Source organism: Rattus rattus, chromosome 4, assembly GCF_011064425.1.
Source record: "Rattus rattus isolate New Zealand chromosome 4, Rrattus_CSIRO_v1, whole genome shotgun sequence".
Classification (NCBI taxonomy): domain Eukaryota; kingdom Metazoa; phylum Chordata; class Mammalia; order Rodentia; family Muridae; genus Rattus; species Rattus rattus.
The window spans coordinates 85575737-85719915 of record NC_046157.1 but is presented as its reverse complement, the minus strand read 5'-3'; the positions used below and the strand labels follow the sequence as shown (position 1 = coordinate 85719915).

The following is a 144179-nucleotide window of genomic DNA, read 5'->3' as shown; positions in this document are numbered from 1 at the left end:
CTCTGGGTCCTTTTTTTTTGTTAATAGTGTTGATATTTTTTAATTCTTAAAAACATATTTTGTGTGTATGGCTGTTTGGCCAGTGTGGATAGCTGTACACCAGGTGCATGCAGCGCCCCTGAAGGCCAAAAAGAGGGTGTCAGATCCCTGGAACTAGAATTACAGCTGACTGTGTCCCCATGCCAGTGCTAGATTGAACCTGTGTCCTGTGGAACAGCAATCGTTGCTTTGAAACATCGAGCTAGCTATCCAACTCTATTAACAATTACATTTTGTTTTAAATTACATGTTTGTGGGAGTATGTGCACATAAATGCAGTTGCCTACAGAGGCCAGGAGGGGGCAGCAGAGTCCCCAGAGCTGGAGTTAACAGGCAGCTATGAGCAGCCTAACCTCACACTTGAGGTCTGGGCCATCTCTCCATCCCCAACCTCCACCCATTTAGAGGGAACATGGTACGCTATAGTTTGGGTGGTGAATAGAGGGATTGAAATCAGAGACACTGGGCAAATAAAACTATACCCAGGAACTGACTAGGATTATAGAAGAGTGTTTAATAGCAAGCGTGTTTGGTCTGCAGTAGTAAGCCACTGAGGGCTTACATCAGGAAGTTATAAAGCCGCAGGTGTGCCGGGGGGAGGACAGTTTTGGCTATAGTGGGCTTAACAGCCTTGCCCTTATTACCTTGGGTAGGGAAAGGAAAGTCAAGCAGGGCTGGAATCGTCCGGCTTCTCTTTTCAGATGGCTTATGGGATATGGGAATGTCCGTGTGGTTATGGGAATGGACTCTGAGGAGGCTCCATTGAAAATCAGAGCATGGGACATCATGACCAAACTACTTCCAGACAGACAGACCTTCCATGCAAGGACCCTGGGCAATGCAGTGCTCTTCATCTGAAAAAGAAAAGGTCTGACTAGCGTCTGCCTATCCTTAGGCCCAATCCCTTCCCAGTGAGTTTCTCTCTGACTCTCTAGCTCACAGTGTGCTATCCCGATCTATCTCGTGAAATGGTATCTATTTCTTAGAGGTTGTAAACCACCCAGTATCAATTGGAGAGTTCTTCAGGGCAAGGTCACGGAACGGAATTTGCCTATCCCAGGGTAAAGTTCTCCTCAGCCTGCTGAAGTAGTTGGTCCCAGCAGCCATTGCGTACCACTTCTAAAAATAGACGCGCTATAAAACTCCAGCTTCCAGAGACGCAAGAGAAAGCATTTTGCTAAGGGCAGCAAGGCAGAGTGTGACAAAGTGTGGCCTGATGTTTGCAAAATTTCTGGAGACATCAATCTCTGGAACGGGCAACCTCTGCTCTCCATTAAAGTGGATTTACAAGGTGGGAAGGAAGGTCACTAGACATCGGAGGTTACCTTAGGGGAACCCCTTATATTTATGAAGGAACAAAGTGAAGCTGTACCACATCACAGTCCTGCCAGGATGCTCCTCCCTCGTGGTGAACCTGTCTCTGTTCGAGGGGTCTGCTCTCCAGAGCTAAGCAACACTTCCAGTGGCTGCTTCCTTCTCAGCAAGGGCAGAAGTTTTCTGTCCTCTCTCACCAGTTAATGCGCTCCCAGAGCCTCCAAAGCTCCAGAACTCTGTCTGCATCCACTTTGGATTCCCCTGTCCCTTTCTCTGTTCACTTCTGCCAGCTCCCACAAGATCTGTGGAGAGGTTTTCAACCGCTAGGCATAAAGAAAGGATTCTAAACTTTTGGAATCCGGGGACTTTGAAGTGTTTAAACAGGGCTCTTGACTTCGACTCAGCACCTTTACTCAGCAAAAGTGTCGAACAGAGGGTGTGGCATGAAAAGGTTCGCAGTTATCTGACCACAGAGAATTTCGTTTCGGGGAAATCTGAACAGAAAAATGTGCCAAGAAATTACTGGCACTGGAAACTCCACACTGGGAAGTCCGCCTTGATTTACCTGTATCATATAAGTCCCCGGGTAGCAGGGAAGAACACTGTGACTGTTTTCTAAATGTATACACAAAGGGCAAAGAGTCAGGGGGCCTATCTATAGATAGACACCGCAATATCTATGTAGCAGATCTCTTCATTGTGATGATACTCTGATGAGGTAAGCCTTGTGGGAAGTGTCCAGGCTGAGCTAAGGTTTATTGTAGGTGCCGGTGTCCATGTCCCTTTGCTTCTAAAAAGAAAAGGTAACCTTTTAAATTGAGGGTTAGCATTACCAAGGCAGTATATTATATAATTTATTTATTTATATTTTTACAAAAGCATTAGCTCTCTCACAATTGGGGTCTCAAAGTTAGACCTTCTGTACTGCAGGGTGGCACAGAAACTCACAGTTAAACTAGGCAGGATTGGAAACCTGGCACTTGGGAAGTAGAGGCAAAAGTTCAAAGTCATCCCTAGGTACATGAAAAGTTCACTATGTGAGTGTTTACTAGAAGTTACTAGTGCTGTAGACCTGCAGGCTCTCTCCATGGCATTAGTAACTTCTGAATAAGCTCCATAATCTGCCATGGCGCTGTCTCTCTTGTAACCTTATCTGGAGCCCCGCTGGCGGAGTTTGCTTTTATGAGACAGGCTCTCAGGCAGCCTAGGGGCCCTGAGGAGAGAAAATCAGGGCAAACCCAAGCTGGTATCTCTCCTCCTTATGCCTTTCTGAGTATGGGAGGTCATGAAGTTCAAGTCAGTGCTCTGATTCCCAGGCACGAGGCAGAGGGGTGGAGAGGAGAAAGAGTGCACACCAGTACCTGCTTTGATGTAACTCACTTCCCTGGCTAGGAGATCCTGGCCCTGGGAAGTGTCCGTTATGTTAGCTCATATTGTTTTAATTGAATGCTTGTCCGTATGTGAGGTAGAAGGCCTGGATTCTGATAATACATTCTCATCTACCACCCCACCCTCAAGCCCCCCACAAAACAATGATCCATGATTTGAATATACAATTAAATTGATGGATGTGTGTGATTGTTGTTTTGTTCTGAGACCGAAGTAGCAAAGAGGTCACCAAGAGTATGGTCAACACAAAACACAACACACATTTTCTGAGCCTCAAGTGTTGGCTGAGTCCAGCCTGAGGGCTGGGGCATCCCAAGTGGAGATGGACTCTCACCTGAAGGGCTTATGAGTGTTGCGGGGAGGGTGGCAGCAAACACTGGAAGCAGCCTGAGGATTCCAGACTGCCTGGCTCAGCTGGGTGTTCTGGACAGTCAGAGGCAAAAAAGGGTCTGTTGGTGGCTAGATGGTAATTAGAGGGAGAGACGGGAGAGAGAGACAGAATTACAGATAGACAGACAGGTGGAGAGACGGACAGAGAGACAGGAGAAAGAGACAGACAGAGAGACAGAAGGAGAAACAGGGAGAGACAGACAGACAGACACACACACACACACACACACACACACACAGAGAGAGAGAGAGAGAGAGAGAGAGAGAGAGAGAGAGAGAGAGTTCATACCTGATTGCAAGGTAAAGAATCTGTTAGGAATGTCAAAGGCTGATTCTTTCCAATGTGTGTGTGTGTGTGTGTGTGTGTGTGTGTGTGTGTGTGTGTGTGTACATGCGCACACATGCGCTCGTGCTATGTGTATAAATGCAGATGTGTGTACGTGGGCTCATACATGGAGGTCAAAGGTTGATGTCTGGTGTCAGTGTCTGCCCTGTAATCCTTCATCATACAGACACACACACCACACCACACACACACACACACACACACACACACACACACACACACACACACACACTTCTGATTTAGTATCTCTTACTAAACCCTAAACCCAGAGCTCCTAGGCGCTACCTATCTCGACTCTTCTGTCCTGTCTCTGGGATCAGAGCTGCCTGCTTCTGAGCCTGGCTTTTTCAGGGCCTGAATTCAGGGCCTCACACTTGAATAGCAAGCATTTTATTGACTGAGCCCTTTCCCCAGCCCTGCAGGCTATTTCCTGACCTTACAATTGCAGGGTCTCACTTTAATCTCAGCACTCTAGGGAAGCAGAGGAGTGCAGATCTCTCTTAACCTAAGGCCAACAATATCCAGGGTAGCACATCCATATAGTGATGCCCTGTCTCAAAATCCAAATAGAGCAACAACAGCAAAAGGCCAGGATATAAAGGGGTCTGTTGCATATTTGTCACCAGGCCTCAAGCCAGTGGATAGTCTTTTTGTGGCAGAAGACCAGAGGAGAAAACACCCATTTTCCTGGCAACACTTTTTACTTGGTATTGAAATAATATGTTCGTTTGGGTGGCCAGGGGACCTATTAGTGCTTTACCAGCTAACTTTTATAGAGCAGCAAATTGGCTTGGCACCCACTCGTAACTCAGGCCTGTTGCGGGATAATTTCTTTGGGTAATTAGTGGGCCTGGTCTCCCATTAGTAGCAATCATGACATGACATTGCCCAACATCTCGGGAGGCCACATTTATTCTGTTTGGACAAATGGTTTATCGTCTTGACTTCCCATTAAAGGACCTTTTCAAAACCTTCCCCTTTTATTTATGTTGGAGAATCCAACTGAGCCAAATGGACAGCACCAAAGCTCAAGGCAGTCATAAGACAGAGCTGTCTACCACCGTGCAGTGTCTGTCCTCAACTCCAGAAGCGGCAGCTGTCCTCTGAGCAGAGTGACTTTGATGGCCTTGTAGGAAGGCATAGAGCCAAAGACTCAGAGGGACACAGAGAGGATGGAGAGAGACCATTGGTACTCAGTAAGCAGCCCAAAGGCATTCAAGTGGTCCTAAATGCTCGCCACTGAGAACACAAAAGGTCAGTAGGCATGGTGCATTCTCCTATATGCTAGGGTCAATGGACATATGTATATATACATATACACAATGTGCCAAGGACAGATCCCTTGAGATACTACACCGAGACACAGAAAGACACACACACACACACACACACACACACACACACACACACACACAATTCTACACATAAAAAAAATTGAAAGCATTATCGGTTCCCATTTCTTACAGACTCATGGCATATATAGTAACCTATAAAAGGACCAGAGAACTGTCAAGAAATCTGGAACAAGCACTGAGGCTAACACATCCCATACCACAATTGGTACATCCTAAGGTTTCTGCTGGCAGCTATTGGCCTAGCCTATTGACATGGAACAAGAGTGAAAATTCTTGTCTACATAAGCCTATGTCTTTCCCTGGGATGGCTTCAGTGACTTAATGTTTGATCACTTGCTGAAATAAATTTTGCAGAATCCTGCACTGAGATTCCTACAACTCCTGCCTAGATCCAATGGCCACGTGCAAACTGGGGCTTGTCCCTGGCCATGTTGGTCTCTTACCTAGGAGTCACTTTGCTTCCTGGGAACACATTTAAACTTCTCTGAAGGACAAGTCAGTGTTGGGCAACTCTCAGCCTCTCTCGCACTTCCCTGATATTAAAAATACATGAGGAAGAGGGGATGGTGGGAGGGAGTGTTGATTTCCTGTAGAACCTCGGGGAGAGTCCCAGGAGTTCATTTGTTGGACCATTTGTGACTTTTGCCTCTTTTTCCTTCATTCCCTTGCATTCTAAAACCCAGGAAGATGTTTGGACGTAGGCTAAAAATGTTTGTTAAAGGAGAAAAGCCATTCCGCTCCTAAGGATGGGAGAAAGGGTGGCTTTGACTGGGAAGGCCTAACATTCCTTCCCAGAGGCTTTCCAGGGGAGCTGAGGTCTTGTCAAAGTTGTTTGCAAAGCAAAGCAGTCCCAGTGACACAGAGTCTTTGCCATTCTCTCCCTCTAGGAAGCCTGGGACAATTCAGATGAGAAGCCATTAGTCTCAAACAGCCGGAGCCTTTGTTCCCTTCCCTTTCCTCTGACCATTCTGGTTTTCATATTCTCAAATTTGAATTCTCAAATTAGATTCGGAATGACCTTTAGCATGATTGCCTATCAAGCAGAATCCATTTCCCTTGCTGTCCCCAGGGCCTGGACCTTGCCTTCTGATGCCAAGCCACCATGGCACATCAGAATGGCCCGACCCTCAGGCCAATTCTTTCCTCCCGGAGACAAGTAGCACCTGATCTAATCACCAGCTTCCCGTTGGTGAAGCAATTTTGGATGGCAGAAACCAATGAGGTTGGGAAGACAGGAGTCCATGTACTGCAGGCAAGGGCAGGAGAGGCCAGAAGGCCGACCGAGAGAGGGTAAAACTGGAAGGGCCAGGACTGCCCAAGTGCCCATGCCAAGGTAAGTGGAAAGCTGTTGCAGGCTAAGGTTGGAAGGACCCGAAGTTCATGCAATCAAGAAGCCCTGCTTAACAAACCCGAGTAGAATTTGGAACACAAAATTAGCCCCAGAGGTGACTATGCATTTGGAATTTAAAAAGCCAAAACAACCCGCAGATTTGTTAAGCCTCATTGGATACTAGAGCTCAAAGAAAAAGTGAGGTAACGATGCCATTCAATGCCTAGCTGTCATCTGCAGTAGTCCTGTTCTCTCTACATTTGTCCTCTCAGTTGGGTGGGGATTACAAAAATCATCGTTATGCCAGAAAGAAAGAAGAGACACTTCCTTCACTACCGAGAGTCAACAAATTCGAGTTTATTATTGATATTAGAATACAAGCTAGTTATGCTTGCAACTCCCCGCAGACTTGGTTCTTCTCTGTCTTTCAAATCTTGGTCTGTATCACTCACCCCTCCGCCCCCAAATGGTACAAACACTACGAAACCTGGATTGTACGGTTTATAGGTGTCATAGTGAAGTCCTCCTTGATGATCAGAGGATTATATCTTCTTGCTAGACTAACCACTTTTGTAGGCAGCATTGGCTTTTGTTTTTTTTTTGTTTTTTTTTTTTCATGATCAGGAAGTAATCAATTGAATAAGACCGAGCCCTTTTGGCCTCTCTACTTTATGGGGACATATGAGGATTAGCAACACCCTGCAGTCGTTGCACAAGTCTTTAGGAACAAAGAAACACCTTATGTGTGTTGGAATTAGATGCCATAGACTTCTATTTGATGAAACACCTGCTGTCAACTGAATGATGCTAATACTCTTCTGAACGGACTCTGTCTCAAAACGGGCGAGCCCAGCTGAAAGGAAGCACACAAGAGCCGGGTGAGCCCTGAGGGGTCACACTGAAGGGACCGCGTGGGATTCCACTGAGTTAAGGAGACTGTGTCAAGGCCGAACAGGAAATAGTGCCACCCCCGCCCCCGAAACCATCTCTTTATAAAGTGCCAGGCAAGGGGTCCTGGTGCTGGAAGGCAGAGAAAGAATTTCTGAATTTTGCTGGTCAGTCAGTCTAGACGGCAGCAGGCTTCAGTGAGAGACCCTACCCCAAAAAATAAGGTGGCGAGCAGTTAACCAAATATACCTCTGACATACAGACGCGTGTAGATATGCATGCGCATGCACAAGGCAGTCGGTAGCAGAGGATACATTTGATTTTTTTTTAGTATAGGAAATAACAAAGCAACACCGTGTGGGAAACACATATGAGTAATAAAGAATTCAAACTGTTAGCAGGGGTAATAATTGATCTCACAGGTGCTGGCCATTGTTTCTCTTTTCAATCTCTTCATCTATTGAGATGTGATGCAATTAATAATTATTTTCCGAATTTAATGTGTAGATGAAGGTTTGTATTGTTTTTTAAGGAAAGACAAAGCCTCCTTGAGTTTTAGTAACACATACATTGTCATTCGGCTTCAGCGCTTTCAATTTAGGGATCATACGCTCAAAGGCACTGGACAAAGGCCCACAAAAGATTCCAAAATTGAGGGCAATTTCAGAGGGACCGCCTGGCTGCCCAGGAGACCAGTGGCTTTTTGATCTCCCAAATCATGGAGGATGGGCTAGTGGCTCTGGCCTCTGTGGGTACCTCCTGAGAGCTCTCTCACTGTGGGACAGGCTCATGAGTCATGTTTCCCGATGCAGGGGGTTCCCACATCTCCCAGCAGAAGGAAAGGAAGGAAGGAAGGAAGAAAAGGAATAATAATGTGGTTGTGATCATGGCAAAAAAAACAAGGGAATTTCAGAATGTTGGGCCAGGTGGCGCAATTCCACGTGGCAACCTTCTCTAAAAATACGAGATGCAGCATTTTGAGCCACATCTGTTTGTTTTCTGAGTTTTGGAGCCACCTATGGACAGGAAGCAACTAAGCCTGGCAAACTTCCTGGAAACTTGACACGGAGTCTTGGGGCGGCATTAAAAATGTAGCAGGGCATTTGCCGCTCAGAGGAGAGCAGGGCAGTGGCCCCGCCCTCCCTTACTGCTCTGGGTCAGCAGATGTGAAGAGGTAGGGGAGGGGACAGGGTGGGAGGGATGCTCCTTGGAAGCCGGACCTTGGGAGACGAAGTACTCAAGCACAGCACACGGCTCTCAAGTAGCGTCTGCAGACTCAGGGGATCTGCACTTGGGTTTTATTGTCAGGTAATTTTTTTCAACCCCGCCAACAGGTGAGCTGAAAGCGCGCAACACTAAAGCAAAAGAATCCAGATACACAGCAGGAAACACCCCGAGCTGTAAGAGTTTCTGGACCAGCTTGTTCCTAAACTACATAAGGAGGTCTAATATTAGTTCCCCAGAAAGCATAGGTCCTCTCACCGTACTTCCTGCTTTTCTCTTCCCTTACTCTCTCTCCTTTCCGTGCATTCTTGAACCCTGCTTCTGGAAAGGCTGCTGCTATAGGACCTTGGTAGCCGTATGTACATGGTCTCAAGTGGTTATTTTCAAAGTGTTTCAAAAAGCCTTCAACTGCCCCCAAGGAACCTTTGTCTATCCTTAAGCTCCAGTAAACTCATTTTGCAAGGAAAGGATCCGTAAGCATCCCTCTGGGATGATAGCCAATGCTAACGCCCGCTTTTGTGTTTCAGAAACATCTCCAGAGGCAGGCATTTGCTTCCAGTACTGTAGCCACTGGAGTCTTTTCTCCTACACAAGCACATTGAAGAGGGCGATGTCCTTAGATTTGTCAACTACACTATCCCCTTGGTGTTTAAGACCAAACCCCTGGTATGAAGCTGCGTAAAGGGTTAAGGATTCGTTTTGTCTCCAGCTTTGAGGAGATACAGTCCACTGTGGCAAAGAAGACATGGTCGCAGATGTATGAAGCCACTAGTCACTTTGTACTCACAGGCAGTGCGGAGGTTAGTGTTAATTGTCAACTTGACAATGGAATCTAGGCTCACCTACAGGACTCAAGCTCTAGGTTCAGTGAGAATTCTTGCCTCAAAAATCAAGGTAGAGTGACCAGTTAGAAGTGGATAACCTGTCAGATCTAAGTGTATATACATGTGAGCAATACTAGAGGACTCAGTGGCTATATTTATAAATTCTCTCTCTCACACACACACACACACACACACACACACACACACACACACACACAGAGTTACATATAATTAAAGAAGAGATCATGAATGTGGGAGAGAACCAGGGAGACATGGAAAGAGTTGGAATAGGGAGAGGGAGAGGTGCATATTATGTAAATACAATGCCCACATACTAAATTCTCAAAAAAATTAAATTTAAAAAGTGAAAAAGGATAGAAATCAATAGATGGAGACCCCTCCAGGCCCCAGACAGACATGTGTGCCTCCATACTCTCACGCACACATGCATATACACCCAACTGGTAATACTGCTGGGTCGAATTGGTGAGGGATTAAAGTGGCCTCTTAGACTAACCTTAATGGTCTGTGAGGGGTGATCTGAATTAGAGTAATTGACATGCGAAGACTGGTCTTAACGGTGAGCCAGTCCGTTCTCACATCAAGGTTTGCATAAAACAGGACGAGAGCTGGCCACTCAGCTAGCATACGTTCATGTCATTCTGTCTCCTGACTGATCCTTTGCTTTCCTGACCATGACGGACTGTACGTTGAACTCGGAGCTAAAGCAAATCCTTCCTCCGTTAGGTTGCTTCTTAAAGCGAGGACTTATCACTCTAAGACTACTGGGAAGCAGGAAGAATGGGCGTTGATGCTGGCTGGCATCCGCCCTTTCCTCCTCTCTGTCCAGTTTGCAGCCCCAAGCCACGAGACCCTGCTACCCACATTCAAGGTGTGCTTTCTGTACTCCCTGATGCCTCTCTGGAAACACCTTCACATACCCATAAGTCTCCTAGGTGACTCCAAATCCAGTCAGGTGGACAATGAAGATTAGCCATCGCATCTCCCCTATGGTGTGCAGCCCCAGACACTGCCTGCACACAGCAGGCTGTTCCTGCATCTATACAATTATGAACCGCAGGATGCCTGCCACTCCCTTAAGCACAGACTAGTAACCATGGTCCTTGCAAGCTCTGTATAAACAGCGTCTTCATCATCACGTGTGTGCAATGTCACACCTCCTGTCATTTTTCATCCTGGAAAATGTAGACACAGTCTGGTGAAAGGACTGTCTACAGGAAGAAAAGGAATTACTAGAGAATGGGCCGGTTTACTCCTGTCCCTCTTCACAGCTCGGAATCTTCTCTTGGGCTACTTGACTGATACTTTGAAGTAGACTTAACCCTCGCCTCTAAATGCTACAACGATCCATTACCTTTAAAGCACTTTCCACCTTGCATTTCACATACAACTGGGATCTAGCTTAGGACGGACTTATCTCGTTTGATTGGCAGCCCCAAAGCTCCAAATTAGTTTAACGGTGGTGTCTATGCAACCTTAGACTTTAAGTTCTCCTCTGTCTTATTTGCTGTAGATCAGAGATATTTGAGAATGTGGTGAATCAAATATAAAGACATCAATCTGGTTCGATTTACAAACAAGTTCCTTACCAGATAGGTGAACCTGATGATTCTTAAAACGTTGAACCTTCACTCCTCTCATCTATAAGATGCTGCATACATTATGAGGTTATTGTTATAGATTTTAAATGAAATCATATATATATATATATGCATAGCACTGAGTTCTTGAGGTACTCAGTGGACACGGCCATCAGCATTTCTATCAAGAGTCTCACCAATACCAATGTACTGAGTAGCAGCGATCAGTTCTGATGATGCTGAGACAGAGATAAGAATTCAGGTAGAGTCATGGGATAAATCCTCTGTGTTATATAAAGTTCAAAAATGTACTTCTGCTTGCGAGGCAGATTTCTTGATCCTTGGAAACAAAATCAAGTATGGGGGCCGGTGAGACAATTGAGACAAATGCTCGATGCGCCAGAATAAAGGCCTATGTTCAGGAGCCCAGCATCACAGAAGAGCCAGGTGCAGAAGCACACACCTGAAATACCGACACTGAGGGGTGGGGTGGAGAAGTGAGAGTGGAGACAGGTGAAGCCCTGAGGCTCACTAGACAGCCTCCCTAGTGAACTGATGAGCACTTGACTCAGTCAGAAAGCCTTTCTCAAAAGAAAGAAACCAAGAAAGAAAGAAATCAAGAAACCAAGAGAGAAAGAAGCCAAGAGAGAAAGAAACCAAGAAAGAAAGAAACCAAGAAAGAAAGAAACCAAGAAAGAAAGAAAGCAAGAAACCAAGAAAGAAAGAAACCAAGAAAGAAAGAAAAAAACCAAGAAAGAAAGAAAAAACCAAGAAAGAAAGAAACCAAGAAAGAAAGAAACCAAGAAAGAAAGAAACCAAGAAAGAAATCAAGAAAGAAACCAAGAAAGAAAGAAACCAAGAAAGAAATCAAGAAAGAAACCAAGAAAGAAAGAAACCAAGAAAGAAAGAAACCAAGAAAGAAAGAAACCAAGAAAGAAAGAAACCAAGAATGAAAGAAACCAAGAAAGAAAGAAACCAAGAAAGAAAGAAACCAAGAAAGAAAGAAACCAAGAAAGAAAGAAACCAAGAAAGAAACCAAGAAAGAAAGAAATCAAGAAAGAAACCAAGAAAGAAGCCAAGAATGAAAGAAACCAAGAAAGAAAGAAACCAAGAAAGAAAGAAACCAAGAAAGAAAGAAACCAAGAAAGAAAGAAACCAAGAATGAAAGAAACCAAGAAAGAAAGAAACCAAGAAAGAAAGAAACCAAGAAAGAAAGAAACAAAGAAAGAAAGAAACCAAGAAAGAAAGAAACCAAGAAAGAAAGAAACCAAGAAAGAAAGAAACCAAGAAAGAAATCAAGAAAGAAACCAAGAAAGAAAGAAACCAAGAAAGAAACCAAGAAAGAAAGAAACCAAGAAAGAAAGAAACCAAGAAAGAAAGAAATCAAGAAAGAAACTAAGAAAGAAAGAAACCAGGAGAGAGAGAGAGAGAGAGAGAGAGAGAGAGAGAGAGAGAGAGAGAGAGAGACAGACAGACAGACAGACAGACAGACAGACAAAGGAGGAGAGCAATTGAGGAAAACACCAAAAGTCAACCTTTGGTCTCCAAATGCACATGCGCACACATGCATGCTCATTTGCATACACAAACACCCACCCATCCCACTTCCTTCCCGCATGCTATGAGCAGTAGAGAATGTACTTCCAGAAACGCGTGCCTTGGCTTTCCAGCTTGGTGGTTTCGTGTTTCACACATCCCACAAGGCAGGTGCTGGAGCAGAGAGGGCCGGGTGCTTGAGTCCTTATTAATAATGTGTACAGAGTGACTGTAGTCAAGAGACTTCCTCATTCCTGTCTGGCAATTAGAAACCTAGGCTCAACTCGTGTCTGCCTTGGGCTCAGGAACACAGTCCCTATTTTACTGAAATGCATAGTCTGTTTTGTTTATGGCGTATCTGCTTCCCCTTTACTGTTCCTTTCCACTTTTTCCACTGGGAGGGCAGAGCAGAAGCCATATCAAGAAAATCACGCCCCCTAGTGTTTTCCAGAGGCACGATGTGGTACTAAGGATGAGAAATAAACTCTGCAGAGCTTCCTGAGAGATCCTAAGGCAGGGGTTAAAAATTCACTCTAACTTAATGGGAATTTAAATTGGTTTCTCTTGAAAAGAATGAAAGCACCATGAGAAAGTAACACCAAAACAAAAGCCCTATAAAATTATAGAAGGGTAGAAATCCAGTTATGCTGCAAATTATTGGGAAAATACGAAATCCTGCTAGGTAGAGCATCCATTAATCGTTTCAAAAGTGTCTACCACGGTTTGCAGAAAAACAGCATTTAGAAAAACACGTATTTATTTTACGTTTATGTGAATGCTAGCATGTGTGTCTGTGTACTACATGTGGGTGGGTGTCTGGTGGCCATAGTCTGAAGAGGGAGGGTGTTGGAATCCCTGGAGCTGGAGTTACAACAGGGCAGATGTAAGCTACCATATGGGTGCTGGAGACTGAATGCAAGTTCTCCACAAGAAAACCAAGTTCTCTGAACCACTGCGCGTCCCTCTAGCCTCAAGAAATGCAACCTTTTGATGCTCCACTGGGATATTTAGAAAAATGTTCTGTAGCCTTAGACTTTTTTAAAAACCTACTTTTAGTAAGGGTTCTCAAATGCTTCAACCACCCTTCTGACCCAGTGTCCAAAAGTAGGTGAGAAGAGACGGTAAATGGGACATGGGGATGTACACCTGCTTAGAAGTAGTTCTTTGGGGACGATTCCAATCTCTGTTTGTCAGGATACCAGCAGTCCAGTTCAGTAGTGTCAGGATACCAAACATGAATCAGTGGAGATGGCACAATCCAGCAGCAACCGCCAGACCTCCATCAAATCGGCATGGGTCAGCAGGAGCAATCAGAACCAGCCAGGATGCCAGGGGGGACTCTCTTTGTCGTGCCTCTCACACAAAGTGAAGATCACCAAAGACCAGAGATCAACAACGCATTGCAAGGCTAGCTACGCAATCAGGCCTTCACTGTCTGCTGAGTCCTGTGTTCTCCAAACATCCTGTGTCCTCCATGAGTCTTGCCTCAGCAAAACACCATGTGAGTCTGTATCACATGACAAATCCAGAAACATACACCTCAGTGTTCAGAACTTTTAAATAAGGTAAATCGGTATTTATCTACTCAGTATTTTAATAAGGGTTAATTGTCTTTCTCAAGAGTCCATTTTAGCTTTTGGTGTTTTTTGTTGTTAACTTGTTTCTTATTTTCCTTGATATGAGAGAAAAACATCAATAACAGCTACAGTCTTTCCTCCACAGCGTCATAGAAAGTAGTACCTTTTAAAAGTTGGTACCTTTTATCAAGTAGATAATAAAACCCGAACCTGATACTTGTATTTCAATTTGAGAGCACCAGGCATTTTCTAGAAGAAAAAGTATAACAGAAGGCAACTATACTACGCAACACAAATGTTATAAATAGGAATCTCCTGTCTACCAGGCAGGCACTGATCTGACCCACCCACTCACCTCATTTGACATTCCCAACAAGGAATTGGAGTGTTACTCTTGTTGGTACCACTTTGCAACTGAAGAAATGCAGGTTTTGCTTGTTAGATTTTGTCAAATTGTTGCAAACTAGAGTCATCTCAGAGGAGGGAGCCTTACTTGAGGAATTGGCTCCATCCGAGTGCCCTGTGGGCGTATCTTTGGAGCATTTTCTGTCTTCCTTTCTTTCTTTCTTCCTTTCTTTCTTTCTTTCTTTCTTTCTTTCTTTCTTTCTTTCTTCCTTCCTTCCTTCCTTCCTTCCTTCCTCTCTTTCTTTCTTTCTTTCTTTCTCTCTTTCCTTCTTTCTTTCTTCCTTCCTTCCTGTCTTCTTCCTTCCTTTCTTTTTTTCTTTCTTTCTTTCTTCTTTCTTTCTTCCTTCCTTCCTGTCTGTCTTCCTTCCTTTCTTTCTTTCTTTCTTTCTTCCTTCCTTCCTTCCTTCCTTCCTTTCTTTCTTCCTTTCTTTCTTTCTGTCTTTCTTTCTTTATGTCTTCCTTCCTTCCTTTCTAAAAGATTTATTTATTTGTTTGTTTGTTTGTTTAATGTGAGTACACTGTAACTGTCTTCAGATACACACCAGATCCCATTACAGATGGTTGTGACCCACCATGTGGCTGCTGGGAATTGAACTCAGGACCTCTAGAAGAACAGTCAATGTTCGTAACTGCTGAGTCAGCTCTCCAGCCCCTGAAGCATTTTCTTGAGTAAAGATTGATGCCAGAGAGCCCAACAAAGTGGGAAACTTTTCCAATTCTTTCCACTCCTCTGAGCAGATGACCAAGCCATGGAAGCAATTGAGTAAGCAGTCCTTCTCCATGGTCGCTGCTTCTGTTTCTTCTTCCAGATTCCTCTCTTGATTTCCTTCCTTGGTTTCCTTCAATGATGGACGGTGCACGGATGTATAAGCCAAGTAAACCCTTTCCTTCTCAATTTGTTTTTGGTCATGGTGTTTATCACTGCAACAGAAAGTTAACTATGACTGAGGTATAGAGAAATCAGGTAACAGCACCAAGTTCAAAACCTAGCAGTACTAGTGACCTTCTCATTAGACACCCACACACTAACTCACACTTGAGTATATACTGGTATATACTGAAACTGTTACCACTGGATGTTTATGTTTGTTTCTTACCACCATCATCATCATCACCATCATCATCATCATCACCATCACCATCATCATCACCATCCTCATCCTCATCACCAGCACTAACTAATAAGCAGTTTGGTTTTTCCAAGTTCTTTCTATCCACTGTGCAGAAAAATGAGGAACAAAGAACTGGGTTGAAACACAAGGACTGAGTTGTAATGGATTCCAGGGAGAGAGTGGTTGCTGGCCCCCTTCAATGCTAGTCAGCCTGGGGACAAACCCGAGTGGAGATATAGCTTGAAGGGCAGCCATGATGTTTCCTGAGCCGATGGGTCCACTGTACACCTATGTGCCAAAGAAGAGGCCAGCTCTTGGGAGGCCTTTTGTGAGGTCCTATAGTTTGCATTTATTCTCCAGCCAAAGGACAAAAGTGCACGACCTCACCATCTGTTTTTGTGGTGTCATTCAAGCATGGATTAGTCCACCATCTTGATCAATTGTAATTTACTTAGTCATTTCCCTATTGTTACGGCTTTGGATTGTTCCCTGTTAAAAATAGGACTCATATATTATTTCCAGACCATTCTAAATTCCGAGGCAGTTTTTCTGATCTGTATCCCCCCACCCCACCGAGTTTGATTTCTGGGTCAAATGTGTGTGACATGTTATATCTGCTGCTGTGTTTTGCTAGGGTCATGTTCTAGAAAGAACAAATTGGATGGTCAGTAGTATTTATTGCAGTTAGTCATTTACTCCAATATTTATCTATCATCATCATTGTGTGTATGTTCATGGCTGTGTATATACATGCAGAGGCCAGTGGTTAGTACCAAATATCAGCCTCAATTTCATGTCTACTATGGTTTTCATGATAATTAAAATGTATTTAATTTTCAAAACTTTCATAGATATATACAATGTATCTTAATCATATCTGTCTACAGATACCTGTAATTCATCTGTAATCAGGCTGACTACCCTGACCATCTTCCCCAAAGTATCTCTTTTCAGCTTCGAATCCAATTAATGCTATCATGAGTACCTGCTCATAAGATCATCCAATAGGATGCTGGCCACCTGCCAATGGCTACAACCCAAAGGAAAGCAACTTTCTTTCTGGCATCAGCCATCCATTAACAATAGCTCCTTAGCAAGGTTTGGGACCATGTGAGTGCCTCCTCTGTCCACTTTGGTTTGGCGATACTGGGTTTCTAACAGAACTAAGAGCTTATTGATCTGGATAGATTATCCCCAGATTTGTAGGGTCACAGATGATCTCTGCAGCACCCAGCTTTTAACATGAGTGTTGGGAATCTGAACCCAGGACTTCAGATGTTCACTCTCCAACCCAACCTTAAACTTGATCTGCCTTTCTCAATAACTGCAGACAGGATCACTGCTCAGTTTACAAGGTGCTGGGTATCAAGCCCAGGGCTTTCTGCATGCTGAATGCTAGGTAAGCACTCTACAGATCAAGCTTCCTTCTCCAACCCCTTAGATTATGTTATTTTTCTGAGATTTATTTTCGTTTTTAATTCTGTGTATATGTGGGTCTGTGTGCATGAATGCGTATGCTCACGGAGATCAGAGGCATGGAATGTCTCTGGAGGCCGAGTTATAGGCAGTGGTGGGCTGCCTGATGTGTGATCTGAGGGTTGAACTGCGTCCTCTGGAAGAGCAGTACGGAGTTCTGACACTGTCTTGTGATTGGCGTGTGGCAGCGTTGGAAGCTCTCTCGTTTCGCTACTTAAAGAGTCTGAGCACTTTTCCATGTGGTGATTTATTGTCTACATTTCCGTGTGTGCACACTCGCCATTGATTTCCTATGATCTCATTTCGAATGAGTTGACTCTTAACCTTAGATAATTGGGTCAATGCTCTGCCTGTTAAAACTAAGGCTATCTTTAAAACATTCCCAGCACGAGATCTACCAGTTTCCTTATATTGTCTTTTAAAGCTCCTTTAATTGTTTATATTCTAACATGTATTCAAAACAGTTTTGTGTTTTTGTTTGTGTGTGTGTATGCCATGCATGAGTATGTGTGTTTGTGCATAATGTATGTTCGCACACGCATGTGTGTATGCATGCCATGCCATGCATATGTAGGTCAGAGGACAATGTGGTGGAGTCGGTTCTCTCTTTCTACCACTGGGGCCCAGGGATCCACCTCAGACCGTTAGGTCTGGCAGCAAGCACCTCTGTTGCTGATCGACCGCTAACATGTGCCTAACTGTCTGTTAGGCAATCAGAACTCTTTGTCTTCTCCCTTCTTGAAAACGGTCTGTTGATTGTGCCATGGTTTTCTTTCTATGATGATCAGTTCGCTTCAACTGACATTTATTACAGTATGCATTCAGTTCAGCTTCTGTAATATGAACTGCCATCCTCAAGGACCACACGGTAGTTATTATTTTTTATGTGTATGGGTATATGTCCCTGTGTGTGTGTGTGTATGTGTGTGTGTGTGTGTGTGTGTGTGTGAACATTTGTTGGGCATGTGTGTAGGCTGGAGGGTAATCTTGAGCACTGTTCCTCATAAGCCATCCACCTTGATTTTACTTTAGTTTTCTTTAAGGATTCGTTTTCTTTTTAATATGTTTCTATGTGGAATATGTGCACCTGTGAGTGGAGTTACTCATGGAGTCCAGAAGAGGGCATCAGGCTCCCGCAGCTGGAGCTACAGGTGATTATGAGCAACCTGACACCTGACATGACCAGTGGTTCCTATTGGTTGAGCCATCTCTCCAGCCCCTCCATTTTGTTTTGGAGATGGGGGTCTCTCCTTGGTTTGGAGCATACTGATTAGGTTAAGCCTCAGGGATCTGACCCTCCCAAAGCCTGTGCTGATATTATGAAGGCCCTGGACCAAAGCAGGCTTTTTACATCGTTGCTGGAGGTGGAACCCTATGCGCTGCAAGCATTTTACTGACTAAACTCTTTCCTCAGCCACATAATTGCTTCTTGCTTTTGTATAGCCTTTCCCAGGTTGGAAGATTTTGCTACGGTTTAAACCTATTTTTTAAATACCTCATCTATTCATTTTTTATGTGTTTTGAATCCATAGGTGCCTGCTATTGTCATGTGTTGACAATTTAAAACACAAATTCTAGGTAGATTCCTGATTCCTTTTCCACATTTTTTAGAAGCATCTTAAGACCCATGTTTGATATTTTATAAGCTGTACCGTATGGGGTTTAATTGTGCTCATACTAACAGAAAGTTTATCTTAAGGACGTTTGACTTCTTAGTGATGAATACAATTTATCTTTACTTCAGAATAGTTTCCTCCCTATAAAGTCTTATGTTTTCATAATATTCTCTCATTTAGTTTGAATTATAATTTAGAAATCTGGTGACATTCCATCCCCCAATGCACAGAGTATACAGCGCTGTAAAGTCGCTCCTCCCTTAGAATGTGAATGTTTTAGTGAACTTCTCTAAGGAGTTTACTTCTAACTATGGAACCTAAGAAAGGTCTACTGCGGGACACTGGAGTATGAGGAGGATATGGGGGTGGGGAGAAGCACTGCAAAACAGAAACTTGAGGTGGGCATCAAGAATGGACAGATTTCAAACAGAAACTTGGAGGGTGGGGTTGACAGACAGATTTCATAAAGCATAAGCACTGCTTCCAGTTTGGATGAGGAAATACATAGTGACGTCACTAGCTGGGAAGGAAAGGTCGAGTCAAGGAGAAGATTTCGTCAGGAAGGCTGTGAAAGCAGAACTGTGGGTATGTTGGCCTTGAGGAACCTGGAACTCCAGAGACCAACTCACCAGACAGCATTATCATTAACATCAGACTCCATTAAATTGGCAAAGTGGGAGAATAAAACTTCTAAAACAAAAAGATGAATCCAGGAGGTATTGCGTTTCAGACAGAAATTGTCTTAGCTTTCTTCAGAGTTCACCCACAGTCAGCCACAGCTCCCAGAGTAAAGCCTCTGTCCAGGAGAGGCCTCATCACATCTGCATATTACAAAGGAATCTCAGCCCGGACCTTCAGTGCCCTTAGAATTCCCAGCAGGAGCTGGGGAAGCCCAGAAGTACCATGTTTACCAGTAAATGACAATGAAGTATGTGGTGGTCCAGTGTTCAGGTCTTCTTCCTCAGACAGGGAGCAGTTCTCCACCTGGCAGAGGTTTGCTTGCAGTAGGACATGTTGGTACAGGCTACATCATCAAGGTCAAGAGCATGTGGACAGTCTCTTGAGTACCAGCCAGTTGTAAGATTCGAAAGAGGGCCTCTGTCAGCCCTGGCCTGTGCTGTGTGAGCATGAATTCATGTTTTGTTAAATATTTAACAAGCAAGTGAGTCACAGTTTGGTTTTAGGGGAGGCAATGCAGATAAGACACAGTGACTCAGTGAGCATCCTTGGCTGCATCCTTCTAGTGTCCAAAGCTTGGACAGATTACTTTGTATCTGTGAGTATGGATCTTCTGAACTTGTTAAGATGGGTAGAATGAAAACAGTATCTGTCCACATACCCTGAGGCCAGCTGTCCTGATGACAGAAGCCAGATGCAAACAGTATTATTATTTAAAGGTGTTTGGTAGATGGACCACACCTAGTTGACACAGGGATGACAGAGGCTCTAAGTTCTGTTTTCAGAACCCACACTGGGTGGATCGCAATCACCTGTAGTTCCAACTCCGGGCACTTCAATACCCTTTTCTGTCCTCCACCTGTACACACACTCATGAAAGATACAAATAATGACACATCTGTTACAGTTCTGTTGCTGTGCTAAAACCAGGACCAAAAGAGTTGGGAAGAGTTTATTTTAGCTCATGGTTCCAGATGAATAGGACTCTGTCATGGCCAGGAGACCGGGCAGCAATGGGCAGTTGGAAGAGCAGGAGCCTGAGGCTGAAACGTGACCTCCTGAACAGTGCCACCAAATGGGAACCAAGTGTTCAAAAACCTGAGGCTACAGGGGCCATTTCTCTTTCAAATCACCACCTATGCATATGAATAAAATAAAACCAGTGATAAATCCTCAGATGGACAATGCCTTGAGTGATTTGAACTATAGAGTTTCGGTGGCTGTTCCATATCCGGGTAGGTTCTCATTGCAAATACAATGCACGGTTCTTGAAGAGCCTGGGTGTGTAGGAGGGTGTGCAGAAGGTCTATGAGAACTCAGTTGCTTCTGCCCAGATTTTCTGTCAACCTAAAACTACTATACAGGGTATAAAAAAACAGGGGTGTGTACACCTTAGAGGTACTCACTCCTTAGCCAGAGGAAAGAGAAATCGGAACACTCTTTAAGCAGCAGTAAATAGGGGAGGAACAGCCATGGATACACATGCAATGGGTGGGCACTTTTCTTTCTAGCATCCCCCTGTTTATCTTCAAGCAGTGAGTCAGTACTGGGCTTGTGTGTTTGCGTGCTTACTTGCTTTAAGCTTTATTTTATTCTTAATTATGTGTGTATGACTTGTGTGAAGCTGCATTTCCACAAAGGGCGGAGGAGGGTACTGGATGCCTTGAATCTGGAATTATGGGTGAGCTGCCACACGAGTGCTGAGAAGCTAACTCAGGACCTCTGCAAGAGCAGCAAGGGCTCCTAACCACTGAGCCATCTCTCCAGCCCCAGTTCCGTTTGTTGATCAGTAAAACTGCCTTAGTTCCCATTCCCCATGGTATAAGTGACCATCAAATGGAGAGTGGTCCAGGCCACCTTCAGCCTCCCAGGAAGGAGTGAGAGGCCATCACACGTTTGGCCTTCACGTTGTACAGGCACACAGCACCCTCACCATGATCAGCTGGCAATGAGCAAGGGAGGAGCTGGTGTTGATTGGTGACTTCAACCAGACCACTTTGGTGTGGCTGTTTTGTACCCCTCTGACCTTCAGTTGGTGCCTCCTCCCAAGAAGCAGATGGCTGTGAGTGAGGCAAGACCTATGACATCATTTGACCCCGTGGTCCTTCGAGACTCGAGCTTTACTGAGGGCAACACGTCTTGTGGTCACTGCCGGAATTGCCAAACTGTTTCTGGGAAAGGAAAAGAGTTACAGTGTGTGGGTAATGGGGCGGTGGTAAGAGAGTGGACGGAAGGAGTTAAGTTCAAGGTGATTTCAATGACACTTTAAAACAACGTGACATCACTTAGATTCAACACCAATCTTCCACTGGGGATTCTCTTTCTCTGTAGGTTCAAATCAATGGTGTCCATGCAGCTGTTGATCAGAACCAAGTATGAGGGATCTTTAGATAAAAAAAAAAAACTGTACTGCAAAGGTGTCGCAGAAGAACTGTAATGAGTGTTGAATTGCAAGCTTAAAGTTTTAAGTTTGTGCCTGCACAAAATTTAAAATTTATAAATAAATCTGTCTCTCTGTGTCTCTGTCTCTGTCTCTCTCTGTGTGTGTCTGTCTGTCTGTCTGTCTCTCTGTCTCTGTCTCTCTGTCTCTCTGTCTGTCTCTGTCTCTGTCTCTGTCTCTGTCTCTCTCTCTCTCTCTCTCCCCCTCTTCTCCACCTCTCAGAAAGGGGTGAGTACAGGTACCCATGTCCAGAAGACACACATATGTTGATCAGAGCATAGCTTCTAGGAGTCCATCTTCGCCTTCTACTTTGCTTTGAGGAACTCTCTTGCCTGCTCCTCTGTCTTATCTTCCATGCCGACTGACCTGCAAGCTTCTAGGTGACTCTTCTGTCTCTGTCTCCCATGTCATTGCAGGAGCCCTGGAATACAGATACAAACTATGAGAGATAATTTTTCTGACAAGGGTTTAGGGGATCCGAGCTTGGGTCATCAGTCTTGCTTGGCAAGTGCTTTACTTCACGGAGCCGACCTCCTCATCATGTTTTTTTTGCAAGGTGTATTTGAAAGTACACTAGGAATAAGTCAAGACAATACAAGAATCTTTTCCTCTAAATGATTCAGTGAGAGTTAACATATATTCAGCATAAACATCACTTTGGGTTATGCTAGAACTGTCCCACGGAATGAAAATTTCTGGACAGGTTGTAACCAAAGATGAGTTGAAACCACTCAGGCTGTATATGATGTGGTTACACTGGAAAGGGGAGAAGTGTGACCCCAGTATGTAAAGCCCATAGGGAGACAATGAAGGAATTAAAGCAGACCCTTCAGTAGCTCTTCTGTGGGATGCTCTCTCCTACCCCAGTTCCCTCATACATGTGGTTCCCACCTCTTTTCTCTGCAGTCTTCAAAGTCTCTTCAGCTTTGCGGCTTTCCCCATAGACCCCACTGCTCAGATGATCTGCCCCTGAAGTTCCTCACTAGGTTTTACCACACTTCATATTTACACATAGCTTGCTTTGTTCCTGTGCGCGTCATGTCTCCCACAATGGAGATGGTCAAGACTTGCCAGGCACAGGCTAGCCACAACTACTTCCTTTCCCAACATGTCTCCCACATGGCCAGTTGCACCTTGTGGTTAATAGGCCAACAATAAGTGCATGGAAATATGAAAATTTCATGGCCGACACTTCGGTGCAAGTGGACCTGTTTGTGAGAAGGTTACTCAGCACCCAATCGCTCCCTCATCTCCCAAAGGTGATGGGAAAAGGTAACAAAAGAGCCTTTTCCCTCCAGACCACGGTTTCATTTTTGTATTCTCCTAAAAACACATCACATCTACACGGCTAGCCATGGAGGGCAGGGGAGCAGCATGCCAACTGCTGTGGGTGGGGGTGAACTCATTGCTGGTAGAGCTGCAGTATTCCTATAAGTTGAGCCCTAACGTTGAGCACAGGTCCCTATACAGAAAGTTAAATTTCAAACCCAACTAAGCTATTTGGGACTTTTTCTACCTTCTCCCAGGAAAAGGGAATGGAAGTAATCCAAGGTGATATGCTCTGATCTCCCAGGGGTATGACTAGGCTTCCAGGCAATTCGGTTCAGAGTTGCACAGGTGGATAAAGACCATGACAGAGTAGAATCAAGGAAATGTCCGCAGAACCTTCTATGGCTTTACCTCCTCCATGTGCTATTGCCTCTTCTTAGTGTCTGCCGCTCTGCCGCAGGGGAATAACACATACAGACGTTTTATTCCCTTTCTAAGGGAACCTAAGTGGAAAGAAATATCTATGGAAAGAGATACATGGGGAGAAAAAAAGAATTAAATATACTGGTGTTCCTAGAAGTCCTTGGGAGTACAGTGACACTGTCACTCACATCTGTAGGATGGATTGTGTTAACTAAAGATTACAGTTAGAAATAGCCTAGCTCTGGTCTCTCATCCCCATTTTATAGATAGGGAAACCGAGGCTCACTGAGTATGGATGGCCACACTCGAGGTCTCTAAAGTCTTTGGAGTTTCTGGATCCCGGTTTATTGACCTTCTCATTATACTGAAAGGTGCCGTCTGCTTAAAAAAATAATCAAGTCATAAGATATTATTTTATATCTGTATTATCCTATTCAACTACCTGTAATTACCATAGCTCCATACACAGCCCTTTTCTGGAATTCCAAATACATTTTTCACTTTCATTTTGCATTTTATGAGCCTCCAAAGACAACATGGCATTTTTGTGAGAATCTGGAACTTTGAAAAATGTTACTTTCAAACATCATAATGTAGCCCATTTTTTAAGTGTATCAGTATGCTGATGACTCATGTCTACTTAATAACAGTGCCCCCATGGAGAGGTTCTTATAATCATAGGGATCTTCTCACACCAAAGACCTCTTTGTTCTACCTAAATTCCGACTCTGAGGTAAATCTCGAGCTGTGAGCATCAGGAAGGGTGAGATGGTCTGAGCCAAAAAAGAAGCTTGCTGATCTCTAGGAGAGAAGGTTCTAGAGATTTCAGGTTTCAGTCACCCCAACAGCCCAGGAACACATGGGCTCCCCGCCTCTCTTGTGACGTCACATCTCAGCCCTTGTTTTCTGTCAACACTGCTTTCAGCCCTGTGGGGATGAGATGGAGTCACAGCTTTCTAGTCCCGTTCTACTCGTTCTTAAGACAACAGAAGGAAAAAGGATGTCAAACACATTCGTGATGAAAGTCCCAGTGCCGGCCACAGGGGCGACCTGCGCATGCCTGAAATTCCCCAGCAACCTAATGGGCAGTGGGTGGAGGAGTGGGTAACCAGGGAAAGCAGAGACCCTGATCCTTTGAACCGTTTACCTGTGTGTCCGTGGGCATTTGCTTCCTTCCTATAAAGCATGTACTACCAGGATGGATGAGCGCCGGCTTCCGTTCTCATGGAGACAGCTGGCTGGGGGATCAGCCCTGCCTCTTTAAGACTTGGCTTCCTCATTGATAAAATGGGACCAATAACAACCCCGTCACTGGGCTATTACAGAGATGGTGAAGCTAATAAGGGATTCAGAACTCCCAGTGCGTGGCGGAATCTTAGCAAATGTTAATTATCATTTTTTATTATGTAAACCTTTTTTATGTTTTGGTTTAAATTAGGACGTGTAAAAATACCACAGTGCGATGTGCATTTTGCTGGTGGGTGGAACCCAAAGAGAGGGAGAAGCTGTGAATGAAAGAGGTTTGAGCTCTCATTGATTGGTTGATGGATTCCTCTGATGTTGATGTATTTATTGATCATACACACACCATGAAGAGCTGCAATCTCAGGAACCAAAAGCCAAAACAAATGCCTGTGATTCACCCTTTGGAAGGGCAAAGCAGGAGGGCCAGGAATTCAGTCCAGCCTCAGTTGAATAGTAAGTTTGAGGTCAGCTGGGATACATGAGACTTTCTCTCTACATACATACATACATACATACATACATACATACATACATACATACGTACACACACACATACATACAAACATGCATATATGAAGACATAAAAAGCAAATGAGTAAATACATTCTTCCTCCCTTGAGTTGATTCCCTCAGGTGATTTGTTAGCGTCATACGAAAGAAAGCTAGAGAGGTGGGGTCCTTGCTGTTGACTACCCCTGAGCATTGGTTCCCAAGGCTTCGGAACTGGTCGGTAGAAAGAATGTGGAAAACTTGAGGCTTGAGAAACTGGGTGATGCTATAAGCAAAGCCCTGTGAGTGATTCTGGCCTAAGCTCTGAAAGCCAGAATGTTGATTGGAATGCCACAGTTAAGACTGAGCTCATGAGATCTGAGGGGAACGGGAACTCCAGAGGGCTGGCCGAGAGGTCATTCCTGCTCAGTTGTAGCAAAGGACTTGTCTATGCTGTGTTCCCTGAGGTTCCAGGGAAGGACTGTGTTAGTCTTGGAGGACATCAGTGCAGTTTAGCACTGAGGCTGTGGCATGGGTTTTCTGACTGTGTCCAGTGCACACCATGGTACCACATGCCCCAGAGACCAGACATGGAGTTACTACATTTAACACTTTCCTTGCGTTTGCTTTTGTCTGGGTCCCATCTCTTCTCTCTTCTACACCTACTCTTGCTTTATGGAAGGGGAATGTTTACTGTGCTGAAGTATGTTTCAAACATGTATATTCTTTTAAATGTTTCTTTTAATCTTTAATAAGGATTCAGAGCTAAGAGCTACCTTCCTTCCTGTTTATCTAGTTTTTTTTTTTCTTTTCTTTTTTTCGGAGCTGGGGATCGAACCCAGGGCCTTGCGCTTGCTAGGCAAGCGCTCTACCACTGAGCTAAATCCCCAACCCCGTTTATCTAGTTTTAATGTATGTTTTAGGAGTTTGTTTGTATTTCTGATGTTAATGGTGTGATACGATTTGAGGAAAGATATGGAAACAAAATGGCGGCTTTATGTGTGTGTGTGTGTGTGTGTGTGTGTGTGTGTGTGTGTGTGTGTGTGTGTGTGTGTGTGTGGGGGTGTGTGTGTGTGTGTGTGTGTGTGTGTGTGTGTGTGTGTGTGTGTGTGTGTGTGTGTGTGTGTGTGTGTGTGTGTGTGTGTGTGTGTGTGTGTGTGTGTGTGTGTGTGGGTGTGTGTGTGGGCGGTGTGTGTGTGTGTGTGTGTGGTGTGTGTGGGGTGTGTGTGTGTGTGTGGTGTGTGTGAGGTGGGTGTGTGTGTGTGTGTGTGTGTGTGTGTGTGTGTGTGTGTGTGTGTTTACCTGTAGGCTCACAGGTCAAGTTGAGTGCTGTTCCTCAGGGGCCTTCCACCTTGGGTAATTTTTCCTTGTTTATTGTCACTTTATCAAGGCTGGACAACCTGCAAGTCCCAGGGATCCCCGTGTTTCCACATTCCAAGTGCCGGAATTTCAAGTACATGCCACCATGCCTGACTTTTTGAAACATTGCATGTGTTATGGACACCAGGCTCAGGGCCTCCTGCTTCTCTGACAAACATGTTACTGACCAAACTGTCTTTCTAGCCCTGGCTTTATACTTTTTGAAATTATTTAAGAACCTTGATAATTTTTAACTTTACCCAAGGAACATTTCATTTTGGTGGGCATGCGGTTCTGTATATCTTAACACATATAGAGATGTTTGTAACCACCAGAACAGACAGGATATCAGTTTTAGCACCTCAGAAAACTCTTTCCTGGTATCTCTTTGCAACCAAACCCTTCCTCACCCAACTGCAGTCAGCTGCTGATTTTCCCCAACTCTACATTTCTTCTCTAGAGTGTCACACAAATGAGGTTGTACAATGCGCAGCCTTTGGAGACCAACCCTCTCTCACTTAGCACTGCACAGTCAAGATTTATGTGCGTTTCTGCATGTGCACACCTCGTCCCCCCCCCCCAAGTCATTGTTTGTGCACATGACGGTCGGTTGATTCATTTAGCCATTGTTCCAGTTTGGGATCATTCTAAATAAGTCAGTGGTGGAAACATCACATTTAAGATTCTAGGTCAACAGAGAGTCGCATTTCTCTAGAACCATGCCCAAGAAGTGGGAAGACCCAGAAATCATGGGCTGGACATCATAGAACATTTCTAAAGTGCTCTGCAGAAAGGCACCAGAAGTTGAGCACTGAATTGGAAGGTGCTGCTACCTTCTTGCTAGCATGCAAGGTTTTCCTAAGTGCCTCTGTCAGGGTTTTTAACAGGTACATTGCAACATCTCTCTTTAACCTCCATATCTCCAGGGAACAAGTGTACTTTTGAGTTTACAGGTTTGGTAGCCTGTCTGTTCACAGCTTTGGCCTCATGTTGTTTTAAAACATGAGTTGCTCACCAGTCCTTGAGTTGTGAAAATTCCTTACGGATCCAGAAGACTCTTTTGTTCCCTCCTCTTCTACTTCTGAATGAGATTGTATAGAATAGGTGTCACTCTGTCTTGGCTGTTTGGTAGAATTTATTAACGAAACACCCGGGCCTCAAGGTCCTTGGCTGCTGGCTTATTGTGGGTTCTCCAGTAAGAACAAAATACATTTAATAGATAGAGGAACAGGTGATTCTCTTTTTCTTGAGTGAGTTTGTTAGCTTTTGTCTTTCAAGATTTCATCCATTTTCTGGAAGTGATCTAACTTAGGTGCAGCCTCTCGAAGCATTTTTGTGTTCTCACACCTATGAAGATGATGGACCCATTCTCCTCCTCCTCCTCCTCCTCCTCCTCCTCCTTCTTCTTCTTTCTCCTCTTCTTCCCCCCTCCTCCCCCCTCCTCCTCCCTCCTTTTCCCCCTCCTCTTCCTCTTCCTCCTCCTCCTCCTCCTTCTTTTTTATTATTACATGCTTTTATTTTTGCCCCCTTCCAGTCCTCCCTCCCAGAGTTCTTCACCCCTGCTATCTCCCCTTCACTTCTTAAAGTGTGGTCCCCCATCCTCCTTCCCTGGAACATCAAGTCTCTATAGGATTAGGCACATGCTCTACCACGGAGGCCAGACCAGTCAGTTCTCTGTTATATATGTGCAACAGGACCTCACACCAGTCCTTGTGTGCACTTTGGGTTGGTGGCTTAGTCTCTGGGAGCTTCCAGAGCCCAGGATAGTAAAAACTGTTGGTCTTCCTATGGGGTTGCCATCCCCTTCAACTCCTTCAATCCTTCCCCTAACTTTTCCATAGGGGTCCTGTCCTCAGCCCAATGGTTGGCTGTAAGTATCTGCATCTGTCTCAGTCAGCTGCTGGTAGGGCCTCTCAGAGGACAGTCACACTAGGCTCCCATCTGCAAGCACAACATGGGATCATTAATAGTGTCAGGGTTTGGTGCTCACCCATGGGTTGGATCCCAAGTTGGGATGGTCACTGGTCTGATGGCCCCATTTTTCATGCCTGATTTTAGTAACATACCTTCTCTCTTGTTCTTGGCAAAAATTCAGATGGGTATGAGCAATCAGCGTTGTGGATCACAGGATGTTGTGAGTCACAGGATGTGGGTGGTAGGAGTTGAACATGGGTCTTCTGGAGGAACAGTATATGCGCTGAGCTGCTGAGCCATCTCTCTCGACCCAATCTGCTTTCCTACCACATACCTTTGTATAAAATATAGGTCTTTATTTGGGGCTTGCAATAGGTATACCTAACTTTTCTTATACTTAAATGAATAGCATTTCAATTGAATTATATAAGCGGTACAATTACATAAATTCCTTTACCTTTTGTTCCTTAGGTTGTATTTTCATATTAATAAACTTAAACATATAACCTTTCTATTAAATACGTTGTATTTTCCCTTCAACAGTCTTACAAGAATATAGATCTTACACAGACTTTCATATCAGCCTTCTCTGGCCCATGCTAGTCTCCTCTCTCTGGTTCCAAATTTAGCATGAGTGGCTGTCAGATTGAATACTAAAAGCATTTTTTTGGCAATTCTTTACCGATAAAGCTTAACCTAAAATCTGTACTGGGTCTATCAAGCTGTGGGTTAAATGAGAATTAAAGCGTTTCTGCGGGTCAGAGCTATACTTGATTCTAAGCGACTTGGCTTTGCAGCATTGGATATAAAAATAAAGTCTTTACACAAGCCATGCTGTGGATCTAATTCTAAAACTGTGCGCAAAAACAGCGATGGCAGAACCCAGTGTAGGGTGGGGACTAGCAAGGTGCATACGAGGCTAGAGAGATGGCTCGGTAGTTAGGGTTTCCTGGTCTTGCAGAGGACCTGGGTTTGGTTCTCAGCACCCATGCCAAATGGTTTGCAATTGCGTGTAATGCCAGCTCTGTGTGTACCTACACCCAAATCTCTCTCTCTCTCTCTCTCTCTCTCTCTCTCTCTCTCTCTCACACACACACACACACACACACACACACACACACACACACACACACACACACACACACACACACGGTTGATTGCATTTAAACTATGAGTTCTTTGTAGGGATATCCAAATGTGATGATTTCTAGAAATGCTATATAAACAGAAACTTCCTGTTTTCCAATATATTAAGAAAATAAAAAGCAGGTTAGCTGTGCTTCATGGGTTAGCACGTTTGAGGTCTGGAAAAGGTCATCTCATGCATGGCCTACAACCAAGGCAAGAAAATGATCTAAAGTGCCTAGAAAGGACTTTTCATTAAAAGGATTTTCCAAGGCTTTTTGTTCCTATAACTCTGTTTGCATTCACTATAGTGATGCTAAAAATATTCTCTACATGCCAGTGCGCGGAAGCCATGAGGCTGCAGCATCATGCAGCGAAGGCCCCAGACGCCTCTGTAACCTTGGTCCTTTCCCGGAGTGTGTGGCCATTTCTGCAGAGATTCACCTGTGAGGCTGACGGCCTGTCTAAAGGCTCAGCTGATGTGAGCCTGAAGGCAAGGAGGAGCGGTGTCATGGAACCTCACTCTGATTAAGGGCTAAGGTGCCCAAAGGGTTGCATGCTGCCATGGTGACGTTTTTTTAAGTTAGAATAATATTCTTGAGCTCAGAGTCTGTGAATGGTGGCCACAACACCTCGTCTTCTCCATCTACCTATCAGATATACGACCAAGGAGTTTTATCCAAATCAACTTGGTCCGTGTAGCCTTTTCTTCTTCTCATTCCAACTGTGCTAAGCAGTCACTTTGCATGCCGCCCCATGGAGAACCTCTGTGCTAGTCCACATTTTCTGCCATGACAAAATACCTGAGACGATCACCTTAAAAAGAAGGAAGTTTTTTTTTTTTTTTTTTTTTTTTGTTTTTTTTTTTTTTTTTTTTTGGGTTCAGTTTTCAAAGTTCTATCATCTACGATCAATTAGCCTTATTGCTTAGGGTCTGTACATATACCTATACTATATACAACTATACACAGCTATAATATCTACAATGGCAGGAACTTGTGTGGAGAGAGGCATTTACCTCTTAGATAGCAAAAAGAGAGGGACAAGCATGGCAGTCCTGTGGGAGTCCAAATGACAATGGCTTCTATAAGCTCTTATGTTTAAAATGCTTGGCCCCAAGTTGGTGGAACTGTTTGGGCAAGGACTAGGGGGTGTGGTCATGTTATAGGAGGCGTGGCCTTGTTGGAGAAGGCGTGGCCTTATTGGAGAAGGCGTGGCCTTGTTGCAGGAGGTGTGGCCTTATACTATGAGATGTGGTCTGTCCCTGGCGGTGGGATTTGAGGTTGCAGAAGCCCATACCAGACCCAGTCTCCATTTATCTCTGCCTAAAATTTGTGGATAAGATGTAAGCTGCTAACTACTTCCTCAGCATCAGGCTGCCTGCCTGCTGCCTTGCTTCCTGCCATGATGTCATGGACTCACCCTCCGAAACTGTAAGCAAGCGCCTAATTAAGTGCTTTTAAAAATAAGTTGCCTTGGCCCTGGTGTCTCCTCACATCATCAGAAAAGTTTCTAAGGCAATTCCCTTTGAGAGGGTGGCCCCAGTGACCCGACTGCTTTCTACTGTGAGGCCCCACCCCTTAGAGGTTCCAATGGTGTCATGGCTGGAGCCAAGTCCTTAGGAAATGGGCAACTTGGAGACAGTTCAGATCTAAACTCAGACCCGTATCGTCCATCTGCCTCATTCTTGGGACCCCTCGTGGTTCCTTTCTGTTACTGCTTCACTGAAATGGATTTTAATTTCCATGATTAGAACCAGGCCTGCATTTCCCTCAATGTAGTGTTCACAAAGCAGAGGGGGGGTGGAAGTCATTTAGTTGAGTAGTTGCTGAAATATCAGTTTATCTGTGTTCAAATTCTGACTTTTACCATTTCCTGGGTTGAAGACAATAGTCAAGTTTCTTAAGTATTCCATGCCTCAGTTTCTCCACTTTTACAAAATCAGGCTAACAACACCAACGACTAAGACATCTCTGATTGCTTTCTCTCTTGTATATCGACACAAGGTCTTTCATCTGAACCCAGAGTCAGCTTAGTCTCCACCTCCAGAGACCTGGGGGCAGAGCCAGGCCATGGAGCCTGCACTGTAGCTGCTGGGGATCCCACCTCAAGGCTTTTAGCTTGCCTGGCATGCACCTCACACCCTGAGCATCTCCTCAGCTCTGCAACTACTTTAAAAAGGAAACAAGAGGTAGGGGTGGGTGTGTGTGTGTGTGTGTGTGTGTGTGTGTGTGTGTGTGTGTGTGTGTGTGTGTTTTGGCGGGGGGCTTCAGAAAACCGTAAGAGATTATATATCGAGAACATTCCCATATTCTGTGATTCAGCAACCCCCCCCCTTAAGTACATATCTAAGGGAATCATTTCAGATCTGTGTCCAATGTCATTAGGGTTGAAGGAAACCAGGGTTACTAGCCTCAACCCTAACTCTCACCTTAGACTATTTCAAGTCTGGGTGATGGTTCCCCTGGGCAGGGGGAAAGCAGAAGGAAGAAGAGAGCAAGAACTTCTGGTGGTGTAGCTAGTATTTTATTCCTTCATCTAGTGCTGATAGCAACATTGAACTATAGTTGCAGGATTTGAGCATTTCCCTCTCTGTATCATAGGTCACAAAAGAAAGAAAGAAAAGGAAAGAGAAAGAAAGAAAAAGAGAAAGAGAAAGCTGGGTGTGGTAACGGATACCTGTAAGCAACACTTGGGAGGTTAGAGGAAGGACGATGAGGAATTCCAAATCAGTCTCAGTCAACTTCAAGGCTAAAGCCAGCCTGGGCACACGAGGGGTGTGTGTGTGTGTGTGTGTGTGTGTGTGTGAGAGAGAGAGAGAGAGAGAGAGAGAGAGAGAGAGAGAGAGAGTCTGTGTGTGTGTGTGTGAGAGAGAGAGACAGAGACAGAGAGAGAGAGAGAGACAGAGACAGAGAGAGAGAGACAGAGAGAGACAGAGACAGAGAGAGGAGGAGGAAGACAAAGGAGAGGAGGAGGAAGTGAGAGGAGGGAGGGAAGGAGGGAGAGAATAAGAAAGCAGAGGGAAATAAAACCAAGCAAGGGAACAGAAAACCCTATGAAGTTGAAAGCTGCAGATCTCAGGCTCTGGCACCTGACCCTGTTGGCTCACCCCGCTGCCTCTCCCAGGCTCCTGCCCAGATCCTTTATTGCCAGAGCAAAAATGGCAAGCTCTACGAGAGTCCAGAATCTTTACTTTGCTCCATGCTGTTGTAAGTGCGTGATTTGGGTAGTAGAATAACTTGGGCTAGGTGAGCCTCTTTATTAAAAAACAAAAACTAAAACATTTCAAAAACCTTGAAAATCATCTTCCGTGCCCCACTCTTCCTGTCTCTCATTATGCCCTGCAGGACATACTCTTGGCCTTCGAACACTTACTGCTTTGGCCAGCTCTAAATGAGCGCCAGCACTGAGGGGTCCAGCCCATGCTGAACTCCCACGGTGACCCCCCCCAAGTCCCCGCCCCGACTGACCCCGCCCCGCGGCTGCGGTCTATTTTGGGCGCACCCGCGGCGGGGCGCGGGATCGCTGACAGTCGCGGATCCTGTGACACCTCCCAGCAGCCAGGCACTTGTTGCTCTCGGGACCTGTTGTCAATCCCTTAGCTCGCTCTTCCTTTTAGCCCCCTGCTGGCTCTTGGAGTCTGCTCTTTCCGTTTGACACCTGGGACTCCGAGCTCTTCTCTCAGACATAGCTGTCCTTGCTTGGAGAAATTGATGAGAAACTGGTAGTCTTAAAAGAAAAAAAAAATTAAACGCCGTGCAGAAGAGAGGCCCCTCGCTGTGAGCAGGAGCCTAAAGCGCTGCAGAGGTGGCGCCTCTCCGGCCCGGGACCGTGGTCCGGGGCGCCGACGGCATGACGGACTCAGCGACAGCTAATGGGGACGACAGGGACCCCGAGATCGAGCTCTTCGTGAAGGTAGGTCGGCGTTCGTGGGCCTCCTCCCGGGCTGGAGGTGGCAAGATCTCAAGTGTCAGGACGCAGATCCCTCTGGGACTTGAGACCCTCCCTAGGGAGCGCAGTCCGTCACCCTCGTGGTCCTGTCTGTGGCCTTTCTGGAAGGGGATCCCAGGAGAATAGAGTAAGCATCATCGACCTGGCAGGTGGCTGTCTTGAAGAGCTGACCCGCAGTCTACCAAACATTGTAGGACAGGTCGCTGCCCTGCATCCTGAGCTCCGAGATCCTGCGATCCAAGAGAAGAAGGGATGTTGGCTAGGTGGAAGGTTGTCTCCAGATATAGGGACAGGGAATCTGGCTGAACTAGTAAACTTTTCTTCTGTAGCAGAGGGAGGAGAGGAAGGGAGAGGGAGAGGGAGAAGGGAGGGAGGGGGGGGAGGGAGAGAGAGAGAGAGAGAGAGAGAGAGAGAGAGAGAGAGAGAGAGAGAGAGGAGGAGATTATCTTTGGCAAAACAAAAATAGCATTTCCTAGTACCCCCCTCTTCTTTTATTCAGAAGTGCTAAAATAAAAAGCAAAGGCCACAAAGCTATTTTCTTGTTTTGTGACTTGTAGAGGAGAAAAAAAAACGAACACCCAGTTCCCTGCTGTTATTATCACTGTCATTAAGACTCTGCAGGGCAGTCTCAGGTAACCAGGGGACCTGTCAGTCAACCGGACCTGGGTTTCTTGCAGAACCAAATTAAGCCCCCCCACCCACCCTCGCCCCTGCTTCTTGGGAGCTCCGTGGGCAGTAGCAGACACCAGACAGCAACTGTAATTTTGTTTTGCAGGCTGCGGGAGGTTGGAGGTCGGGTCCTCCGCAGGTGTAGGCAGAAACATTTGATCAGCCCCCCCCTTGCCGGGACACTGCAGAAGCAGAGACCGGGAAACCTGAGGCGAAGGAAAGCAGCCTCTGGGCTGGGCTGCAGAGTCGCCAGGACTTTGGGGGGAGGGGAGGGCTGTAATGCCTGATTACCTAGAGCTTTCACAAAGGGGAATAAAATCTTCTAGCGCAGTTTTCCAAGAATAGAGTGCGGAGGGCTGAGAGCACACCGGGTCTAAAGGGCATGCCTAAAACCTGGAAGTAGAAAGGTGTTAATTTGCTTAAGCCACCTGTCTCCAAACAAGTTGAATAGACTTCAGCAGAAAGGTTTAGGTTCCTGTAAACCTGAATAACAATCTTTTCTTCTTTGACACCTTTGAAAAACACACACACACACACACACAAACACTTCAATATACATAATGAATTTGAATATATATATTCAAATATATATATATATATATATATATATATATATGCACACATATACTGTTGCAACCTATTTTATGTCTACAAAGTGATGTCGATGTTCTCCAGGCAGCAGTTTTAGGTGTGCTGACTGACCTAGGAAAAGAACAAGGCTCTACCCCCTCCTCCCAGTCTGGGCAGGATGGGGCCATGGAGGGAGGGTGAATGGATACAGCATTCACAAAACCTTGCTGCCTTCCTTAAGAGAGACAGTCTGGGACTTACTCGGATTGCCTAGGAGTAGGAACTGCAAGTGTCAGGTTCCCTGAGAGATATTTCAAACCCAAATTGGTTCTTTGGAGCCAAGGGAGAGAGCCCTTTGCCCTGCACTAAGCATAGAGACCAATTCTACCTGTATCTTTGGAATTTAATGTTGGCAGCATTCGGAGATTTTGTCTATATAAAAACACTTACTCCACAGCAAGTAGCCCCCAAAGAATTCTAGAATGTCTGTGCTGTCACTTACCTGGTTTCTTATTAAAGAAAGGCGGTTAGTAAGAGCCAAGCCTGCCTTTGTGGCACCCAGACCAGATTGATGGCAGAGGCGTTTTTGATGCCCACCCTCATTTTTGAGCTTCTGGTGACTGTTATGATCACAGGGTACACATAAAAGCTGGGTCAGCCGGGTAGTGGTGGCCTACGCCTTCAATCCCAGCACTCCGGGGGCAGAGGCCAGCAGATCTCTGAGTTCGAGGCCAGCCTCCAACAGAGCGAGTTCCAAGACAGTGAGCCCTACACGGAGAAACCCTGTCTTAAATAAGAACAAACAAACACCTGTGTGTAAAGTGAGGGTGCTTCTCAGAGCCTCCAATGGTGTCATTTTAGGGGGGCAGGATTATGTCTGGCTTGCAGAATCAAACTTTCCCCAAATCTGCAGTGTCTCCGTTCTGGATTCCCACCGAAAGTCTCTGGCATCTGGTGTTGGATAGCAGAGGTGCTCTCTGAAGGGGAGGGTTGGTTGGTCCCCATGAAGAAACTCAGGTAGAGGAGGCCCTACCTGGGGCCATGACATGGGTCATTTTCAACAACCAGTTAAAGACCACCTCTCGCCAGGTCAGCAGGACACTGGGTCTGCCCATCTTAACTACTGTCCTGTGGGTTTCAAAGACTGGTGTTTCCCTGCCATGCACAGTACTCCTCATCCGTGTCTACTTCAGTGATAATAATACTCATGGCAGCGACACAGGACAGCATTCTAGGGCATGTGAAGTGCAGCGAGGGCTCATCTCATTGGAGATTCACATCTTAATTCACGAAGATCATTTCACTCCTATGTAAACTGAAGCAAACAGTTAATTATGACCCACGGGATCTTCTGATACTTGGAGTCACAGGCCCTTGGTGAGCTGAGGTCTGCTCCCTTTCAGTAGCCCAGGGAAACAAAAGGGATTAGTGTAGTGTCGTGATGTCACTGAGCAAACCTGTGCTCCAATAGGGTGTGGGAAATGCCCTGAAGTAGGCTGAGGAGAACACTGTTCAGATTTCTGTGGCCCTTCATATGCTCAATGTCTCATCCTTCCCCAAACACTAAGATGCCAGTTCTTGTTCTCTTCTTTTACTGGCATATCATGTAGCCCAGGCTAGCCTTGAACTCCCAAAATGACCTTGATTTCCTAATCTTACCCATCCCTAATGCTAAGGAATGTGCTCCATGTCCAATTATACATGATGCTGAAGATCAAATCCAGGATGCTATGCTCGCTAGGCAAGCGCTCTACCAACTGATTTCTGTCATAAGTTCCTTGTCCATTTTTGTTTTTGTTTTTTTGACAAGTTAGGCTCTCAGATGTTACACAAAACCTGCACCCAACTCGTCTCTCTGCCTCCACGAGCTAGATGACTTCGAATGAATCACTCAACTTCCATAATCTTCTTCAGCCAAAACACCTTTGAAACCAATAACAATTCCTTATGCAAGCCAAGATACTTGGATTGTGAAGGGAACTGTTTCTGGTGCTTAGCTTGAAAGAACAGATGCGACCAGGATTGTGTGGATGTGTGGTGCTCTGGTTAGACAGACACAGTCACCAGCAACTTGCTGTGCAAGTTCTACAGGGACATACGGGTAAAAGTGCTGTGCATTGGAGATGCCCACAGACACCTTATCTTCCATCTTCCTGGTAGCAGCGTGCTTGGCAGATGGAGCCTCCGCTGGATCTGTGTGTCCCTGATTTCCCTTGGAGAGCAGAGGCTTGGCTCCCTCCTCTCTTGCAGGGATATTTTGAGAATGGGTGAGATCATCTGTAGCTTGGACTTTGATCATAAAGGGAGGGCGCCAGGTTAGAGGAGGAAGTGAGTGTGGTTTGGTGAAGGAAAGAATAGAGAGAAAGAGAGTGAAAGTAAAATAGAAAGCTATTTGAGGGGACACACACGGGACATTCTGAGCAGGCTAGATCATGCTCTTCCTCCACTCTTCGCCCCACCCTAGATCCCAGATACAGAGAGATACCAAAGAGAAGAGATCATGGTGAACAAGTCCCCTACAGTCATTTCTTGGGGCTGAAACTATGGAGTCTCAAACTTGGAGGCTGGCACGAGCAGGTCACTTAGGGAAGAGTTAACACTCTTGTGCCTGGACATGCCCCAGGCTGGTGACATCAGTCCCCCTTGGGCAGAGCCCAGAGCAATCTTTTCCTTGCTACCTTGTAGTGACTCCAGTGTGCAGGCCTTCTGAGCAGCAGGGGTGCAGAGCTGGCAGCTTCTGCTACAGCTGACGCAGTGTATGTTAAAATCCTGACTGCCTAGTAAACATGGGCTGTAGTGGTCAGGAGGGCTGTGGATAGAAAGTTCACCTCAGTTAACATGCGCTGATGGGCTGGTTAGGAAATCTCTCCACAGAACTCTAGAATAGTCCATGTATGCATGGGGCTAGTCAAATAGCTATCAACAACCAATGTGCATGTTGTGAGAGAATAAAGCAATCCTTTTGATTGTCTGATGGAAATGACTAGTTGTTCTCTTTACCAGGGACCCCAAATGCTCTGACAGTGGAGCAGGGCACCGGTCAAGTCATGAGTGTGCTCTTCTGGTTTCCAGAACAGGCAGGATGTAGCCTCCTAGTGTTCCTGAATAGACATCAGCTGCTGTGTTGATCTGCCTGGTCCCTTCGGGCAGCTCACATAAGCATAGGCTATTTCATGAGGGGTGTGTGTGTGTGTGTGTGTGTATGTGTGTGTGTGTGTGTGTGTGTGTGTGTGTACACCTAGAGGTATATGTTTGAGTGGATGTGTGCATGCATGTATGTTGGTGAGTATGTACATGTGTGCACATGCATGTGAAAGTCAGTGGTGTCTTCTTTGATTATTCTCTAACTTACTCTTTGAGAAAGGGTCTCTCAATGAACCTGGCGCTCATTCAGTGAGCTCCAGGAATCTGCTTGTCTCTGCCCTCACCAGCATGGGGTTTCAGATGTGCACGCGGAATCACCTGGATGCCTGGGGATCTCAACTTACACCCTCAAGCTTGCGTGGTATAGGCATTTCCCAACACAATCATCTCCTCAGTCTTCTTTCAGATTTTATTCTCCCCTTCACCTCACTAGTTTCTTGGTTTCTCTTTCTTGATATTCCAGGGTTATGATCTCTTTTATTTATTCCTCAGGGAATCTTCTCTGATGACTAAATAAGTCTCTGATTTATGAGTATAGCAGAATATCATTAGAAGTCATTTTATTGACTTTTTTTTTTTTAAAAAAAAATATCAGTTGTATTTGGTTTTACCCTAAGCCTCTGGGCTGTCTAGTCTCTGATTCTTGGCTATCCAAGCAGTGTTGGGTAAGGGTTCCCTCTTGTAGAGTAGGCCGTAAATCAAACCAGACACTGGTTGGCTACTCCCACAAGTCTGGGCCACCATTGCCCTAGTGTATTTTGCAGGCAGGACAGATTGTAGGTCAAAAGTTCTGTGACTCGAATTGGTGTTCATGTTTCTCTTTTGGTAGCTTATGGAGTATGTCCCTGCACAAAATGGAGTAGAACATAGGAGTGAAGGCTCCAGGTAGGCACCAGCTCAACCCCACGTTCAGTGAGTTATGTAGATGTAGTCCTCAGCAATGGCGTGCTGTTACCAGCTTTCAGAGAGCAACCTTGTGTCTTAGCACCTGCCTGGGCTGTTTGAGGATTCCTGAGGGACCCGCTTGGGCAACAACTCAATTGAATGCAACCCAGACCATCCACTGGAAGTCTCACCTGGCTACAAAAGATGGCCAGGGGAGACTCCATATCCTCCTTTATTAAGAGTCCTCATTAGGGTCCACTTCATAGATTCTAGGAAGTTTCCACTGCACTAGGTTTCCACACCAGCCTCCAAATGCCCCCCAGTACCACCTGTCTCTCCCTCTTTTTTCACACCTCTTCCCACAACCTGCTTGTTCCTGCTTCTGTCCCCACAAGCTCCAGTCCACTTGTAAAATCTATTCTATTACCCCTCCCCACGGAGATCCATGCATCCCCCTAGAGACCTCCTTGTTACCTAACCTCTCTGGGTCTATGGATTGTGGCTTGTTTGTCATTACTTAACAGCTAACATCCATTTACAAGTTAATAGATACTGTATTTGTCATTCTGGGTCTGAGTAACCTCACTCGGGTTAGTATTTGTTCTAGTTTCAACTATTTACCTGAGAATTTCATGGTGTCATTTAAAACAAAATTCTGAGTAATGCCCTGTAGTGTAAATTTACCACCACATTTTGTTACTTCATTCTTCCATCGAGGGACATCTAGGTTTTCTTAAGTTTCTGTTATTAATAAAGCCACAATGAACATGATTGAGCAAGTATCTTTGTGGTAGGATGAAATGTTTTTTGGGTATACGGCCAAGAGTGCTAAAGCTGGGCCTTGAGGTAGATTAATTCCTCATTATTTTAGAATTCACCAATTGATTTCCATAGTGGCTGTATGAGTTTGCCCTCCGACCAGCTCTAAAGGAGTGTTTCGCTTGCTCTGCATTCTCTCTAGCATGAGCTGTCTCTTGTGTTATTGATCTTAGCCATTCTGGCCGTTAAATGTTTCTCTGCCATTTCAGATTCCTCCATTGAGAATATCCTGTTTAGATTCGTAACCCATTTTTAAAATTAGATTATTCGTTTGTTTTTTTTTTGATGACTAGTTTTTTAAATTCTTTATTTCATTTGGATATTAGTTCTCTTTCACATGTGGGGATGGCGAAAGTCTCTTCCCACTCTGTAGGCTGCCACTTTGTCTGATTAGAAATTTTTAGTTTCACGAGGTCCTATTTATTAATTGTTCATCTTAGTATCTGTGCTGTTAATGTTCTGTTCAGAAAATTGTCTCTCATGCCAACGTGTTTAAAAGCTATTCTTCACTTTCTCTCCTATCAGGTCCAGAGTAATTGGTTTTGGGTTGAGGTCTTTGATCCACTTGGACATGAGTTTTGCGTAGGGCAATAAATATGGATCTATTTGCATTCTTCTACACATAGACATCCAGCTATACCAGAACTATTTGTTGAAAATGTTTTCCAGTGTGTTTTTCTTTATAAAATAAAAAGTCAGGTACCCATATGTGTTTGCATTTATGTGCTCCTCTTCAATTTGATTCCATTGTTCAACACGTCTGCTTTTGTGCCAATACCATGATATAGCTCTGTAGTGCAAATTGAAACCAGGGATGGTGATACCTGTTCCTTTGTTGTACAGTATGGTTTTGGCTACCCTGGGTTTTTGTTTTTCCATATGAAGTTAGTATTGTTCATTCTAGGTCGGTAAAGGATTGTGTCAGATTTTGATGGGATTGAGTTGAATCTGTAGATCCACTGGGTAGGATGGCCACTTTACTATGTTAATCTTACCCACCTATGAGGATGGAAGATACTTCCTTCGTCTGGTATCTTCGCCAATTTCTTTCTTCAAAGGCTTGGTATTTTCATCATACCCATGTCTCACTTGGTTGCTTAGGATTACCCCAAGATAGTTTATGTTAGCTAAGGGTATTGGAAAAGGTATTGTTTCCCTGGTTTCCTTCTCATTCGGTGTGTCATTTGTGTATAGGAGGGCTACTGATTTTTTTTAAAAGTTAACCTTGTATCCAGCCGTTTTGCTGAAGGTGTTCATCAGTAGTAGAAGTTCTCTGGTAGAATTTTGAGGGCCACGTATGTATACTATCATATCACCTGCAAATAGGGATACTTTGACTTCTTCCTTTCCAATTTCTATCCTTTCATCTGTCTTGTTGCTCTAGCTAGAACTTCTAGTACTATATTGAATGTAATAGAAACCTTGTCTTGTTCCTGATTTTAGTGGAATTGCTTTGAGTTTCTCTCCATTTAAGTTGATGTTGGTTATAAGTTTGCTGTAAATTATCTTTATTATGTTTAGGTATGTCCCTTGTTTTCCTAATTTCTCTAGGACTTTTGTCATGAAGGGGTGTGGATTTTGTTAAAGACTTCTTTGGATATCTAATAAGATGATTGTGTGAGGTTTTTTTCCTTTTAGTTTATTTATATGCTAGATTACATTATCGGTTTCCATATGTTAAATCATCCCTGCATCTCTGATATGAAGCCTACTTGATCATGGTGGATGATCTTTTTGGTATGAAGCCTACTTGATCATGGTGGATGATCTTTTTGGTATGAAGCCTACTTGATTATGGTGGATGATCTTTTTGGTATGAAGCCTACTTGATCATGGTGGATGATCTTTTTGGTATGGAGCCTACTTGATCATGGTGGATGATCTTTTTGGTATGTTCTTGGACTTGATTGCTTCAAAGTATTTCATTATTTGTGCTTCTATGTTCATGGAGGAAATTGGTCTGTAATTCTCTTTGTTGCGTCTTCATGTGGTTTGGGTATCAGAGTAATTGGGGCCTCATGGTGATGTTCCTTTTATCTCTGTTGTGAAATAACTTGAGATTGGCATTAACTCTTCTTTGAAGGTCTGGTGGATTTCTGTGCTAAACCTTCCGAACCTGGCCTTTGTGGTTGTTTTGTTGGAAGACTATTAATGACTGTTTCTACTTCACTAAGGGTTATAAGTCTATTTAAATTGTTTATTGGTCTTTATGTAACTTTGATAATAGTGCCTATTGGGAAAATCATCCCCTTCTTTTAGATTTTCCACTTCGAAACAGTACAAATTTTTAAAGTATATTTTCCTCAGTGTTTATTGTTTTATCTCCCTCTCTGCTTCTGATTTTATTACTTTAGATATACTCTCTGTCTTTTAGTTAATTTGAATAAGAGTTTGTCTTTCTTGTTGATTTACTTAAAGAACTGACTTTTTGTTCCATTGACTTTTTTTATTGTTCTCTTTCTTTCTGTTTTATTTATATCAGCCCTGAAGTTTGATTATTTCTTGCTGCATGCCTCCTCTTGGGCATGTTCACTTATTTTTATTCTAGAGCTTTCAGGCTTGCTGTTAAGTTTCTCATATGAGATTTCTTCATTCTTTTTATATAAGCACTTAGTTCTGTGAACTTTCCTCTTAGCACCACTTTTAGTGTCCTGTATTTGAGTATGTTGAGCCTCCATTTTCATTGAATTCTAGAACGTCTTCAATTTCTTTCTTTGTTTCTGTCTTTCCTTCAGTAGAAAATTGTTTAGTTCCCAGGAGATTTTAAACTTTCTGGGTTTTTTTTTCTGTTGTTGATATTCAGCTTTAATCCACAGAGGTCTGATAGGGATAGGATGCATAGGGTTATTTCAATTGTTTATATTCGTTGAGACTTGGCTTGTGTATGAGTATGTGATCACTTTTGGAGAAAGTTCTATGAGGTGCTGAGATATATATATATATTCCATAAATATGTTTTGTCCACTTTGTTTATAATGTTTGTTAGCTCCAGTATTTCTCTGTTTAGTTTTTGTCTATAAGATCTGTCCATTGGTGAGAGTTAGATATTAAGGTCTCCCACTCCCAGTGTGTGAGGGTCAATATGTAATTTAAACTTTAGCAACATTTCTTTTACAAACTTGGTGCCCTTATGTTTGGGGCACAGATATTAAGAATTGAAATGTCATTTGGGTGAATTTTTCCACTGATGAGTATGTAGTGTCCTTCCTCATCTCTTTTGACTGGTTTTGGTCTGAAGTCTGCTAAATATTAAAATAACCACACCAGCTCGCTTCTGAGACGCATCTGCTTGGTATGTCTTTTTCCAACCCATGACCCTGAGGTAATGTCTATCCCTGATGTGGAAGTATGTTTCCTGTTTGCAGGAGGATGGATCCTGTTTCTGGTTGTCTGTCTTTTTATTGGGGAATCGAGTCCATTGTTATTGAGATATGTCAATGATCAGTGGTTATTGATTCCTGTTATTTTGTTGGTGTTGATGGTGGTGGTGGTGGTGGTGGTGGTGGTGGTGGTAGTAGTAGTAATAGTAGGATCTACAAGAGATGTGAGCAAAGGTAAAGGGAGGCTACATCTAATAATCCATTGCAGCACTTGTAGTGAGACTGGAGGCTTGGGTCGATTGGAATATAGAAAGGGGGAGAAGAAGGTCTTTGGGCAGCCTAGCTGGTTTTCTGGTGGATATCAGGATTTACTCCCCATATCCCAGTACTTAACGTTTATGTGCACCATCAGTGTTTCCTTCCCAGGTAGCCTAAGGTTGAATGATTCCCATCTCAGGTGCTATGGCAGAGTACGAGGTGACCATGGGTCTACAAGGGCAGAAATCTCATATCAGTGACATCAGCTCCTGCCTCCCTGCTCACCTGCACTCTGTCTTTGGCTGTCCATTGGCTCTGTCCATCCGGGTCAGAGTCAGTGAAGTTAGATGAGTAGTTATATTGAAAGCTTTTTATTCTTGCTTCTCTTTGAGAGGTCAGGTGTTAAACCTATAGTGGTAGAAAAATGTGACAGATGTCAGGCTGTGGTTTTCTAGCTGCATGGGCTATTGTAACAAGTTGTTCGTCACCCTAGACCATAGTTTTCTTCCTTCCTTCCTTTCTTCTTTCTTTCCTTCCTCCCTTTTTATTAGTGTGGTGCTAATAATAGCAATGCATATTTCATGGGTTTATTCTGCCGTTTATAAATTTGGATGAGTAAATAGTACTTCCTCTGCAAACTCTGTAAGGGAAAACCCCAAAGACAAAGCCTTTGCAGTCCCTTCCCTTGAAAGGTACAGGAAGTCCTAGCTTACTCTCACTCACCACCTTGTCTCATTAATGGAGCTGTGACACAGACCAAGCAGCCAACCCTCAGGGCAACCAATCCTAACTCCCAGTCCTCTGACTGGACTGACATCTCACTAACCAGAGGCCATTGTCTAAAGGGTGTGAGTTGGTTTCACTACAGTAGGGGTCTCCTCATCCATTATTGATTCTCTGAGTTGATTCTTCCTGGAAGTTACTCCCTCATTCAACAGAGCTTCCACATCGCTGCTTCCAAGGAGAATGGGATTTCAGGTCTCTGATCCCTTTTCTGTTTGCTGTCTCTGTGCTCTGGGAAGAGTCTCCCAGCCTCATCTGGGGATTGTCTGTAACTTTGACCCTTTGGGGTGAAAAAGAAGACCTTCGAGTCGTGAGGCCCTTTTTTTCTGGAGGTCTCCTGTTTTACTCTTCAGATTTCTCCACCCCATCACAATGACATTCAAGCCCCTCATAGATAGGTGTAGAAGCTCTTCAAGAAAACACAGACATGAGCTTCTCAAAGGTGTGGATATATAAAAGGTCTCTCACCAGCCAGGAACTCAGAAGAAGCCTGTTCTACATACTGAAGAATTAAATGCCTCTGGACGACTCTAGGGAAGTTAGAAATATATAGTTTTCCTTGAAAAATGATTTGAGTTCCAAGATGTAAAGTTATTTAAGGATGAATAAGATTTTTCTATCAGAACTGAGATACAAGCTTTATTTAAAGAGAGAAAAAGAGAAAGAGACAGAGAGACAGAAAAAGAGAAACAGAGAGATAGATGATAGATAGATAGATAGATAATAGATAGATAGATAGATAATAGATAGGTAGATAGATGATAGATAGATAGATAGATAGATAGATAGATAGATAGATAGATAGATAGAGCAAGCAACTAGAGAGAGTGAGAGAGGAGAGGGAGAGAGAGGGGGGGAGGGAGGGAGGGAGGGAGGGAGGAGGGAGGAGAGAGAGAGAGAGAGAGAGAGAGAGAGAGAGAGAGAGAGAGATCCCAATTTCAAGAAGCACCACTAGCACTGCTGACAGAGGAAGTCTGGATTTTACTTGTTGTAGTCGTGATAAACCTTGATGAAGATGGAGGGCCTCAGTCTTGGAGGCATGGACACTCCTGCAAATTTTCTCCACATGATCTTCCTCAGTCCTTCTCCAATTAGATTTAGGAAGCTCGAGAAGAGACCCAGGCAACCGTATCCATGCGAAGTTATTTAGTCTGAGGTCATTTTGTGGTTCATCAAAGATGAAGAAAAACCACTGGCTCAAACCTGGCCAAAAGGGACTAAATGAGCTCATGAGAGATCAATGGGAGATCAAAAGGGCAAAATGAAAGCCAGCCCCTGCTGAAGCCTGCATTTCATAGGATGGAGGAGGCAAATTCACATTCATTAGTGTGAATCCCATGTTGGCCTCAGCTAAACCAGGAAAGGGAGGAACGCTATGGCTCCCCACCCCCACCCCCGCCTATTTGCTCTTCTTCTCTTGTGATTTTTCTTAGCAATATGGGAGTAACAAGCCATTTTAATTGCCAGGCAAGTGGGAGATATTAGCTAGATATAGAATTTGAGGAGTTAGGCCTGTGGGGCACTTCGGATGATGGATTAAGCGGTTGGCAAAGATGTTTATAAAGCACTACCCCGTGCCAGTCTGAAAGCAGAAGGGAAGTCAGGGAAAGGTTCAAAACAAAGGGGATCACAACAGTCCAGGAAAAACACGCAGTGAGGGAGCTGTGATGCAAACGTCACAGGACATGACAGGATGCAAGTTGAGGGGTGCAGATGGAGGGACTGGGGTGGCCTGAATGGGGAGACCCTGAAAGTAATCTGGGAGGGATCGAGACCTGCATTGATGAACCTTGAGGCATGATCACCATTCAGAATTCTCAGGTGGCTGGGAGAGGCATGCAGGGTGAAGCAGTTCAGGACCCAAGGTTGAACCTGACTATCTGCCAGGAATGGGACCTGAGGGACAATGGCTGCTGTTGGAAATAAACCATAAAGAACAGCAAGATGAGGGGATCATGTTTGACAGGGCTCCCTTATAGGCAATGGAAGTCACCGGAAGTGTGTGTCCATGGTCTAAGGTTAGAAAGGCTTATCTACTGTGTTGTGGGATGCGTTAAGATGGTAATAAAATCATGGACAGAAGATCTGGATCCCGGTTCTGCTTTACCACATTTGCTCTTCTACGCAATGGGATTGGCAGCCATAAAACCATATCTTTTTTTCTATTTGTATTAATCTCTAGAAGCCCTCTAGTGTGACCAGCTCTGAGCAGACAGTCTTAGTCAAAGATTTTGGAGTGTGTGATGTGTGGAGGAAGGGGGGGGAAAGCTACTGTTTTACCATTGCTAGTGTGAGCATGGCCACCATGGCCCTCATGGCCGCCATGCCCACAGGAGAGCAAGGAGAGCTTTAAGGCAAATAGAACACTGCAGAAGTCTTATTAGAAGTCTTTCTACACCTAAGTACGTTTTAGTGGCAGAGGGTGCTGTGGGAGAGTGTGGAAGAGTGTCTGGAAGAAGCCAGTGCAGCGTGTGAGGAGCGCCAAAGCCTCATAGTAACATGGTGAATTCCTGTCTGGAGAGATGAGTTGTCATGTGGGAATGATGGCATCATGGATGTGCTTGACACCATGGTCTATGACGATGCCTGTATAGTGCCCTGAGTGGAAATCAGTTCATTGAAGTTTAAAGTGACTCTCCTTGCTGAAACACTATGAATTTACAGTGAAACTAGGGCTGTGAGGAAGAGAGTTGCTGGTCATGATAATAGGGCAATTTCAAAAGAGTCTCATTTGAAACATGGGCAGGACAATTGTAGATAAACCTCGTGACAATGCCTGATGACTGAAATCAAGATCCAGGATCATCAGGGCCAGGGCTTTGGATTTGGATTTCTTAGAACGATGGTTGAAGAAATGCATTCCCCACAGGAGGGAACATAGAGAAAGTGGGAAGAAATAAGTATGATGTGTTGACAGAGGGAAGGAGGAGGCACAGAATGAGTTGGTAAGAGATGAGGTAAAAGAGAGAGGCAGGAAGACGATAAACAGAATGGTCTGGGTGAGTGACAAAGTTGTGTGAATCAAGGTTGGAGACAAGTAATACAAGGCTGTGTTCCTTAAGAATTAAGACCTCTGGTTGTCTAGGGCTAAGAGCATTCTCTTTCTGTAGAGGTTGTTGGGAAGGTAGATGGAGTTGTAAGTAAGGGTTCTAACACAGACTGTGGACTAGAGAGCTTGTAAACAAGAGAACTGTATTGGTTAGTACTAGGTTTTGGAAGGTCAAGGTAAAGGCACTGGCATATTAGATGCCTGGTGAGGGCCTGCTTTCTGGTTAATAATTGGTATTTTTGGGTTGTGTTCTCAACTGATGGGATGGGCCATCCCTAGTGACTCTCTCCTGGCCTAACTTTCTCCCCCAATACTATCACCGTCAGGGTAAAGTTTCAATATTTGAATTTGAGGTGAATACAGGTCATCACCTAGGAAGTCACAAGGCATCTCTGAACAGTTGAGACACTCTGAGAGAACAGTGCTCCATTATCTGGTTCATCTGAAAAGGCACCTGCATAGGGAGGTTCCTGTAATGTCACCGTCGTGGCCACCTGCGTTTGGCTAGTTGGTTTCCTTGAACTCTGTGGACCTTACAGTAATGTTTTTCCCTTCTACCCATCATTAGTCAGCAATGAGGGAGAATGAAGCAAGAATTCAACTATTGAAATAGCACAAAGGGCGGAGGAGGAAAAATGTGCATGGAGCGGTGCCTGACAGAGAGCCCATTACCTGGAATGAGAGGGAGGGAAACCCTTCTCCCAGTTACTGTCTCTTCAGAGGCCAATTTGGGAGGTTGCCATGGAGATAGATAGCTTGTTTGTGCTACATCCTCTCTCCCAGATTTACGCCAATGCTTCCTGACACTATCAGTGAATAAAGCCCCCCGCCCCCAAGAACACCACAGGCAAAAAGGGAGAGGCGGTTTCAAGACTTGCTAGTCAGAGCAGAAAAGTCAGGAGCCATGATGTCTTTGAGATTTGCCCCAGTAACTAAAGGAGACATCAGTCTGTTGCTGGATGTCTCAAAGGCATCATTCAGATGTTCCCTGTAGGGAGAAGACTCTGGAAGAGTGCAGCTGTGTGGGGAGTCGTGGGACCCTTCTTAATTGTCATACTCCATGGCTTTCATTGTTGTTTTGCAGGTGATTATTTTGAGACCAGCTATTCCAGGTTGGCGTCAAACTTTCTATAAGCTAAGGGTGACCTTGAACTCTGGATCTTCCTGCCTTTATTTGCTGAGTGGTGCAACTATAGGCATACACAGCCATGCCTGGTTTAGGGGGTTCTGGGTGTCAAGAGGTGAGGGGCTGTGCATGTTAGGCAAGTACACTATCACCTCCAAGGATCTGATTGGCCTGGCAGGATTCTTGTGAGACTGAGAAAAGCTAAATAAAGGGTTTGCCAGCCTGTGTCTCACAGGAAGCTCTTACCCCCACAAACCTGCTTTCAGGGTTGATAAGGAAATGATGTCAGCATCTGCACCCCTGTCACGGTTCTAGAAACTTCTAGCACTCCTTCCCCTCATAAGAATGCTGCTAGAAAAAAACCTGTGGGCCAGACCTTGGAGGCCCCTCCCACCGTGGGTCTCCGTAGAAGACAATATGAAGTTCATATAGGCCTATACTCCTGAGAAGCATTATCTGTGTACAAAGAAAAACTCCAACGCAGATGAGGCACCTTTCATTCCAGAGTGAGTATACAGTACAGTAGACGCGGGGAGGAGGGGCTTAGCAGAACCATCTACTTGATGATGGGCTTAGGACGTAGTGGAGGCCTGCCTCACTTGAGGTAGAAATGAGATGGGAGAAAGATCACTTATGCCACTGTCCTTTCTCTGTGCTTGCTGCAGATTCTCCTCACTTGGGTTCAAGCCAGTTGGACATTAATTCTCTAAAATGGCGATCTCAGCATCTCATTTGGGTAGATTCTCTCCTCACACTGCCTGCCTCCTACAAAGGAGTGTACACACCATCATTTCACTGTCGCATATATATTACTTGTGTCTTCATTTAATGTAGACACAAAGATATACATGCTATGTAGGATCCGCATGTAAATTTTATTTGAGTATTCTAGTTTGATTTCTGTTGCTGTGAAAAAGTGCACTGGCCAAAAGCTACTTTTTTGTTTCAGCCTCCACTTCCAGGTTACAGCCCATCACTGTGGAGGTCAAGGCAGGAACTCCAAACAGCTAGTCACGTCACACCCACACTCACGTCACCACACGTCACACCCAGGCTTACTCATTTACTTGTACTCAGCTCAGTGTCTCACACTCACACAACTCCAGACCCTCTACCTTGGAAATGGTGCTTCCTATAGTGGGCTGAGTCATCCCACATCAATTAACTTAATTGATACAGTCTTTTATAGGCTAACCCATTGTAGACAATCTTCCATTAAGACTCACTTCCCAGGTAATGCTAGGTTGTGTTCAGCTAACAAACCTAAAAATACTTTTCTCTTGAGATCTGAAGTCCTAAGACTTGAAAGCCTGCATCTACATAGCATTTGGAACACATCTTTTGCACAATAATTGGTGTTGCTACCATATCTTTGCATGAGTATCTCCGCATCTCACATATTTAACGAATGTTTGAGCAATGGAGCAGGACAATGGTAATCAGGAAACTTTCATTTTGCGAGGAGGCATTTTGCTTCCATTTTGTTGGTTGGAGCTGGTAGCTTGTGTGTTTTCATCTCTAAAGTAAAGGAATTGAATGAATTACTGCCTGAGGTCTCCTTTAGCTCTGATAACTTGATCTTTTTATTCTCCAGTGTACTGGATATCATCCAAGCCCTAGTGAGAGATTCCAAAAGGATTTACAAGATACTTGTTGAAGGGGTTGAGCTCTTATGGCACATGTCAGAATTAGCAAGTATTCCTTTATAAGAGGTCCTAGGGTACATATTTTAGGCTTTCTAGGATACCACTGTCTCTATCACAGGCATAAGGTACCCAATTCTGTCACTCCAGCACAGGAGCAGCCACAGACGACATGCAAATTAATAGGCACACCTGTATTCTAATAATCCTTTATTATCATGTCACCATGAGCTGACCTCTAACTTAGTTACCCAACTGGAATCCTGTAGAATATATACAACTGAATTTGCATTGAGCATGATGTGGTGGCTGGAGCTGTGGGCATGGTCTCTGTTGTCAGGACAGCTGATGCTTTCAGTGGAGATGTCCAGACACACCTGTCACTCCTTCATAAAAGTCTCAAAAATGGTGAGGCAAGCTCAAAGTTAATAATGGAATGGATTATTCGGAATTCCTTAGAAAATGTGTCTGTGTGAATACAGTTTGTTAATACCTCTCCCCCATTTTCCATGTGGTGTGATTTTCTTGAGGTATGAGACTTTGTTCCAGGCTCATAACAAGGATTCTGAGGTTGTGGTCTGAATGTGGTTGACTGTAAGTGATTTAGACTTGTTCTGAAATTCTACCACTATGAACACCTCCCTTCCCTGCACTTGGGCTGACACCATGTTTGTCAGGTAATTTCCTTTGATCACATGTTGCTGCTATGTGCTGTGGGTCTGGTTAGCGTATATGGGCTAGCACATAGGCACCTGGCAAAGAGAAGATGTAACATGTCCCCCCGAAAATGCTACCAGGCAAACCCTCATCCCCAAGACCAGTGTAGAACCTTGGTTGAGACAGGCAAGCCATCCAAACAGCAAAGGCCATCTGTAGGACCTCAGACAACTGTCTAAGAAGCCAAATTCCTTGAGAAAGGACACTGTTGTCCTATGAGGTCACATTTTTTAATGGTAAGCAGTTGGGGTGGTTTCTGCTCTTGACTTTCATGTACCCTTGACCAAGACACTTAACCTCTCTGGGGAATTTTTCAATTATGAAATAGATGGAACTACATTCCTCACCCTGCAATACCCTGGCCTCGATTCAAATCGTATAAATTTGAGGAATCCACTTAAAGTCGTTGGATTTTGTTGATCTACACTGATTAAAGTTTATACAAGCCACTGTGCATGGATATATAAGAATATTCACATAATTTCTTCATATTCAAGTATTTTTTCCCAGTAGTGTGATATGTTTTGACAATTGGGTCAACATATTGTAATAAAAAAGATAAAAAAGGCAGTTTTACCCATTACTTATATGTCTGTGTTTTGGAAATATTTTTAACTAATCTAAACATTGACATTCACAGCAGACATACACACACACACACACACACACACACACACACACAAACATACACACCATCACCACCACCAACAACATCACCTTAGACCTAGTGTGTCTCCATGACTTAACTGTCTAGACCCATTTCTTTTCTGTTTGAATTATCTGGGGTCCCACCTATGGTTTTCAATAAGGATCCCTGATTATTATTTCTTTAAGGTAAAAAAGTATACATAAAATATTTACACTATTATTTACAAATTTCTACTTTGAGTGCATAGAAATATCCATATCAGGAGATTTAAAACCGAAAGTACTTTTATTACTCCAGTAAATTCTATGGGAAACTCTTAATGGACCAGTTAAGCAAAGAGCTATGCATGAGGGAACGTATGGAAACAGTGGTTGGACGGGGGCTTGCTGTTAGACCCAGCACCATGGTCTTGGTGCGGGTTGCACTCTAGAAAATCAGTTCTCACATGTCCAGGACATTACTCTTCCCCTTTGTTTATGTGAGCTCCACAACATAGAACGGCCAAGCATATAGGCTTATGTGAAGATTGTGTCAAGGCTAGAAATAGGTTCAAAGAGTCCCAGCTACTCAAAGAATAAAGGCTTCAAAGGATGCCTTCTCTTCTGTATCTTATGATTGATACAATTTATGCAGGATTTGAAGTCTTCCACTATCTGACTTCTGTCATAAGCTGAAGTACATGGAACGGCAGGGCCATTTTGACTTATATGTCCACATTCCCTATAAGCTGGTACAGAGCTAAACATTTCTGAGGTGCTTGGAGAATTTCTCAAAGACTGATCTTTTGACAGAAATCTTTCCTATTCTGATGAAGAGAGTTACAAATGTTAAATATGCACGTGATTCTCTGTGATCCTGCATGAATTCTGCTTGTAGACTGGTAGGGGTGGGGAAAGAACATGATCAAAAATATACTGTATAAAATGTTTTCAATTAAAACCACATAGTTTCTGGTCACATAGCCTTGTAAAAATGCCTCCGGAGATTAGGAAAGCAGGCCGTGCCCACTGAGCTGAACAACTTGGTTGGAGTGGAACCTTCTGGCTTTCCAGTTGCTACCATGTGTTTCAGGCAAGGAGCCGTGACCAGGGCTGCTCTCCATGGCAACCGTTAGTGATAGAGGCTCCTCCAAGATGCCATTGTCTCCTTCCAACTGGCTTTTTTGTGGGTAGCATACAGATAGCCTATGTCTTCTTAGAAAGGGACATTATCCTACAGTGAATATATTCCCGCGAGATAAAAAACTCACTATTTTATATTGAAATTACAAGCACACATCCCAAACAGGAGTGTATGTATAGAACCTCTATGTCTTCAGTCAGCATGAGAGAGGTTAGAAGAAAGCCTTAAAAAGTTTTTAAAAAGGGGTTGGGGATTTAGCTCAGTGGTAGAGCGCTTGCCTAGCAAGCACAAGGCCCTGGGTTCGGTCCCCAGCTCCGAAAAACAAGAAAAGAAAAAAAAGTTTTTAAAAATGTTTGGGTGAGAACTGCTTATGGAGTATTAGAATGGCTATTCTGACGTGTTCGTGTTCATGTACTTGGGCACACACATATGCAACACAAATGTCTATCTTTCAGGCGTGAACATGTTGTAGGTCCACCCAGAAAACTAAGCTGATGTCTTGACAGGACTGGTTTTAGCATCCTCTCCAAACTTGTCTGCGGCTGGAAGCTCCCCCGAAGCCCTTGCTTTTCCTCTCGAGTGCCTTCTCCCAGTGTGATTCTGCATGTACCTGTGAACCGCTCTTCTCGTTTTGGCTCACAGACATGCACGTCTCACACAGTCTTGAGGCACAGTCTGTAGTGCCATAGTTGCTGGAAAGGCTGGCTGGTAGAAAGGAGCACAGCTAATAGTTTATCTCTGCAGACATCCACCAAGCAGCTCCTGTGTGTATGTTCTTTATACCCCACGGTGTCCAAAGATGGAGACCAGGGCACCTGGGCTAGGAATCCCAGGAAAGAAAGGACCTTAGAGATATGAATACTTCCGTGCTGTTGAGGGGTAAGAGTTGGCTTGAATTGAGGGCGAGAAGAGCTTTCAACGGTTCCTCTGAAATTTGTGATACATTGCTACTCTCTTGACTGTATTCCTGGGTTCATCTTTCTCGTTATTAACTGTTTTTGCGATGACCATACCTTATTTTGAGCTTGAATCTATCAGTTTGAACCCCATCGTGACACCCTCAGAGTATTCAAAACTTTTCAGTGCCTCATTAAGGGAAAGAAAGTATAAGGCGCCCCCTTGATGTAATTTGACTAAGAGTGAACCTGGATTTGAATTCTCCACTTTTCTCTTTAACCACGACACCCATTGTTTTTTGTCTGCCTGTATTAGTGTGGATCAGTGCCTGCCTGAGCGCTGGCTTAGGAGTCTGTCCCTGTTACCGTGTACCCCTGTGTCTGCGTGTCCCTAACAAAGGGCTTTGCGCTCTGTTCTACTAACATGCACAGAAAGTATCACATGGGTAAGGACTGGGATACTTCACAGAAATCTTTAACAGAGTTTCACAAGGGATGAAGTCACTGACTCCAACTGACACTAACTGGCCACATAACTGTTACAAATATTGTTTATTAAGAAATATCTATATGTTGCTTTCTACATGTATCGCATATTTTCATTGTATAAAATTATTCTCATGCTGTATTTGCTCCCCCGCCCCAGCATTTATTATCATAACATATACACCGGGTTTATTTGTAAGATAGGAGCATGAAAGAGTATATAACTTAACATTATAGTTATGCATTAGGTTAGATTGTAAAGGTTTATTATGTGGGAAATCCAAGAGAAGTAAACTGGTTACATTGGCCTCTTAAAGGCAGATTAAATAAGCAGGCCAGGTACCCAATAGGATAGCAGTCTTATTTATGTATCAAGCAACCTTAAGTTGTGTTATTTACTCTGACTGTGAGGTCCAGCAAATGTTCCAAACATTGGAAGAGATCTTTGCCTTGTGGTGCATTTCCATCCTTGAATATTCTCTAGTTGCTTTTATTTTATGTGCATAAGTCTTTCCTCTCTGCGCAAGTCTGTGCACTCTGTGCATGTAGTATCCTTATAGGCCAGAAGAGGGCGTTGGTTCCCGAGTCTGGAGTTAGAGAAGTTTGTGAACTACCATGTATCCATTCTCGAGGGTAGGACCCAGGTCTTCTGGAAAGAGCAACTATTGTTCTTAACCACAGAGCCAGTACTTTCTGGAAATAGATTGCACAAAGTCTATAACACCAAACTAAAATATCTTTATATTTTAATTTTTTTTAAAAAATCACAGTGTCAATTGATATCTCTATTTTTACCAGCCTGGCACGTGTCAGTAGTGAATTCTTTGCGTTCACTATTTTCTTCCATTTTATACAGACCCTTTGGTGACTTAGTCTCTGGATACCCTGATACAGTATTCTGCCTTATGGTATACCCTGAAACTCTAACTAACGACATGCTCAGAAGCAGTAAGATCAGGAAGTGTGGGGTAGGGGTGGGCTGTAAGCTTTAGTATCTCTTCCAAGCAGCACCGTGATTCTAAAGGCAGTCAAACTGGCCATTAGTGTAATAAATCACTGAGGCACCAAACAACTGAGCATGATAGCCTGTTGGGGAGCTCACCACATTCCCTGTGAGCTCTACCCAGAGCTCGAGAGCCTCAGAGTGGAAAAGAAAACCTCGCCTGCTTCTACCTTCAGCTCTGTGTGCTGAAGCCCTGGTCTCCAGACACCAGTTCCTGACTTGGAAGCATTTCCTCCTCCTCTTCTTCCTTTCCCCTTTTAGAAAACATCTCGGGAGTTTGTTCTAAACAAGCCCCTTTCTGATTGGCCCATTCTCTTCACCCCCTCCTCTCTTTCTGTTGGTGAAAAGCTGGTGTACAATGCTACCTTTCGGCATGCCTATGGCTGCAGGAATGTGACGAGCATCCCACATATTTTTTTCCCCACTCGAACGGAACATCTACCACGTAAAAGCTGAGACCTTTATACTCCATGTAGGAAAAACAGCTAAGGTCAGTTCGAGGACAGGGAAAACGATCAACAGAGACCAGATCCTGAAGAGGGGATGATAGGGATGATGGGGATGGTGGGGAGGGAGGTCCAAGGTGGTGAAATCTAATACTGTGTGCGTCCTCCATGCGTTCTGAGCGGCTACTGTGAGGGAGGCACAGGACACTAGATGAAGGGCACGGTCACTCTCTACAGGGCATGTAGACCGTCAGTGGGCTGTGTCTTGGAACAACCATGACTTAGTGTACACAAGGTGCCAAAGACACTGACTGGTGCTTGGTGACCACAGTTCATATGGAGTTTCATTATTGTTTGGCTTGAACACATCCCTGTCATGTCATCTACAAAGCCCTACAGGATTTCTTTTTTAAAACATATTTTAATTGAAATAGAGCAACATTGCTTTCTCCCGTTCCTTCCCCCCCCCCCCGCTCCTCCCAAGTACTTCCTTGCCACCCCGCCCCGGTCTACCACACACTTTCAAGTTAAAGACTCCTTTATTTTATTTTATTTTATTTTATTTATTATAACGTGTGTGTGTACAAATTTATAAATGCAACCTGCTAAGCTTCTTTTTTTTTTTTTTTTGGTTTGTTTGTTTATGTATACTTTGTTTAGAACTGACCATTCTCCGTTAGACAACCAATAAGAAGGCTCATCTCAGGGAAAGGCTAACCCTCCCAGCATTCTGTCATTAGTTGCCTGTAGTTCATTGTTGAAGGTTGGGACCCTGAGAAATTTCCTCCTTCCACTTTAACATGTCCACTGACACCGCCGTTGTTCAGCTCCTGTGTATGCAGCCGTTCTAAGGAGCGAGTGTTTCACAGCAGACTTCCTGGAATTCTGACTCTCACAATCTTCCTGCTTTATTCCTTGAAGAAACATACTTCTCAGCATTTTATCGTGTGTGTGTGTGTGTGTGTGTGTGTGTGTGTGTGTGTGTGTGTGTGTGTGTGTGTGTGTGTGTGTGTGTTCTGTGGATGGATATACATTCTCATGTGAGTTTCCATGCTTGCTTGTGTGTACATGTATATGCTGGTGTGTGTGTGTGTGTGTGTGTGTGTGTGTGTGTGTGTGTGTGTGTGTGTGCCAGAAAGTGTTTTCTTTGGCCACTTTCCACCATCTTTATGAGACAGGTTCTCTCAGGAAACCTAAAGCTCCCAGAGTCAGCTAGACTGTCTGGTCAGCAAGCCCCAGAAATTCTCTCAACTCCCACCTGCTCAGCACTGGTGTTACAGGCTCCCACAGGCCCACCTTCCCCTTCAGCATTTTATCTTAAGTCCACAAAAATTCTCTGAGCACTTTCAGTGTCCCTGGTTGAGACTGTGCTAGACTCAGACATGACAAATGAATCAGAGCGTCTGCCCTTGACCAGACCAGATTTCCACATTGGTTTCTTGCTGTTAGGCAAAACACAGCAGGGGCCTAGATGAAGGCCAAGGAGCAAACTTCAGGCAGGAAGCTGCCTCTTGAAGCTGAGGAAATGCAAACCAGTTTCACAGACATCTGGCTTAGGGATGGAGCCTTGGGACATCAGTACGGGTGACACAAATGAGTCCCAACACTGTTTCTTTGCACCAATGATTCTGTTTGGGCCTCACCTACACTTAATCTTCATCTCGTAAAGTGCATTCTCTGAAAACTCACTGGGAAGACAGAGAAAGGGATAGGTTACCAGTGCTGTTGCTTGGATGTGTCCCTCAAAGCCTCAGGGGTCGGGATGGGAGATACAGACCAGTGGTTAAGAGTGCTTGGTTCTCTTACAGAGGACTGGAGTTCTATTCCCGTCCACCCAAGTCAAGTGGATCACATCCACTTATAATTCCAAATCCATGGAACCTGCCTTTGTCTCTGGCCTCCACTGCACTTATGTGCACATTTGTGTGTACACACACACACACACACACACACACACACACACACACACACACCACGTACAATTAAAAATGAAATGCATTATAAAAGTAGATGTTGTTTGTGCGGTTGCATGAGAAGAGGGGCCCTTGAGAGGAATTAATCCTGGAGGGCACTTCTCTAACAATCAAGATTCAATTCAGCCCTTCTGGCTTCAGCTCAGTAGCTAATACACCAAGACCCATCTTGGGAACGACCAGATACCTTGGCACTTTTGATCTTCCTAGACCTCAGAATTGTGTGAAAAGAAAACTTTTTTTCTTTATAAATTACCCAGCCTCCAGGTATTCTGTTATAGCAAAATAAGGTGAACTAAGATATCAGCACCCAGTGTTCCCAAACCAACAAGAGTATCTGCAGAGTGAAGAGGAATGGCGTCCAATAGGAGGGAACAGGGGAACAACGGCATAAAACACGAGGTTGTAGGCTTCCGGAGAAGCACACGTAGGCTGTGCCCAGGGAGAGAATACAACTACACTCGGCAATTTGGTCATTAAGGAGAACAGTCAAATTATATAACGTTCGTCATTTTTGAGATCCTGGGACAGGGTCTAGAGGCCATGGCTTATGTCTGCCATTAACTTCTTAATTCGGATCATTGAGAAACTCTGAAAGTCCCTCCACTGCAGTGGCCAGGATGCTGTAAAGGAGCTGTGTCCCAAACAGCTCATCTCCATAGACGTCTGCTCACACCACAACAGCATCCTTCTTCAAAGCCAGCCACAGTCAGAGAACAACCTGAAGAAGTTGCTTCTCTCCTTCTATCACGTGGCATCCAGGGATTAAATACAGGTTATTAGGTTTGGTGGAAAACACCTTTCCCTCTGAGCCATCTTGCTGGCTTGAGAGAGTATGGGCATCCTTATATATAACAGGGTTTGCTTTTCTAGGATGTTTAATTTTAACCCACTTCCAGAAGGATGAATATTTTTAAACATTTTGGTTGTTGCAAACTCACCTGCAGGCATCAAGAGTCTAGCTGGAATCCTCTTTTACCGTGCTTGGCTCACTGGGGACTTGTCGGTCATGTTTTTCTAAAGGACAAGGGGAGAAAAATCAAGATGAAGGATTAATTTGTTTGCTTTTGGTGGATATGTCTGTTGCTGCCTCTTTAATGTGGTGACTCATGACTGGAATGAAAACTAGTGACTTCATCATGAGTGGGAACCACTTAAAAATAATCTTGGGACACTGGTGTCACCTGCAATGGAACCGTAGGCCAGGTTTTCAGATGAGTGCAGAGAATGGCCCACTTGTGTTTGATCTTAACAGACTTCTATTTGTAAAACATGCTATAGCCTGTAGAGAATGTTTGGACAACCGTATAAGTTAAATTCTTGACATTTCTGTCCACATGACCCTTCTGCCCAGATGGAGAAACATTTCAGGGAGGGGACCTTCTTTTCCAAGGTGCTACAAGTCGCAGGAGAAGTTTGAATTCCAAGATCCCAATCTAAACTCCTCTCCTACGTAAGAAGACAGGTGTGTGGGTGGAGATCTCACTGGAGAGAACCCCTGGTGTGAGCTTCTGTGTGCATCTCAGCCAAGGCACACCCAGGACATAACCCTGGAGTCAATCACCGGCCACCTACAGATGCTATTCTTCAAACCACTAGCCCAGGGCTAGTCCTTTGACTGTTGCCTTGGGAGTTCAAGGTACTCTGTTGAAGCAACCCAAAGTGGACTCACAGTCACAGCCAGTGAGATAGGATTAGCTGTAGTCTGTGGATATTGAGGAAGAGGAATAGTCCAGGCAAAGGTGGGTGTGTCCTTTCCCTGGGCTCTGTCCACTCTTAACTCATTTTCAGAACAGAAGCAGGGCAGACAATCCTTGTAAAAAAAACCATTTTTTTTAAAAAAAAATTCATTCCATAGAGATTAAACTTTACTATCTGATACACTTGTTAACATTACACTAAGTTGAATATAGCAAGCATCTGATCTGAGCTCTTGGGGTGGGTCAAACTGTCAACTATCGAGAAGGGGAATTCCAAGGTAAGAAGCCAGGACCTCATTCCAATAGAACACTTGGAATGGGCCACTTATACCTGGGGCCCACAACTCCAGGGGCCTCAGAAAGAAGATAATCAAATCCAAACATACTTAAAACTCAAAACTTAACTTTTTCCTTATCATTGAGAACTTCACACATTTATACAATGAAATATGACCTGATAGAAACCCGATCTCCGATCTCTCCAAATGCTCCCCACAACATATCAACTCCCAAGTCAGTAATGAATCTGCATCCTGCAATGCCAGACTGCCAGGTAAGGTATGCCCACTAGTGCAATGGTGGCATGGATGTTAAGGGTGATTAACTGACTTCTGATTGGCTGTGAGGCCTGATGGACAGGAGAGGTTTTATGCCTCATACTGTGGCCCCTTCTGTCTTGATTCACATCTCCTCAAGACTCATTGGGCTCTCTTCTTTCCTGCTCCCCCTTGAAGCACCCACCATATGCCATCCCACTGTTGCATTTTAAAAGCACATAGCCTGTCTGACTCATAGGCTCATAGCTAGGAAGAACCTCGAGAAGAACTGCACCTCAGACACCTGCTTACATGATTTAGGTGGCAATTTCAAGAAACTCTGGGACTCAGTGATGAGTTAAGATTTTGGGGGGCGTTGGGATAGAATGAAGGTATTTTTTCACATGAGAGGAATGTTGTTAAAGTACACCAGTTTGGGTTATTTTCTTCTAGTAATCTTGACAGACTAAAGCAGTCCCTTAATACCTTAAGTCCTGTGATTATTCAAAATGCATCTTATTGATTCCTTTCAGATTGATTCACATGATTAATAAATCAGAATACTTTTTCTTAGTTCTGTCTATATATAAAGTCACCAAGGAGAAAGCAGAGGTGGGCACAACATGTTCCTTTCTTCGGAAGACCCAGGAGCTTAGCAGAAGCAGAGTCTGAGAGCATCTATCAACAGCACAGGACAGCAGAAGACAGTGTTGCATGTGGAGTGCTAAAAGAGAAGCAATGGCTCCTGCCAGGGCAACTAGCACGAAAAGTCTTAATAGAGCCTCAAGGTTAACCAATGTCTCAGGAAGCCAACGCTTTTGCAGAGATTCCCATACGCCAGCTTACTTAATGGGATCACATGCTTTGGTAAAGACCACAGGGTGGCTCAGGTTACTATTCTCAGCGTCTCCCCCAATTGCCAGTAATAGAGTAGATCTCTAGTTTCACGAGCAACAGGAGAGCCACATTGACTTTCAAGAAAGACGCAACACTCTACTCATACTGCATATGAACAGTTCGTGGAAAATGACTCAGGCAAAAGCCACTCTGGAGTTTAGCATGACCTGTTCAGCTCCAGGGTCATCTCTCCGTTCAGAAGCTTGGCTGTGTTGAGTTAGGTCGTACTATCTAGGTGATCTCCCGGGGCTTGAGCCATGGAGGATGACAGCAGATAGTCCATCTTCCTGGTCCTGTGCCTGGTGAATGTGCAGCTGGAAGAGCCAAAAAGAGCCCCACAGCTTCATGGATCCCAGTGAGTTCTCAAGGACCAAGGACCTCACGCTATTAGTTATTTTTATTGTGACAGAATAGCAAACCAAAGTAACTTAAGGTACAAAGGCAATGTTTCTCCTTGGAGTTTGAAAGCAGTGCTCATTATAACACGACAGGTATGGTGCAGACATATGAGGCCTTGGGATCATGCTGCATCCAGAAAGCAGAGAGTGATAAACTCTTTTTGGTTTGTTTGTTTGTTTGCTTGCTTGCTTTTCTGTTCAGCTAGCTTTCTCTTCTCTGTTCAACCTGGGAACCCAGCACATAGAAGGTTGTCACCCATATTTAGGGTGTGTCTTTCCACCTCAGGTAACTCCATCTAAAACACTAAGAGGCTTGTCTCATGGTGTTTTTAGATCCTGTCAAGTTGACAATCATATGAACCATCACAATCATTATAAAACAAAAAGAATAAATAAACCAAGAGGGCATTTTGGTCATCTTTGATCCTCTTCCCCACACCCCACTATAATGTCTTAGTGTCTGAAACACTATAGAACACTAGGGCTCCAGAGAACATAGTCCAAACCTTAATTCCAGCCTATAATAATCATTTATAGATGGATATCATGGCTAATATTCATGCTAGGTAGAATTTTTATGTCTGAGACCTTAGAGCTAATAACGGGCCTATATGGACTTTCCAAGCTCTGGACCAGTGTTTCTTGCTTTTGAGGTGGCCTTGAGAATTCCAATCTCATATTCCCCTTACACCAAAGAATCAGGTTGCATGGGGGAGCCATTCACCTCTCAAACTGGACATGTGGACGAGAGCCTACTAAAGGAATTATTTACAAAGGTACAGATAAAATCCAGAGGCACCAATCACAGAGAGTAGAGAGATTTACACGGGACAGCAAAAGCAGAGTTTCTTAGACCTAAACTATTTTATTAAACTCAGAGAGAATGGACATGATCTTTGGCCAAGAAATGCAGCTAATGCCAAGTGTTGTGGAAAGCCACAACACTGAATACTTCAACTTCATGTTCCTAAGAGATCCAGTCCTGCTTTGATGCCTGGTCACATCCTCTGCAGCCAGAAAGCAGGGCTTCCTTTAATGTCGTCCCCACCATCAGCCTCCTAGAATCCAGAGTGTGGAAACCGAAAAGGGAGCTCATAGTGACAAAGATCTCCCACACCCCATGACTGCACTGGAGAAGGCTTACAGAAACATTCCCAGAGCGAACCTGTTGTTTACAGAAAGCTAATAAAGACATTAACAAGAACGCCAAGCATTTTAATCTCTAGCTCTCTTGCTCTTGGGACAGCTGTGGTAAATTCTCACCTGATCATTCTAATGTGTAAGACTCAACAGCGGAGTTTATGCTCTATATGTAATACATGGCTTCACTCGGCACTGAGCCTCATGCTTGCTGAGTCTGTCTTTCCATTTCCTTCCTCACTGTCTAAGAGGCATTCACAATGAACAAAACAGCTTCCAGACAAGCCAGGCTTGCTTCTCCCTCCCACATGCATTCTCTCTCCATGCCCGATGCCCCTCTTCACCCTCTTGTTTGAACTTTCAGGAACATTAGTCTGTCAATGGTATCTTCACAGCTCCATGTGTGTAATATCCCAGAAATATATGCTATCCTACGGTTTCCTAGTAAAAATATTAACAATACTATACCCAGACACCCTCTTATTTTCTGTGCTTCTGCATGGGTTTTAGATCTGCAGGGTCCGGATTATAAAAAGGCCCCTGTGGCAAGATCAAGGTTTCACAGATCTGTTGAGAATTATGGACTCTCATTGAATAAATGCTAGAAAGAGCCCAGAGTTCCTGTTTTTTTATTGGTATTGCATTTTCCAGGAGGTTTTGTTGATCCCCTGTGCAGCCCATAAACAAAGGTGTCCAGACTCAGTCATTTATGGTGAATTTGAGTCATTTCTCACCTTTCGCCAAAGCTTATTCCAGTTTTGGATCTGACATTTGTTTCCATGTCTACAAGTTCTAAATGACATTTAGACCAATTCTCAGAATAGAGATAGAAGTGCCAGTCAACACTGAAAGCTAATTTTGAAATTACTGATGATTCATCCATGCAGCTCTGCAATTGGAGACAAGGCTGGCCCATGTTTTTACTCCTAATGAGATGTGCTTCATGAGTTGCAGATAAACCTGGTATACCCATGGGTATTTTAAAATGAATATATTATATTATTAATTATATTATATAGTTATGTACAATTTATACATGTGGATCAATATATGTATATATATTCTATTCACATATGTGTACATATGTATATGCATATACATATGTATGTGTGTTCTATAAACTCACTCATTAATATAGCTAGAAATGCAGTAGAGATGGACTAGACAATCCCTGAGGACTCAGTTTTCTGAGTGTAGGCAAGAGCAAGAAACACTTGTCCTAGGTCACCCTAATGGATAGATTCAAGTCAGGACAATAATAATAACTCCTGTTTGGTTCTTGTCTGGTGTATGATCCTCCATCATTTTGTCTCACACCCCAACCTTCCCAAATACTGGGCTCTCCCATGTCCCATTTACTATCTTGGCATTGACATTGATCAACCATCCAGCATCACCCTTGATTCTTTATATCCTATCAAATATAACTTCTCTCTGACCCACATTGTTGCTAGCACCATGGCTAACACCCACCAGAGCTGAAGGCTGGCCATTTACAAGAGAGGAAAAGGCTATACCTTATGGCCTCTAAAAAATATTGAATCATACTTACTCAGTGCTTAAATTTTTCCTGTTAAACATGAAAGTACATTTCTTTTTCAAGTATTTAGAAGCTCAATTCATATATATATATGAATTTATATGAATATAAATATATAATTAAATATATGATCTCATTTTCATCTCTTTCTTTCATTCTTAAAATGTTTAGTGTTAGAAATCTTAGAAATTATATAGCATAGTCAGTTTTACTCATCTAGTGAATATGGAAAAAGAAATAGCAATAAAGTAGAAAATGTCAGAGACCACACTGGTGGTGAGGGTCAAGAAAGCTATTGAAAATTATCAAAAGATGATTTTGAGTTTCTTAGTCAGCAAGGGGGAAGTGAGAAAAGGAAATGGTTGCAGAATTTGCAGAGCAGAAGAAGATGTCTAATTTCTTTAAGGATATAAAATTCCTCATCAATGAGTTGTTTTAAAACATGATGTGATATTTGGGGCTGGAGGGATTTCTCAGCAGTTGAGAGCACTTGATGTTCTTGCAGAGGACTCGAACTCAGATCCTAACACTGACATGGTGATGCAAAGCTATCTGTAACTCCAGTTGCAGGGGATCCATGCTATCTTCTGACCTTTGTGTACACCTGTACCCAATGCACAAACTCACATGCACACACACACAGATTCTCTTTTCTCTCTCTCTCTCTCTCTCTCTCTCTCTCTCTCTCTCTCCTCTCTCTCTCCTCTCTCTCTCTCCCCTCTCTCTCTCTCTCCTCCTCTCTCCTCTCTCTCTCTCTCTCTCTCTCTCTCTCTCTCTCTCTCTCTCTCTCTCTCTCTCTCACACACACACACACACACACACACATAATTAGAAAGAAAAGAAACTATAAAGCACCTGATTTTCACTGGTGGAAAGCTTGCTTTGTGGAAGCATTTGACTTTTGGTAACCATGCATTGTGGGCCAAGGCAGAGGCTAGAACAGTGTGTAGTCCTGCATGGCCCAAAGCAGACCTTCCCTAAAGGGCATTTCCCAGAGACTACCTCTGGATCAAAGGCTGCCTTAAGGTCTTGAATTACTCAGGGATTCCACTCCTTTAGCTGAACTTTTAAATCTGAACAGCGATACAGGAAAGGGAAGACTGTGAACTACTTAGAGAATCTCTCTACCATTCAGGGACTCACTTTGGATGAGAAGAAAAAGAAACGTCCCCTGTCTATCTGAAGCTTGAATTCCAGTCAGTACATGTGATACTTTCCATTCATCCTGGGCCCTCCTATCTCATAGTCAGATATGAAATGACAGTTCTTATTCTAGCACTATGAATCACAAGGGAGGACAGTGCTTGGAAAGGGGGGGGGGCAAGCTCAAGGTCATGTTTCAGTGAGCAAGAGCCAGGATTAAAATCTAAATGACCTAACCTAGCACTGGGTTTACCCCCACTGTATTGTGGGTTTTCCTCAGGCCAGAGTAATGTTGAGCTCTTTTGGAAGGCTGGTTTCCAGTCCTTAGAATTTTCTCAACTTCTGGTACCTAGGACAGAGGTCCTTAAACAAAGGACTCTGACCAGATGACTTCTGCATTAACATCATACAGACCCTGTCAGTTCTGTGGCCTGTGGGATGTCTCAGTGGATAAAAGTGCTTGCAATTTAAGCCAAGGGACCTGAGTTCAGTCCCTGAGACCTATAAGATAGAAGGAGATAACAGATTCCACAAAACTGTCATCTGACCTCCACATGGGCTGAGACATGCCACCCTCTGAACATGCTCTCTCTCTCTCTCTCTCTCTCTCTCTCTCTCTCTCTCTCTCTCTCTCTCTCTCTCCCCTCTCTCCCTCTCTCTCTCCCCCTCTGTTTTGTCTCTCTTTAATAACGGCAATGATGATAAAGAATAAATTTCAATTAAAAACATGCTATAATAATTTTTAATTTAAAAAACATGCCAGTTCTTGGGTTTTACCCCAGACTTGTATTTAAAAGGTCTTGAACATGGCTTACCAACGTTTTCAGTATGTGTACATGTTCATGTGTGTGTGCAGGTATGTGCACGTTTGCACACTCACATATGGAGGTCACAGGATAACCTTGGCTACCAGTCCTCAGTTATTTTTTGAGTCAAGATCTTTCACTGGTCTTGAACTCACCAAGTAGCTAGTCTGCTTATCCAGCTAGTCTCAGGGATGTAACTATCTCTACTACCTGGTGTGGTGCTGGTTTAGCAAGCATGTGTCATTGTGCCTGGCTTTACAAAAGTCTCAATAAATATTTATAAGCAGATGCTTTCTAGAATTCTCATAAATTTCATTAAAATATGTGAGAACTCCATAATCGTAACTGTAGGCTTTCAAGACTTGCCCAAAAATCACCCATTATGAACCAACTACAAATCTGGGAGGTGGTTTATTTTATCATCCAGCAGTAGAGACCTAGCTCTGTGTTCTTACAAGTGAAAAGCATAGAATGAAAAAATGCACACACTCATGAGTATGTGCACATGTGTGCACATGCATGTTCACACACACACGCGCACACACACACACACCTGACAGATATATAAGAGCATTTTAGTCTGAAATCATTTTAGTGCTCATTTTTTGCACTACCAAGTATCACTAAAGCAGCTGTTTTACTTAATCCTAGCCCCAACTTGATGACATAGGTGTCAAATCTCCTTGTGAATTTACAGCTGAGCAATATAAAGCCAGGGAACCTGCCCCAGGTGAAGAAGTCAACAATTGGGAAAGACAGGCACTCATTCTATCTTGCCTTCTTATGCCATTGGTGAGGAAACACCAATGTGTGTTGAGACCGTGGAGCATGTGTTGAGCTGAAACTTGAGCATTCCTTGTTTCTACAGCAAGCCTCTTGCGATTGATGATCAATATTTGTCATGCAAATTAGTTAAGTGATGGCATAGTAACTATTGTAACTATTAGTAATTTCTTATAACTAATTGTCATGCAAGTATGAGGTCAGCCAAGGCTCTCCAGGGCAGGTGGAATCTGAGTGGGTGCTTGAGAACAGGCACAGAGGGAAAGAGAATCCAAAGGAGAGTGTCTGTAGTTGAATGAGCAGACAGTAGATCTGAACCTTGTCAGAGAGAGGAATAGGGAACAAATAAGAGGTCCCGGAATGGGGGTTGGGGATTTAGCTCAGTGGTAGAGAGCTTGCCTAGCAAGGCAAGGCCCTGGGTTTGGTCCCCAACTCCAAAAAAAAAAAAAAAAAAGAGGTCCTGGAATGGCTATACTCATCAAACTAGATAAAGACAGTGGGGAGTCCCAAGAGTCGGCTTAACGAGTTTGGATTTATGTTATTATCTGTGAAAGGTCATTGGAGGATTCTGAGCATGGCTCGACGGAGCTCAAGAACTGTCTCAGATTTTCTATTATGTCTCTTTGTTATTTGACATATTATAAGTGACACAAGGAAATTAGCTACACACTCTCTCTCCAGATCCTGAGCTGCTTAGATGGAAGCAAGACAGAAACCTTTGTAAAAGGGTCATGGGGACGGAGGGCCGTCTCATTGTTTAGGAACACTTGCTGCTTTCCGAGGGGCCTGGAGTTGTTTCCAGCACCCACATCAAGTGACTCACAACCTCCTATGACTCCATCTCTGGGAGTCTGACACCTTCTTCTGGTTCTGGGGGCATTTATACTTCTGGATCATGTACACTGTCATATACACACCTGTGAATAAAAATATATCATAAAACCACTTTTTCAAAAGGCCATATACCATTTTTTGTGTCCTTACCATGATGACAGATAAAGAATCATGGCTTACCACTGAATACATCTGTGACATTTGATAAAATAAGAAAGGTGGTCCATTCTAGGAGCCTGGAGATACTGTAAAAGGAAAGAAGGATGCAAAACCCAGAAGGCTAACACACAGAACAGAGACATTTATATAATGCTTGTTAATCCAGGGGTTCAAACAAATGCCCAGCCTGTTTATTTAAAGTAAATGTTTATCGGTTATAAATACTTATTATCAGTCATCAACCGGTTGCTTTGAAAATCACCATTATGAAAGAAGATATCTCAACACTAATACAATTATATGAAGCTTATAAAATTCATAGTCTGTATTGGCTTTGCATTATCATTGTAATCATTTACTGTTTCAAGAAAGTACATTGTGGAAGTCTCTGTAAACACTACAGCCAGGAGAATGTTGGTCTAGTTGAGGCAAAAAGGAAGTTCAGTTCAACATGATTCAGTAGCTGGTGCCGGTTAAAACTTTGATAGCCAGGGGCTTGGTAATATAGTTGTTGTATTTAATCACACCATAGTGTGAAAAAGTTTCCTTGTGATGATTAACTCAATAAAGCTTAAGTCATGGTTACATCAAAAAAAAAAAAAAAAGAAGCTATCTTTTTTGATATGCTGCCAGAGCATTTAAAATATATTGTTTATCCATGAAAGGTCAAATAAATGCAGGTCTATGATGTACATACCTCAAGGCATATACATTCAATCCAGCCCTAGAGAGACTCAAGAGCACTCTGAGTTACCTTTATCACTGTTTCCTAACGAGTCGTCTCTTATGTACTCTAAATAAATAGAGACAGCTCCGGTTGGGATCCAGTGTAATGCCTGTCAGCCATGCAAACCCTTGAAGAGTCTGGAGCCATTATTAATATGAGTGACAGCAGACTTGATCCAATGAGAGACGGTCATGTAGTATGGTGAGCCATAAGGTCTTTTTAAAGGGTTGTCTGAAGTTTCCAAGATGCTCTGGATGAAATGGACAGGGCCCCATCGGTGAGCATTGCATGAGGAGTTTAATAAATGTAAACATCCTTTTAAAATCCCTCCTTGAGTCCTTTGCGAATGTGGACATGGAAACGCATGGGCTATGCAGTTTATTTTCTTGTGGCAGAAATAAAACACCTGACCAAACAACTTAAAAAAGGACAGGTTTACTGTGGCTTATGCTCTGGAGGGATATGGTCCATCATGGATGGAAAGGCACAGTGATAGAGACAGGAAAGGCAGAGTGAGCTCACCCCTTCCCCCTCAGTCAGGAAGCAGAGAGATGGATGCTGGTGCTAGCTCACCCTCCCTCTCCTCGTCCTCCTCTTCCTCCTCCTCTTCCTCCTCCTCTTCCTCCTCCTCCTCTTCCTCTTCCTCCTCCTCTTCCTCCTCCTCCTCCTCCTCCTCCTCCTCCTCTTCTTCACCATCATCATTTAGCTCAGGACTGTAGCCCATGGGCACACTCTGGCTTGGACCCCTAGGTGACTCTAAATGCAGTCAAGTAGACAATGATGATTAACTATCACATAGGATGTCCAACCTATTCCAGTTTGCCAGATGTTCCCAGTTTTAACCTTGAAAGTCCCAGCTCTACCCAATTCTGAAGCACCCTAGTAAGTCACCTTATATGTGTAACAAACAAACAAGCAGAGAGATCCAGAGCAATCGTGAGAACAGAAGGACAACTTCTCTACGTCACACCCAATGGTGAAACTGTGTCATGGACATGCTGAGACTCCCAGTCCCTTCTGATTCCACTCTCCTGCAGTTACAACCATAAGCCCATTTTAAGTCAAAGTGCGTTTCATATACCTAAGCTACTGAACATCACATCATAGCTTAGCTTAGCTTACCTTCAGTGTACTCAGAATTCATATTAACCTATGGTTGAGAAAATCATTTGATACAAAGCCCATTTCACAACAAATATCAACGACATCATGCAACATATGGAGTGCTGCAGGAAAGTGGAGATGATGATGTCACTTAGAGCATCTTAGCATCATAAAGCTAAAACCTCATTTGAGTCAAACCACGCTTAGGTTGAAGAACATATCTATTAGTTATTACTATCCCTAAAATCCTCATCTTCACATAGATATTTAGAACCTTGCTGTTACTCAAAGTGATGGCCAAAGCAGATGTCACATCCAAAGATGAGCAGCTCCCATGTCTAGAAAAATCCTATGCTTTGACTCTTGGCTTGATATATTCAATCCTTTTGTGAAACTCTGGGCCTGGTCCTCCACCACCCATACAACATAGAGAAATGGGCCACTTACAGCTCACACCATGTATTGACTCAGTACATCACCCTTTCTGGTTTCACTGTCAACATTCCAAACGATGCCAGACACTGAGTACTATAACTGCATGTCATAGTGAGAGAGGTGCCGGTGCCACGTGAGGTGACACCAGTTGCACTAGCTTGTACTTAGGAGATTGATAGTTAAAATATTGACCTGATTTTTGTAATTTGAGATGATTAGATTCGGGGAAACTTGTAAGGTATTTTTAAGATAAATAGTATAATTATATACACAGATACACACAAGTACATATATGTATATAGATAGACACATACATACACATACACACACATACACACATAGGTGTATACTCAAAACTGGCAGGGACCTAGACAAAAGTGAATGTTCAGTTGTCTTAGGGGTTCTGAAACCATCACAAGGAGTGCTGCCTGGTTATATACGGGACATTGAGAACATCACTATGCTGCCATTTTGAAAGACTCTGGACGTTCCCAAGTGACCCCATCCAACCTGCATTTAACTTTGACAAAAACACTTTGCTTCTATTTCATGTAGAATAACAGAAGCCACAGGGCATCATTTCAAGAACTCATGATGCCTCAGGCTCGTCTATTTATCAAAAATATTTCTCTCAGGGTTGGGGATTTAGCTCAGTAGTAGAGCGCTTGCCTAGCAAGCACAAGGCCCTGGGTTCGGCCCTCAGGTCCGGAAAAAAACAAAAACAAAAACAAAAATATTTCTCTAATCTGCTGAGAATGAGGTCGGGCTATGTATACAGGCACAGATCCCTCATATATGTTCTACACTCTGAAGTGCTTGGGGTTTTGAAATATATTTCTTCCTAGGGGATTCAGATATTTTCTTGCATGCAATCATATAGACGACAACAAAAATCAGGTTTCCACCTTCACACCCTGCAATTGTTCTCTTAATGATACTGACCTGGGGGCTTGGACTATAGTACAGTTAGGAAGTGTTTAGCAAGCAAGGGTTTGCACAAAACCCTGGATTGGGTCCCCAGCATAATGAAGAACCAGGCATGGAGGCACATGGCTATTATTCTGCCACTTTGGGGCTGGAGGCGAGAGGATCAGAAGTTCAGTGTTATCCTTGGATACATAGTGAATTCAAGGCCAGCCTGGGCTACATGATGATCTGTCTCAGAAGAAGAAAGGAGCAGAGTGGAGAAGAAGGAAGGAAGGGAAGGGAAAGGAGGAAGGGAAAGAGGAGGAAGAGGAGGAAGAGGTGGAGGATGAAGAGGAAGAGGAGGAGGCAGAAGCAACTGATGTTATCAACATGTGGAACCGCCTTGCTTCCCCCATGCACACACTAATGAACAGATGTCAGGCCCTATACTAAAACAAAAAAGCAATCACACCACTCATGTTTCTTCGTGACTTGCCTTTTTCTCTGATCATGAGGCTTTCTCCAGAAAAATACGTAAGAAAAAGAAAACATATCTCATTCTGTATATTATTCTATCATACGTCCCTGTTGAGTCATAATCACTATTATGCTGTGAAAAGCATGATATTTATACTATATTGCATTTGAGCAACAAGTGACGATATAAAGTAAATGTATTTATGGGGTTTAATCATATATATGGATATGGATATATGGATGTTGGTTGGTAAAGAAAATATACAAGCAGACATCCTAGGACAGAGGACGCCTGAGACAAATGAGTTAGCTCTTAGGTGCAGTACTCTGGCACCCTTGTTTTTCTGAAGCATATAGGCTCTCTCTGCACTGAGTCTTGTACACATGGAGCTGACAAGCCACTGTACAGTACAGTGATGGACAGCGTGAACTTTCAGTGGAACACATTCATAGGGCTTCATTCAAAAACCAGTACAGGCCAGACTTCTACAATTTAATCCATCAATTAAGGGTTCAGCATCTGACTGGCACCAAAGGTAAAGAGGCAGGTGAGCTCAGTGGGTTTGGGATAGAGCCTGTCCGGCATAAACACTCTCTGTGACTCTCAGCATGGCTGAGTTCTAACAGATAGGCCAAGTCCTGGAATTTCAATGAATAATTTAATCAGATCTCTAGTTGCAACCTAGTGTTTGCTTTCAGCCGCTGGCACCAGAGTTTTTTCCAAGCAGGCTCCTCCCCTGCAGGAGGTATGGAAGTTTGGCTGACATTCACTGACATTTTGAGAACCTACTAAGGCCAGATTATTATATACAAGAGTGGAGATTTATTCCTCCCCAAGCGGGAGCTATATGAAAACAAGACTTATATGAAATGTGTAAAGATTTACTTTTTAAATAAAAATAACGAAGCTTGTTATCGCTGGCCCAGAACATTGCTATAACACTCTATGAAGTCTTTGTCTCCAGAATTTCTGCTTTTTGGTCTTCTTAAACATCTGTAAGCATCCATCACCTGGAGGCCTTGGTAGAGATGCTCAGTCTATTGGCACACAGTGGGTTTGACAATCTGCCTAGCTAAGAAGCTCCCAGAAACTGATATTGCTAATATGTGGAGATACTCTGAGTAGCAAGGCTGGAGGGCATACAGTCCCTCAGCATAGGACATTACCGGAAGCTCCGGGGGAGAAAGAGAAAGCTGTCACTGGGAGTCACCTGCGGACTGGGCGGGGGTGGGTGGGGTGGGTGGGGGGGGTGTCTATGTGTTCATTTTCCTAAGGGAACTGCCAAGCTGTAGGACATGGTGTTCTAGTTACAACTGCACTCCACTGACAGCGAGACTCATTATGGGGGTTGTACGTTTTCATGATTGTAGCTCATTCTTTTAGGACACAGGCAATCACACTATCAGAGAACTTGGGGTACCCTGGGACAGCTGTTCCCATTACTAATTAATTGCCCTTCAGGGAGGAAACACTGAGGCCAATTTAAAACCATCTTTAAAAGGAATCCTTTGCAGGTGAAAGGGCAGAGAGAGGATTTAACTACAAGTGTGGGGGAGTAAACCCTGACTGACGCTATATACCCTTGAACCTGATCCTGTGGCCTGGTTTCTTGTTAGCCTGTAAACCTCTCGGATGCTGTGATTTTCGAGTGCTGGCTACTCTTTGAACAACTAGAAAGGGTGGCCCTGAATCATGTCACAGACAGAAAGGAGAAGGAACCTTAGAGGATCTGTCTTACAATGTAGCAGAAAGGACTCCCAGTCAGGGCTAATTAGTAAGCTGTAAGGAGAAACGGTGCCTTTTGTTAGAGTCTCCACGTTCAGCAGTGCCATCCATCCGTAGAAGCGTCTGCGCAGACTCCATGGAAGGTCAACGCTATAAATAAAACGCGTAATCACCAAAAACCATGTTCCCTTTCTTTCCTACGGATCCCAGTGGGTGTCTCAGAACTCCCTAGATCATCCTTCCGGAAGCCTCTTCAAACAGTCGGGAGACGAGGCCCGAGTTGGAAGTTCTTTGCTGTTGTTCTTTTATCAAAATATAATTGGGAAGGGCTGACCTTAAACATGGCATCTGGATGCTATGAAATCTGGAAGGCCATCTCAGTATCGTCCGTTCTAAACATAGCCCAACAATAGCAGGCTTCCTTCCTTGGCTGTTTCTTTCAAGTAAAAGGGATTTGGGTTTGTCCTGCTTACAAAGAGCTCAGAGGGCTTTAAGGGTGGGGAACACAGATGGCCGTAATACAGCTTCTCGCACACAAACAAGTGCAATTTCTTTTTCTTTCGTACTACACTTGGTCCTTTTAAACAAGGTGAACACACACACACAGTGATCTGCTTTGATGATAATCATTTGAACTTGGTGGTTTCTGTTAGGGATGCGAATACATTTTCACATCTTCTAACAATCCAGATGGCTCCTGGGAAGGGATTCACTCTGAATGTGTCTACCAGGAGGCTGTCAACTTGACACCAACCTCCACATACCTAGGAAAAGGGAGTCTCAGCTGAGAAGTTACTTCCATCAGATGGGCCTATCTGTGGGGGCATGTCTGTGGGGCATGGGGAATTTTCTTCGTTGTTGATTAATATGGAAGGGCCCAGTCCACTATGGGTGGTGTCATTCCCTAGGCAGGCGGGCCTACATTATGTAAGAGAGATAAGGGAAGGAAGCCAGTAAGTAGCATTTTTCTCTCTTCTCTGCTTCAGTTCCTGCCTCCAGGTTCCTGCACTGGCTTTCCTTAATGATGGGCTATAATTGTAAGCCAAGTAAAACCTCTCCTCCCCCAAGTCAGGTTTAGCCCCTGTCACCGCAATAGGAAAGCAAGCTAGAACAAACACACGTGCCAGAATAATGTTTTACAGAACTTGAGTGATGGAATAGGCTGAAAGTAGCAAGAGCCAAACTTTTAGACACAGGAAGAACCCAGGAGAAGGAGGAACAAGTCCTGTACCTTCCTTATTTTGGAGTCAACCCATGGGTGCTGTTTTGTGTTTGTCTGTCTCTGTCTCTCTCACTCCCTCTCTGTCTCTTTCTGTCTTGTTCTCTTTCCCTCCTCCCCTCTCTGTGCATGCCTTAATGTGCATGAGGAAGTCAGAGGGGATCGTCTGTTATCTTTCCTCAGGTACCTGTTGTCTTCCTGTGTTTTGTTTGTTTGCTCACTTGGTTTTGTTTTTTGTCTTCTAATTTTTTTAAACAGGCTGTCTCACTAGCTTAGACATGTTGAGTAAGCTAGGCTAGCTAGCCAGCGAGCTCCAGATATTGATCTGTGTGAGACTCCACAGCATTGGAATTCCAAGAGCATGCCACCACACCCAGCCCTTTTAAATGTGAATTGTGAGACTTGAACTCCTGTCCTCTGGTTCGCTGGGCAAGCCTTTGCCAATGGAGCTATTTCCCCAGCCCCTTCTAAATTTTTATGATGACTACTTCCAGCTTTTATTCTGAGCCATCAGGTAGAGAACTTACGAGGACTGTTGGTGACACACTCCCTTCTCAATGCTTCACAGACAGCAACTCCAGCAAATGAACCTGTGCAGAGGGCATCGGAGAGTTTGACTAAGGCATTACTCATGTGTCCCTTGTTTCAGAGGCAAGGAAGTGCAAGGCCAGATTGAAGCAACAACTTGTTTAAAGGTTCATTTATCTTGCAGCACAAGCAGGGCCAGCATGTACCCATCAGCAGGCAGGAGCGTGTGTCTCATAACTTCCTGGAGCTTTAAAAAATACTGGTGGGTCTTGGAAAAGTTCCCTACTGACTCCCTTCCGCTTAGGGTGTGTCTTCCTGGGTGATTGTATGTGCTGCATGATTCTTGGTGTAAGTTTATTTATTAATTTTTTTAATGGGAATACAATGACGAGGACATTTCCTGCTTTAGTCTGCCACTTGGAAAAGGTTCTTCTTTGGCCTAGGCAGCAACAAAAAGCAGACTCCTGGTCAATTACAGTTCAGTCCGATTTTTTTCAAGGTAAAATAGCGAAATGAAACCAGTTCTCCTTGAGCTAATTCCTGGCTCTGCCTCAGTGTCTAGAAATGAAAGGTTGTTTTATAAAAGCCCCCTTCTAAAGCAGAAGATGTGATAGCTAAAAACAAGTCCTCTGGTTTCTGTGTTGTTGTTGTTGTTGTTGTTGTTGTTGTTGTTGTTGTTGTTGTTATGCTGAGGACCGAGCCAAGGGCCTTAGGTGCTGGGGAAATGCTGTGCTCTTGAGCTACAGTCCTCAACCTTCCCCCGGTGGGGCACGAGTGCATGCGTTCCTGTGTGTGTGTGTGTGTGTGTGTGTGTGTGTGTGTGCATGTGAGTAGGCTGACATCAGTGTTGGGTAGCTCTCACTTCATTTATCGAGGCAGGCTCCGTAACCGAATCTGGAGTTCATGCATTCCGGCGAGTCTAGCCAGCTAGCTTGTCCCAGGGAGCCCCTGTCTCTGCTTCTTGAGTGCTGGAGTAACTCATAGGTAGTTAGCGTATGTACGAGGCTTCTATGTGGGCTCTGGGTGACCTGAATGCTAGTCCTCATTTTAGTGTCTAAAGCAGTTTATCCACCGAGCCATCCCCTCAGACCCTACCTTATACCCCTATCCCTGTCTGGGCATTTGTTTTGAAGGTTTTCTTTGAGAGCCTCACTGTTCAGTTCAGGTTGGATTTAACCTTCTGGGAGGCTGGGATTACAGGAGTGCGTGGCCGTGCACACTTCTGCAACCCAGTTCTTTACAGTAAGGTCTGTGGGATCTTAGATGGAATCAGCTGGAGTGGCTCACAAGATGGGGACACTTGCCTGGTAGAAACATTTCTCTATTGTACGGTGTCAGAGAATGACCTTCTCCAGACATGGGGCACTTACCATGCCAGTTGGAGACTGAGAGGAGAAAAGGGGAATGTATTATCAAGGTAAGGACCTATGGACACTAATGTGTTGGAGACCTTCTCTCTGTCACCATTGTTCCCGTGATGCATCCATCTGTTATTTCCTTAAGTTTTCTCACCTGTGATGGTGAAGACGTCTGTGCAGGGCAGGGTGGAGGCAGAAAGGAGGTGACTTGGCTCTGAAACTTCTTTCCTGTCCTCCTGAGACTCAGAATCTGTAGTAGAATCCAGTTTTCTTGTCTTTCATTCACCTGAAAAAAGTCACATTCTTCCAGTATCTTTAGCATTTTATTAGTTCAGAAGAGTAAAATGACAGATAAGCAAAGATTCATGGGAAACCTTTCAGTATGACTTACGAAAGATTTTTATAAGAACTGGAGAAACTCAAGTCAGCGTGGCCACAATATTCAATGCCAAGCCCTTCGTTTGTTGGTGGTAATTTTATGGTTATCCCTCTGTGAAAATACGGCTGCTTGATGGTCATCCTGGAGACTAACAGAGAACTGTGACGGGACCCAGATTTCCAGCTGCTAGGCACAGCTCTCTTCTGGTCAGTTTATCCATAGGCCTGTATACTCAGTGGCATTTTCTTCAGCAAGGACTTAAAATTTGGCTTCCTCTAATATGAAAGGTTCCCACAAAGTCCTGTTGTTGGTGCTATTGACTATCCAGAATACTAAGAGCCTTCAATGACACGCATCAAACTAGGACTTGGACCAGGGGGGATCCGGATAGCCTGGTGTGTGTTGACACCGAGGACCAGTTTGCTAACACACCCTGGTTGTACCATGATGGACAAGACATGCCATTTTCTTGAGGAACTGGAACATAGTGCAGACAAGAGGTAAGGTTGAGCACAGTGAGCTGATGATGGAGCAGGGCTTGAGTGGGAACATGGAAGAGCACTAAGGGAGGTTTGTGGATAGTCAGGTCCTGGGTATGGACCTTGAAGAGTAAGCTACCCCTAAATAGTGGCAGGAAAGGTTGACATTGGGAAGAAGCGACAACGTGAACACAGGCCTCAAACTTCATCCTACAGTGTATGAATGTCAAGAACCATAAGCAGGTGATCATGTGAGAACCAGAGAATTCTCTAGTGCTCTCTCTTCCTCTAGTCTGAGGACCCTACTCCAGATGCAAGCCAAGCCACAGAGAATTGACTGCCACCTCTGTGCCTTATGTCTGATGGAGTTCCTCTTCATATCATCATGGGCCTCTAACTCCTTTTAATACCCTTGGCCAACCCGTCTTTATTCTTCCCCTGTGCCCACTCTCAGTACCAACTCAAGAGCATTCTCAGTTATGTATAAACTGTGGGTGGGAGATAACATTTGTTCTTCATGGGTTACTGTAACTCACTGCATGCAAGATGAGCCCAAATAAACTCCTGCTTCTCTAAGTGGCCTTGGTCATGGCGTTTCATCAGAACCACAGAAAAGTAACTAGACAGGGAACAAAGAAGAACAGCACAGAAGTGGAGTAGGAGGCAGGAGAGAGCAAAACTCAAAGGAGCAGCCACGTGAGAAAGCAGGAAGCAAGAAGAATCAGAAGCAATGTCTAAGCACTGTGGCGCCTGGTCCAACTGGTCACCCATGTTACTTGGATCCTAGCTCCAGTAGTTACTTTTATTCCTTTGCTCATTGGCTTTTTCAGTGATATCCCTGTATGGTTTTGCTGAACATCTCCCAGAGAACAGAAGTTGTCTGTCCCTGGCAAGCTCAGAAACTCTGCCAGCAAAAACTCATGGCTATAGCCAGGCAAATTAAATCAAGTGTCCAAGAGAGGACTTCAAGCAGGGCATTTTTAATTAGAGTGGAAATTTCAAAGGCTGCTAGCATACTTTGTTGACATGTTCTTAAATACTGATTTTGCCCAGATTTTCTCCAGAAAATGCCAGACATAGGGAATCTTTGGTAAATCTCATGACTCTGATTTGATCTCAATGACACGAGCTTTTAATGTGTTATGTTTGTGAACTTGGGACTGTGATGTACTTAGATAAACTCAACTAAGAGGGAGGATGACAGATTCTGTGGTTTCTCTAAAGTCTGTGAAGACTGTTAAGATTCAATATTCAAAGCCAACATTAGGAGCAAGTAGAGCCAACAGGAGGATGGCCATAACCAAAGGACCTCAGCTATCCCAGGAGCTCGAAGGCCAAACTTAGCAGAAGAAACCGTTGCATGTCAAGAGGCCTTTATTTGGTATGCAAATTCTGGGAATTAGAGATTCAGTCCATGCTTATAAAGGAAGTAGATTCATGATCAAATCCAGAATTAATTTCAGTAGCATTTTGCAACAGCAAAATAAAACATATGTCAAGAGAGGATAGTGAAACCTCTGACAATGCTCTAATTCCGAGGAAAGCAAGCTCTCTGTTAGGACCCTTATGGTCACAGGAAGCTCAAGTGAGGAGACTTCTTCAAATTAAGCCCACACAGAAAGCAGGTCTAGCTACTTGGACATGTAGATTTTTTTTTATCACTTTTTTTGGTTCCTGTGCTTTGGTGTTTTTCTGAGGTGATCCAAGCACTGAGACATATAATCAGGTTTAATGAACAGCATGGAGGACCCTCAAATATTTATGACAGAAGTTCCCGGATGTTGAGAAAACGTAAGACTTCTACTGGATTTCACTGATAAATAGCCAAGAGTCTGACTCTACTTGACTCTTCAACTCCTCCCATGTATCTTCCTGGGTTCCAGGCTCTTCCCATGTTTGGCTTCTGGACTCCTTTTAAAAGTGTTTAGTTGCAGCCTTTTTCTCTGGACAGCAACATGACGGCTCCAGAGAGAACAGACATGTACCTGCTTGTAAATTTACCTGGCATGAGCCCCTTTCCCCGGCCTCCCTCTATGGGAAACATGATGAGAGTGGGCTACTTGGGGACATTTTTCCCTGGCCAGTGAACCCTGGCTATGGTTCCTCCTGTGTTTGCCCTCTGGACTGAAAGTTTCCCTCCACCCACAAACTCATGGGCACTCATCACTTTGTTTAGCTTTGTACTGTGACACAGAGGCCTGCTGACTCTTGAGTAGGGACTTGAATTCCACAAACAAAGACATCTAAGGAGCTCTTCTAAGTGCTCATAATAATGGCGGCTCTATAAAGTGAATTCCATGTATTCCAATTGTATAATTATTTAGTCACATTACAAACCTGCAGAAATCAGATATTTCTGTTCCCAAGTTGAACATAAAGAAGAGGAAGAGGAGAAAGAGGATAAAAAGGAGTAGGAAGAGGAAAAAGAGGAGGAAGAAGAGGAGGAAGAGGATGAGGAGGAGGAAGAGGAGGAAAAGAAAAAAGAGATGAGGTGGAGGAAGGAGAAGATTTGAAGTTAAACTTGATTGAGTCTGCAGTCTATTTCCCAATAGGTCCCAGCCTTAGGCTTCAGGTAGAGATTACTGTAGGCAACAGTATTCAGCCTAGTAAACCACATATGTGCCTTTTCCCAGAAGAATCCCTTTTGGATCAAAGTCCTCACACTTAAAGGGCAGAACCCCATCTGGTTCTTCCTTGGAGATGCTTTGAGTCGTTACCATAAACTTGCCACACTGAACCCATTTCTTAAAGGGCTTGTCGGGACCACCGTGCTGGTGAGAGCAGAGAAAATGGACAAAGGATTGCCTGTGTGAGAGCGAGCCAGCAGATTCCCCGCCATTTTTTATGGGCTCTTGGCAGCTCTTAATTTTCCTATTGCCATGGTAAAACACCTTTTAAAACAGCTTTAAAAAGGAAGAACTTATTGGACTCACACTTTGAAGGGACACAGTCCATCATGGTTGAGAGGCAGGTGACCATACTGGAACTCTCCAATTTCTCACATCTTGGTAGACAGGAAACAGGAAAGACACAGGCAATGGGGCTAGTCTATAAAACCTGAAGTTTGCCCTCCAGTGACTCACTTTTCTCCCACAAAGCTTCCCCTCCTAAAGGTTCCACAGCCTTCCCAAACAGCGCCACCAGTTGCGGAACAAGTGTGCAAACACATAAGCCTATGGGGAACATTCCAGATACAAAATGCATGAGCAGCTTTTGTTTATTAGGTTTAGATCCTGATTTAAGACACAGACAGCACATGTTGAAATCACAAGGACCTATGAAAGACAGTACTCCCAGCACTCTCTGCACTCTGGTATGACTGACACCTAAGGATGGGAGGGGATGCCTGTGCCCAACTCAAGGTCACCATCTCACTGCATAGGTCCCATGACCCTGGAAGGAAAGGACCTGGCTGAGCCCAAGTGTGGACTCTGGGAAAGGCATTTAGAACACCAAAACTTGAACCAGACCACTGGCTCATCCTGGCCTTACCAAGATAGGAACCTTGGACAGTTTTATGTATGACTTCTCCGTGCTTCTGTTTTCAATCTGTTAGGGATAGTAAAATACCATTTCATAGGTTTCTAATGGGAAGTAAATAAATTGGTTGGTAATAGATGTAAATCACTTAGACTATGCCTGATAATACCAACCATCATTACTGTTATTAACATGACAGCTATTGTGTGACATTCTTGCCAGTCAAGAATGCCTTTCTTAAAAACTTGATAGAGGGGGATGGCAAGGTAGCTCACTTGGTCAAACTGCCTGCCACCAAGTCGGACAGCCTGAGTTTGGTCTTCAGGATCCAGAGAGTGGAAGGAGAGACTCAATTCCCTGTCAGTTTCCTTCTGACCTCCACACAGCCCCATCACATGCCCACCTACACAGAAACACTCACAAAATTAATGAGCTCATTAACTAATTGGAAAATAAATAAATAAAAATTACTGGGACAGGGTCTCAGCATGTGTAGGCTGGCCATGAACTTCCAAGGAAGCCCAGGCTGGCCTTGAACTCTCTATCCTCCTGTAGCCATGCTTCCTTTGAGCTGCTCCTGCCATATCAGGCCAGCCCTCATGGCCATGTGCTCATGATCCATGCTACCCCACAACTTCTTCCTTCTTCTGTCCCATTCTCTCCTCCTGGTCCCTGTCTGAGACCCCAAAGCCCAGGATCCTTTGCTCTGCCCCCTCTCTTTTGCCCAGCCCAAACTATAGGCATGCTCACTGACCAATCAGGGATAACTTGGAGACAAGATTTATGGAGCATCATTTGATGGACATGAGGATCTCCTTGTAAGGGCAACCAGATCTTGGAGGGTCAGTGTTTAGCATTTAAATACGTAGCAGCACCCGACCAAACCCCTATATCTGAGAAGATAAACTCATTTGCACCGGACTGTGATGAAGAGTGTAGCCATCTCTCTGAATGTGCTGTGGAGACCTTTAGAGCTGTGGTGATCCCTCCTGGTGGAGACCCTGGCTGTCTTGGGTCCTGAAAATGAGTCTGTTTCCAGCAAGAGAGAAAGTAGAACCTGAATAGTGATGGTGGCTGTCTGAGTAGTTCAGAAGAAGGCAAAAGAAGCGTAGTTTCATAGCATTGACTCCCAACCACAGTTCAACTGCAGTCAAGAGCTGCCATTTTCTGTGCACCTCTGCTGGGTTTTGTATCTTTGCCAAGCTAGAAATCAGCCAGATATAGTTGATCATGCTCTAATCATTAAGGGATGCACCCATGCCTACCCTTTGGGCATCACGGCTAAGCAGACCTCGGGGAAATAAAAGGAGGGCTGTTCTTTGGAAGCGCACTTTCTCCTCTCTGAAAAGAAAAATCCTGAGCTGGGGAGGCGGTTCACTGGTAAGTGCTTGTAATACAAGTGTGAGGACTGAAGTTCTGATCCTCAGAAGATAGAAACTGCTGGGCGGTGGGTGGGAATAGTGACTCACCTGCTATTCCAGCTCTGGAAGGCCAAGACAACGGGTTGCTGGAAAAAATGTGTAGCCATATTGGTGGGTTCCCAACAGACATCAACCTTGGGTCTCCACATGCATGTACATGTATGTACCCCAGACATGCAAAGCATGCAATACACACACACACACACACACACACACACACACACACACACACACACACACACACACCCCTTTAGGGCAGTTTTTCCCAGTGCTCCAACACACCACTAATCATCAATATGTGTTTCTTGATAAAACAGATGTTTTTACCAATAAGTGATATATTGATACCAACAGCTATCAATATACTAAGTGCCATACTGGTTAACGTGCTGCCTTTGACCATTACCTTGGCCACTGGAGGTGGAATCACAGCCCAAGGTTCTGTCCCGAGACATCTTTGTGGAGCATGTGTGACCAGAGTCCCAGAGTCCTTGCTGCTCATCATGTATAGATCTAGAAACAGAATCTTTAAGTCCTGCTTTATTATTTAGAGAGCCAGTAGTTTCAAAGGACCTGGAGGTTCTGTGGTTTCAGATAGTATGGCCCTAGGACATCTCATGTTGGAAACTCCAGTTCAGCCTTTATGAAGACCACACAAGGTACAAGGCATTGTTCTGCCTGAATGTCAGGGAAGGATGCAATGGGTCTCTGAAGTTAGCTGGGATGTGGCTACCAGCCCAGAGTTTGTTCTTTATGGTCCATGTTCCGTTCTGTGTGTCTGTGCCCCGAGACTCAGCCTACTGCCCTTCTTTCTGTCCCAGGCTGGCATCGATGGAGAGAGCATTGGCAACTGTCCTTTCTCTCAGCGTCTCTTCATGATCCTCTGGCTGAAAGGAGTCGTGTTCAACGTCACCACTGTTGATCTGAAAAGGTAAAGAACCCTGTGTCCATGGGGGGACATGTAGCACAAGGAAGAGTCAAATAAAATCAGAGGAATCCAGTGCTATCCTGTGGAAACCTCTGATGGATTCTATCTCATTGTCCAGAACTGTTCCCAGGGCCCAACCCAGCTCACAAAGGAGGCTGAAAAAAATAAACCAGAACCTCCCTCACCACTGTGCTTCACTACCCTGGTTGGCATGGCTTGATTAGCAAGAAGGAAAGAGAAGGCAAGGCGTGCAACAAGTGTCTGCCTCAGAGATGGGCACAGGCATATAAGAACGTGACGTTTCTCACAGTAGCACAGACAGTAGGTTTGTGGGATCCCCGCGGGGCTTCAGAATTGACAGGGAGTTAGAATCCCGACCTTTTCTGAGGATTTGTCTTGGCTTTCAGAACCCCCAGAGTGAGAGTTCTGGACCAGAGGACTGCATGTACAGGTCCTGAGAGGGAGGAAATAGCTTGATTATGTCTATTCATTTGAGCTCGTGGGTACAATTTTATTCAGATTCTTCTATTGTGCTAAGAACAATTTGGAGCCCCTTGCATGCTATTCAAGTGCTCTGTCACCAAGCTGTAGTCTGGGTCCTCTGATTGGGAGTAGAAGCGTAGCAGGTGTCCTACTCTGGGGCTAACAGTGCTCAGCAAAGTGTTACCACATCCCCCAGCCCACAGTGGTGAAGCTTCCAAAGAAGCCTGGCTCTATTCAGTTCTCCTAAGGCTTCTCCCTGCGTCCTTTCTGCCCAGCAGCTCTTGGAAAGAGGCTTCTTAGCTGCCTCCAGGCTCAGCCCAATCTCTTGGTAAGGCCTCTGTAACCCCTCACTCTCCAGAGTGGCCTCCCTTTGAACTCACCTAGCTATTGTCAGTTTCCTTAGGCATAGTCATTGATGTGTTTATAAGAAGATAAAGAGAGCATATGTCCCGGGTTTCAGCACCAATGTTGTGTTTCTAAAAAGATAAAGAGTGTTGTGTGTGTGTGTGTGTGTGTGTGTGTGTGTGTGTGTGTTCTATGGAGGTCCAAGGAAAGGAGGTACCTCAGTGGGCCCATGCTGAGGCGTCCCTTCCCCATGAGGGGCCAACCACGTGACTAAGATATAGTGTAGAATAGAGTTTATTCAGGGTGTGGGGAGGGGAATTAAGAGGGTAGTAGAGCAGAGAGAGAGAGAGAAGTAGAGAAAGAGTAGAGAAGCAGAGGAGTAGAGGCGGGCCATGAACACATGGAGAGAAGGGGGGAGGGGAATGGGGTGAGAAGGTACAAAGTGGGGAAGAGGGGAAGAAGGGAAGAGGGAGTAAGAGGGAGAAAGAGAGAAGAGCAAGAGAGAGCAAGGGAAGCAAGAGAGTGAGGAGGGGGCAAGCAGTCCCTTTTTTACTGTCAGACATACCTGGCTGTTGCTAGGTAACTGTGGGGTGGGGCATACCTGTCTGTTGCCAGGTAACTGTGGGGGTGGAGCTTAGACAGAATGCTAACAGTCATCCTTTAGCATTTTACTTAGTTAGAACATTTACAGCCCCAGTGCTTTGGAACTGCTGATGACTTTCCCCTGCAAAGTCCTGCAATATGTACTTCATAAGGGAACTCGCAGCACTGTATATTATACAAGGAAGCTGAGACAGACCCACCAAGGTCCCTTACCAGCTGGAACTGGAGGGGCTGCTGCTAAGATCCTAGTGTCTGCCATCCGTCTTAGTGCAATAAGGGAACATGCATCTGCCGTGCCCCCAGTGTCTGTAACAGGTAAAAAGAGCAGGATTTCAGAGCTGGGCAAGGAAGGAGCTTCCTTCTCCAGACACCAGAGTCTTTAGGTTTCTTGCCTATAGACTCTCACTAGAGTTCCCAGCTGGAGCTCAGGCAGGGGAAGGGAGTCCCTCGGGCATCTTCTGGATGCTTCTGTTTCTCTCTCACACATTACCAGACCCAGTCCTGCTGACACCCCTCTAAGGCTGGCTTGGTGAGTAGCATCACCCCAGTTTACAGCACTGTCAACACTCACATCAACACTAATTCCTAAGGAAATTGATCTCCTATTCGGGCGGGCACCGCCATTGATTGGCTGAGAGACTTGGAACGTTTCTGAGCCTCAGTGTCTCCATCTGCCCGACGCTGTTAGGGGTTAAAGGTGGGCCATGGATAGCATTCTACTTGGCTTGCTGCATGGACTTGAAACCCAGCACCCCTCGTGGGGTTATCAATCCAGGGAGCTAAAGAAAGGATGAGGCACACGGAATAATTCACAAATCAAATCTGGAGATAAGGAATTCTGTAATTTCAATCCCAAGTGCTGGGTTGGGGGTTGACACAGAGAGGGAGGGGTGACACTGGCCAGCGTGCCTCTGACAATGCTCAGCTAAGATTCAGGCATGTCCCCAAGGTGCCAGAACCCAGCAACCAAAGGACCCTCAGTACCCAAGAAACGGAACCACGCCACCGCCCTGTGAACAGACCAACAGGCCGCTGTATCTTTAAGCCACAGTAACTGCTCCAAAATAAGATCAGTGAGGACTTCCTTCCTGGCCAGTGTCAGTCGCAAAACAGGAGGAGCTGGCAAAGAATGTCCTCTCTTTATGTGAAGGGAGGGACACGCACAGAGTCAACAAAGGCACTAAGTTAAGTTAGATTTTAAAAATACTTGAAGTCTCGGTTGTCTGAGTGCCCAAGTGTCACAGAATGAGGCTGGAGAGTTGCCTGTTGGGAGTGACTTGGGAGCACCACCGTCATTGAAATTCTTCTCGTCCCCTCCCTAACTGATTAGACCAGGAATGTGTCTCCTCACAGAAGCCTCTGCCCTTCTTGTTGACATTTTACAGTTTCCCAATCTCATATATTTTTTTTGCTCTAATGGCCACAAAGAATGTTGCAAACTCAGAGAATGGAACCACCCATGGCTGCCCCAGACTCCTGCTATGAGCCCTTCCCTCCTCCTCTGTACAAGCCCTTGAGTCTCCACTTCCTGTGGCCAAGGCCCCTTCCCCTCCCTCGTTGATCCTTGCTCTCTAATTTGACCACTTGGCAGGAGAAATTTCACAAGCACACAACATCATTGTCACTAACAGACCTATGGCCTTCTTGGTGCTGTCCCAGAAGTAGCTCCCTGGTGGCAGTCAATACACTGCTTATCCAACACCAACAGGGACCACATCAGGCACTGCTGAGGGCTGAGAAAGTTCGAATCATTCATTCATTGAATGAGTGCTCCATACTGCTGCACTCTTCCCTGACATCGTTCCCTGCCTCTCTGCATCCTGGGGACCTCAGCATCCCCCTGTCCCCGATGTGTGTAATGTCCTCCGTGTGTGCGGCAAGATGAGGTTCCTGACACTGGGTTATCCTAGATTTAAGAATGACTGCGGATAACATACCAAGAGACCCTCTTTCTTCTGCATGTTTTGGTATGGGGTTGGGGATGAGCCCAGGGCTTCACGCATCCTAGACAAGTGCTTGCTATACCCCTAGCTCTCTCTTTGCACTTTCCCCTTTGTTCTAGATTTTAATAACTTCCCCAGACTAAACCTGAGTTCACTCTGGAGTCCAGGCTGGCCTTGAACTTGAGATCTCCCTGCCTCAGCTCACCTGTCTAGTTGGGACAAGTGGCCTGTGCTTTCTCTTCAGAAGGGCTGTGTACCCTTCATACGTATCAGGAAAACCTGTGACAAACAGAAACTGCTTTCCTAAGCCCGTGCTGCACTTACTCAAGCCCTGCTGGATACTGAAGTTGTGAGTCCTTGGAGTTGGACCATTTATAATGAGAACTATCCCTTAAATGCCCTCAAAACTTGGTTGTAAAGAATTCCATTTCTGACTTAGGAGATCTTCAATTTACATATATTGAATGTAATTTTAAATAATCCTTCACAAAACAACCAATTTCTAGTAAAATTAAAATCATAATAGTTATATTTTTTTAAAAAAAATTGTGCTCAAACTAATATTAAGATCAGTAAAAGGTGAAGTATGGTGGATTATTAACTGGTTACCAGTACGAGAGCTGCCTAGTCGTGGAAAGCTGCCATTCAGTGGAAAGCACAAACTTTCATAATTGGGTTGGAGTTTTTAATCACTATCAGACCAACTTCTGGTTTCTAATTTCACAGCTAAAGTCACTCCTTTTTTAATTAAAGTTTTTATTATACACGTATGGCTGTTTTGCCTGCATATGTGTCTGGGCACCATGTGTGTGCAGTACCCGAAGAGGCCAGGAGAGGGCATCAGTCCTCCAGGAACTGGAATTATAGGCAGTTCTGAGCTGTTGGCTGCCACGTGCGGTTTTTGGAAACTGTAGGTTTTTGGGAACTCTTTGTCTCACTGTTTAATTTTTGAGACAGTGTTTCTGTCTGTAGCCCAAGCTGGTGTCACAATGATAGCAATCCCCCTGCTCCCGACTTCCAAGTGCTGGGATAAGAGGAGTGGATGGGCTACCAAACCCAGCTCATAATTCTTGATGCAGAGTCCTTGCCAACAGTCTACCTAATGTTTCCTGATCTGTAATACTGTACTTGGGCCTCTTGGACCTAACCCCATAACTTTTCTCCAGGGCCCATGGTTAAACGGAGCAACAATACTCCTTGAACACACTGACTTCATTTAACAGTTCTGTTTTCAACTACTGTTTCCCTTTCTCATGGATCCTCTATGCTAGGGGCCGTTTAGAAACACACTGTGTGCATGTGTGTGTGCCCGTGTGTGTGTGCCCATGTGTGTGTATGTGTGCCTGTGTGCCTGTGTGTGTGTGTGTGTGTGTGTGTGTGTGTGTGTGTGTGTGTGTGTATGAACCTGAACAAGTCCCCAACACATGTATTTTTATATTCAAATATATTTCTCAGGGTAAAACTAGGATCCAATTTGCCAATTATTATTATTATTATTTTTTTTTTTTGGTCTGTGGAAGCCATAAGGGGTATGAGATCCCCTGGAGCTGGAACTACAGCAGTTGTGTTCCTCCTGATGTGAGTGTTAGGAACAGAACTCGGGTGCTCTGGAAAACTAGGATGTGTTCTTAGCTGCTGAACCATTTCTTCATCTCCACTATGCTAATTTGTGTGTTTTGTTGGAACAGTTATCGAGGGAGCATTTGGAAGCACAACCCCGTGCAGCTAAAGCCGCGAGCTAATTTAGATAGTCACCATGATCCTCTCCAGACTTTTCTGTTGTGTTCAGCTTCATCTTGTGAGGTCCCTTGCCATTTTCTTCCCCTGAATGAGATCACAGGGCCTCAGAGTTCTATCCAGTTTCTACTGTCTTACACCTCATACCACAAATCTGGTTATGCTACGGGCATGCTCATTAACCCCAGACCAGAGTTAAAGTCATAGGCTTCTCCGAACAGTCCTGGTTCACAGCGTCACTGGACTCTCACTCTCTCCACAGAAAGCCAGCCGATCTACACAACCTGGCTCCTGGCACGCACCCGCCCTTCCTGACCTTCAATGGGGACGTGAAGACTGATGTCAACAAGATTGAAGAGTTCCTGGAGGAGACCTTAACCCCTGAGAAGTAATGAGCTGATCAGTCGCAGGGCTACAGACAGGGAGAGAGTGAGCTGTGTGTGGGAAGGAAAGTTTCCAACGGGGCTGCTGCAGGCTGAGGCAGGGATCTATATTTTTAGCAAAGTGCCCCCAATATAAAAGTGGGCGCACTAAGGCCAGTCAGTTCTTTCCTACATAGAGAGACTTTAGGGGTCATGGGAAGATCTCGATATCGCTCTCTCTCTCTCTCTCTCTCTCTCTCTCTCTCTCTCTCTCTCTCTCTCTCTCCCTCCCTCTCCCTCTCCCTCTCTCTCTCTCCCCCCCCTCTCTCTCTCTCTCTCTCTCTCTCTCTCTCCCTCTCTCTCTCTCTCTCTCTCTCTCTCTCTCTCTCTCTCTCTCTCTCTCTCTCTCTCCCTCCCTCCCTCCCTCCCTCCCTCCCTCCCTCCACACCACCACCAGCCTTGTTCCCCTGACTCTTAATTCACCACACCTAGAAAAACTTGAGATGGTTCAAACTTCTTCATCTTCAGGGGAGGGATAAAAGGCTGATGTAATATTGACAAACCAGTAAAGGGACAGCTGGTGCCTGAGACCACACCAGGAGCCATAAATCTGAGCAAGTCACAGATAAACATACAGACACTGACTGGGACTGGCAGGTGCAGGAGCTGAGAGTTCTCATGAGGACAGATTAGCTACTACTGATACAGCAAGAGGAGGCAAGAGACGTAGTCTCAAAGATGGCCGAGTCTGGGATCATTCGTTACAGAATACAGTAGTCAGGAGACTAAAACAATCACGGCTCATTGTTAAACCGGAAACCTGGCATTGCTGACAGAGTCAGGCATAAACATGGTGCTGCAAGGCGGTCAGGGAAAGATGTCAGCAACCAGCCTAGAGAGTCAGCTGTAAGACTCCCTGGCTGCTGGAAAGGGAAGCCGTGCAAAGAGTTGGAGATGTAGCTCCATTGGCAAGACTAGCCTGGGATACATGTGTTTTTTGTCTAGCCTGGGATACATATGTTTTTTGTCTAGCCTGGGGTACATGAGATTTTTGTCTAGCCTGGGGTACATGAGATCTTGTCCAAAAGAAGACATCAATAGCAAACAGGCTATCAGTTGAGAATTGGGTAGGAGGAGTTAATAGGGGGCATTTTAGACAAGACAGAAGGAAGGGCTCAGCCAAAGGAGAGGAGTGAGGAGAGAGGTAAGGGAAGCAGAGTTGGGTGATGATAAACACTCATCTTTCTGTGTTTATCTCAAAGTCTTGTTTACCTGTCAGCAAATGTAGCTCCCAGGTTTTATCAGAGACTGAGCTCTGTGAGGCACATCACCCTCTCACCAGCCCTGGCACCTGGGAGAAGGGGCTGTCCATATCCTTATATATGGCCTGGCACAGTGGGACAGCCCACAGCAACCAGTGGTGCGCTACTGTTGGAAGATCACTGGTACCCATTGCTCTGATGAAGCCCTAAGCAAGGACTCATGCTACCTTAAGACAACCCTTGCCATGGTGTTAGGACAGGTCATTTTCACACTGAGAGAGATGCGGCCCGCAGCCCATTGGAAGCTGCTGGCCGTAGACTTCCAATAAGGGAATAAGTTCAATCAGCAGTGCAGCCACAGACATCACCCAACAGATCATAGCCAGAAGCCATGTGTGTCTTCAAACAGGACACCAGCAGGCCCTTGGATGAAGATGTCCTTCCAACATGGCTGACTCCTCACTCCTCCTTGCTTCCTGAAACTCAATCTCATTTGTCGCTTGTACTAGTTGCAAATCCCATATGAAAACCTGTTTTCACTAACTCAGGCAGAGTCCAGACGTTGTCTGGTTAGGTTAACATTGTCTCTTTGGAACAAATCTCCCCATTCGAGAATGTCTACTTCCTCCTAGTCTGGCAAGGAGGACCAGAGAGCACCAGAAATGAGGGGTAAGGCTGTCTACATGGCCTTCTGCTAAGCTGATAGATGTGGATATGCTGTTCGCTCTGCCAGAGGATACATGCGTCACCTTAGCCCTTCCCATCTCTGCTCTTGGCTTCAGGTCTCATCCATGAAAGAGCACCCCCTGCCCCAGACTGTTCCCTGTTCTAGTTCTTGACACTCAGGTTAGCCAAGCCCACAAGCTCTCATCTCAGTCTGTGTCCCCAGTGAGACGAAAGGGACATAAAGACCCTGGGGTTATAGATTTCAGTTTGTGGACATTCTTCTTGAATAAGGTCATTATCAGACCCGTTGTCTTTTGACCTGTTGTAAAGTTCCCATGGTTTGAGCAGGGTCTAGCAGTGTTGGATAGGGACACTTTAAATTTTCCACCCTGTTCCATCATGGAATGGGTGCTGAGCACACTGCTTCCGGCCTAGGTCTCTTCTGGACTTCAGTTAAGTGTAGGCGATGTGATGGAGGCCATTTCTGCCAGGCTGGTGACCTGACCATTTAGGTAGCAGATCCTCAAGTTCATTAAATGAATGCCTTTAGGGGTCTCCTAAAGTAAGGAGATCACCAACTGCTCTGGATGCGATCACAGAAAGTGTCCTTAGATGCCTCTGTGCCCATCAAGTAGGGGCCCGTTCTCCAGTTACTGGCCAGCAAATAGCACCAAGCCAGTGCCTCAGCTCTAGGAGTAGAATCCTGCCAGTCTGCTCCCAAGTCACCAGCTTAGCCAGTCCCCCCATTAACTCTGGCTGGAAGGTGGGGTTCCTGGCATCCAGAGGCTCACGGAGAGTAATACTCGGCCTTATGCTTCTCCAGGGGGCAGCAAAACTCCCTGTGTCCTGATGCTGCAAGGCCATGTGTTTCTTATCATGCCACTGTTTGTAAAAGCTTCCAGAGAGCCAAGATTTTTCTCTCTCTCAGCTTTGTTTTTTAAAGGAGAGAAAAAAAATCACATACAAATACTCCCAACACTTAAAAATGACATTTGGTTCCAGAGAGCATTTGGTGTCAAGATGAAGAATGCCGGAAATCTCAAGTAGTTTCTAAACGAGTCTAACAGCCCTCCTTTCTGTGGACTGGACCAGTGAGTGCTCAGGAAAACAGTACAGAAGCTCGTGAAGAGTTATTTACGGAGACGTGTCTGGCCCTTGCCTCTGGTCTCCATCCCATACCCAGAGTTGCTAGGATTCAGAACAGAGAAGCGTGACCCCCTCAAAACCAACTGTATATCCTGTGTGACTTGAGACACGTCTCTCTCTCTCTCCCTTCCTGTCTGATCTTCTTGAAAATGAAGGGGTACCAATCAGTGTTCTCCAAGATCCCTTCCAGCCCCAAATCTGGGCTGCATGAGCTCCACGAGGACTTTGCATAAAGCTGACTGTTACAAAATAATCCCAGTGCACAGAAGTAAGGATGGGAATTCAGGGGGTGGGGGTGGGGCGTCGAGATGGCTCAGCGCTTAATTTTTGCCTTGCAAGCATTAAGACTAGGGTTTAGAAACTCATTTGACTGCCTAATGGGCATGGCGACCTGCCTGTAATTTCCCATTGGAAGGCAGAAATAGGGGGTCCCCCAGAGCAAGCTGGCTAGCTAGACTAGCCATACTGGGGAGCATCGGGTTTGACTGGGAGACACTGGCTCAGCAAATAAAAGGGAGGTGCAGTCTGTCTGACTGAGGACGATTCCAACCATTCATCTCGGAGATCCCATATGTGAGCGGGCACACATACATATGCACACACATCACATGCCAAAACATGCCTGCACATAAGCATACCACATGCACACAGACAATGGAAGGAAGAAAAAACCATAGAATCCTGGAGGCTCAGCAAAACCCAGCTGGAAACACGGTGGGCTGTGGCATCAGTCAGTGGCAGGCATACACTGAGGGTCAACAAGGCTCAGAATCAAGGCACGGAGAATACACTGTTTCATATTTAAAAATGGTGCATACTGATCTCTATGTTCTCCTGCCCCTCTGGCAGGTAGAGACAGTTTAACCCTACAGCACCACCCCATGTGATGCTGCACTGGTTGAATTTGGGTTCTGGAATCCATACCTTGGCTTCAGGTCTCTGCTGCCAGTGGTGCTCTCCTGTAATACCATGCGGTACTGTGGCCTGACATAGCAAGGGCATGTGTCACTTAAGCAGAGTCTCGGGGGGTAGTGTGGCGCTCCACCACCTTGTAGCTGTGCATACAACACCCTCAACGTGTGTTAAGCAGAGAAAGAGGAAACAGGGTACACACAGTGCTTTCAAAGGCCAAAGCCAGGAAGAGTCACATCACATACACGTGCACATGCCTACGCGTACACACATCCCATTCCATTGGCTAGCATCTAGTCATACTGCAGTGTGGCTGGCTGGAAAATGTGCAGAAGCCCATGGATATTCAGTCAGTGTGCACAGTCGCCGCTACAGGCAGATTTAAAACGAAACAGTCAGAAAGACACTTCTCTAATCTTGATTCCTGAGGGCTATGTGATGTTCTGTGAGGCAACGTGAACAAATGTCTGTTCAGGCCAGGTAGGCACCACAATGGGCCAGGGAAATGATTCCACCCAAGTCGAGCTTGGTAAACCAATGAGATTATGGGATGGTTCAGAGGGGCGTGGGCAACTCAAAGGTCAACCCCAGCATGGTTACTACTTATGAAATCACTCGTGGGTGACCACTGCATCCTGGAACTCCTGCCCAACTTGAAGCCAGTTCCACCGAGGAGCTTACTCTTCCCCAGGTAACCTTAGGGAGGAGCTTCATGGACCTGTGACCTCCGAAGCTTCTGGGATCTTACATGATTTTCTCCCCACTCCAGGAAGGAATGTTTTTTGGTTTGGAGGAAATGTTTACATGCACCCAGACCTCTAAATGGAGGACTGTAGTGTTGGCCTTACAGGAGTAGTATTGAAGACACCACTGCATAGCCCAATGCTTTACAAAAAGACTCATTAAATGATGAATAGCGAGAGACCATTCCCTCCAGTTCCGTGGCTGTCTGGCGTAGTCCTAAGTACAACAAGGGTCTTAACCCACAAGTTGTAAGAGACGGACTCCCGTGAATAAGCCAGACTTCAAGACTCTTATTCTTAAAAGGCAGAGTTACGACAGCTAGGTGCACAGCTAAGGGTCAGAATCATCAGAGCCTTGATTAACCTGCTGCTTGCTGAGTGGCTGGTGAAGTGAGGATGCAGGAATTATGGAGGAGAGGCACTCACTCAAGTGTGAGTTCCAAAGCTCAGAGCATCAGAGCTCACTTAAAAGCTGGGCAGGCATGACAGCCACCTGTAGTGCCAGGACTGAAGAAGCAGAGACTTCCCAGATCAAGGCCACTCTTACCCACACATTAGACACGGTTACTTAGGAGGCTTAGGACCATGTCTAGAACCCAGTAGCCACTCAGTGCAAGGTAGCTTTCCCATCATGAGAGCACCAAGTAGGAAGCACCAAGTGAGAGCTTGGTCAGAGTCTCAACGCCAGTTTCTTATTGGTCCCACACTTAGGTCCTTAAACGATTGTTTACCCTTTTACAAGGGTACAGTCTCTGACATTAAGCCTGTCATGGCAAAATCAATCTATCGATCACTCAATCAATCATCAATCAATCAAACACAAAATAAAACAAATCTCCTGCCATGACATCAAGAGTGGGAGAGTCCTAGCTAATGAGATCATTGAAGAAGAAATGAAAAAAATAACAACAAATGATTCGTGTGCGTGTGTGCACGCACAGGTGTGTATAGAGGCCAAGGTTAACCTGAGTGGCATTTCTCAGGTGTCACCTCCTCTCTTGTCTTTCAAGTCTGGATGTCTCCCCAGCCTAAAATTCACAAATTTGTCTACTCTTGCTGGCCTTTGGACCCCAGAGATCCCCCTGCCTCACTGCTCCAGCCCTGGGGTTACAAGCATGCTACCATTCTTTACTCCTGACATAAATCCTGGGAGTCAAATTCAGGACATTTCTTGTCATCTTTACTGACTGGACTGTCTCCCAAACCCCGCAGCGCACGATTTTTAAAGACTCTGTTGTGGTTAAAACCATAAAATCTGAGGAAAAGTATTCTGATTAATAGACAAAACAACCTAGACACATACAGTAAAACTATCCCTTCCAGAGCACAAAGCCCCATTATTAACTTGTTGTTAATAATGATACATTGACCATCTACCCCATTCATACACACATCTGCCTGGCAATGTATGTAATGATCTTGTGAAAAGAATTCTTTTTTAAAATTAATATTAAGAATTCTCTTCTTAAATTAATAATTGGTATTACTCATGTGATCACGGTGTCTGGAAAACCCAAGGGTTCCCACACATGTGAGCTAACTCCTCATTCAGTTTCAACACCAAGGATCCTAAGCCTGTGGTCCACCTTTTACACTCTTTTTTCACTTCAAAATGAGAAACGGTGCAAGGATGGAGTGGGGTCATTGTAAATCTCCCTCCACCCTTGGAAATCCAAGTGATAAAAAACACATGACCTGCGGGTGGAGCTGCGTTAAGTTACTCTTACCCCACACATGTAATAAGCATCAAAGAGACATTTTAGAAGCACACAGGCAACATGCTTCCTTAGGAGAAATGATTTAGGACCTTGGTGCCGTGGACTCAGGCATCCACAAACTCTGGACAGCTAGGATTGCAGTGGTGGGTAGCGGTGGTGGTAGACGGGCATTTTCATAAGCTCAAGGGACATCAGGAACCCCAGCTGACACAGAGGCCAGCCCTGTGTTCCAAGTCTCGTGTGCTATTCCAGGAAGAGGGCTATGGGTGGCACCTTGGTTCCTTGCCCAACAAACTGATTCACTCTGGTTAAGCCTCTCAGCACCTCACTGGCCTTGGATTTCCTTGACTGTGATTGAGGTTTGCGTGTGCACCCTCCCGGGGGTGGGGGTGGGGGGAATGAGTGTTAAATCCCAAAAGATGGATGCTCCAGTCAGAAAAGGAAACACTGCCCCCTGTGCCACAGACAGGATCTCCACTGAAGAGTCCTGTTCTAGCTTCATAGAACATTGTGGCTTCCCTTCCAGGTACCCCAAACTGGCTGCAAGGCACAGGGAATCTAACACTGCGGGCATCGATATCTTCTCCAAGTTCTCAGCCTACATCAAAAACACCAAACAGCAGAACAATGCTGGTGAGTGACCTTCTAGGGATGCCGGGGTGGGGTCTGTCTCATGCCAAGTGGTGAGTCTCTGGTTTGCCCATGGCCACTTCAGAGCATCAGGCTAGAGAAGCTTCTGGAACCGATGCCGCTTGTTATTTTCTCCCCTCCCTCATCCTCCTGACTCAGAAGGGAGGGCACGGAACCTGCTGCCTAGGAGGAGAAACAAGAGTGTGGAGTGTGCTGTTGATGACTCAGAGGCAGGGCACAGCTGGCGTTTGAACGACGCCTTATCACGCTGCAGAAGGCATGGCTTGGGAGGATTTTCTGTGCTGGGCCTTTTCTCTAGACACATAACCCCATCGGTGTCATACATTCCTACTTCTTTGTGGTTCCCCCAAAAGCGTTTCAAGGGCTGACAAGAGGCATGAGGAGGGCAAAGATGGACAAGGTTTGGTGAATGCCACAGACCTAATTCTCTCTACTCTCTTCACCATGAGTGTGGGGAGTTAGGGAAGGACTTCTGAAAGCCTGGCTCCCTCCTCTTCATGCCCTTCCTTCCTGGTATCAGCTGCAGAACTCGGGTCTGCTTCTCCTGTAATGGGGTCCGGGCACCCCACATTTAATCTCACAGGTATTTCAGTCCCTCATGCATCGTGAGGTATCTGAAGGGGAGCATGCAGGACACAAAGGGTTGCTGTGAGATCCTCAAAGGGAAGGGATGAGGGAGAGCATTGTTCCCTTGATCATGGACAAGGGATGGGCTAGATCCCTGGGCTCTGGGACCAAACCAAACAGAGGGAATGTCCCATGAATCTTCACGAGTACACCAGATGATAATCTGCAGTGGAACTCAAGAAGACATCAGGTACTCTTGGAGTTCAGAGCTGAGGTGGTTTTGGGTGAGGGGGGAGTGAGGAAAGAAGCAGCTTAGTAGGAAGGGACTATGCCTGTCACAGCTGTGAGATTTCCACTTGTGCTGACTGTAGAAGGAAAGTCTGGAGGTTCAAAGGGATCCATGACGGAGCTCAGGGTGGGAGGAAGGTGGTGAAAACAAGGAAGGATTTATTGGCTCACAGTTTGAGAACACAGTCCACCATGGCGGAAAGTCGAGAGTACGAGGCACCAGGTCACTGTGCCCAAAGTCTCCTGTGCCGAAGACTACAGGAGGGAGAGCTCCAAGTGGCCTGCAGGTAAATCAGAGGACAGGAGGCATAGTCTGAGTTAACCAAAGAGAACGGGAGCGGAAAGAGCTGTTCACGGGGCAGCAACAGGAGAAGCGACTTCTATGAAGGTGCCTGAAGTCGAGTTCATACTTTGAGAATGCTTCTAGATTTTTCAACTAGAGCTAAGGTCACAGTGTGTAGGAAGTTGGGAGGATGGGAAAAGGCTAAGGCCAGAGGACAAGAGCCAGAGCCTGCAATGCCAGTCTGCGTGTCTTTGATTTTATTCCTTGGACAATGGTAGCTACTAGAGGGACAGCAGACGCCCTATGAAGAGAAAGATCTTTGGAGGACAAGAGACAGTAAGTAGAAAATATTTTAAACATTCTAGTGATCTTGCTTCACTACGGGTTGGAAGCTGAAGTTGGTTGAATGATGCCCCTCCCCTCAAAAGTCATGTCCGCATCCACCTGCCCGTCTGGACCCTCAGAACGTGGTTATATCTGGAATGAGGTCTTCATAGATGAGATTAGCTCAGGATCTCAAGATGATATCATCCGGTTCTTAGTATCCGGTTCTTAGTGTGGTTCCTAAGTCCAGTGTGTGCTGTCCTCATAAAAAGAGGAGAGGACAGAAAGATGTGGGACAGATGGCCATGTGAAGATAGAAGTGAAAAGTGGAACCATGTAGCCGCAGCCATAGCCTCAGCCACAGACACAACCATAGCAACAGCCTCAGCCACAGACGCAGACGCAGACGCAGACGCAGACGCAGACGCAGACGCAGACGCAGACGCAGACGCAGACGCAGACGCAGACACAGACACAGACACAGACACAGACACAGACACAGACACAGCCTCAGACACAGCCAAGGCCTCAGCCAAGGCTTTCCAGAAACAGAACAATGGAAGGACAGGTTTAATTTTTGAATGGTCTGTCTTCCAGAACTACGAGAGATGCTCCATAAATTCATGTCACCTATCTGGTGGCCTTTTATTGATAAACGTCTAAGGAGACTAACAGAGCCTATGTAGGCATTTTTGGATTGAAATGACAAGTGATAATGATAGTATAGAAAAGGTTTGTTTTGACTCACAATTTGAGGGTACTGTCCATACAGAAGGCTTGGGATAGGGGTTCAAGGCAGCAGTTCATAGTGTGTCTGCAGTCAGGAAGCAAGGTGAGTTCAACTTCCTTTTTCCTTTATCCATTTTATTAAGTCCAGGCCATAGTCCATGGTGGTGCTACCCAAGTCAGGGTGGGGCTTCCTTCCTTTGTGGAAACCCCATCGTAGGCACACCCAGAGGTCTGTCTCTGCGGTGATTCTAAATCCAGTCAAGCTGTCAATCAATATTAAGTATCAGGGCCCTCAGAACTTCCTGGAAAAGAACAGTTATTGTCACTTTGCTGGCCCAGGGCCCAGAGGAAAAGGAGAGGACCGGGGATTTCTCTCCTCCCCTTGTGCCCACCAGCACTTGAGCTCTGTTTCCTCAGACTCTTCATCCAGTGTCTCTTTATCTCAACCACAAATACCTTCCTCCGTACTTGCCAGAGTGCCCTCAGAAAGATTATCTCATTTGAACCTTCCCGACTTTTAAAATTATAAACGGTATGTACATAGTATCCACATTTACAGTTCTGTGGTGCTCAAATCCAAAGCATCAGTTTCCACAGAACGCCAAGTGTCGGTTTCCTGTAAACTCAATCCTCTTCAATTTTCACTGTTCCTCGTCTTCTGTTTCAGCCTGGTTTTCCCCATAATGGGCTTTGCCCTTGTGACTCCTTCCCCTCACTCATTTGCACATTTGAAAGCTCAGGCCTGTCTGCTTTCTCAATCTCATCTGCCCCACCACACACACACACACACACACACACACACACACATACACACACTACTCCATAACCCTTTTGTCTTCATTTCTTTCTCTCTCATGGCGAGAAGAATCCAAAAGTTCTCAGGTTCACAAGGCGGGGCCTATGCTCCTGCAGACCGGCCTTCCTTGAAGAGACAGCCTTGCTCCTATAAGAGCCCAGAGCCACACAACCAAGCCAGCTCTATGCTCACAGTCTACATGGCCAACAGAAGGGCCATGTGATGGCTTGTGTATTCTTGGTTCATGGAGTGGCACTATTAGAGGTGTGGCCTTGTTGGAGGGAATGTGTCCCCGTGGGTGTCGGCTTTAAGACCCTTGTCCTAGCTGCCTGGAAGTCAGTATTCTGCCTTCAGATGAAGATGTAGAACTCTCAGCTCCTCTTGTACCCTGTCTGCCTGGATGCTGCCATGTTCCTGTCTTGATGATAATGGACTGAACCTTTGAATCTGCAAGCCAGTGCCAATTAAGTGTTGTCCTTCTAAGAGTTGCCTTGGTCATGGTGTCTGTTCACAGCAGTTAGCCCTAAGACAGACGATGGATCTCTTTACCATCTTAGAGTTCCAGGCTCGAAGCTCCAGGCTTTCTGACATCCATCGCTCCACTCGCTCTCTTACGTGTCAAGGTACGCATGTGTGGGCAGCAGGCTGTGCATGTGCACCAATGCACACATGTATGCGGAGGCCAGAAATCAATCCAAGGTGTCATTTTCAGGTCATATCCTCTTGGTCTTGTGGTGGTGGTTGTTGAGACAACACCTCTTGCTGTCCTGAAATGCACGTATTTGGCTAGGCTTGCTGGCCACTGAGCTCCAGGGATCTGTTTGTATTCTAAGTGACGTCACAATCCCCCCCCTTAGACTTCGTTTCTCCCTTAGACACACCATCAATGGTCATAATCTAGCCTTGCCTTGTCCTGCTTGAGAGAAGTCAATGCTGCAAATACATTGCTACCACCCATAGTCTCCCGACTGCTGGAAATGATCCCGTCTAGTAGTCAAGAGAATCAGCCATTAATTTGAATGTCTAATTTCATTCCAGAGATTGGGGAAATGGCTCAGTGGGTAAGAGTGCTTGCTCTACAAGCAGAAGGAACTGAGTTCAAATCCTTAGCCCCCACGTAAAGAGCTGATTATAGCTGTGCCTTGTGCCTGTAACCCCAGCTTTGGGGTCAGAGACAGGCAGATCCTTAGAGCTCCCTGGCTAGCCAGCCTCATGGAAAAGGTGAATTTCCAGCTCAGCAAGAGACACAATAAAGTCAATAAAGCAAAAGGCAATAGGAGAAAACACCCAATATTCTTGTCTGGCTTCCACATGCACACGTCCACACATGGCCTGGGACAGCACCCACTCAACTCTTTTTGAAAGAACATGTCTAATATGGCAGGGACTGCACTAGGTTCTAAAGCTACCAAGGGCAGGTAAAAGCTATTGTCTGTAGCAAGCTAGCTAGCCATGTGAGCTAGAACTCAGGCAGAGGCGGGATTACCAGCCTGAATTCGAACTGTAGAACTAGCTGCACAAATGTGCCCGGGAGATATGCTCCTCCAAGTCTGTTGCTGAAACCGAAGTGAACTTATTCATACTTCTGCGGAGCACACTGTGCCTGGTGTGTAAGGAGAGTTCACTACATGCTAATCATGATCACTGCTGTGGGAGGCATAAGCCAATCCCGCTGGGTCTCCTCTCTGCTTTTCCTTCTACCCACCCCCAACCTGTGTGTGCAGGCATCCACCTACTGGTCTCTTTCTGCTTTCTAAACTTCATTTCCCCCCTTCCTTTTTTTTTTAACTTTTAAAATTATCATTGGTGGCAGGATAGAGGCTGTGGTGTGCGTGTAGAGGTCAGAGGAGAGTATTGTTGGATTGGCCTTCTTCTGCCTTTGTGTAGGGCCTGGGGATAGAACTCAAGTCACCAGCCTGGCAGAACAAGTGATTTTACCTACCCACTGAGCCACCACACTGGTCTCATTTCCCTCTTTAAAATTCCTATTTTTTAAAAAAAAATATTTTCAGTGCATGTATCTTTGTGTGTGTGTGTGTGTGTGTGTGTGTGTGTGTGTGTGTGTGTGTGTGTGTGTGAATGAGTGCATTTCCCCCCTAGAAACCAGAGGGGTTGGATCCCTGGAGGTTGAATGGCAGGCACTCACTTCCCCTTGGGTCTGAGAACAGAACCTGGGTCCTCTGTAAAATATAGTGCGTTCTCTTAACTTACTCCTAACATCTGAGCCATCTCTCCAGCTCTCTTGTTTCCCCCATTTCGAGAAGGTTGCTGCTATTTCCCCAAAGTGTCAGTGCCCTAGGCATGGTCCTGATCTCACACCTCCAGCCACTTGGTGTTTTGTGCTTTGTTGGGGACAGGGGGCGATATTACACTGCCTCCTGTGCTTGTCATTGACACATCCAGATTTCCCGTGGTCCTCTGTGATCAGATTCTGCCTCTGGCTTTTCCCAATCCTTTCCTAGGGTTCTTATCAAGTCCCTCACAAGGGGCCCGGGTTTTCCTCACGAATGGATCATGAGGTTCTACACTCAGCCAGGTGTACATAAACATGTTAGCTGAAGACCTACCCTCACCCTCCCCCCTCAACCCCTTCCACCACACCCCCTCATTACCTGCTTCCAGAAAGAGACAGGAGCCAGGGGACATCAGATTACCTCACTGTGTCACCACAAAAGCAATTATAGTAGCCAAATGCTCCATCATATCATGACAGTACTCCATTGTGACATAAGGCCCATCGGTGCCATCCAAATCCTCCATTATGATGTCACCATGCCTGCACACCTGCACACACCCCGTTCACACAACAGGGAGCCCAAGAGCTGTGTGAGATTCAGCTCCTCACTATGACCTGGGTTCAGTTGTCAACCTTGCCTCTCAGGCTCATGGCACGTGGGATTGCCTTGGTTCCTCGGTCTATAAGGCCACGAGAATGGGTGTGCACACCACGCTCATTCCCGTGAAATGAGGATTCTCATCATGGTGGAATCACTCTTCTAAGGCTGACACAGTTGTACCTTGGGTTGAGGGATTAGATGTTTGGGGGATTATGTCCTGGAGCTAAAGTCAACACCTAAGGAACCCGTTTGAGGAAGGGCAGAGGGTGTGTGTGTGTGGGCGGCAGGGGGTGGGGTCATTCAGAAAGACCAGCGTTCAAGGAAGGAGAGGGAAGGAGAGGGAGGAAGAAGTCAGGGGCAAGGCCAAAAGCTTAAAATGAAAAGCCCAGGGTTATCTGTGGGAAGCGCGCAGTGCTCGAGACCGTGGGTCTTGCTTACTGAGAATTCTGGAATTCTGTGTCTCTCTTAACTGTGTTTCCAGGGGGGGTGGGTCACTGCCTCCTCAGGAAGACTACAGCTGAGTGAAGAATCGGGATTTCCCTGTCTTGTAGAGGAGATGCTGAGATGTAATTGAGTAGAATCAGAAACCTAGAGCCTGATCCCAGGAAAGGACACCTTTCAGATGAGAAAGAGCTGTCCATTAGATATGGCCATGCAGGCTGCGGGGGTCCCCCACACTTCCTCTCATACATTATTCCCTCTTCTATTGAGGGGGAAGTGATGCCACTTGGTTGTCATTGGGATCTCCAGAATCCTGAAGTGGGTGGCACACAAGCTCCTATTTCCTCCTTGGCACATCCTGTGCCACCCTGGAAGTCCCCAGTAGGGAGCAATGTCTGCTGTCCCCCAGGATACTGCTCCTATGCATTGTGTCTGGCCACATGATGGGGTCCAGCTTCCCTCCCCCACTCCTGTCACCTCTGTCTCAGATGCTGCTGTGTACAGCTCTCTCCTCTCACCTCTGCTCCCTCCTAGGGGGATGCCACCAGGGCATAGGGAAGCCCAGGTGAACCAAGATGGGCAGCAGCCCTGCCTGTCCCCACTGCAGGGGCATGCGTGTGTTCTGCTGGGGACCACGGTTTGGCTCTGTGGGTTCCCTTCTTCCCTGGAGGGGTTTCTCTTACATTCTACTTCAGCAAGTTTCTTCTCTGCTCCCTGCCGTCTCCCAAGACAAGGCGGGCTTTTCCCTCTGAACTCAGTTTTGCATTCGCCATCGGAACAGAGCAGAGACTCTCTGCCAAATCACTTGGCTTTCACAGATCCCTTTTAGCTACTCACCGAAATGTAGGCATCGCCGCTGCATTTTCCTATTCCTCGAAATCTCTTTTTTCCTTGCCCTTCAATCCTATCAGTTCCCGGGGCACATTTCATGTCTCCTACCATATGGTGCATTCCAGGCAATTAGCAAGGGGTGGAATGCACACGGTTAATTCTCTATTCTTATTAACTCATTTCAGAGTCCCTTTCTATCCCTTCCAACCCTATCGTGTTTCCCTCAGCTACAGTTAACATTCCTGCCCAGAATTACCGTCCCTGTTTTGGAGAAGAGGTTCAGATTCGTGTGTTTTCTTTCTAGCTGGCAAGGAACGGGCATGCAAATGCATCGGACTAAGACCAAGGTCTGGGGTTCTGTTCCCCTTGGCTTACATTCACCGTCTTTGGTCCCCAGTTTCTGAGAACATGCCACAAAGATGAGAGAGCGGGGAGCTCTGATGATTCCACTTCTGGGGGTGTGGGAGGGCTCTCTTTCCCCCCCGCAAAGGTGCTAAAAAGTCCCAGTCGTAGCCCCTGAGTGTGGATTTTATAAATCATCTAGTTTGGGGGTTTTATCCCACTGGCTTTCTTTGACCATCATCTCTGGGCTGAATGTGATTTTCTGAATTCAAATCCCCCTTCCTGTCTCTGTTCCAGTCTCCACCTCTCTCTTATTTCTTCTCCCGTGTCTTGCTGTCTTGGGGACCTTCTTTTCTATTTAAAAATGGATTTTCCATTTGCTCCAGAAGGTCTGTTTTCTCCTCAAAGCAAAGCGCCATCCGCTGAAGAAAGTGAGAAAAAAAAAAAAAGCAAACAGAAGAGGTGTATTAAACAAGCGTGTGTGTTGTGTTGTGTCTGTGTCTCTGTGTGTGTCTGTGTCTCTCCCTCCTTCCCTTCCCACTCCCCCCTGTGTGTGTGTCTGTCTGTCTGTCTCTCTCCCTCTCTCTCCCTCCCTCTCTGTATCTCTGTGTGTGTCTGTCTCTGTCTCTGTCTCTCTCCCTCTCTCTCTGTATCTCTGTGTGTGTCTCTCTCTCTCCTTCTCTCTCTGTATCTCTCTGTGTGTCTGTGTGTCTGTCTCTGTCTCTGTCTCTCTCTCTCTCTCTCTCTGTCTCTCTGTGTGTGTGTCTGTCTCTGTCTCTGTCTCTCTCTCTCCCTCTCCCTTTCTCTCTGTATCTCTCTGTGTGTCTGTCTCTCTCTCTCTCCCTCTCCCTCTCTCTCTGTATCTCTCTGTGTGTCTGTGTGTCTCTCTCTCTCTCTCTCTCCTCTCTCTCTGTGTGTCTGTGTGTCTGTCTCTCTCTCTCTCTCTCTCTCTCTCTCTCTCTGTCTCTCTCTGTGTGTCTGTGTCTCTGTCTCTCTCTCTCTCTCCCTCTCTCTCTGTATCTGTGCGTGTGTGTGTGTGTGTGTGTGTGTGTGTGTAATCTGACAGGCATGGTGGGCCGCTAGTATGGTTCAAAACTCCCCAGCAGACAAAGCAAAAATAAGGCTCCCGGTTAGTGTAACCTGGTCCCCCTGCAGATAAAAACAAGCCAAGCCCCCCTAAGAATAACAAACATTCTTGACTTGAGCCACAGACACCAAGCAAGGGGCCGCTGTTTCTGTTTCCTTTGGCTCTTCCTCCTGTGTTTTGCCTTCCCACCCAGTAGCTCCAGGCCAGGCTAGTGGACATTTTCTGTATTTTTCTCTCCATGCGGGCCCTGTCTCTGGCCCTGACCTTGGACTGCACCCTCCCCTTCTCTGTTGTATTTACTTGTGTTCTCTCTGCACCCCGAACTTGCTTCTCTCTCTTCCTGTTTCTCTGGAAGTCCCATGGGGCCTTGCTGCAGCCCCAGGCCCATGCCATCATGTTTTCTGGCCACATGGGTGTGTACAGGTTACATGTATTCTATCCAGTCTTAGGTCAGGGCTGATTCAATCTTTCTGTGAAGGATCAGATAGGAAAGATTGTGAACTGGGCAAACGGTACAAACTGTCACTCGGCTATGCTCAGCAAGATCCTTGGGATCTCGGAGCACTCCGGGCCCTCCATGACCAAGTGTATGTGGCTGTGTTCAATGCAACGCTCTCATCTGTGGATCCTGAAGTATGAACTTCACACCCTTTTGCTATGTGACAAAATATTTTTCTTTTCGCTCTCCCTCCCAAACCTGCAATATCGATCCTAAAAACAGGTAAAGATGAGTCTTAGCCTAGGACAGCATCAATATGGGCAGAGAGCAGTGGGCTCGCTCTGGAATGTGTCCATTCCTGTCTCAGGTAGTCTCTGGTTGCAGTAGCCTGTTCTCTTGATTTCCCTGAATCCATTCCCGACTTCAGTGAGGAGACTGAAACGATGCCTTCTCCTGTAGCATCGTTGTGTCAGTTAAACATCTGCTTGCACACAGAGCTCTTAGTTCTCAGCAGCTAAGTATAGCCGCTGTGGCTGCGGCTTCTGTGGCTGCCCTGTGCTGCCGGCCTTTCCTGCTGATAGAGAGGCGTGTGCTGCCCTCTGCTGGTAGGAAGAGAAACCAGTCCCGGAGAAGCCGGAGGATATGCAGACTTCAGTCTTGACTTGAGAGTTCCAAAACAGGCCACGTCTCCAAGCAGCCTTCCATCTTTAGGGAAGGATATGCCTGCCAGGCCTGACAGACCCTCAGAGGAACCTGGCAAGCTGAACCCCACAGTCCATCTCTTGCTTTCTCTGTCACTTCCACTCCTCGGAACCTTTACAAACTTCCGTGGCCTCAAACAGAGAGGTATTGAAAAGGTTGTAAAGGCTTTGAGCAGTCTGGGAGGGCCATTAGTTTAGAACTAATGAGTCCCTAATTATCAAAGAGCCCCAAGCCTGGCCCAGAGTGTCATGAATGCACACTGCTGTTGGGGACAGAAGCCAGCTTGACACCCCACCCCTTCAGATTTCCAGGATGTGGCAAGCCACAGTAAAATTAGTATGTGTGTGTTCAGTACTCTAAAAGCAAAGGGCTGAATCTCTATCTTCCCTTCCTCCCCTCCCTCAGCGTCCCCCTCACACCCTGGGCCCAGTGTGGAAGTTTGTGCCCAGCCCCCACTCAATCGGCCCCTTAACCTTCAGGGTCTGAAGAAAAGATAAAGGAGAGGACTTGGCGGTAGCGGGAATATCAGCGCAGTGGCCCTGCGAGGGTCAGGCAGGGTTATGTCTGGAGGCTCCATGGTCATTCTGTTGGGAATACTCATTGCTACCTCTAGAGGTCAAGACTCAGGACCAACTTGGAACCATGGATTCCAGGCTGAATGAAGACCTGACTGGAGGTGAGGGCAGGCTGCCACCATGTGGTTATCTTTGGGTTCCTGGGTGGCCAGACCTTCCATAGAAAGCAGTGGAGGAGTGGAGGTTCTCCTTCCAAAAAGAAAAAAAGGAATCTGCCACAAAAGGAACTCCAGGCTGCCTGTCCCTGGATCCCCTACCCGCCCGCCGGCCACTTGCCAGGTCCTTACATTTTGTTGGTTGGTTAGGTTAAAGTTGTGCTTTGATTAGCATTCTTGCAAGGAAAAACAAACAACCCAAGCACTGTGGGACCCACCTCCAAGATTTGGCAGGCCCCACACCCTTAGTCCTTTCTTCCACGAGGGTCTTTGAGGCTGAGAGCTGGAGGGGCCGTGACTTCCTGTGGCACGCCTCCCAGGAGCTGCCCAGGGGTTTCCTCCAGAGGGTCCTTAGTTTGGTTCCTTATTGAGGAGGCTTCTGTGATTTTAATTTTAACAAAGTTTGTTCCGGAAACAATATGAATCCTTGGGTAGTAGTGAGGAAGGTGGTCGGTGGTGGTGTGAGGGTGTTGAAGGGGGCTGGCTCTGGTGGGAGGAGGGGGAAGAAGCGGTGGGTCCTGCGTGGGTGGGCTCATTCATTAGTGAGATTTTGCTGTGTGGGCTCCTGGGCTAGGGTAGAGTGCAGACCACCAACGCCATTCGTGTGGAGGAATTTCCTGCTGTCTGACCAGAAAGAGTTCTGCTGGCCTAGTCTGGCCTCAGATCAACACCTAGAGAATAAAGGAACGTTAGATGAGCGATTTGCACAAAACTTGTATGTTCTTTTACCTGTGGCTAGTGTTAACTCACTGTGTGTGACGGACCTCTTAAATTTGTGTGGTCTACAAATAAGTCTCACTCTCTCTCTCTCTCTCTCTCTCTCTCTCTCTCTCTCTCTCTCTCTCTCTCTCTCTCACACACACACACACACAAACACACAATCAGCAAAGGCCTCACATACCTCCTTAAATAATTTATATTAGGTAGATCCCAATTAAACAGAAAAAAATATATTTCTATTCATTTATGTTCCAGATGACACAACACTTGGTGGGATCTCCCCTGGACAAGACCATTGCTCTTTTTTTTTTATCATTCCTTAGTTGCCTGTAGTTCTTGGTGCCCCTTGGGCTTCCTGTTGTCCACTTACCTGCCTATTACTGTTGTTCTTATGTTTATGTTCAGCCAGTCGTGTTGAAAAGTGGCTTGGAAGGACCTTCCAGGACAGCTTCATTTGAGGGCAGTGTATTTTGAGAGAGAGAGACAAAGTGGTTTTGAATCTCAATCCTCCTTCATCCCTGTGTGTCTGTATCTCCAGGCGGCTCAGCTGTCTTCAGCGGTCAGCCTTGTTCTCTGCTTCCTGGTTTTGGTAAACCCGGGGTCTTCTTTCCAACAAACAGAACAGGAACAGTTCCAGCATTGCCTAGCTCAACCGCCCCCACTAGGGGAGCTACAAAGGAGATACTGAAGAACAGGCCTGAAGTAAGGGTTAGGGTTCTCGAGCACTCACACTTGTCTTGATGGTGCTCTGTAGAACAGGGTGTGTCTCATTCATGATCACCCCTAGAGGCCACCTCAGCTCCAGGCTTGAGGCAGGCACAGCACACGCTCAATCAGGTTCCACTGAGGAGGAGATGGGGAGCTGGTTCCCCAGTCCTGAGTTTGTAACCTCAGTCAGCCATGTGAAAAAGCAAGGTATGGCTGTACCTGCAGCACTGGGGAGTGGAGACAGGAGGATTCTGAGAGCTCCGGACGGTCAGCTGGCCTGCCTGCAGTAAAGCAGAAAGCGGTAGGGTAGAATCCCCCAACATCCCCTTCTGGCCTCTGCCTGTGTGCACACGGATGTTCACAAGTGTACACATACATGGACATGCCCCGCATCCCCTCCCCCTCCACTCCATCCCGGGAGCTCTACGAAGTCCTAGAATAAAAAAATAGAACAACCAAATAGTCCAACGCCTCTGATGTCGGATAAAGGGTCTGTTTTGCTCTGTGTAGTAGGAACCTGGCTACAGGAGCTAAAGCAAACGTCTCTTCTGTTTGACTTAGTGAGGCCTGTGAAGTGCGTTACTATGTACCGCGCCCTATCCTGGGTGTTCTCCATAACGTTTATTAGCACGCCTTAGCAGGAGTTTGCTTTTCTCACATAACGAGAAGTTGAAAGAACAGCGTGTTCCAGGCTAACACGACGGCTTAAAGAAACCGTGGACTCAGGTCCTCGGAGCTCCTGGCTCTCCATCTCTGGTCTGTGGCTTTGTGTATGCGTGCACATGTACGCATGCGTGCCCGTGGGTGTTTGCCTTTGGTGTGCATGCTCTGTGGTACAAGTGTGTGAATGTGCAGGTCGTACACACACAAAACTGGATTAGCATTTCTGATGTCTTCCCTTCTCACTACCCCTTGTTATACCTTGAGAAGTCTTGTGGAGAATCAGAAGTTCAGCCCTTCAGACAGAGTGACTAGCTACCCCTGGACTTACAGAATATACCCACCTTTGCCCCACCCCCACCCTTACCCTGTGCTATGATGTTTTATTTTTCCTTTCTTTCTTTCTTTCTTTCTTTCTTTCTTTCTTTCTTTCTTTCTTTCTTTCTTTCTTCATAGGTGCCAGGGATTTGAACTCAGGTCCTGGTGCTTGTATCCACTGAGCCATCTCTCCAGGCCCCAGTGTATGTCTTTTAGCCACATCTCTCATCTGAGTTTACGGCACTGTCAGTGGCCCTGTCTTCTCCAGAAGTCTGGGGTTCACTCTCTACTTGTGTTTCATTAACTAGAGCTGCCTGAAAGGGGTGGCTGTCTGGGGAGATGGACCTTTCCTGACAGGGCACTCTGCTATCCTAGGGGGACAAAATATGGGTTCTGTTTTCTACCAGTAACAAAGGGAAGAGTGGGTCCTTGCATGCAGTCCTCTTCCGAGTTAAGGTAGTCTTCCCGTCTTCCCCTGATGACGAATTCTCTGATCTAGCCACGCCATAAAGATACATCATTTCCATGCCCCTTTGGGTTAGTAAGACTTTAGGAGACAGACGTAGAATATTGTGCACAGAATTTGCTGTGTTCTCACGTCAAACTTCAGAAGGCACGTTCTCCTGTGGTAAGAGCTTTGCAACTAAAACACCCATGAGCAGATGCAGTCCACAAACAACAGGGGCAGGTGAGGCAGAAAAAGTTGCTCCAAGCAAAGTGGATCTGGGAGGCTGGGTACAGTTTGAATGCATCTAAGAAATTCTGTGGCAGTCTCTGTCAAAGCCCAAAGGCTGCCCCATCTTGTGATGAGTAGGAGAAAGGCTTACTGTGGCTAGACTGCAGCTGAAGCTTTATAAAGAGCAGATCAGGCCAAGTGGTGGTGGCACACGCCTTTAATCTCAGCACTCAGGAGGCAGAGGCAGGTGGATCTCTGAGTTCGAGGCCAGCCTGGTCCACAGAGTAAGTTCTAGGACAGTCTGGCTATGTAGGGAAACCCTATCTTGAAAAAGAAAAGAAAGAAAGAGAGAGGGGGGAAGGGAAGGAGGGAGGGAGAGAGAGAGAGAGAGAGAGAGAGAGAGAGAGAGAGAGAGAGAGAGAGAAACAGGAAGTAAGGAAGAAAGAAAAGAAACAAAGAAAAGAAATGACAAAATGAGGACTGTGGGAGATGGTCTGTGGGTAAAGTGCCTGCCGGGTAGATATGAAGACCCACATTTGGATTCCCAGCATCCGCATTTTTAAAAGGCATATCGTTTCATTGTTGAGGAGGGAGACCCCTAGAGCTTGCTGGCTAGTCTAGCCAAATCGATAAGCTCTGGGTTCAATGAGAGACACTGTCTTTAAAAAGTAAGGTGGGAAATGACCGAGGAAGACTCCCAACATTGACATCTGGCCTGCATGCACATCTGTACACATGTACACACACACACACACACACACACACACACACACACACACACACACACAGAGAGAGAGAGAGAGAGAGAGAGAGAGAGAGAGAGAGAGAGAGAGAGAGAGCCAGATGAGAATCCCCATCCCTGTGATCGTTTACTAAGTGTCAAAAAGGACTAAGTTTGTCCATGGTGACTTCCCAGGAAGATGAGTCAAGCACAACATTTGCTCAATAGAACCAAAGAGAGGGATGCTGTTTTATTTTATTTTATTTTATTTTATTTATATTTTGTCTTGCATCTTTGATTAGCTTTTACGCTTGTCTTGATTCTTGACACCAGGGCCCTTCCATGTCACACACAGTGCCACATGTTGCTGCGCCTGTGCCAGATACTGTCCCCTATGGTCAGTGACTCAGTTCCAATGCCCGCTAACCCAAATGAAGTGCACTAGGCTGTCTTCTCCTCTTTCAAGAGGAGGAAGCAGAGGCACAGGTGTTTAAAGCAGCCCAACAACCTGGACCAGGCAGCCCCAGGGTCACCAACCCAGCAGCTGGCCCCAGGGTCACCAACCCAGCAGCTGGCCCCAGGGTCTGTGCTCCTGACTTAGTGTGTTCCACATGGTACTGAATTCAAAGGAGAGTAGGGCGCTTAGAAAACTATGAAACTATGATCAGATCAGTTCACAAGCCAGCAAGACTTTATTGAATGACTACCATGTGTGCTTGCCTAATATACTCAGAACACCCAGGTTCACGGCAAACCCAGACTTCATCACGCATGAGGGACACAGGGAGTACACGCTGGACACTGAACACAGGCAACTGGCAGAGACTGGGTAGAGTATGAACAGAAGTACCCAAAACAGACAGGGGAAGTGGCAGGATGATGATTGTTTCCATGACTGCCAAGGTCTCTCATGTAAAAGACGTGGCTGGCTATTTGAGGACGACGCAAGCCATGGGGAATGGAATTCCTTAATGTAAGTGATCATGGTGAGAGAGACAGGTGACCAAGACCCACGTCGGTGCAGGGACACATATCCAATAGAATTAGAGTCTTCTTGACCAGCTCATCCCTTAAGTTTGAACATCAATGTTAACCTAATTTGTGTCCTCACACTTAAAAGTCACCTTTTGTAAAGTAGCTGTAAACATCTCCTAGATTTCTCCCCAACTCAGTCAGCCTCGTGAACGACACTGGCGGCGTCAGCTGCTTCAGTCAGCATTTATGTCGTTCCTTCTATTAGCACGATGGATTTTTACAGCCATTTATGAGTTTCTTGGCAGCCTAATAGGAAACACACATAAGTTCCTACTGAAGAGGAAAACAGCCTCTCTGCTTCAGGCCAGAAGGGGTCGCCACCGCCCCATGACTGGAGTTAGCGCTGGCCACTAATCAGGAACATACCCTCTCTCTCTCTCTCTCTCTCTCTCTCTCTCTCTCTCCTCCCTCTCCAGTCTTCTCCCCACCACTAATAAACAAACACATGGGAAGTTTGCATGGTACAGATTGTATGGAGCTCTAAATTTGAAGAAGTAAAAATGACATTTTTTTTCTCTTCAAATGTACTGTGGCTTTGAGGAGATTTATAAAAATATCTGCACCTGGAACTTGTCTATATCATCAATATCATCCTTCAGAAATGTATCGTATGAACAGCATGCTAAAATTGCCCTGAATTCTTCACCACAACGATGATTTAAACACAGCTAAACAATCACCAAAGGCTACGTCTTTTAAATAAAAAGTGTGTGTGTACTATTTGCTATTGTCCTCATAAATGTCTGCTAATAATAAGTTGGCCTACGAAGCTAAATTGAAAAGAACTTCTCCTCAAAGAACTCTATAAAGCTCAGAGAATGGCTTTCATAGAGAATATGTTTTCCTTAAAGGAAAGTCCCCTGCTTCCTCGGGGACATATCTGAGAAGGTTCTGTTCACTCTGTGACTCTTTGAGGGGACCCATAGTGTCCAGCATCCTAAATACTTAAGTCACAAGGTTTGAATCCTGTCTGTGGAGTAAGGGATCATTCTATCCTCCATCCAAGGAAGTATTCCCCTCCAGAGCAAACACTTCACACCCCTGGCAGTAGGAACTGTAGACTCTCCCTTAGCCTGCTGACACCTCCCGGGCACGGCAGGGAACCTGGGGTAAGAGCCATGGCATCTTGCTTCAGTTTGTCCTCCTGCCATTTGTATCTAAGCCACTGTCTGGAAACAGAGGCCTGGGCATTGTTTTCTGCAGGTGAGTTCTTGGCTCTCCCAGAGCTGGGTTTGACTTGTTGACACACACCTTGCTGGCCAACTGGGCATGCCCAGTGGTATTGGTCTGATGGCGGTTCTGGGCACAAATTTTCCAAGGGATCAGACCAAGAATGTTGAAAACTGACAGGAGAAAGTAAGGCAGGACCTTAGGGGATGGTTCTGAACAATGTAAGTTCTACTTTGAAAGCACAAGTCACCCTCCAAGATCTCCCAGGATCCCCCTTGTGCCCAGTAAGTTCTAGTGTTCTCAACTTTCCTTTCCCATACCCAACCTTTTGCTTTGAGTTACCCTCCAGTTCACTCCCTACCGCAGTCTTTGAATAAGCCCGAGTTCTAGTCATAAAAATGATTGTAAGTTAGGTCCCCTGTTAGGTCCCTACTCTGCATTGGACCCTGCCGAAGTTGCTCTGACAGCAGCCAGCAAACAGGCATTGCTAACAGCAGAATTCGAGAGCAAGTTATTGGTGAGTGACATGTCATGCAGGGTTGTCATCTGTTGTATGGGTCTTCCAAAGGCAGCCTGTTACCTGTGGCCTGTCACCTGTCTGTCATCTGTCACCTGCTGCCTGTCACCTGGCTCTGATAGAAGCCCCTGACCCAGACCTGGTTCTAACACTCCTAACCCAGGTTCTGATTCTGACACCCCTGATCCAGGCCTGGTTCTCCACCCTCTGATGACATCGGTGTTGTGTGAACATAGCCAGAGGCCCAGATCCAACAAAGGAAGTTACCACACCTCCAAGTAAGCCCTTTCCTGTCTTCTAGAATTCTGTGCCAGCTCTGACCCCAGTGGCTCTGAGGACCTCACGCCTTGTGAGTCAGAGAGGTGATAAGAGTCACCCTCATTTTACCTGCTGTGGGCAGCTGAACCCCACAGTCTACCTGTTTCACATTTGACCTCTCATTCAGATAACCTGACTAAGGCTGGTTCTCTAAACCTGTACAGTGACTACAATCCTGGGGACAGGGAGGGATCACACTGAAAATCACAAAGATGAACATCTAAGATCTCCTTACAGCATCTCTGACTTCCTCAGTGTGACAGTGCTAACGTGTCACCTGCCAGCCTCCTCCTCATTTCGTTACCTCACTGTTCTTCATGGACCTGCACTGTTCCAACCCCAGCTATGAGTTCCCTGAGTGTCTGGCGCCGAACGATTCAGTTTTTCTACTTCTCCTCCCGTGGAACAGCAGGACACAAGAAAAACAAAAGCTTCCTCCAAAAGGTGACAGATAAGGGATGCCAAAGTCTTCTTAGCGGATTCTTTTCCATCTCCATCACCTGACTTTATTAATGTTTTTGACTCTCAGATGTCCACAAGGTGTGGAATTGTTTCTGCTCTGCTCCTAACAATGTGATGGTTAGAGACTCCCACTTGAGTCTCCCTCAAACCACATCCGACTTTGGTGCCTCTTTCTTTCATATCCACATGAGCTCCGATGAGAAGTAGACATTTTAGCCAGTCCTCCAAGTACTTCTCAGTGCCTGCATGTCTCTTCCTTCACAGAGAAAATCCATGTCTCCAGTTTTCACTTCTCTTTACACAGGGTTGCCAGACACCCCTCCCCCACCCCAGGCACAGGCAAGGCCTCTGTTGTTTAGAAAGGATGTGGAGGACTCTGCCAGGTTCTGTACCGACTGACTACTTCTTCTAGACCATTCTGCATGATTCTAAGCATCGCATCGAGATTCTAAGTAAACCCAACCGTTAAAGGCAGATTGCAAATGTAGGCTCACGTCTGTTGGAAGGTAGGGGATAAAAAAGGAGTGCTCCCTTTGCAATGAGATAAAAAGGCCCCCAGCAGACTATGGCCTCTGACAGAACACACAGGTACCCAGTGGGACAGCTGCTTCGGAGTGGGAGAAGTTTGAGTCCTGAGATCAAATGTCTCAGAGTTTAGAACCAGGCTTTTGCTCCTGACCTATATTTATATTTTGGATAAGGTTATAGGAAGTAATATACATTTCTGAATGTATGAGTCTAATTCAAGCTACACATATTTCAACTCTAGAGATTAGTATATTTTAAGAAGCCCCCCCCCCGTGTGTGTGTGTGTGTGTGTGTGTGTGTGTGTGTGTGTGTTTGTGAGGGGAACAGAAGTCAACTTTGGAAATTTTCTTCTATTGATTGTTTTAGGATATAGAGTCTTTTCTGTGAACCTGGGCTTGCTGCTGCTCTCAACTATCCAGTCAGTAGTCTCAGGAGATATCTCCACCCCCGCCGCCATTTCTACCCTGCTATGATGGGGTTACACATGCCTGCTGTCATGCCTGGGTTTTACATGGGTATTGATGACTGCCCTCCTATCCCCCCGCCAAAACTCAGGGCAAGCACTATATCCATGGAGACATCTCTTCAATCACATTTTAAATAAGATTTCAAAGGGGCAGGCCAGGGAAGCAATTCGGTGTTTAACTTGTAGGATACAGCATAGCAACCTACTTGAGATTTTCTAAGTTCTAGCCTTTTAATTTTTCACCCACCAAGAACCCCTGAGAGAGCACGGAGGAAAGACAACCCCTCGTCTCATGCTCCTAGGCAAATAGACTTACAGCCATGAAGTCGATAGACTACTTGGCATAGAACAGCCGAAAGGAAGACTTAGAGCAGTGTTGTTCAATCTGTGGTTCGAGACTCCTTTGGGGTGGACTGATGCTTTCACAGTGGTAGCCTATGACCATCTGCACATCAGATATTTACATTAAGATTCATAACAGCAGCAAAATTGCAGTCACAAAGCAACAACGAAAGTAATTTTATGATCGGGGTCACCACAGCATGAGGACCTGTATTAAAAGGTCATAGCATTGGGAAAGGTTGAGGACCACACTCCTTAGAGGATTCATGGATGAAGGAAAATTGAGGTAGGAAAATCAGCAGCCTAGATATGTGTCTAAGAGACTCATGGAAGGATCAAGGACTCCGTTTCCTTAAGAGTTAAGTGAGAATAAATACTAACTTTTGTCCCTTCATGTATTTAAGCAACAGAGACACCACATTCTGGATCCCTTGGAATGCCTTCCAGCATGTAGGGAGGCGGGTAGCCCAAACAACTCACTTTTAGAGCCAGCATCTCCATGGTCACACTAGAAAGAAGTCAGGACTTGCATTAGCTGCTATCCCTACCAGTGCCATGAAGTAACAGGAGTGTCTTCCCTCACCCCAGCCCCACTGACACACGGAGAAGAGCGAGGGGGAGACAGTGTGCCTGAGAAACGGAGCACTTTCCATGCAAAAGAGATTGAGAATCCTCTAGAGGGACTATTGCATCAGACTAGGTTATAATCCAGAATAGACTAACAAATTGTTATTTCCCCATTGCTCAGGGCATGGGCTCCCATGAGGAGGCATTTTTCAAAAACTAGACAGAGCACATGCTCATGTATACCTCAGGAGTGGTTTAAACGCTTCGAGAAAGTTGCTATGTAGATACTAGTACGAGCAGATGTCCCTTGGTTATGTCTGTGACTCAGTTCCCTTAAGAGTTAAATCAGAATAAATACTAATTTTTGTCCCTTCGTGTATTTAAGCCACAGAGACACCACATTCTGGATTCCCTTAGAAAACAGTGAGTGTGCTATCTTCTTGCTGTGAGAATTATTCTTCCAGGAGCAATGGATAGAATGAAGGGGGGGCACAGCTTGGAGGCAGATCTAGCAGCCATGATCTCCTTCTCACGTAATAGTGGGTCACACATCCATCTATGCTGCAGGCCTCTGTTAGAGGTGGGCCTTCATTCCTTTTTTAAACAAAATTTGATTTTATGCGTATGAACATTTTGCCTGCATGTATGTCTGCACTGGATTCACACGGTGCCTGCAGAGGGCAGAGAAGGGCATTGAATCCCCTGAACTGGAGTTCTAGCCATTTGTTAGCTGCAATGTAGGTGCCAAGACTTGAATCCAAGTCCTCTGCAAGAGCAGCCAGTGCTGTTAGCCACTGAGACATCCCTTTCCCTAATTTATTTCTTAAGGCCTCTTTTTTATTTGCTATTTATTATATGGATGTGTCTGTGTGAGTGTATGTAACACGCGTGTACCCGGTGAAGTACACGTGACAGAGAAAAATACACAGCAGAACCTATGAAGTTCCTGATCCCAGACTTGCTTTCCATCCTCCCAAAGTCCGCCGTTGACATCTGTCCTCTCTGTGTGGATTTTGGAACCCAGAGGTGCTCCTGGCCTGATACTCATCAGTTCCCATGCTGTGCCCAGATGCTGGCAAACCAGGGCTGGGTCATGCTTGCAGGAACTTGTTGGAGCTGGGTTAGCATTGGGGCTCCTATTCCTCATTTCAGCCCCCATGCCTTGCTAAGACTATATTATTTTCTTAGCTCAAATTGCCATTCCTAACTCATTATTTCCCTACGACGAGAAAACAATATTGGCTCTTATGTAATGGCAACCTCAATGAATCTGGAAGCCATTGTGGAATGGGTGGATTTTTTTTCCCCTTCTTAAAAAAAAGAGAGAGAAAAATAAATTGAGATTGTTTTCATATGGCTGAGAATATTTATGAACTCTTTCCCCCTTTTTCCTCATTGCATATTTTACCGAGTGCATTTATGTGTCATACAAAATAAATCTTTATGGGGAGCAGAGGCAGAGAGGGGACAAGAGCAATTAAAAGTCTGGGTACCCATCAAGTTCACGGGACTTCAGAGGCAAGATTCCAAACACACACGCTGAAGGAGTTCATTATTGCCTCCTCATCCTGGTCTCTCTCCCCTATCCCTCCGACCAGAGTAGAAAGCTCACTAGGAGTGGTTTCATGAACTGAATGCCATCAACCAAAAGAGATCATTTAATCCCATGGCTTCAGGACTGAGCTAGCAGGGAGGAGGGAGCAAGAACACCAGGGTACTGCCTCTGCTGCCTTGTCTGACTGGATGTGCTTCAGCATTTGGTTGTGGTGTGTCTGTTTCCCTCAGACCATCCCTTTCTACATGGCTTGTCACCAAGGAGGTAGCCAGGGAGCATAGGGGACGTAGTTATGATTGTGCATACTACAAGGAGAGTGCATGGTGGCACATGCCTGCAGCCTTAGTGCTGGGGGGACGGTGGAAACAAGAGGATCCGAAGTTCAAGGCCAAGTTTGACCAGCTATTGAGACCAGTTATATGCATTTTATAAGGCCAGTCTACGCTGCATGAGACAGTCTCCCAAACAATTTAAAAATATAAGTGAGGGAGGGAGTAAGGGAGGGAAAGAAAGCCTTACTTCAGAGACTTGCCTTCAGAACTGAGGCTACCCAGAATCTCCCATTCTCTGTTGCATCTTGGAAGATTTAAGAATATACTGATTGGAGAGTAAGGGAGGATTCATGCAGACAGAAGGACACTTGTTGAACCGGGTCATAAAATAGCAGTGATAACCATTGACCAATCTGATACAGCCCAGGCCCTAATATTGGGAACTCCCCTTCCACTGCCTGTGTTGAGTGAGTCCACAAGGGACCATGTGTGACCTAGAGATCCCCATTGTCATTACTGACAGGAGGAAACTGTCATTCAAGAAAGTTGAGGAGCTCACCGCTAGCCACAGAGAGGTACCAGGACCATAGGCACAGAGGGCATTTATGGTGCCAAAAACTAATGCAATAAGCATAAATAAGACAGTGAAAAAATCATGCCCAAGCCCTTGGGGAGAGCTCTTCAGTTAAAGGACCTTGAAGGTATAACCTTAACAGTGGGTCTATTTTAGGGAAAATCCTAATCTAGGGTAGCTCGAGCTCATGTGGCTCCTTTCCTGCTTCTCATCTCAGGCCTCTACCATGATTAACATCAACTCCAACCTGACTGGGTAGACAGAACTGCAGGTTTAGTAACGGACAAATGGTGAACGTGCTCAGAGTGTACAAGCTGTGCATTGTATTGTAGTAATGGTGTGAGGACACAGACTTGTTACTAAACTTTAGCCCTTCCATTTCTAGAGCTCATCTGACAGACAGTTGAAATCTATCCAGACCTAGTTTTCCAAGGTCTCCATCACTGCCTCAAGCATCTTTGCCAAATTTCTTTGGTCTTCAAGGTCTCCAAAAAGGCATTTGAAGTCAGGACTTGAAATACCTTCTTTCCTTTGCATACTCCTTCATATCCCTTGGATAATACAAAATGATCGAATTTTAACAAGTGTACCCCGTGTAATGGTCACCTTTTAAATGCCAACTTGGCATAATCTAGATTTGCCTGGGAAGAGAGTTTCAACTGAGGATTTACTTAGATCAGGTTGATCAAGAATTATACTGATGTTTATTGATATAAAGAGATCTAGTCTATTGTGGGTGGCACCATTCCCTAGGCAGAGGGCATATCTGTTTCTCTCTGCTCTTGGCTGTGGATTTTGTATGACCAGAGGCTCTTGCCTCTGTGACCTCCCTACAAAGGTGATCAGCAACTCCTTTCATGTATTGCTTTCTATTGTGATGTTTTAGCAGGACAACAGAAACAAACCTAAAATACTGTGCTATTTTTTTCTTTTCCCACTGTGATTGGGTTTTTGCCCCACTCTATCACTGAAAGAGCTAAAGGGATTTGAGTAAGCAAACAAACCCAGAATGAAATGCAATCGCTCTGGGGAGAAAAGCATAATAAGTATTGTCTAGTACCCACCCTCTGCTTTAGCCCTTGAATAGTCTGGTAATCCCATCATAGTCTAGACAAGCACTGAAGGGAATTCAAGCATTTTTCCCAGCCCTTCTCACTCTGTTCTCCCAAACTGGAAACACAAAGCAGATGATGAAGAGGAGTTCAAATGCCACACCAGGGAGAAGGAAGCATTGAGAAAACCTCTAGCCAGTTTGCAAACATTCCAGAAAGTGTTCAGCAGCATTGTCTCAGACAGGGGTCCCTCCATTGTCTCAAACAAAAGATCTCCTATGCAAAGACAAAAGTGGGTTTTGTGGGAGTGGCTAATTAATGGAAGACACATCTGGGAACCCATGAGAAGGATGAGAAGGCCTCACAGCTTCTCTGGATACCAATGTCCTTCTTGTATCTGCTGCCACGTGGAGCAGCTGGGACTCCCGTGATCTCAGGAGAATATTGTAAACCAGAATCTTGGGGGGTTCGAGGAACAGGGCTGATGTCACAGGTACAATAACTAATGACCAAACAGCCATGTACTTTGCAAATACCCTGTATGTCCACCTCACCCCTCTGTGACTAAGAGGATCTATGTTTCCTGTGGGTTTAAATGAATAATTTGTTAATTAATCAGGAAAAGACTATAAAGGGCTTCTGCCACTTCATCATTCTTTAGGTGTTATTTCTTTGAGTGGCATCTGTGGCAGGTGTCTATGCAAGTGGACTCGATGGCATATTGCTAGTGGCCACTCCTGACTGGTGCATTGAGCCGACCATTTGGGACAGCTTTGAGCTGACTACTCTAGATGAACCTCCATTGTGCCTCTCAGATACTCACCGTACCTCTGTAGTGCCCTTAAACAGGACTGTTCTCATTTTTGTGTCCTGTCTCCTGAAGGCCTGGTCCCTGCCTCTTCTCCAGCTGGATTCGTCAAAGTTAATGATACCGGAAGATCTGGTCTCTATCTTAGGACTACTTCTTTGCCATTTTAATTGTGAAACTAGCCCTTTCTACAAAGTGTGTGTGTGTGTGTGTGTGTGTGTGTGTGTGTGTGTGTCTATTGCCAATCATTAACAAAATAAAAATAGGTAAAATAAGAAAGTAGAAGTTGCCACATGCCCTACAAGCTGGAGATAATCACTGTGAACATTTTGACCTGTGCCCTACCTGCTGAAGTTCTTCATGTACTAGAAGGCACATCATGATCAAAGTAAAAGAAATTTAAATGTAATCAAATTAAAGGAATAGCCAATGCATACTACTTTGCTAGTTTTCAGATTTATTTTAGTCTCTCTCTCTCTCTCTCTCTCTCTCTCTCTCTCTCTCTCTCTCTGTGTGTGTGTGTGTGTGTGTGTGTGTGTGCATTGCTTGTGTGTTTTGTGTGTGTATGCAAGAGGCTACAGAGGCCAAAAGGGTGTGAGATGCCCTACAGCTGGAGTCACAGGTGGCCATGAGTTGATTAATATGGGTTTTGGGAAACAGATTCTGGTCGTTGGTACAGCAGTGACTTCGCCGAGCCATCTCTCCAGTTCCTGGGGTTTGTACCCTTGTATCAAACCGTGCTAACAACCACCAGGAGCTCCACTGTATGTGTTGAAATGGCAGAGCAGTGATGAGGGGTGACTCAGCACACTTAGTCTACTCCGAAGTTCCCGGACTGTATTTGGTAAGAAGAGAGCTGACCCTTCTTTTGCCCTTCCATGACAGCCCTTGAGAGAGGCCTGACAAAGGCGCTGAGGAAGCTGGATGACTACCTGAACACCCCTCTGCCAGAGGAGATTGACACCAACACCCATGGGGACGAGAAGGGCTCCCAGCGCAAGTTCCTGGATGGGGATGAGCTGACCCTGGCCGACTGCAATCTACTGCCCAAGCTCCATGTGGTCAAGGTAAGAGAGGCCTGATCACGGGTGCTGGCTTCATCTCTGGTCCAGCCAACAGGGTGGGTGGATCAAGGGGAGTAAGTAAAACCCAGGAGCCAAGAATTTGGGCTCTGAAGTGAGATCTATCAGGGACCCAGGGTCATCCTTCACTTCTTGCTTGGTCAAAGTCTCTCTTGAGATTTAATTTTCTCAATTTTTAATGGAATTATATATCTGGGTGTTTTGTCTATGTATAAATATGTAGACATGTATACTTCACACACACACACACATATATATATATACATGTATATACATGCATCCATCCATATATACATCCATCCATCCATCCATCCATACATACATACATATATACATACATACATACATACATACATACATACATACATACATACATACTATTGTGTGCCTGGTGCCCATGGAAGCAAGAAAGAGGTATCAGTTGCTCTAGAACTGGAATTACAGATGGCTGTGAGCTGCCATATGGGTGCTGGGAGTTGAACCTAGGTCTCTGGAAGAGCAGTCAGTGCTCTTAGCCACTGAGCCTTCTTTCCAGTCCTTGAGCTCCCATTTTTCATCTATACAATAGTCACATGTGTTTTGTCTCTAGGGCTGTTATGGGACTAAGCGTGATATGAATTGCTCATTATACGACTAGAGGGTTTGGATGTAGAGGAAGTAAGATGTCACTGCGTGTAAGTTGCATCACAACCTCTTGGAGTTATCACCCCTTACTTTCATACCTGCATTAGATGGGTCCTCGTGGGTCTTCATACATCCCCATGGACAGACCTTGTAGAAGCTCTGTACAGTACCTACGCATCAATTTTCCTCTCTATTGGCTGGAGCAATAGAGGCTGCAAAGGAGTAAAGCAGAAAGCACCCTTGTGCTCTCAATGAACCCCCTGACCATCTGCACCATGTACAGTCTTTCTCTGTCCAAGAAAGCCACAGTATGATTGTTCATAAGAAGGTATTTTAGGGGTTATCTCAAACAACCCCCAAACTCACCCTGGCCTGCCTCCTGTTGTGTCTGTGACCACCTTTTGCACAGTGTGATGGCACATTTCTGAGTGATGAGGAGCCCTCTATCTTGTTATGTCACATAGTTCTTACTATTACAGCATCTTTCTTTATATGGAACTCAAGGATGTTCCCCCAGAGTGATACAGAGCATCTCTGTTCCCCTTTATCTATCAGAAGACAGCAATTGGATCCCTCCGAGTTCTATAAACAGAACCCTCCCTCTCGTGTGTGTGTGTGTGTGTGTGTGTGTGTGTGTGTGTGTGTGTGTGTGAGTGAGAGTGTGAGAGAGTGTGAGAGAGAGGCTAGACATCAACAGTGGGTATCTTCCTCAATCTGTCTCTACCTTATTCTTCTAAGACAGAGTGTCTCACTGAACCAGAGCTCACCAATTTGCTTAGACCAGCTGGCCAGTGAGCTCCAGGGACCCTCCCGACTCTGTCTCCCAGCACTGGGGTTTGAAGTGCGCGTCACCACACCTGGTTTGTGTATGGATTACACTAGAGATCTACACTCAGGTTCTCATGCTTGCAAAGGAAGTGCTTTACTGGCTCAGCCATCTCCTCAGTTCTCCATGACCCCCTTCCTTTTTGACACCTACTGTTTAGAGCAACATGCAGTAGGGTCTTACAACCTCCTTTTACCATGTCTATGTCTTACCATCTCATTTGGGCAGTGTCTCTGTGAGAACAATCGCCTTTTCCAAGCACACTAACCCTTTAATAGACATTCATATAGTAGCAATCTGACCAACTACTATATGTCTTTTAGGATCCTCGTGTTTTTCTACCCTTCACTGAGGAGAAGGCTAGCCCATTGCTCAGCAGCAGGGTAGGTCTATTACTTTCAGGTTTAGTACTGAGCTAGACACATAGACTTTCCTCCAATCAGAGCACACACCACTTTGTTGTGAGGTAACTTAGCTGAACGTCTGTGCACAGGTGTCTGACTGACTGTCTTGGGTTAGAGCTAAAACTGGGGAGAGAATCACGTATTTTCTAGGGCAGACCAATGGAATACTTTACTATGAAGACATTTTTGGCTCAGGGCCAAGCTAAAGATCTCTTGTAGGTCCAGCCAAGTATGTCACTTTGAAGTTATTAATTATTGCAGGTCCCACCCACCAAATTGTGCTTTCTTCGCCTTTCCCTGAGGAATAGGCAGAACCATTAGGGATGTGTGATGCCCGCTCAGTCACACAGTGCCATAGTGACATAACAGAAAGATCAGAAGACTCAAGTTCTAATTCATCATTTGCCACCAACTAGCTGGACAGACTAGAATGAGCCATTTGATCTTTGAGGATTTCATTTTTCTTGTGCCTCAAAGAAGAGGTGTGGATCATTATCTCCCCACACCCCCACACTTTCTTTCCCTTCTTTCTCTCCTTTCTACTCCAACACGTATGGGCAACTCTCTTAAGCATCCTTTATCAAAGTAGGCAGACACCTGGTACTCACATATTCTACCTCATTCTCTGACTATCTCAGCTCCTTCTAGCCCTAAGTTACCCTCTGTCCCTGGAGACTGTTCAGCAGGTTTCTAGCTCTGGGATGCTGGGGAATCAGAGGACAGCCTGAGAAGGAACAAAGGCTGGGCCTGGACTCATGTCTCCTTGGATTTCTGCTGATCCAGCTTATCAGATCCGGCAACCTGGCAAACCTTTGCAGTGCAGAGAGAGCGTGAAGAGGAGCCAAGGCAGTTTGGCCTCAGATGCCAAAATGTAATTGGGGTTGTGGGAGCTAACTGCTTTCATATGAAATATAAAATTCAGAGCATGAACATGGAAGGTCCTCTGAATGTCAGAGCTCTGTGCGCCCTCGATCCTGCCTTCCTTCCTTCATGTCTATTCCCATTCTAGGATGCTGTGGTTCACACTCACTGAGATTCTGGTCTATGGATGGGCGTTTCCTGGCTCCCTACAGTGAGCATTTTCTCTGTGAGGAAACTTGGAAGAGAGATCCACATAGAAATGCAGATATAGATTCTTTAATCCCATGTCTGCTGTATTCAAGCTAATAAAGATAACCCAGAACACATATCTAGTTTGCTATTCTGTTGCTCTGATAAAAACAATGTCCGAGAGCAGCCTGGAGCTTTCACATCACAGCCCATCATGGAGGGAACTCAGGGCAGGAAGCCAGAGGCAGGAACTGAATCAGAGACCAAAGAGGAACACTTCTTACTGACTTGCTCCCCTTGGCTTGCTCATTACCTTTAATTATACAGTCCAGACACACTTGCCTAGGAATGGTACTGCCCACAGTGGGCCGGGATCTCTTGCATCAATTAACAATCAAAAGAATGACCCCATAGACGTATCCACTGGGCAACCTGACACAGTTCGTTCTCCCAGATGACTCTACTTAATAAAGTTGACAAAAACTAACCAGTACAGTTCTCACTTAGCACTAAGCTGGAACCCAGCACCACATAAACTAATAAACAAATGAATGAACAAGAAAAGGAAACCCCACATTAAAATGCTAGCATTAACAAAATATGAGTTCATCACTCAATGTAAAATATCAGCCCCACCCCTCGCTTCTTTGAGATCAGATGACAAAAGGTGTAAATATTGTTCTCAACTCTGAGGTCCTCCTGCCTCTGTCTCTTGAGGATTTGGATCACAAATTCAGGCTATCAGGTTGAGCTTTGCACACTATCTCTTAGTAGATTTACTGTGCACCATTTTTATGCCACCTGGCTAATTCCAGCTAGTTCCTTTGGTCAGATCAGCATAGCTGCCTAGATTTGTTCAGAGCCAAGATAATCCCTTCTCAAAGGTCCCTGGTCAAACCAGAAGGGCCTCCTATTGCAGCGACCAGAGGGAGCTTCTTAGGACAACCAGTGGTTTATGTTGACCCAAGCCGGTCATCACACTCAGGCAGGACAGAACATTGTTGGTGGCTTCTTTGGCGTTCATTATCAGAAGTGGATAATCTGGTATCAAGAAGTTCTAAATCTTGAATACTGGGAAGAACAGATGTTCCTGGAGGTCCCTAAGTTCTAAGGCAGCGACTTTTCCGAGGATCATTCTTGAATTATGGAGATTTGTTAACATGGAGGCCTACAGTTGTGGGTTCAGAAGAGACGAAGCCTGGGCTTCTGAGGTGAGATGGATATTTGGCTGTGTTGGGAGTCAATCTTTGCAACTGAGTCTCTGTTGTGTCCTCTTCTTTCTGGGCCGGCACAACGTAGGTGTAGGTGTGTGAGCAAAAGAACAGACATGGTTTGGTGGCTGCCAAAGAGATAAATTGTAGACTAAATGGAAGGGGTGTGAGCTGCAGGGTAACTTTTCTTCAGAGCCAGACAGACTTTCCCAGTGAGGCACAAGTAGGGTGCTCACAACCCCAACATTACAAAACAAACAGGAAATTAGGGACAGATGTGGAGGATGAGCGTAGGTTTTGAGTCATTAACTAGCAATGGAGAGATTCTATGGAGGAGAGAGGGGGTCACAAATTGCTTCCTATACAGGAACATGGGGCCATCCATAAAACCAGAGACTAGAGTAGTTGAGGTTCATCTGCCCTTTCTCAAAGGGAAGAAGCAGATTGTAATGTAACAATTCTGAGGGTGCCTCAATGAATATTAGGGGAAGAATGGGTGTAAGGACAGAGAACCCCTCTAAGATCGTAACTTTTTGAGTTTGCATAAGCTCGAACACCCAAGCAAACCCTGGGCAGGTGTGCATGGGGCCAGTTTCCCTTTCCAACACAGACGATGGCATTTTAAGGCACTCTAGGAGTTAATTCTCCTCTATCTGAATTGTCACAGAGAATCAGGACAAATTCAGAGGAACTTTGAAACCGAGGCAGTTCCTTGGGTCTCTCCAGATGTCGGAGCACCAGGGTGTCATTCTATGAGTGTGGACAGTAAGAAGTCACAGGCTAATAGCTGGCAGTTGGGGCTCGGGCTCTGAGTTGCATGACTTTTCATCATTTGCACAGGGCTGTGGGGGAAGGAGAGTGAGGGGGGAGAAGGAGCTGTAACTAATGTTCCTGATTGCTCAATGGGTAGGCATTTCATGACGGTTCCTATAACCCTCAGTGACTCCTGACCTTCCTAATGCTATGACCCTTTAATGCAGTTCCTTATGTTGTGGTGACCCCTGACCTTAAAATTATTCTCACTGCTACTTAATAACTGAAACTTTGCTGTTATGAGTGATAATGCAAACATCTATGTTTTCCAATGGCCTTAGGCAACCCATGTGAAAGAGTCATTCAACTTCTAAAAGGTTAAGAATTACTGAACAGGCCATGAGTATTTCAACCTTTTTTGGTTGGAGTTTGCTCATTGCTAAAGAGTTTCTACCTCTAAAACAAAAGGATTTGGCAGACAGGGAATGTGACCTAAGGAGATGGCTTGCCTAGCATGCATGATGCCTTGGGTTTAATCTTCTGCCACAGAGAGAGAGAAAGAAAGAGAGTGGGGAGGAGTGGTTTCATTAGATATAACTAGATGCATCTTTTTCAAGGTTGGGGTAACTGAAGATACCGAAAATAATTCACCTGTTTGCCTTTTCATGAACATCGTTATTGAATGTCTGCCTCACTTTTCTCATCTGTACAATAGGAACAGAATTCTTGGAGGACTCTTTAGAGATTTCGGTAGCTTCGCAATCAGTTCTAAGTAGTTTAGCGTAGCACCCAGGCTCATGCCTCAGTGGTGTCAGCTGCCACAGTCTACGTAATGGTTAAGATTAGGGAAGGGTCTAGAAACGCAAAGGCTGTGGTCCCTCCCTGTCCCACTGTTGCTCACAAGCTGCAGAAGGAGAAGGAGAAAAGGATCAGCTTGTGCCTCAGGACACAAAGTCTGGTTGTTATACAGGAAGTTCAGCACTGAAATGAGAGACTGGAGGGAAGGTGTATTCTCACGAGCTGCTCGTGCAGCAGTCTGTCCTGGTCTTCTTCTTGGCATAATCTCTTGTGGACTCCACGTCATCCATATTGGAAGGAAGGAGAAGAGAAATCCTTGCATGTCTGAACTGGGGATTTCTGAGCAGGAGACTATCAGGATCCTGTGGTTTGGGGGTCCCTGCCATCCCAAGAAAAAATAGAGGAAGTTAGAAGCAGAACCCTGGAAGAGATACTGCTCTCTGCTACCCCTGTATGACCCCGAGGGCTACAGGCAAGACTAACGAATGGGCAGGTCCCAGTGAACAGTGAATAAGGGGTCCTTTGTTAAAAAAAATATATGAAGAATTTACTGATATTGACACAGCATTAAAGCAAGAGCAAGGACCTTTTGTGTGCAAGATTCTGGGAGAACTCATAGGTCATGTGTCCAGAAAGTTGTTCTGACTACAGAGACTTCATTCAAAAAAACCATCCCACAAGTCTCCATGTAGTAAAGAAGCAAATACATGAAAATGCATACAGGCCAGATCTGCATGAGCCCTATTAGATGATGGCCATTGAATGTTTATTGTGTGCCAGGCTCTCCTCTCCTCTAAGCATTTTCTCAGGAGCCACCACCCATTCTGCAGGGCAATGCCTATGATCACCTTCAAGTGATCAGAGACATGTCAGGAACGTGTCCTTGGTCAAAGCCATTAGATGGAGTCAAGATGACAAGTCCAGTTATCTGAGATCCCTGAGCCTGAGCTCTAACCAGTGATGCTGCTGTTTCTATGGACACAAACTTCACTTCTGCAAAGGTCCTGATCTATAGCCCATGAGTGTGACAACTCAGGAAAAGATTAGACAAAACTATTGGCCTCATCACACACCAGAACTGAAATATATATATATATTTAACTTTTCTGTGCCTCCCTATACACACACACACACACACACACACACACACACACACACACACACACACACACACACACACACATAAGGATGCCTACTTAAAGCAAAGCAGAATAGGGACCAAAAAGAAAAAAGAGAAAAGAGAAAAGAGAAAAGAAAAAAGAAGAAGGAAATTTGAGCCAAGCAAGGGATCATGTACCGGTAATTATTGTACTTGGGAGGTGGAAAAAAGGGGATTAGGAATTACAAGGTCACCCTGAGCTACATAGGAAGTTTGAGGTTAGCTTGGGTTCTGTGAACATAGATACTATACGGATAGTATGTTTGTGGTTGTCATAAATATTTCTTGAGTTATGTTATACTGTACACCAATCATGTCACAACCGTTTCCCTTATCAATGGGCATTTTCTTCACAGCTCACCCTTTGCATTTCCATGTATTCTGCACATGAGATGTATGCATATGCAGTGTGCTCATATTTGCAGTGTGCGCATGTTTGCATACCTGTGATCATATACACACACATGTACATGCATGGGGAGGCCTGAGGTTGATAAGGAATCCTCCACAATGTCTTTTCCACTTTATTCATTAACTCAGGCTCTCTCAATCAAACTCAGAGCTTGCTGAGATGGCTAGTCTTTCTAGCCAGCTTCTCTCGGCCATGCTGCACGCACATGTACCCGATATACATATCAACCCATGAAATCATGGCCCTAACACCTAATGATTTGTTTCCTGCCTTCATACTACCTCTCTCTTGTCGTCTTTGCTTAGATTGTGGCTAAGAAGTACAGAAACTATGACATCCCAGCTGAGATGACAGGCTTGTGGCGGTACCTCAAGAATGCCTATGCACGGGACGAGTTCACCAACACCTGTGCAGCTGACAGCGAGATCGAGTTGGCCTACGCAGACGTCGCCAGGCGCCTCAGCCGATCCTGAGCTTGGCCGTCTGACCCGATTTCTGCTGCAGAAGAATTTCATTTCTCCCAAAGGCTTTCAGCTCTACAGACTCTTCTTCACCATTGCCTTGGGGAGACATCAAAAAAGTTAGGCCACATCCTACTGGCACCCCTGAACTCAGCTCCAGCCTTCTACCTTCTAAGATCAGTGCCATCCTTCTGCCTTGACCTGCAGAAGTCCAGCAAGCAGCGAGGACGCAGTAGCAGATGTTTCCACCTGCTGGTCTGACCTAGGGTCAGTGTGTCAGGGGTCAGTTTGCGGAGCTCCCACGGGATTGTCACTGTTCCTTTCTGCCAATGTCATAATGCTTTCTCAGATGCTCTAACAACTCGAAATGCCAGCTTCCCCCCTCCCCTCCTTCCTCAGCAACTGCAAGGTGATGGACAAATGCCATTACATGATTGTTAGGGAGAGATCGATGCTTTGACTGGGGAGAGAGTGGTTGGGGGGTAGTCAGATAGGTGTGACTCTGGATATGGAGCAAAACAGTTCCAGCGGCTCACTGCTTCTGTCAGTGGGCCAGCTTGAAACACCCACCCTACCCCACATACACAATACACCCCAATTTCCTGCAGTTTTGGGGCTGGTGCAATATGATTGTGTCCTGGCCAGCACTGACCCAAGTTTTCCTCCTGTCTCCATTTTGTTTTGCCGCAAAGGCAGTTGACCTATAAACTCTAAACTGGTGACCCAGAAAAGGAGGGACTTCTGGGAAGCAATGTTGATGCCAAAAGGCCTACCAGGGTCTGCAGCCACAGGGGTCACTGACTGAAGAGTAGTCATCCACTGGGGATCGTGTGTGTGTGTGTGTGTGTGTGTGTGTGTGTGTGCGTGTGTGTGTTCTTCAGTGGATGGCTTCAGGTTGGAGCAAGAGGTGGACGTGGAGAGTGATGGAAGGAGATAAAGGTCCATATGAGTTTGACGTAGCCTAGGAAACTTTCAGAGCATCTTCTCTCTTGTTATCTAAATCTTGGACTGGTGTTACCTCACGCCTACCGATTGTAGAGCAGACTCTAACATCAGCCAAAAATGTCTTCCAGGCCCTTCCTCGTCACTCGCCACCTCACTATGATCAGACTCCCAGTTTCTTTAGCCCCAGCCCCTGAGGGAGGAGAAAGTCTATTAAGGGCTACCTTAGGAAGAAAGTCCATGGGTCTTTCTGACTGGGAAGCCACAACTTGAATTTGGAAACTATCTACTGCCCTGGGTCCATTTTCCCACCATCAGACTCAGCTATCAGATTTTTAAGAAAGAGAAATCTTTTTAAAAGAATTTTTGTAAGCTAACATGTCTCTCCTTAGTCCTTCTCTTTGAGTTTCACCTACAAAGCTCACAGGACCTGACTATGGCAACCTAGGCTGATTAGGAACTATGACCAACTAGTCAATCATTAGCTCTTCCTCTACCAGTGAGCTAGTGAGTACCTAGAAGAAATCCATCCCCAGGGCCTCAACTCCAACAATCCTGCTTCTGTGTCACTGACAGTGGAGGCGAGGCTCCTGAGGGCCGGAAAGGCCCTGGACTTGGCTCACTGCTCTGGAGGGTGGAGCAGCACCGGTCCTTTCCATAGAAATATCAACATGGTCTAACCCTAGCAGTCACTGAGCCCACCTGCCTCTAGGGATCTCCAAAGCAAAGAGTGTCCATTGATCCAAGGAGGGAGGAAGCAGGAGGCCTCTCTAGTCCACTGGGGAAGAGGACTCTGCCTGCTAGGACATTTTACAAACCTAAAAGGGCTTTGAAGAGGCAAAATGAGTTGATTCATTTCCATCGCTACAGGAACCTTTCCACAGGCCCTCTGTAAAATGCCCCTGGGGATGTTTAAAAGTGTAGCACTGCTGAGGGAACAGCCCTCTTTTCTTTAGGGAAGAGCTCTCAATAGGCCTCCTGGGGAAGTAGAACTTCCGGAACTATCCGGAAGGCTGTTTAATGGAAAGAAACCCACGCTGTTCTCAGAGATCCTTCCTAGAATTTACAAGCAGGCAGGGTGATCCCAGGCAGTTCACACCCCTATTTTCCACAGGTGGGCTGATGGTAAAGATATGAAGACTAGCATACATACAGAGGGGCTTTAGAGGGAGGGAAAGAATTCTCCTCATGTGATGTTCTGAGCCCGGCGATTGGCAAGTCTTTTAAAACAAACTTTCCAAGCCGAGTAAATATTGTTTCTAGACGGTCCTCCTATGGTTGAGTTAGTTTCACATAAATCACAATATTTAGGCAATGTTGGACATTATAGGATCAATCAGAACCCCTTTAAAGAGAGGCAAGACTGTAGAAGGGAGGCTTTCCTAAGTAGTTTAATGCAGAAGTAACTCTAACGTTACCGGATAATCAAAATGAGACTGACCAATGTCTTAGGACATAGTTATCATGGTATATAAAAAATAGCAATAAAGTTAATGATGATTACCCACCCCACCCTCTCCAAGGAGATTTTTCTCTGGAGGCTCCAGCTTCTCTGGACCTTGGTCTTAACCTTGACATGTGCCTGTTTTATCATCTGCAGCCACACTGTGGCAAGTTCCAAGTCCCGCTTTGCAGTGTAGACTCTACCTGCAGAAATTCTGGATAAAAGCTATTCTGATAAATGCCAGCCCCCCGGGAAGCATTTGGATGGCAGAGAAAAGGGAGCTATCTCCACAGAGCTATTTTGCATTCCCCTCTCGCCTTGGATTGTCACATGATGATCTTGTATGTACGAAATGTAAGTGCAAGGCAAGACAGACAGAAAGGTTCCAACTCAGAATTCTTGAGCTGAGTGTACCTCCCTATTTAAAAAATGCCCAGTTCTTCGATTGATCCAGAGAGAAGACATTCATTAAGATGTTAGTAACTACTCAAAATAAGATAGAAAGTTAATGTTTTGCTTGTTTCAGAATATAATTTCATATTCTCCTAAAAATAAGAAAAGTTCGTGATACATTCAGGATCACAGTCATGTGTCTATCTCACCTTTTAAATGAGGGGTCTAGGCAGCCTACTGGAACCAGAAGAATCAGTTGCACAATAGGACCTGGTCAGTCAGTTTATTTAACCAGTCAATCCCGAACTAGTTCCAACTTCCTGGAAGGTGGCAATGTCCCCATTGTTCCCCTCTGGCATTGGTGGGAAGAAACAGGATCATCATCTTCTTCTTCTTCTTCTTCTTCTTCTTCTTCTTCTTCTTCTTCTTCTTCTTCTTCTTCTTCTTCTTCTTCTTCTTCTTCTTCTCTTCTTCTTCTTCTTCTTCTTCTTCTTCTTCTTCTTCTTCTTCTTCTTCTTCTTCTTCTTCTTCTTCTTCTTCTTCTTCTTCTTCTTCTTCTTCTTCTCTTCTCCTTCTTCTCCTCCTCCTCTTCCTCCTCCTCCTCCTCCTCTTCCTCTCCTTCTTCTTCTTCCTCTTCCCTCTTTTCTTCTTCCTCTTCTTCCTCCTCCTCCTCCTCTTCTTCTTCTTCTTCTTCTTCTTCTTCTTCTTCTTCTTCTCCACCTCCTCCACCTCCTCCTCCTCCCTTCCTCCTCCTCCTCCTCTTCCCCCCTCCCTCCCTCCTCCTTCTCCCCCCCTCCTGCTCTTCTAAACAAGCTATTCCAAAAGTGAGGTCTGGGGAAGAACATTCTGGTACCTTCTGGTTCTTGTGAGGTGAGGCAACAATAGTGGTTACATTGCCTGTGTCTAGTGGGGTGGACATTCTGCAGAGAGACAGTCCCAAGCATTTTAGGACCATCATGGAATGAAGCATGCCTGGCACAGACATATGTTGATGGTGTCAGAGTCCCCTGGGGACCTGCCAGACCCAGGTAAATTGTATTATGAGGGAAGCCAAAGATGAAGCTGTGTTTCCATCTAATAAAAGCTCACCATCACTAAAAGAGTTTGCACCTACAATCAAATCCTTCTAGAAAGTAGGTGTCTGGTCGGGAGGTACCTCTGGGGTTCCCCTCCACTCCTCCATGGTTCAGGAGTCTGTTGAGCTGCAAGAGGAGGCAGAATACTAACGTGGCCTTGCTTGGAAAAATGAAACACTAACTCATGGCTGAAACTAAGTTCAGTCATTCTCAAGGATTATAGTTTGAGAGCTACATGTTTATATCATCCATATTCATATACATTATATCTATATATAGCATTACAAAGAACCTTTAGAAAGCGTGTAGGAAAGAAGTATGCCTCTGAGGCACCAGACTACTGTTGGGAGAACGTTTGTGATCTTGTTGCTGGCCTTGGGGCCCTTGTACAGACAGGCCAGTGACTTTGTATCCACTGCTCTTTATTATTTAAACTAATAGCTTGTCCCTGAGTTATAAGTGTATTCTTCCTCCTTTACCAATGTTCTAATCCCAGCCTAGTTTCAAGACACTTTCATCTCATTATTATGAACGAGTATAAATCAAACTGCACAATCTTATTTAATGTTGTTTCAGGAAATAGATGTATTCTCCACTATCACCACATGCACCAGCAAAAACAAACAAACCATAGTCCTAAAATAAGGTTTGACTTAAACCGAACTTTCCAAAAAATTGATCTGGTGTTTGGCAAGAACAGTTTTGAAGACATGGTGTTTTTGTATATAGCTAGAGATATTCCAGCATCGACTACGAATATATTTATAGGAGCTATAAGGCTAGGATCTAGCTTGGTTGTAGAGTGTTTGCTTAGCGTGTATGAAGGCCTGGGTCAGATCTCCAGCACTACATAAACCAGGCATGGTAATCCGAACACAAGGGAACTGACAGCAGGAAGATCAAGGTCAGCAGCATAGCAGACTGGAGTCCAGTCTGAGCTACATGAGACCCTGCCTCAAAACAAATAAAAACAAGTAAAATATTCAGCTGATATTTGAATCCCCTCCCCCATAGTCACCTAGTTTTTCCATGTTATAAGCTGAGGAGTTAACTGATTAGCAGTTCTAATTCACTGTATGTGGAGACACTCCAAATGATGGTAACTCTCATTTCTTGAGACCTTTAACTGTGGTGAGAACAGACTTTGCTTCCAAGCCTTACTAAATGCACCATGCCTTTGAATACACACCAAGCTGAATGTTTCCTTCATATCCTCGAGCCGGCTGTAAATGCGTTTCCTGGTCTTGATTGGTATTTTGACTGATTCAAATAAAGTTGGTTTATTTTCAAATATTACAAAAGAGGTCACTGGGCTTCTTTTCGGGGAGGTGTTGTGCTGTTTTAGATGATGATATACAAATCTCTGGCTTTGAAAGAAAGGTTATTTAATTTCACATGAAATAGGGCCATTTTTGAAAATCAAAACAAAAACCGAATATAAAGCTAGGACTGGAGTGTGGTTCTGTGGTAGAGCTGTGCAAGATGTGATCGAGTTGATTCTCAGAATAGAAAGAAAGAAAAAAACAAAAAGAAAGAGGGAGAGAGAGAGGAAAAAGGATGGAACAAAAAAAGGAAAAGAGGGAGAAGGAAAAAGGAAAGAGGGGGAAGGGAATAGAAGAGAGAAGCAGGAAGTCAAAAGACTTGTGATGTATCTGTCCCAACTACAGTTTGTTTGTTTGTTTGTTTGTTTGTTTGTTTAATTAGGAAGGGTATAAGCCCTTTGAGGATGCATGGGTAAAGTAAACCATTATACCCTGCCAGCCATATTTCCCATTTTTCTCTCTGCATTGTCATGCTCAAGGTAAACTAGAAATTTGTGCATCTCTCAATCTATCAGCTATCAATATCCTTGTGCCCCAAACCCTCTCCTGTCTCCCATGAGCCCCATCCCTAACCCTAAGCATCTTAGCATCCCGTCACTGACTAGGAAGTTCCCAGGGTTCAGAAGCCAACACAATCTCCGATGAGGCCACTTGTGAACTACAGTGCTGGCCATCTTGTCGAGTCCCTGTGCAGTAAGAACAGCCTGAGAGAATCTTAGAAGTTACTGAAGAACTACTGAGGAAGGGCAGTCTGAGGCTCAGGGCAGGGGCATCAGGTGCTACTGATGGCTATGTGACCACTCCCATTGTGTGCTACTGATGGCTATGTGACCACGCCCATTGTGTGCTACTGATGGCTATGTGACCACGCCCACTGTGTGCTACTGATGGCTATGTGACCACTCCCATTGTGTGCTACTGATGGCTATGTGACCACTCCCACTGTGTGCTACTGATGGCTATGTGACCACTCCCATTGATGGGCTATGTGACCACGCCCATTGTGTGCTACTGATGGCTATGTGACCACGCCCATTGTGTGCTACTGATGGCTATGTGACCACTCCCATTGTGTGCTACTGATGGCTATGTGACCACTCCCATTGTGTTTTGGCAGAGCTCTAATTGGGCCAGGCAATAGTCTCCCCTCCTATTCCTGCTTTACATCATGTGAGTCTATTGAAAATAATCTCATTCTCAGTGGCCAGGAAATTGGCAATAGCCTGTACCTGACCTGCCCATTGGCTTCAGAGTGGGGGAAAGTGGAAGGGAAGCTCTGCCCAAGAAGTTCTAGAAAAAATATACTTTAAGAAAATAATTATTTAAATCAATACTCCAGGGTATGCTCTCTCTCTCTCTCTCTCCGCTCTGTGTGTCTGTGTGTGTCCCAGATGTGCTGTTTCCATAACGGGGCTATGTGGCAACCAGCCCCGGTGCAGAGACAAAGCAATGTGAAACACTCAGTAGGAAACATAAAAAGGTCAGAAGACCTTGAACCCCAAACCCAGTCCAAACTCTTGACTTCCTATACTGTAACTCATCCCAGATTATTCCAGAGTGTTTTGATTGTTTGGTGTTTCCCCCTCCCCTTTCCATGACCCAAAGTATCCTATAGTGGCCACCTTAATAGTTACTAGACAACTGACAACCTATATTTCATTGCTCGAATGCAGAGCTGTAAATAGAGAGTAGATGCTGGGTCAAGAGTCATCTTTCCTTAGCTAAATCATAAAGAAACTAGGAAGCATAAGAGTATGCTGAGGTTTGATTTTGGAATACATACCATTGGCACATATGATTTGGATGGTTGTGGAACTTTTAGAAGTTGGAGCCTCAGTAGGAGAAGCAGCTCACTGTGGTCAGGCATCGAGGCTCAGAGACCAGGTCCACATCCTCTCTGCTTCCTGATAGCAGATGCCTAACAGTCTTAGGCTCACGGATGCCATGGCTTCCCCACAGTGATGGACTAAACCCTTTCTTAAACTGAAAGCCAAAGCAAACCCCTCCTCTCTTAATTTGCTTCTTCCCAGGTATTTGGTCCCAGCAGTAGGTTAAGTAGCCTCTACAATGTGAAATGGCTGTGCAGAGTATTGAAGAGGTCTGAGTCCCATTGCAGAGAGTCTCCAAGAAGTGATCTTGGAAACAAAAGCAGCTCATACAAAAAATGCTGACTTCTATGTCTCTTTTACTTTCATTTTTGATTAGTGTGTGTGTGTGTTTGAATGTGGTATGTTCTCATGTGTGTGAAAGAGAACATTAGGTACCCTACCTAATCACCATCTACTTCTTTTGTTTGTTTCTGAGATAGAGCCTAGTTGAGCCTGAAGCTAGGCTAAGGACCAGGATTCCAAGAGATCCTCTTGTCTCCACCCTACACACTTCTGGGATTACCAACATGTGCATGTCCTTACCCGATTTTTATGTGAGTGCTGGGATCTGAACTCAGGTCCTCAAGCTTGTGTGGCAAAGTGCTTCAATCTGTTGGGGATTGGTTCTAATACTTTGATTCAACAGGGAATTTGCATGTTCAAATGCTGACGGTCCTTGCCCCCAATTGGTTTTTGATGAGGCAATAAAGATGCCAGTGGCTTATGGCTGGGCAAAGGGAGAAGGGGAGGGGCCCTTAAACTTGTTTGGGATAGGATGCAGGGGAGAGGAAAGGGAGATCTGATATGAGTTGGGGAAGGAAGATGGGACCCAGGAGTTGCAGGAGAGAAAGCCAACCAGCCATGTTCCCCAATTGGGCCTTGGGCAGCAAGGGAAAGCAGCCTTTGAGGTGGCCAAGGTATTATAAAATTAATTGGCATATGTGTAAGTGTGTCTTCCATTCACAAATCCAAAGAGTTCATGGGCGGGTGGCTGGAAGGGGTAGTTAAAACTCATTGCTAAGGGGTTGGGGATTTAGCTCAGCAGTAGAGCGCTTGCCTAGCAAGTGCAAGGCCATGAGTTCAATCCCCAGCTCCGGGGGAAAAAAAAAACAAACTCATTGCTATACTTATCCGCTGGGCCATCACTGCATCCCCAACAGCCTCTGACTCTAATATGTCTAGAAGCTAGGCTTCCCACATATAAAGTAGAGTAATTTTTTTTAATTAGGGATACGCATAGAGTGTCAGACCAAGGAGGCAGGCAGCTAAGGCTGAACACAAGAATATAATTCTACTCAAAGGGAAGTTATTGAATTATCCTGTGAACTGGAGCAGGGAGTGTTTTGTCCCCTCTGTATTCTGAAGAAGTTACAAATTCCCGTGTCTGGAGATTATATAGTCTCTGATGAAGAACACTAATCAACAACTAGGACTTATTTTAATTGGAGTGGCATTGCAGCAGACTGACACATTCAATCTATAAGAAGGTTTCTCTATGGATTCCATTAGTGGTCTGAGCACTGATGACCAGTCAACAAATGGATAACTGGTGTTTGAGTTTTTGAAGTAAACGTCAGGTGTCTAGCTCAGACAGTTCACATGATACTTGTGTCTCCTATGCTCCACCTACACGCAATGAAATCTGCATCATCAGGCAATGAACATGACCCAGGGCTCTACAGTCAAGCTCATCACGTTGCTGTGACTTAAAGGAGATAAGATTCAAAGTTTGAAAGCTTTGAAGATAAAGACCATGAGCGAAGGGGCCAATGAGATGGCTTAGTGCCTGAGAATGTATACTGTTCTCACAGAGAATCCAAGTCCAGTTCCTGGTACACAAGTTGGGCAGTTCACAGCCACTTATATTCCAGTTGCAGTGATCTGGGAACGTCCTCTGGCTTATTCCAACACCTTCATTTATATTATATTACCCCACCCCTGCATATATAACTGGAAATAAATATTTAATTAACAAGAAAAATGTAGGATAAAGCATAAACGACTCCATTTATTCCTATTTACCCTCATTTGGCTTGACTATCTCAATGTCACAAATTTTCTCAGCTTCCAATATACATGTGCTTCAGATCTGGACCACCTAAGGTGCATGATATAGATACAGAGTAAAACCAAATAGCATCCCACCTAGGGAGCAAAACTTGATTTCCCACCATTTGTCGTCTACCTGGTATGGAGTCTCCATATGTTAGTCAAGGCTTGACACCCTTTCCACAACCAAAACCTAATCTTTAAAGCAAGGAGTGGTCTCTCCAACTTTTCACTCTTAAACATCAATGTTATAGAGACACATCCATAAGCTAAACTGTTTACCATCTCCACATCTCTCCAGGGGAGTCATATTAGAGGTTGCATAACTAAGTAAATAAGCATGCATACTGGAAGAGTCCTGATATATGCTGCTAAACTCGCCTCCAGAACGTTCTGTCATGCTTCCTCCTCAACAGAAATATGAGAGCGCCTCTTTGCTCACATCATTGCCAGGGAGTGTTTTCACTGGTTCTCATCTCTATTCTATTTGGCCTGTGAAGTACACTTTGTGGGTATGCCTTTGTTTGTCTATACGCTGAGGAGCTTTCTGAAGCGAAATCGATTCCTTCGTATTTACTATTAAGGTTCCCATCTTAAAATAAGGGTGCACTTCGCTCCTGCACAGTCCAGCCGTCAGAGATCTTGAAGCTGCCATGTTCTAGGACAAGCCATCATGGACTACTTTTCCTGACAGCTCCTGTTCTTCTTCAGACATCCTGGGTGGGGGTGTCTTCTCTGACGGGCACAGTTGGAAACAAGCATGGGAAAACATCCAATTTGCAGAGATAGTTTTTCCCAGGAAGAATTCTACCAGAAACTCTCAGACCTTGTTGATCTTTTGGAGTAGAGAGTTAAGTCCATCCTCGGGGCTGATGAACTAGAAGAAAGTTAGCAAGTTAGCTGGTTATGTCCCGGGGCCTGCAGAAGCATGAATCTGAACTCATCTGTATCTTGGATAAGGGCTTCCAAGGTATTGTAGCCCCTCAAATAAAAACCAAGAGACAGCAAAGATTTGATGAAATCCTTCATTAGCGCTGGAAGGAGATTTAACTGGAATGGATGAACTTCCAGAAACTGCCTCTCCCCAGTCTTTCCCTGTGCCCCATCAAGTCCCAGAACTCCATGAAGAATATCCTGTGTCAACAGCTTGTGATCTTTACAGATTCTCAAACAAGCCAAGATGGTGTGACGATTTGGTCCTAAATTTAACAAGATGCCACAAAACTCCACAAACAAAGACTAGGAACCAAGTAACGATGGGGAGGGATCACAAGAGTTTCACTGAACCGCTACATAATAAAGGCTAGAGCCAGGCCAAGTTCAACATCCAAAAGAGACACAGATCCCCAAAGCGACCATGTGGTTATTTAATTCTAGAAAAGGGAACTATACAAGAGAGTTGAGGAGGATAATGAAAAGAACAGTTAAATTCTAAACTGCCCACCGGAGACTACTTTAAAATGCTTTTTTTAGCACCTTACAAGGAACTCTAAAGTCAATAATAAAAGACCCTGTAAATGCATCAAGGCAGAAAGCCAACCAGACAAGGAGACCACTTGACCCAGAGTTACACTGGAGGAGGGGATGGGATGGAAGAACATGAAGGAGAGTCACCATAGATCTTAACTCTGTGAAGGCAAGGAACGACAACACAGCCATGACTTCACTTCCTTTTATAAAGAACAGATGTGCTCACAGACAAAGGGACTTGATAGACTGAGACCAGGGTGTAACAACCAAAGGTCTTCTGAGGGTGACACAGAACAAAAGCACATGATTTCAAAGACAGTTTTCTTAATAAGGGCAGCAAAATCGCCCGTGCAGGTAAGGATGCACACTGATATGTACCCAGAGAATAGTATGTTCAGAGCTCTCACTGTGAGTTGGCTCTTTGACCCTCTTACCTACCGCTACTGTGGCCAAGAAACCCAGGAAAATTTTGGGCTTCCATTAGGACATACATTGGCCTGGCCATGATACGAGAGACAGGCCTCACCTGGTGCAAAATCAAGGTGAGATGACTCCTCTTTGCAATCCAACCTTCCAGATCACAAGAACTGTTAACAAAGCTGTCATCTACCCTGTGGAATTCGTGCCCTAGGATTCTTACATGCAAGATCGTACATATTTATATTCCCCCTAGATTCTTAAAATATTTTTGTAATGTGTTTTCTCTGTTTTGTTTACAGACGGGATCTGAGCCTTACAGCAATTGCACAACTTAACAGTGTTTATAAGCTAGCAAAAAGCCAGGATCCCAACCCAAAGACTGGCATAGCAATCTTAAATGCGAAACTGAAATGGAGATGAACCCTCCTTAGGCAGAAAGGGAGAGACGTAAATGTCTTTAAATCCACCAGCTAGAATGGGAATTCGAATCAGGTAGCATTATAAAACTGCAAAGCAGCTGAAATTTTGTGTTTTGAATGCGGAATGTCCCCCACAGACTTTCATGTTTGAACCCTTCGTCCCCAGCTGGCAGTGCTATTTGGGAAAGTTATGGAACCTTTAGGAGGCAGAGCCTTGTAGGAGGAGCGCGATGTGACCAGCCTGTTTGCTGGTCCTTGCTCCTGCTGCCTTGTCTTTGCTGTCAATGATGGGTCATTATCCCTCTGGAACTGTAATTATTTCTGGAACATAAATAGCTTTCCTCTTGAGTTGCTTTCTTAGTATTTTATCACAGCCGTAAGAAAGTAAGTTTCAAGCACAAATTACTTTAAAATGTGCTTTAAAGTCTGTTCTAAGAACAAAGGAGCGTCATCAGCTCCATTTGTTGCCATGTGCAGCTTTAGCAAGCAGATATTTATGTATTTTCAATTCAAAAGGGAAAACATGCACAAAGCGAAAGAAAATCCATTCAACTCTAAAGTATTACAATGAACAGCAGGCAACTTTCCTTCCCCAAACACTCTCATTGCATTCCAAAGGTCATGAGTGTTCACAGTTTTGTGCACGGTTATTTACTTTCAGAATTTTAAATGTCAGCACACTGCTGTCTGACACTTTTCCTAGGAAGACAACAACAGACTAAGGTAACAAAGCCACTGATGTCCAACTTGGTAAACCAATTATTTTATTTGGGTTATTTACAGGAGTGTAAATGAGGGGTTACATACAGGAAAATGTATGACCCCTCAAACAGCTATGTCACTGAAAGATTGCCCCAGCATGGGTGATAACTCATGAAACTTGGAACCCTAGAGATCTCTGCACACCATAGGCAGCTCAGTGGTTAGAGAGTCTCTTATCCTCATTAATCTTTACTGCTTACATACTCTCGGTAAGGCAGGAATACTGTGAATCTGATCAATTTCAGGAATTCTCCCAGACTTCTGAGTTTACTTTGTGTCTTAAAGAGCCTCCTTACTGGGTGAAACATTTTAAATAACAGGAAATTGCTGTAAAACACATGTATAAGTCACAGGATACATGCATGCTCTTTTAAGAAGAGTAAGTTATGGGGATGAGTATATACACAAAAATTATATTTCTTTTTTTTATCAAAAATGAGAGTATAATGACCTTGTGTATATGTAAAGTTACTTTTATTCTCCTGATGTAATTGTCTCTGGGACTTACTGCCTCAGTGTGCTAACCCAGGCCTAGGCCTGGAAGCTTCTAGCCTCCATCTAATCTAATCTAATCTAATCTAATCTAATCTAATCTAATCTAATCTAATCTAATCTAAGACTAGAATGTTTTCAGCATCTGAGACTTGCAGCTAAATTAGTTTACCCTTTCTAGTTCTTTCTGAGTTCTGACCAGGTGATTCAACTCAGCTGTTCGGGCTCAAAATCCTCTCACTGCTAACTAATTTAAACTGGGTTCTCTGGGCTTCTCCTGAATTGCTCTTCTTGACCTCAAACTATCTCTGTCAGCCTGTTCTAATCTTCTGGCTTCTTCTTATTCTCTGGTTCAATCTGTCTTCACCTATGTCTAGCTTGTTCTTTCTCTACAACCTGTCTGTGGACAACTGTCCCAGTAAAACTGCCTCCTTCCTTTCCTCTCTGCACTGCCCCTTAAATAGCTTCCCTTTCCTCTCTCTTCTCGTGAGAGTTGAGCATATCCTATTCTGTCAAATCTTTCTCTGATTCATTACTTTGTCTACCACTCAATTAGAAGTCACTTTGAAACATAGGAGCTTCCTTCTGCAAACTAACTTTACCTTCGTTGTTTGGTATTAAAAATAAGTACTAAGGGCAAGTCAGTATTCAGTCAGAGGGATTAAAGTTGTGTGCTAAGACTGGGCCACACCACAACCAGAAACAGCTCTTTCAGTAACACAATCTCAGAGTCCACAGTGAGATCAAATATCACACACACACACACACACACACACACACACACGAGAACTTTATACATTATTGTATACTTCATATTCTATGTAACATATCCTAGTGTTTCACTTTGTGGATACAACTTCACTAAACCTGTCTACCTGTGATTGGCTATTGAAGTACTTCATCTGCATGTATATCTGTAACCACACTCATGATAGGGATTCATGGAGGCCAGAAGAGGGCATTAGATTCCCTGGAACTGGAGTGACATCCAGTTGGAATGTACATGTAATAACATGAAAGGGCTATAGCAAATGCCCCTCTAAGTATCTCTGAATACATGAGAGAAAATATGCATAGTACAAGTTCCTAAAGGTGTGATTAGCAGGTCCCAGAGATGTGCATTTAATTAACTACTGTTGTTTCAATTTCAATTAAGAAATATACTTATGTGGTTCAAATAAAAACTACTGTAATAAAGCAAATATTAGGAAAGTTCAAATTTCCAACTTGTTTAATGGCTTTCTTTGTGTCTTCTGAATCCTTCCAGATTCTTCTTTATGCAGATGCAAGAATGTGTATACATATTGTGAACAAAAGTGCATGCTGTTTACATTGTTACATATATATATATATATATATATATATATATATATATGTATATCCTAGAGATCTTGCTATGTGTTGTCCCCAAATTTATATGTTGATCATTGTTGTTCAGTCCAATATGATGGTGACAAGAATATGACCCCTGGTAGAAGAACGTGATCCTTAAACTGGATCAGCACCATAATAAGAAGTGTCATTAGGTGCTGGAAGGATAAATCTATTCTTAGGGGCACTGGTTGCTCTTCCCAAGGAGCTGAGTTTGAGTCTTAGCACCCACATGGTATCTCAAAACCATGGATGTCACTCCAGTTCCAGGGAATCTAACGCCCTCTTCCAGCTTCTGTGAACACCTAGCATGAATGGAGTTACAGATCTACATGCAGATGAAAGAGTCATACATGTAAAATTTAAAAAAAAGAAAAGAAAAAGAAACCTTCAAGCCTCCCTCATCGAGAACAAAATGGTAAGGCTAACAGGAAACAGTTATCACCTTCATCTTAGACTCCCCAGCCTCTAGGACTTGGAGAAATAAATTTCTGTCATTCTTATGTCAGTTTATTATAATAGCCCACATATTCTGAGACACATCCTTCCACATAAACACATGGGGACCACTCCACTTTTAGAGCTGCATACTTCTTCATGGTGAGTTCATATGTCACAATTTTATTAATTCTCCTTACTGGACAAAACCATACTAAAATTTTGTAATTGTGAATCTTTTGTGTTAGTTACTCTTCTTGCGGCTTGGATAAGACACGAGAGCAACTTAAGGGGGAAAGGGTTTATTTTGTCTCACAGTTTAGTGGTAGAATCCATCATGGTGGTACCTCCTTCTTTAAGGCGTGCCTTTCAACCCCAATTTTCTGAGCAAGATCATCCTTCACAGACACTCCCAGAGACTAAAGGAATCTAGGCATTTTATCTACTATAAATGTGCCTGGAGGAATATCTCCTAGGTGATTCCAGAGCCTATGAAACTGTCAATCAACACTAGCCATTGCAGGTTATACCAGAGGTTATACAGGACATACCAGAGTCTTAATTAAAAGAAAAGATAAAAAGAAAGCCACCATCCTTCAGAGGGTGAACCCTAAGCTTGAATGAAAATGTATTCAAGCTTCCATGGCATCCCAGCCATTCATTTGATAAATTAGGAAATTATCTTTGCTTTTCAGCTTATCTCTATTTTATAGGTTCAATATTCTTTCCCACAAGAACTGTTTGAATCCTAATGCCCAATACCTACATATCTGGCTGTTGCTACACATGCCTTCACTCACTGCCCTGGTGAGGCTGAGGTAGGAGGACAGAAAGTACAAAGCAGTCTAGGCCTAGTGAAGAGAGAGAGAGAGAGAGAAAGAGAGAGAGAGAGAGAGAGAGAGAGAGAAGAGAGAGAGAGAAGAAGAAGAAGAAGAAAAGAAGAAGAAGAAGAAGAAGCAGAAGCAGAAGCAGAAGAAGAAGAAGAAGAAGAAGAAGAAGAAGAAGAAGAAGAAGAAGAAGAAGAAGAAGAAGAAGAAGAGAAGAGGAAGAGGAAGAAGAAGAAGAAGAGGAAGAAGAAGAAGAAGAGGAAGAAGAAGAAAGAAGAAGAAGAAGAAGAAGAAGAAGAAAGAAAGAAAGAAAGAAAGAAAGAAAGAAAGAAAGAAAGAAAGAAGAGAGGAGAGGAGAACAGAAGAGAAAGAGGACAAAGAGAGAAGAGAGAAGAAGGAAGGCTTTGCACATTGAAATGGAGGTTGATATTCCTGGCTCTTTAAAAGAACAGAAAGTTGGAGGTTAACAGAGGCGGCCATATGAAGACAGACAGACTGAAAACATGCTACTAGGAAGGAACGTTTGGATCTACAGAACTTCAAGAGACTGAGATTCTCCCTTTAGAAGCTTCAGAAGACCACATCACAACTGACACCTTGGTACTGGACTGCTAGCATCTAAAACTGGTAATGACAAAGCCTGTGTCTGGGTTGGCTACCTAGGCAGTGGCACTGTGCTATAGCAACCATGGGAACCTTGTCTAGTCATGTGTCTACTCATTTCTACGTTCACCCTTTAGATGCCCTCTCCTTACTTCTTCCCACGTATTTGCAGCCCAATCGGATCATGCTCTAGCATCTTCACAGAGTATGTTTGCTGTATTGAGGGCACAATTTTAGCATCTAGTGCCCTGAAACCTGAGACTAAGGGGCTGTCTTATGCGTGCATGCATTCTACTGAAGGAGGCATGGAGAGTAATCTGGGACTGCTCCTGAGAGAGGAAACGCACCTCCGTTTATTTGTAAATAATTCCTATCATTCAGAAGGCTTCCCACATGTTGTTCTGCCTACACACCTTTGAGAAATGTGTCTTCCTTTGTTTCCCCAACCTCATCGCATAGGGACCCAACCTTCTAGCTTTGTCCACCCTAATTCTTCAAGCTTTGTAGCAACTGTAGAGAGAAAAGGCATATGTTCAAGGCCTTTTTTTCCCTGAACTATTTGGAGGACTTACTCATTAGGTTCTCTTCTAGATTGCTTTTTGGGAATCGTAGACTGGTCGTGGGTTCTTGGCTAATCCTCAAAGAACATAAGGCAAAATTCGCCATTCTCCTGCCCCATAATTATAGTATCCAATTACTTCTCATGAGCTGTACATAAAAGGAAATTTGTAGAGTGGCTGCTTTGTAGGGAGGCTTTGGAAGCTTTAAATTGTCCCCTGAAGCAAGGCTTATAAAAGTGGTCTATACAGAAGTGAAGTAGGTGGCCATGGGCAGGATGCATCCATTTTTAGTGGAACTTTTCAGAGCACACATGCTCCCTGAGGGAAGCTGCATAAATGGTGCCCTGTGGTTCACCTTGGGGTGGTACTCTGGATGTTGAGTTGCTGGAGCTACTGTCAGGACTAGAGGTGGTGGTCATGGTGGTGGTAGGGTGGTTGTGGTGATGGTGGTGGAGATGGTGGAGATGATCATGGTGGTGGTGGTGGTGATGGTCCTGGAGGTAATGGTTATTGAGGACTCTTGCTTCTCCT

General features: G+C 45.0%; 1 protein-coding gene across 1 annotated transcript; it reads left to right on the top strand.

The window, feature by feature from the left end:
- The first annotated feature begins 32434 nt into the window (after window positions 1–32434).
- Window positions 32435–127682, top strand: Clic5 (chloride intracellular channel 5). The gene is made up of 6 exons (XM_032900682.1): window positions 32435–33279; window positions 81870–81979; window positions 87350–87475; window positions 94423–94529; window positions 119298–119479; window positions 127037–127682. The coding sequence occupies exons 1-6, from the start codon at window positions 33217–33219 to the stop codon at window positions 127202–127204; spliced, it is 756 nt and encodes a 251-aa protein (XP_032756573.1). The 5' UTR covers window positions 32435–33216; the 3' UTR covers window positions 127205–127682.
- The last annotated feature ends 16497 nt before the right edge of the window (window positions 127683–144179 follow it).

Coding starts and splice junctions, on each gene's coding strand:
- Clic5 (XM_032900682.1), top strand. CDS start 33,217: ATGACGGACTCAGCGACAGCTAATGGGGACGACAGGGACCCCGAGATC. Junction 87,476..94,422: donor GAGACCTTAACCCCTGAGAA/GTAATGAGCTGA, acceptor CTTCCCTTCCAG/GTACCCCAAACTGGCTGCAA. Junction 94,530..119,297: donor CAAACAGCAGAACAATGCTG/GTGAGTGACCTT, acceptor CTTCCATGACAG/CCCTTGAGAGAGGCCTGACA.